Source organism: Dromiciops gliroides, chromosome 3 (genome assembly GCF_019393635.1).
Source record: "Dromiciops gliroides isolate mDroGli1 chromosome 3, mDroGli1.pri, whole genome shotgun sequence".
Taxonomy (NCBI): Eukaryota; Metazoa; Chordata; class Mammalia; order Microbiotheria; family Microbiotheriidae; genus Dromiciops; species Dromiciops gliroides.
The window spans coordinates 341,989,504-342,133,682 of record NC_057863.1 but is presented as its reverse complement, the minus strand read 5'-3'; the positions used below and the strand labels follow the sequence as shown (position 1 = coordinate 342,133,682).

The 144,179-nt window shown below is 38.4% G+C and overlaps 3 protein-coding genes across 4 annotated transcripts; 1 reads left to right on the top strand and 2 right to left on the bottom strand.

Moving 5' to 3' along the window:
- Nucleotides 1-27,748: 27,748 nt before the first annotated feature.
- On the bottom strand, nucleotides 27,749-28,994 carry LOC122747575 (zinc finger protein 414-like). The gene is made up of 2 exons (XM_043993518.1): nucleotides 28,302-28,994; nucleotides 27,749-28,207 (listed from the first exon to the last, which is right to left on the bottom strand). The coding sequence occupies exons 1-2, from the start codon at nucleotides 28,992-28,994 to the stop codon at nucleotides 27,749-27,751; spliced, it is 1,152 nt and encodes a 383-aa protein (XP_043849453.1).
- Nucleotides 28,995-31,777: 2,783 nt separating this feature from the next.
- CEP63 (centrosomal protein 63) lies at nucleotides 31,778-90,295 on the bottom strand. Its single transcript, XM_043995728.1, has 15 exons — nucleotides 90,023-90,295; nucleotides 82,507-82,575; nucleotides 77,489-77,666; nucleotides 64,648-64,743; nucleotides 64,044-64,166; nucleotides 60,649-60,762; nucleotides 50,704-50,937; nucleotides 49,131-49,273; nucleotides 45,687-45,824; nucleotides 42,926-43,040; nucleotides 42,338-42,535; nucleotides 41,256-41,342; nucleotides 35,526-35,734; nucleotides 34,617-34,905; nucleotides 31,778-32,253 (listed from the first exon to the last, which is right to left on the bottom strand). Exons 1-15 carry the CDS (start codon nucleotides 90,058-90,060, stop codon nucleotides 32,095-32,097), a joined length of 2,190 nt encoding a protein of 729 aa, XP_043851663.1. The 5' UTR covers nucleotides 90,061-90,295; the 3' UTR covers nucleotides 31,778-32,094.
- Nucleotides 90,296-90,665: 370 nt separating this feature from the next.
- Nucleotides 90,666-100,995, top strand: ANAPC13 (anaphase promoting complex subunit 13). Of its 2 annotated transcripts, none has more exons than XM_043998988.1 (3): nucleotides 90,666-90,850; nucleotides 92,054-92,215; nucleotides 94,727-100,995. In XM_043998988.1, the coding sequence occupies exons 2-3, from the start codon at nucleotides 92,117-92,119 to the stop codon at nucleotides 94,850-94,852; spliced, it is 225 nt and encodes a 74-aa protein (XP_043854923.1). In that variant the 5' UTR covers nucleotides 90,666-90,850; nucleotides 92,054-92,116; the 3' UTR covers nucleotides 94,853-100,995. The 2 variants fall into 2 exon arrangements, with proteins under 2 accessions (XP_043854923.1, XP_043854922.1); XM_043998987.1 differs by having other exon boundaries at nucleotides 90,667-90,940.
- The last annotated feature ends 43,184 nt before the right edge of the window (nucleotides 100,996-144,179 follow it).

Genomic DNA, 144,179 nt, shown 5'->3' with positions numbered 1-144,179 from the left:
TTTAGAATTAATGTTGCTTCTATGGAATATTTCCACTTGGGGTCTACATGCTAGGAGCAAGATCTCCTTTGGTGTTCCAACGACCAGTATTTATTTCATGGAAATGGAATGGAATGGAATCCTAAAAAAAAAAAGTAGAATTTCCGTGAAGCATGTGTAAATTCCAAGGAAAACCAAAACTCCAAACTGGAGGTGCTTAACTTAGTAGCATCATCATTGATTAGCTGTTGGTAAGTTTAGGTGATCAGTCAGGTTTTGCAAAGAACACCAGGGGAGTGGGTGACTGGAATCACTGGATAGGGATGGCATCCATATGCCTTCTTAACTGCTCTCTTGGTCTCCTGCCATTAAACCTTACCATTAAGCTGCACCACTGGGATAGCATTACTAGGCACACATAACTGAGTCAAGACCACCTTGTAGGATTAGATAGTCTAGCTCTTTTTCAGTTCATTTAGGTTTTTTCCCCCAACAGAACACAAGGAGCATCAATTTCTTTTTCTTTTTTTAAAATGTCATAAACATTTTTTTATAGTTTGGGGTTTCAATTTTTATCCCTCCTTCCCTCCCTTCCCTTCCCCCTCCCTGAGGCAGCAAGCAATCAGATATGGGTTATACATGTAGGATTATGTAAAACATTACCATATTTGTCATTTTATACAAGAAAACTTGAATAAAAGAAAAAATGAAAGAAAGTGAAAAATAGCATGCTTCAGCCTGTGTTCCATCAATATCAGTTCTTTCTTTGGAGGTGGATAGTATGTTTCATCAATAGTCCTTTGGGATTGTCTTGGATCATTGTATTGTTGAGAGTAGTCGTCATTCACAGTTCTTCATCAAATAATATTGCCATCTCTGTGCACAATGTTCTCTTGGTTCTGCTCACCTCACTATTTATCATTTCATACATGTCTTTCCAGGCCTTTCTGAAGTCATCCTGCTTGTCATTTCTTATAGCACAATAAGGAACATCAATTTCTAGTGAATCACTTCAAAGACCAGATCCAGGTGCAAAGACACTAGCTCAACTTTTTCAGCTTCTTGTTCCATGAGGAATACCCTGGAAATTAATTCCCCATTGGTTGGACCATATTTTGGTGGGCATAAAGTGGGCATAGATTCCTAATTGTGAGAATGAGATCCTTAGAATAATGGTCTGAAAAGGCCTTAGTCAAACTCCCTCATTCTAGACAAACAGGCCCAGAGAGCTAAAAATGACAAGGTCAGGCAAGTTGTAATTGGCATAACCATGATATGAACCCAGTTCTGAAACCAAATCCAGCCCTCGTTCCCCCCACAATCTGGCCCCTTCCTAGCTTTCTGGCTCGATATCCATTATTTTCCTCTGTGCACACTACACTCAGCTAAGCTGGCATGTTTGCTACTCCCCTTACAGAACATTCAGTTTCCAATCTCCATGCCTTTGCATAGGATGTGTCCCATGCCTGGAATGTTCTTGCACTTCATCTCACTTCTTGCAACCCCGGGTTCCCCTCAAGATTCATCTCAGGTGCTAGCTCCTTCATAGACACCTTTTCCTGATTCCCCTCATTGTAGGTGTCTCTTCCCACTCCATTGTAATGTATTTTTATATATTCTATATGTATTCATCTGTAAACAAGTTGTAACCTCTAAGTAGTATGGAAACCCCTCGAAGGCAGAACTGGCTCACAGCTATGTATCTGTTATCCCCAGTACCTAGCACAGTTACTAGAATATAGTAGATGTTTGATTAAAGCTTCTTATTGAATATACAGTGTTACCTTCCCTTCTTAAGAAGCTTTCTCTATTGCTTTTTTGCACTGAGTGGAAGTTTCCAGGTGAAGAAGCCACCCTACATAGTCACAACAAAGCTCCCAGTGGTATCGCTGTGTGATCATTATCATAATAGCGTATGCTTGTCAGCCTCACCAACTTTGGCATAGGGACTTTTGAGAAAAAAAATCGGAAAGGTTTCTTTAGTGATGATTAATACACCATGACTAAAATCCACTTCTATTTTGGAAACATGGCCACTGATGAATACTGCTGCATATCCTGGACTATCAATATAACCATTAGGACTATAGATATAATCTTCTGAATACAAAATATTGTGTTTATATGAGTAATCAAGACTACCAAATGCAAGGTGATTTGAACTCTGTGCCAGTTCTGGACTTGAGTCCAGTGGATTTTAAAGGGCACACGCTCTCAAAGTCACCTTTCAGATTCCCACATTGTATCCTTGAATCTGTGAACAGAATATTGGTGGAAGCTTCCATAGCCTGAGGAAGGGTTGGAGTGTCTGAACTGTCAAGCAGATGTGATGAAGCATGCCTTTCTTGTGCTCTGCTGACCTTATTGATGAGTGCTCTTGGCTTGTCTGTTATAGACAGCGATGTTATCAGAAGCTGCTCCTTTAATTTGCATGATACATAATGATGCATAAGAAGCAACTTTGGCAGGGAGGCAGGAAGACCTGGATTTAACTCCTAACAATGATACATACTAACTTTGTAGATAGCTAGGTGGTGCAGTGAATAGAGCACTGGGCTTAAAAATGAAGGTGGGGGGACAGCTAGGTGGCGCAGTGGATAGAGCACCAGCCCTGGATTCAGGAGTACCTGAGTTCAAGTCCGGCCTCAGACACTTAAAACTTACTAGCTGTGTGACCCTGGGCAAGTCACTTAACCCCAATTGCCTCAATAAAAAAAAATGAAGGTAGGGGGCAGCTAGGGAGTGCAGTGGATAAAGCAACAGCCCTGGATTCAGAAGGACCTGAGTTCAAATCCAGCCTCAGACACTTGACACTTACTAGCTGTGTGACCCTGGGCAAGTCACTTAACCCTCATTGCCCTGCAAAAAACAAAAAACAAAACAAAACAAAAATGAAGGTACTGAATGGTTGTTGTTACACAGTTACAGGGGGAAGGTGAAGTTGTGAGCTGAGATGGAGACTGAACTGCATCTTTACCTTAATATGGGGGCAGAGAAGGGACCCTGTAATAACGTCTTTGGGTATATGTATGAAGGGTATATGTACAGATGAGGAAAGTGAGGTAAGCAGGGTGATGTGAATTGCCCAGAATTACACAACTAGGAAGTGTCGGAGGCCAGATTTGAATGAGTTTTCCTGACTGCAGGTGCAGTGCTCTATCCACTGCTCCACCTAGCTGACTATTTAGGTAGAGGGAATAGAGATTTCAGTATCTGCTTTGAAGTGGTGTTGCTACTTTGAAATGTTAAAATTATAATTTGTTCGTTTATATTATGCTTTAGTAAATGAGGCCACTTCTAACTCTGATTCTGTGACACTTTATATGTGAATGAATAATCTTTTGGAGTTGATGCCCTCTAAGGTCCCTTCCAATTTTAAATCTATGATCCTAATAGGATCATGCGAATTGGAAAGGGAATGAAGTCCTGTTAGAATGGGGGCTAGCATCATTTGATAAGCTATGAATTATTGTTGACATCTTTCATACCCTAGAAAGAAATATGGAAAAGGTGACTAGGGGGCGAGGGTGGGGCTGAGGTATGAGCATGCTCAGTTGTTAGTGAGCAAATTACTCAAGTTTGGAACGTAGAACCTGTTCTCATATGCACAACAGAAGTGAGCTGGAGCAGCTCAAGCTTGGAGCACATCCTTGTGGATTACACAGATATACTCCAAATAGGTATTCTGGCCTTGCTTTCTAGGAGGCACATAAAATACCAGTTGGCTCTATCTGAGGGTATATAGTAATTATTGTTAGCATTTATATATCACTTTAGGCTTGCAAAGTACTTTACAGATGTTATGATATTGTAATCTCAAACTGAGAGGTAAATGCTTTCATTATCCCCATTTGACAGATAAGGGAATTGAGACAGACAGAAGTTAAGTGAGTTGCCCAGGGTGATACAGTCAGTAAATGTCTGAAGCTGGATTTGAACTCAGGTCTAGTGCTCTATCTATTGTGCCCCTTAGTTGTCCATGTACACGTTATATGCCCTTGACATAATTTTTGGATTTGGGTTTGTTTGACTTTTTTTCTTGGGACTACACTATTTACTTGAACTAGCATAGAGTGACTTAAAACTTTGTCCAAGATTGCTTGAGTTTCCTTCTTTATTTTCTGCATATATCTCTCCTCCTTCCCTATTCAGTGAGCCATCTTTTTTTATAATAAATTTCTAAAATATTAAAAAACCCACAAAATAAAAATTGGTTAAATTTTTTTTAAATAATTAAAAATCAAATTTCAGGGGAAATTTTTTTTACAGCAAGAGTTTCTGATAAAGGTCTCATTTCTCAAATATATAGAGAACTGAGTTAAATTTATAGTAATATAAGCCATTCTCCAATTGATAGTCAAAGGATATGAACAGGCAGTTTTCAGTGAGGAAAAATCATTCTTCCTCTAGCCATTTTCTTCCATTTTTTTCCTGGTGCCATTTTTCCCCAGTGTTGTTAATTGGACCTGGAGGTGTAAGTAATCCCAGTTTAACCAAAAGAGCAACCACTCCCCAAGTGCCACAAAAAGGTGATCATCCCTCCTCTCTCTCTCTCTCCCCTCTTCTTCTCTTGCTTACCTAGCATTATTGTTAAGCATGACACAATTACAAAAATAATAGTAGACCAATTGAAAAGAAATATGACAGACATGACTCCCAGAGTTATATTCTCATTCTACTTAACACCAAATATAAGACCTTATGTCTTGTGCTATAAGAATGACAAGCAGGCTGATTTCAGAAAAATGTGGAAGGGCTTTAATAAACTGATACAAAGTGAAGTGAGCAGAACCAGGAGAACATTGTACAGAGTAACAACAATGTTGTACAATGAAGAATTGTGAATGACTTGGATAGTCTCAGCAATACAATGATCCAAGACAATCCCAAAGGACTCATGAAAAAAAAAATGCAATCCACCTCCAGAGAAAGAATTGATGTTGTCTGAATACAAACTGAATCATACTATTTTCTTTCTTTCTTTCTTTCTTTCTTCCTTCCTTCCTTTCTTTCTTTCTTTCTTTCTTTCTCTCTTTCTTTCTTCCTTCCTTTCCTTCTTTCTTTTTTCTTCCTTCTTTCCTTGCTTGCTTCCTTCTTTCCCTCCATACTCTTTTCCTTCCTTCCTCTTTCTTTCTTTCTCTTTTTCTTTCTTTCTGAGTTTTCTTGCACAAAATGACTAATATGGAAATGTTTTACATGATTGTGCATGCATAACCTATATCAGATCATTTATTATCTCAGGAAGGGGGTAGAGAAGGGAAGGAGGAATAGAATTTGGAACTCAGAACTTAAAAAAAAAGAATGTTAATTGCTTTTACATGTAATTGAAGATGGGGATAGAATATTTTTTTAAACTTATGCCTGACTTGTGTAGAAGGCAAAAAAGGGGTTAACAGGAAAACCTAAGGTCCAAGCTCTAATTCAGAGATTAGCTCCAAGAGGGAGTCAGACCCCAGTTAATGGATAACTTACAAGTCAGGATGCTGGGTTCTCGTACCCACATAAATCAGTACCCATAACGGGAACAGAGGGAGCTGGGCCATGGAGACCTGAAGATTATAATAATAAAGGAATTGACAGACTATAGAAACTTAGACCAGAAATAAAAGAAAAATTAATGTGTTTTGAAACTAGCCATGGGAAGCAGAAAGAGACATGCGCAGAAAAGACCAAATTTGTCCCCAGATTTACCTTATGATGTATAAACCCCCAAAATACACCTCCACTAAAAAAGGTACCCGCCTAGGTTGGCTTAGGACCTCAGGAATTCCAAATTAGGATAAGCCCTCCCCTGTACCTCCCAAAGGTAGAGATTATTATAATGAGACTGATAAATCAATTTATCTATACTATAAATATAACTGTCTTTTCTTTCACTATTCGAGAGATACCTTTCCACTATTCTGGTTCTCTCCCTGTGGTCACCCACAGTATTGCAATGAAACTTAGGAAACTGAGTCACTGAGTCTTGTCATTCTTTTGGGACGACTCACGATCAATTTGACCCCAAATTCCACCCACATCAACTCTAGATTCTGCAACCCAATGGTGGCTCAGAGAACTTGAGGATGGTTCAGGGTAGGTTCAGAATGATGGAAAAAATTAGGAAATTCAACCTGTGGAGAAAGGAACTGAGATGATTCCTCCTGGAGAAGGAAAGGCTGAAGGATGTTGAGAGAGACAGAGTAACTCAGAGTAAAATGAAGCTTGGTGTTTTGAAGCTTAAAAGCCAAAGCCTCAGAGTTCACTTCCTGGCTCTGTAATTTCCTAGCTGTGTGACCTAGGTCAAGTCCTTTGTCTTCTTTAAATCTCAGTTTCCTCACCCACTAAGTGAAGGGGGTTGACTGGATGATTATCTCCAACCTACCTTTCAGTTCCAAATTCCATGAGTCTAAAATGAAATATAATGATCACTATTATTATTTATCCAACATCCATTATTAAGGGCCTTCAATTTGCAGAGTACTAACTAGCTGTGCCGTTAGAGAAATGCAAAGATAAATAAGATACAATCTCTGACTGGGAAGTGTTTAAGTTCACTAGGGAGGAAAGGGAATAAGCATTTATTAAGTGCCTACTATGTGCCAGTCACTGAGCTAAGTGCTTTATAAATATCTCATTGGAACCCTGGGAGGCAGATTCATTAGAAGAGAACTTGCTATCTATGATAGACATACCCAGCCAAAACTTCTTAACTGTGTTATGTGAAAAAACATTGTAGAGGATAGAATTTTCAAAACAAACGTGTTAATAATAGGAGACATGTTTTTTTATGATCAAAATTTGGGCTACTAAATTTTAAAATGTAATAACCTGAAACAATTATCCAGAAAAAAGGGAAGTGTGTTAGGTGGGGCAGACGTGATAACAGACCTGAGTTAAGGAGACTTGATATCCTAAGTTATCAAAAGCCCCCTGAGGTTTGCAGCTAACAGTGGGCAACTAATAAAGAAGAGCCAGGGATTCCATGTGGATGGCAGAGTATTAGGGAATAGAGCAGGGTGTCTAAAGATTGGTGAGGGCATAGGAAATTGAACAAATCTCTCTGGGGTTGAGGGAGGCTTTTGCAGTGGAGAAACAGGAGTGACTTCCTAGATGTGGCTGTGTGCAGATCTTGTGACAGGGTCTTGGAAGAGATACCAGATTCAGATATACCATTTTCTCTGCCTTTCTGTTACAGCCAACTAGAAGAAAATGTCACATTAACTAGTAACCATAATACAAGGATATAAAAATCATCCATAATGCCCGGGTATCTGAGGTCCATTCCTCTGATATAAAAGCAAATAAAGTTTATGTGAAATCTGAAATAGGGGAGGGAAGATGCACTTAATTATTTACTGAGAACAGGAAAGTCTGCTAAGCCTTACCTTTTTGAGATAGGCTTTAAAAGAGGGATAGGATTTTAATATAAAAAAAACAAAAAAGGAAATATTTAAGGCTTTTAAGGAATGGAAAGTACAAAAGCTTGCCTTGTGTTCACTGGGGACAGTGTGTTATCCAGTTGAACTGTAGCATTAAAGATGCAGAGGGAAGTAACATGAAAGAAGGCTGGAAGGTTATGATTAAGTATTGGAATGGATGACAGAGGAAAGTTGTGGAGTTTCTTCCTTTGGTTGGGCCTTACAAAAAGAATCGAGCCTCATTTTGGAATAATCTATACATGGCTCTACTCCTAGAATCTGCTTCAAGTAACTTCCAGTTGACGTATCCAAGTATTCTGCTATTTACTGGACATTCATTATAGAGCTCCCTAAATGAAGTTCATAACCAATTAAAAGAATTCAGCCTGATCATCCACAAAGGAAAAAAGAAAAACATGAGAATAAAGAATAGAAAACCAATAGATTTCATCCATTAGATTAGATATATAAAAATGACACCTCCACTCACTCTGGCTTGCTGGTGTCAGCCATGTACATGTAAATGACACATGACTCCCAATTGGCTCAGAGTCAGCTATGATATTGCATTAAAGAAGGAAAAGAGACATTGTGAGAAACCCCATTTAAAAATTTCTGGGACTCAGTGTTGAAGAAGTATCAAAGGTCTTTATTTACATTCTCCCCAGAATGGGCCAGCTTCCTAATGGAAATGGCTAAGAAACATCAGCCCCTGAGCCCTTTTATCCTTGAACATGGCTGGCCCCTCCCTTCTTCCCCAGTTACAATCTTCGTGCCAAGATACTGGTGCCAAAAACTAGCCAAGTGTAGCCAGTGGGGGAAGGTGACACAGAGATGGCCCTCTAAACTCCTCCCCCACGTGACCAGCCTTGAGTCTCCCTCATCATGTAATCTGGTTCTCTGGGGAGGGGGAGGGGAGGCAGTCCTTTCTTAGACTGGGAGGACCACCCCCCCCAGTTTGTATACATTAGCATTTTCAACTTTGGGGGGGCACATTTTCCCACAGAAGTCTGCAGAGATGGAGGAATTTGAGAGACATGGTTACAAGAAGCCAGCACAAACTTCTGACCACACAGCTGTTAGAACCACAGACATATAGGAGAAACTGGCCTGCCCAATATGTCCCTTGACTTGCAGCATTTGCAATCCTAGAAACTGCTAAGCATAAACTCCCCTTGGTTCACTCTCCTTAGATTAGTAAGATTTTATCTTGCTCCCATGTGAAGAGGTCCCTTACTCTTATATATTAATTGGTCTTTTCTAACCTCTATAACTTCCCTGATTTCATTTACCACTTATTTTGTGGCACAGTGGTTAGAGCATCAGGCCTGGAGTCAGCAAGACTCATTTTCCTGAGTTCAAATTCAGCTTCAGACACTTAGTAGCTGTGTGACCCTGAGTTACCTGTTTGCCTCAGTTCCTCACCTGCAAAATGAGCTAGAGAAGGGAATGGCAAATCACTCCAATGTCTTTGCCAAGAAAACCCCAAATGAGGTCAGGAAGCATCTGACATGACTGAACAACAACAAATTGATAAAGAAGGTTACTAGCTATTATGTTTTGGTGAGAGGGAGCTAATCTGGTGATCATAAATTATTACCCTCCTTTTAAAAGGATCAAGATAGGCAGTGTTGATTCTGCCCCCCACTCCTTCCAATTGTTGTATCATTAGACTACATATTTGAGGTCTGGTGGATAGATATAATTCCAGTCCAATTCTCATCCAAGTTCCTTTATAGAGAGGTGAGGGAAGTAACAAATCCAGTCCCAGTCTTCCTCCTGCTCCCCACAAAAATGTAAATCACAGTCTCTCTTGAAGAAAGGAAACCAGATATTAAATCATACATCTATCCTTGCCACATATGAGCCTAGCCATCTTAGATAGATAGATAGACAGGTAGAAAGAAAGAATTAAAGAAAGAAACAAAGATTATGGCTGGCTGGCTGGATAGATAGATACATAGATAGATAGGTAAGTAGGTAGGTAGGTAGGTAGGTAGGTAGACACTGCAAATGGACAAGTTGAACACAGGATCCAATAGGAGGAGAGTGGAGTGGATTGCCTTTGAAAAACTGCAAAGTATCTTCAATGATGCCAAACTTCTCTCTGAAACAAAAGGCTCATTTTTTTTTAACATCCATATGTTACCAGTTGTTTTGTATGGCTACCAGACATGGGACACTACAGTCTGAGAAGAACTGAAAGTGAATGTGACCCAGAGGTCAGTGGAGAAGCACATGGTGGGTGTGAGCAGGCTGCATCACATTATAAGGAGAATTGGAAGGAAAAAATGTCTGCAAAGAAATATATAAGTGGAAAAAATGAGCTGTTCACATAGGGAGAGCAAGAATTAACTGATGACTAGTTTGCTGGCCTCATTGATAGCTTCGCAACATCAAAGAAGACTCCCAGTATGTTGGATGGACTCTATAGGAGGATGTGGATGAGAATTGTGCAGAATGGGCACCCATGGACATTTGGTGATCTGTGTTGTGGGAGTGAATGACCACCTTGATGAGGTCACAGATCCTCTGAGTGTTCACCAGGGGCTGGATATTCTGTTCTGTTAATGTTTTCCTCTTTATGGGAGACAGAAAAAAATTTCCAGTGAAGTCTCTATAGAGCAACAGAGATGTACACTGGAAAAAAATAAATAGAACTCAAATCTCATAAGACTCTTCAATGTGTAAGCTCCTAACAACTTAGGGAAACTCATGATAAGAATAAAAAGTTATAAAACTATAGTTGGAAAGATGAAAGTGTGAACATTTTATACCCAGGAGAAAATGAATGTCAGAACATCCTCAAGGGATTGCCATATTTTTCAAATAGTATTCAAACTAGCCCCAAGAGATCAAAGCTCAAATTATCAGCATAGCCAACTTTTGTCAGGCATCCATAGCTGTAGAGAAGAGTCCTAGAGAATATGAGACATTAAACTGACATTCCCAGAGGCCAAATTCCAGAAAGTCTCATGAACCACTAAAAGTTGGATGAATCCTGTTACAAAGCTGTGATTTTGAGAGGGGAAAACTAGAACCAGCTGAACCAGATGAGTTAAAATGAATGAACTAGATTAGAATTCAAGACTGAGATTCTAGTTCCACATCTACTAACTCTCTGTGAATCAATTCATTTCCTTGAGCCTCAGTTTCTCTATCTTGAAAATATGTGGATATAGAATGATCCCCCTTTTCACTTTTGCCTCAGCAAAATTCCTAGCTTCCTTCAAAGTACAGCTCAGGTACTATTTCTTACAAGAGACCTTTTCTGACCCCCTTCCCACCCCCCCATCAGATTTTGAGCTCTCTTTCTCTCTTGAAATAACTATATATTGCTGTGTGTGTGTGGCAATTGGGGTTAAGTGACTTGCCCAGGGTCACACAGCTATTAAGTGTCAAATGTCTGAGGACGGATTTGAACTCAGGTACTCCTGACTCCAGGGCCGGTGCTCTATCCACTGCGCCATCTAGCTGCCCCTACATATTGCTTTTTAAAAATACTTTGTATTTATGTGTCCGTGTTAGACCACTATATGGCTTTGGCAGTCATTGGAAAGTGTCAAACTCACTTTTGGAATTTGTGCACACCTCACTGGGGTGGAAATGCTAAGGAAGGGCTCTATTCTCTATGGTTACCAGAGTCCAGACCACCCCTCAGTTCCATTTCCTATTATTGAGGCAGGACTACTTGTTGTCTAGGAATATGTGGATTTTTAAGTATTTGTGGATTATTGCCTCCTGGCTTCCCTGACTTCCTTTAAATCCCAACTGAAATTCCATCTTCTACAGGAAGGCTTTTCCCCCCATTCTTAATTGCCCCTATTAATGATTTCCTTTTTATCCTGCATATAGCTTCTTTGTACATATTTGTTTGCTTTTTGTCTCCCTAATTAGACTGTGAGTTCCTTGAGGGCAGGACTGTCTGATGCTTCTTTTTTTGTTCTCAGCATTTGGCACAGAGCCCAGCACATAGTAGGCACTTAATAAATGCTTATTAACTGACTGCCAATTAGAACTTAGCTTTGGGACTCCATTTACTGATTGACCCCATCTCCTTTTGAAAAAGCTATATTTCAATGAATTCTAATCAAATCCTTTTGACATAATGGTGTTGTTTCCCCATAAAAGCATATATATGTGCTGAAATACCTCACTTTTACTCTTTTTACTCCTCATATAAAATTCATAAGTAAATAAATAGTAGTTAATAATGCATAATAATAAACCTTAAATGTATACAGTGGTCACAAGTCCACCATGCTTCTAGACCCTGGAAGTCCCCCTAGCCATAGGATCAATCTGAACTTAAGAGTTCTAAGCAATTGAGTCAGTCAGCCAATAAGTATTTATTAAGCATCTATTATGTGGCAGGCACTGTGCTAAGTATTGTAGATGCAAAAAGAGGCAAAAGAGAGGCAGCTAGGTGGTGCAGTGGATAGAGCACCAGCCCTGGATTCAGGAGTACCTGAGTTCAAATCCGGCCTCAGCCACTTAACACTTACTAGCTGTGTGACCCTGGGCAAGTCACTTAACCCCAATTGCCTCACTAAAAAAAATTTAAAAAATTTTTTAAAGTACCTGCCTTCAAAGAGCTCACAAAAGGAGGAGGAGGAAGAAGAAGAAGAGGAGGAGGAGGAGAAAACAAATATGTACAAATTATAGACTGAAAAAAGAAATAATTAAATGAAAGAAAGGCACTAAAATTAAGAGGAACTAGAAAAAGCCTTCTAAGAATATGGGATTTCAGGGGCAGCTAGGTGGTGAAGTAGATAAAGTACCAGCCCTGGATTCAGGAGGACCTGAGTTCAAATCTGGCTTCAGACACTTGACACTTACTAGCTGTGTGACCCTGGGCAAGTCACTTAACCCACATTGCCCTACCAAAAAAAAAAAAAAAGAATATGGGATTTCAGTTAGGACTTAAAGGAAGCCAGGGAAGTCAGGAGGTAGATATGAGGAAGAAGAACATCCAGGCATGAGAAAAAGTCAGAGAAAATGAATGGAGTGAGATGAAGTGCCTTGTTCCAGAACAGCAAGGAGGCCAGTGTCCCTGGATGCAGGGAGAAGGGGGTAAGAAGACTGGAAAGGGAGGAGGAAGTTAAGTCATGAAGGGCTTTGAATGGTAAACAGGATTTTGTATTTGTTTCTGGGAGCCACTGCAGCTTATTGAGTAAGGGGTGACATTGTTGCCCCTATGCTTTAGGAAAATCACAATTCACAAATGGAGTCCTACCTTGAGGAGACAAAGGAGTGTTTACAAGAAAGCTCCCACTGAATGTTCATTAGATGTAGATACAGAATCAAGGTCTCAGTTTAGCCCAGTGGGTGGAACTGAATATCCAGTGTAAAGTACAACTCAGGAGTGTTAGTGCTTCCCAGTTCTAGCTGTCTAATCACTGACAGAGGCATCTGACTTTGACCAACAGCTGTTAACCCTTCACTGAGAAGGATAAGTAGAAGTAGGCACCAGTTCCAGTAAGAAGTCATACCCCCATCATATATGCCCCATCATCCCTTTCATTGTGACTACCACCTTCTGCTGTCACTGTGTCGATTTCTCTTTCTACCACCCAGCCTAAGACCCGCAGTGTTCCTCAAAACTGCTCATGCTCAATCATCCTCGGGAAAATGGAATTTCATTGAAAGCAGGGACTTTTTTCTTTCATTTTTGTCTTTGCATCTCCAGCATCTCGTGCAGCATCTCCTTATAAGAGTGCATAAATAAATTTTTGTTTATTTATTTGAATTGAATTGATCTAACAAATGTCTAAGGTCTTTCCTAGATCTACGGTGCTGATTTCTGTAAAAATCATGAGTACCTAGAATGGATTATTGTGGGGGCACTGACTTCACAGTGGTCATAACTGTCAACTATAAAACATGCTAAAAGCAGATTAGCAGTGAATCTAAAGACTAGAAGGAACCTCCAGAGGTCATCTAGTCCATCTCTTTGCCTCCAGGCAGAATTTCACTGAGCACATACTCTGACAGATGGATGAGCATCACCTTTTCAAACACTGAATAATAGGGAGATGAGCCACTTATTTAACTGTTAAACTAAAGGCTGCTGGGTAACAACATCCAGAATGGTAATTTGCTTGCATTTAAGTGATATACGCTTTTTTTTTTCCAAATCAACTAAAAATATATGTGTAAAAGTGAACTCCTTTGCCCAAGCCCCAATTCCCCCGAGTACAATCTAAAAGAGCTGCAGCCTGCCTAAAACTGTTGATGGTTTTTGCCTCTAGGAAGCAATCAGTGCTTCTTCAACAGATCAATCTGAAAAGTAGTGTTCTGGGCATTTCACCTCTAGGGGAAACCTACCTGCTGTGCAAAGATTGCTCAGATTGCTTTTGTTTGCATCGGGAAGAATGGTTCACTGCCTCAAATGACACAAAGAATAAGAAATCACTTTATCCTGGTTGGGCTGAGGCTACAAGCAGGGCAGTCTAGATGGACGAACACACCCACTGTCCCTCTTCCCCAGCTCATTCTCACCCCCATTCTGTAAACTTCCAACCAATAATACGGAGGCATGCTTCAGGTGAACCGATGGACAGTTGAATCTTTGCATCCTTGGCTGGGATTAATGGAGATGGCAAATTCACAAAGATAAAGAGAACAAGAATAACATAGTAACTAAAATTTATATGGGGTTTTATAGTTTGCAAAGTTCTTTATCTACGTTTCCATCTCACTGGAGCCTCACAGAAATCCTGTGAAGTAAGAACTTCAATCCCCATTTTGCTGATGGGGAAACTGAGGTTCAGAGAGGTTAAAGTATCTGTCCATTGTCAAACAGCTATTAAGAGTTGGAGGTAGGGGGGGCAGCTAGGTGGCACAATGGATAGAGCACCAGCCCTGGATTCAGGAGTACCTGAGTTCAAATCTGGGCTCAGATACTTGACACTTACTAGCTGTGTGACCCTGGGCAAGTCACTTAACCCCCATTGCCCCCCCCCCCAAAAAAAAGAGTTGGAGGTAGGATTTTAAACCAAGTTTTCCTGATTTCAGGCCCAGTGCTCAATTTATTATATTACCCCAGGCTACTTATCTGAAGCATAGAGATATTACAACAGGAAACCCTTTCTTTTATGGTACTTAGATCCAGAAAGGCAGAAAAATTTGGGAAAACATGAACTGAGAGGAGGCAGAACCAGGAGAACAGTATGCTCAGAGACTACAACAATGAACACAGAAGGGACAATAAAACAAAACTAGGCACTGTGTAAATATGACAGCCAAGCTTGGCAGTGGGAATGAGAAAGTCTGTGTTTGTGTGTAGATAAGACTATAGAGAGAGATCTATCTAGAAATGTGGATCTATGTATCAATACATACATAAAGGTATGTACATATATATGTGTGTGCATGTATTACACATGTGAGTGCAATACATATGTGGTATGGGACATTGCATTGTTGTCAAACAAGGTTGTTGTTACTGAATTGTTTGATTGATTTGTTTGTTTCTTCCAAAATTTTTTGTTACCAAGAGAGGCTTGCTGGGTAGGGGAAGAGGAAGGATATGTTTTGAGAAATGAATGTAATACAAAAACAAAAGTCATCAATAAAACTTTTTCAAATGAAAAAAGGAGTACATAATGGGGAAATAATTAGATTGAAGACTATTTGAAGGCAAGGACTATATCATAGTTCTTTATATTTTGCCCTACCTCCCTGCTCCTTCCCCCAACCCCCAGCATCTATGTGTATTGCACATAATAGGTACTCAATAAATGTTTATTGAATGAATGAAAATATACCATGTTCCAAGTTATAATCTGCACAAATATATGTGTTGCATTCACACATATTAGTGTAGTACACATATACATCTGTGAAGATGTAGATAGATAGATATTTAGATATATGCATAGTTGGTGTATGGGGTGTGGAGGAGGACTAGTACCTCTTGATAAATAGGAAACAATAGAGGGAAGGCACTGGAATGAAGAAGGGCTGGGGATGCTTCCTGTAGAAGGTAAAATTTTGGAAGGGGTATAAAGGAAGTAAGGGAGGTCAGTATTTGGAGCCAAGGAGGACAAGTGTTTCAGACAAGAGGGACAACCATGAGAGCGAATGCCAGAAGCTAAGAGATGGAGTGTTTTGTTCATGGAACAGCCAGGAGGCCAGTGGGTTGTAGTAAAGTGTCAGAAGACTGGAAAGGTAGGAATGAGTTAAGTTATCAATGACTTTGAATACAAAACAGAGCATTTTGTATTTGATCCTAGAGACAATAGGAAGTCACCAGAATATATTAAGTGGGTAGTGGGAGTGGGGTGGGGGTGGGGGGTTTAACATGATTAGACTCGCTTTTTTTTTTATTCTTGTTTTGTTTCATTTTTTGGTTGTTTTTGGGGTTTTTTTTAGTGGGGCAATAAGTGACTTGCCCAGGGTCACACAGCTAGTAAGTGTCAAGTGTCTGAGACTAGATTTGAACTCAGGTCCTCCTTAATCCAGGGCCAGTGCTTTATCCACTGTGCCACCTAGCTGCCCCAGATCACACTCTGCTTTAGGAAAATTACTTTAGCAGCTGAATGAAGTATGAATTGGATTTGGGAGAGACTTGAGGTAGGCAGACCTCCCACCTACCCCCACACTCTATCAGGCTATTGCAGTGGTCCAAGTGTGAAGTGATGAGGGCCAACACAAGAATGGTGACAATATCAAAGGAAAGAAGGAAGTGTATTCAAGAAATGTTGCAATGGTGAAGTTGACAAACCTTGGCAACAGATTGGATATAGGAGGTGAGATAGTGAGGAGTCCTGCATGACTTCTAGGTTGTGACCTTGAGGGACTGGGAAGCTGGTATTGCCCTCTATAGTAATAGGAAATGTAGGAGGGGGGATAGGTTTTAGGGGAAAAACAAATGAGTTCATTCTGGGCATTGTGAGTTTAAGATGCTTACCGGATAGATGCCTGAAAGGGAGCTGGAAATTTGAGATTGGAAGTCAGGAGAAAGATTGAGGCAGGATAAGTAGATGTGAGAATCATCAGCATAGAGACAATCATTCAGTCCATCACAGCTGATGAGATCACTAAGTATAGAGGGAGAAGAGGGCCAAAACAAAACCCTAAGGAACACCTAAGGTTAGAGGTCACAATGTGGAGGAGGATCAAGCAAAGAAGACAGAGGAGTAGTAAATTAAGTAGGAGGAAAACCAAAAAAGAGCGATGTCCTGGGAACCTAGAGAGAAGAGAGGGTGGGGATGAGAGAGTGATCAGAAGAGTTAAAGGCTGGGGCAGCTAGGTGGCACAGTGGATAGAGCACCAGCCCTGGAGTCAGGCCCTGAACCAGTGAAGTGCAGAGTTCAAAGCAGGTGGTTTGTTTTATCGAGTTACAGTCTTTGTATGGGTTTAAAATCTCAAGCTCTTTCTTATAATCCTTGGCTCAAAGGGCCAATTGCATGGGACTCTTTTTATTGGTGGAAGTTGATTACTCAATGCCCCTTTCTGGGTAAGGAGCAGACAGAGTTGGTGAGAGGGGAGAGAAGAGCAAGCCAGGCCCTTGGGGCTTCCAGCATCAAGAGAGAAGATATTCCATTTCAGCCTCTCTTCAGGGCTCTGTCCCTGACTTGCTTTACTAGAAATTTCAGGAAAATTTCTCCTTGGATGAGATCTGGAACTATCACTTTTGAGTTATCTCACACCCAATGGGAGATCTCCTTCACTCTATATCTCCTGGCACAAATTTTAAAAAAAAGATATGTCAAGCATGGCTCCAGGGTTGACTTTCATGTCTGATATCCAAGAACTAGTCATCTCTTACGGTTCATAGAGGCCCATCATCAGGGCGGCTGCAGCCTGAGACTTCTCTTGATTACAACAACTCTCAAAAACTGTCTCCAAGTTCATGGAAATGTTACAGTAGAGGGATGACACACTGCTGAAATTACAGATGCTTAAAGAATTAAACAATATATTCACAGTAGACATCATTCAATGGTACAACTTATGGGCTGAAGGCAAGCTAGTGAAATAACTTATCCAAGACTTAAGTTCCCTTTCATGCTATCTACATGTGAATGTGCCTAGTATCAATCCTTTTACCCCTCTGAGAGGTTTCAACTTCTTCCTGAATGAATGAATGAAGAAATGAATGAATAATGAAAAATGTGGGGCGGGGGAAGAATCATCAGCCTCTGTGAAAAACAGAAGTTGGGTTTGGTATCCTCTAAGGTTCTCTCCAGCTATTAAAGTCTATGACTATGATATAAAGAGTTCACATATCTTTAATTCAAACAGACCTGAATTGTTGAAGTTTTGGCTCAAGTCAAAAGAGAAAACGTTCAGGATAAGAGTTATAAGATGCTGTAATCATTCACAGTCAGCTAGAAATGATTTAGACACAGGCCCTTCTGGAGGGAGAGGGATCAAATCAATGATTTCTGAAGGTCTTTTGCATCCCTATTCTACAAAGAGAATAATCCCTATTCAACATTGGCACCACCCTAGAGGAGCCCCCTCATCAGCTCTCACCTGGCCTATTATTGTATTACCTCCTGTCACTTCAAATGTGCAGATGTCACCATGGTGCTCATTTGTTCAAAGATCTTCATAACTCTGTATTGTCTGGTAGATTGAATAAAAATTCCTTGGTCTGGCATTTAAAGCCCTCTACAGTCTGGTTCCAACTTACTTTTCCAGATTTATTTCACTCCATTGCCTTACCTTTTAGCCAGATTTTATTATTACCAGATGTTTTTTGAACATAGGATTATAAAGGACAGTGGTTCTATTAATAATGGAAAGAAGGGGTCTGTGATCCCCAGTGCTGCTCCTCTCGATGTAGTTACAGAATATAGTCCTAAATGATCAGGTTTAATGTGTATACAAGATGTCTATCCCTTTAGGAGATGTAAATTCTTCTCTAAAATTGATCCAGGTCCCAACCATTTAAAGTCCTCAGAGGTGTGATAATCTGCTTTCTTAGCTAATCATGTTTCTTTCACAGCCCAATCAAAGAAGGGTTCATACCTCATAAAGGGAACAGAGTATAGATGCATCTTGTTTACAAATGAAAACTTCATGTAAGTACATTCTGTGACCTGTCAACTAGGGGATGGGGAGAGGGAATAACAACCTCTTCACTCCTTCCATGACATATTATTGACTTGTAAAAAAAACTTGGTTGTTATTCAGTAGTTTCAGTTATGTCCAACTCTTCTGACCCCATTTGGGGTTTTCTTGGCAAAGATACTAGAGTGGTTTGCATTTCCTTCACCAGCTCTTTTAAAGATGAGGAAACTGAGGCAAACAGGGTCAACTGACTTGCCTAGGGTCACATAGTTACTAAGTGTCTGAAGCCAGGTTTGAACTCAGGAAGATCAGTCTTCTTTACTTCAGACCTGAGCTTTATCTACTACACACCTATGTATAAATAAGCTAGAAAGAACCAAATTCTGTTGTGACTGCATGCCCACTATGTGACACACAGATGTTTGTTTTTCATTTCCTACTAGAGATAGTGGGGAAAGTTTCTCCTACTGTTTCTCCATTTTTCAAGGTCCTATGGTAAGGCCTGTCAGGTAGAATTTCATCTTAAAATAGTAATAAAGCCCAAAATCCAGGGTCCCAGATTTGATCAAATTCCTGTGAAAACTACCCTCAGTGGGGAATAAATAAATAGCTGCTAGTACCTTACAACCTAGGCACTGAACTATATAAAATTGTCCCCTAGCAGAAGCAGGTATCAAAACTATACAATAAAAGAGCAATCAGGGGAGGGGTGGAGCCAAGATGGCGGAGGAGAGGCTGTGACTCCCACAAGCTCCAGATAAACTCGTCCATTCACGCCAAATAATGCGGTAAAAATCAAAACCCAGAACAGCCTAATGCATATAAGAACTGAGTGAGACTATTTCTCCGCAAAAGAGAGCAATTCTGATCACCTACTGATCAGGCTGAACAGCTCAGCGCGCAGTCTGGACCCAACCAGGGACACTGCTTCCAGCGCATGTCAGAGTCTTCAGCACCAGCAACTTCTGAGGCTCCGTTCACGGACTGGTGAGGGGGTTCGGCAGTAGGCCGGAGTGAAGTGGAGGCAGTATCTACTGGAGTTGGGGCAAAGCACCCTGGGTCTGGACCAGTGGGCTGAATCGAGTAGTGGTGGCCCAGTGGGGGAGGGGTAAAAGCATGCCAAGCTTCCAACCAGAATCAGAGTTCAATCAGACTTCTGTTTCCGGGTCAAAGAGAAAGCAGCTGTGATTACTCACAAGCCAGGCAGGCTGAGAAGAAGCCCAATTACCCTCTGGGCCACGCTGTGGCACGAACAGTGTGTCCTGGAAGCAGTGCTACACTTTAAGAAGGAGTAAAAAGCCAAGAAATAGTAAGCCAGGATGAGTAGGCAGAGAAAGCAGAAGACCATCGAAAACTTCTTTGGGGGAAAGGTAGACCACAATACATCCTCAGAAAAAGAAGATAATAACAGGGTCAAAGCTCCAATATCCAAAGCTTCCAAGAAAAATATGAACTGGTCTCAGGCCATGGAAGCTCTCGAAAGGGACTTTGAAGAGAAAGTAGGAGAGATAGAACGAAGATGTAGAGAAAGAGAGAAAGGAATGGAAAGAGATACGAAAGCAATGCAGGAGAGTCATGAGAAAAAAGTCAACAGTTTGAAAAGCCAAATGGAAAAGATTAAAAAAATGTCTGCTGAAAATAATTGAACAAATGGAAGCTAGTGGCCTTATGAGAAATCAAGACACAGTAAAGCAAATCCAATTGAATGAAAAAATAGAGGGCAATGTGAAATATCTCCTTGGAAAAACAGCTGACCTAGAAAATAAATCTAGGAGAGATCATTTGAAAATCATTGGACTACCTGAAAACCATGACCAAAACAAGAGCTTAGACACCATCCTCCAAGAGATTGTGAGGGAAAATTGCCTGGATATTCTAGAAGCAGAAGCTAAAATAGAAATTGAAGGAATACACCGATCACCTCCTGAAAGAGATTCCCAAAAGGAAAACCTCCAGGAATATTATAGCCAAGTTCCAGAACTCCCAGGTCAAGGAGTAAATATTGCAAGCAGCTAGAAAAAAGGAATTTACATATTGTGGAGCTCCAATAAGGATAAAGCAAGATCTAGCAGCTTCTGCATTAAAGGACCGGAGGGCATGGAATATGATATTCCAGAGGGCAAAGGAACTGGGACTACAGCCAAAAATCACGTGCCCAGCAAAACTAATTATCATCTTTCAGAGGAAAACATGGAATTTCAATGATAAAGAAGACTCTCAGGCATTTGTTATGAAAAGACCTGAACTGAATAGAAAATTTGACTTTCAAATACAAGACCCTGGAGAAGCATAAAAAGATAAACAGGAAAAAGACTTCATGAGGGATATTAAAAGATCAAACTGTTTATATTCCTACATGGGAAGATAATACTTCGAACTCATAAGAACTATCTCAGTAAGGAATTAACAGAGGACACAGGTCTGAAGTGAATATGAAGGGATGATATCTGTAAAGCATTTGTGTTTTGTTCTTTGTGGGGTATCTTATGTCTGGGGCCGGATTTGGGCTTGGGGCCTCCTGGGTCCAGGGCTGGTGCATTGTCCACTATGCCACCTAACTAACCCATAATGACATCTTTAAAATAGGGTTGAGGTGTAGGAGAAATAGACTGGGGGAGGGGGAAGGGGAGAGATGGTCTGGGGAGAGGTTGTTCATATGAAGGAAACAAGAAAAAAGCTTATGGAGGAGAGCAGAAGGGGGGAAGGAGTTGGGGAGTGAGTAAACCTTAATATCAGAATTGACTCAAAGAAGGACTAACATACATATTCAAGTGGGTATAGTAATATATTTTTGCCCTGAGGGAGGGGAGGGAGATAAGGGGGGTGGAGAGGGGAAGGAGGGAAGGGCAGATTGGGAGAGAGAGCAGTAAAAAGCAAAATACTTTCGAGGAAGGTTCTGCATAACTGCACAAGTATGACATATTGAATTACTTGATTTCATAGGGAGGGTTAAGGAGAGAGGGAGGAAGAAAATTTGGAACATAGAATTAGCTCAAAGACCTTAAACTCATCAGAGTTGGCTCATGGAGGGAATAACATTCACACCCAGTTGGGGGGAGTAATCTATTTAACCCTACAGGAAAGTATGAGGGGAAGAGGATAAGGAAGGAGGGGTGAAAAAAAAAGGGAGTGCAGAGGAGGGGAGGGGACAGTCAGAAGTAAAACACTTTTGAGGAGGAATAGTTTAAAAGAAGATAGAAAATAGAGTAAATATCATGGTAAAGGAATAGGATGGAGGGAAATAGTTATGATGATTGAATATAATGGCAAAACGTATGGTACCTACTTTGCTGGGCTAATATGAAGAAAATTATTTGTCAAGTTTAAGGTACTTTATTTAGGTTACAATGAACAGGATACTATCAGAAAAACCTGGAAAGACCTACATGAACTGAAGCAGAGTGAAATGCACTGTATACAAAATAACAGCAATAGTGTAAGATGGTCTGCTGGGAAGCATGCGGTTATTTTCAGCAAGGCAATGGTCCAATATAACCCTGAAGGACTTATGAAAATGGCAACCCATCTACAGAGAAAGAAGTGATAGTATCTGAAAATAGATGGAAGCACATTTTTTTCTTTCTTTCTTTTTTTTTTTGGTGAGGCAATTGGGGTTGGGTGACTTGCCCAGGGTCACATGGCTGGTGGGTGTTGGGTGTCTGGGGCCGGATTTGAGCTCGGGTGCTCCTGAATCCAGGGCCGGTGCTCTGTCCACTGTGCCACCTCGCTGCCCCTAGAAACACATTTAAAAAAAATTTTTTTTTTCTCTTTGACAATTCCTCAGTCTGAAGTTTTGGGAGTTTTTTGACAGTTTTCTCTCACAACCTAGCTAATGTGGGAATGTTTTCCATGACTACTCATATATAACTTATTTTGAAATGCTTGAGTTCTAGTGGGTGGGGGGTGGGAATAGAGGAGGAAGAGAAGTTGGAACACATTTTTTTTAAATTGATGTTAAAATTTGTTTTTACATATATTTTGGAAAATAAAATTCTATTCAATAAAAAAAGAGCAATCAGTTGTTTTTTTAAATGCTAGTGATTAAGAAATAGGTCAATCAGTGGAACAAATTAGGCATACAATATGCAGAAGCAAAGTAACTCAGCAAACTAGTGTTGGATAAATCCAAAGATCTCAGCTTTGGGGGTAAGAATTCACTATTTGACAAAAACTTCTGGGGAAACTAGAGGCAGCTAGGTGGTGCAGTGCATAGAATGCCAGCCCTGGAGGCAGGAAAACCTTAGTTCAAATACAGCCTCAGACACTAACTGCACGACCTGCACAAAATAGAAAGTAATCTGCTAAACATGGGGTATAAGCCAACATCTCATGCCATATACCAAAGTGAGAGCCAAATAAGTGGATGTCTTAGACATGAAGAGTGACATTATAATGAACAAGGCAGAGGAAAGGATCAGGGAAGACAACATTAATAATTTTTATTATATAAAATATAAAAGTCTTTGAATAAACAAAACCATTGCAGCTCAGATTAGAAGGGAAGCAGATAAATGGGGGAGGAGGGGGAGAATCTTTGTGGTAAGTTGTTTTGTTTTTTAAATAAAAATCTCCTTCACAAGATACATAGAGAATGGATTAAAATTTATAAGAATAAGATCCATACCCCAATTAATAAATGGTTAAAAGACATGAACAGGCATTTTCAGGGGAAGAAATCTAATCTGTTGCTTTAAGCACTTCCCAACTTCATGATTTTGCCCTGGCTGTTCCCCATGCTCTCCCTCATCAGCTCCACACCTCAAAGTTCCTAGTTTTCTTTGAGACTCTTTTCAAGCACCACCTTTTGCAGGAGCCCTTTTCTGGTCTTAACCTCAAGAGGGTAGATTTCAAAGAATCTATAAACTTTAATGGGAAAAAATTACATCTTTATTTTCATTGATCTCTAACTTCAGTTTGGAGAAGGGGTCCATAGGCTTCAGCAGACTGCCAAAGGAGACCATGAAACAAGGAAGATTAAGAACCCCTGGTATAAGGGAAAAATCACTGGATGCCTGTCAAATGGTCTGAATCCGGGTCTTTGTTTTACAATTTACCCTCTGTGTGATTTTAGGCCCTATCATATTTAAGATTCACTTCTCTGGCCCTCGATATTTTGCCTGTATAGATAATACTATAAGCATTAAATACCTTATGGCTTTTCAAGATAATTTATAGAAAGCACTTCACAACCAGTAAGGACTATATAAATGTGAATTATTATAATAATTATCAGTAAACTTTTAAGAAATGAGTTTATTGCCTAATGAGCACCAGTTTCCCAGAAAAGGTTGGACTACTTCATGATAGACTGGCTAGTCAGACTAGAGATGAAGGTATTTTATCTGCCTCTTTCCTATTACCAACGGAATGAACCAGGATTATATAATAGTCCTGGTTTTATTCAATCAATTTTACTCAGTTATGCTGTGGATATGAAGAACTTGGTTGCTAGTATTAGGATACATTTTCAATGCTCAATTTCCACATTTCCACTTCAATGGACTGAAAGTTTCTCTTTAAAAAAAGTTCTTTAGTTAATCCTATAAGAATTCCAGTTTCATATTTATGGTCTATGGTATAAAGCCAATACAAAACCACTCTGCCACCTCCTCCATGGACTATATACTTCCCTAATATCAATTTCAAAACATATGATTTCACTGATGTGGGTACTTCCTCCCCTAATTCAGATAGGTAACTCTTCCAATGTCTTAAGATAACAGGATCATAGATTTTTTTCTTTTCTTTCTTTCCTTCTTTTTTTTTTTTTTTTTTGGTGTGGCAATGAGGGTTAAGTGACTTGCCCAGGGTCACACAGCTAGTAAGTGTCAAGTGTCTGAAGCTGGATTTGAACTCAGGTCCTCCTGACTCCAGGGCCGGTACTTTATCTACTGTGCCACCTAGCTGCCCCCAGGATCATAGATTTGGAGCTCAAAGTGACAGCATTGTGTGGTTATCAAACCCAAACAGTCTATTTTATAGATGAGGAAACTGAGACCCAGAAAGGTGAAATTATTTACCCAAGGTCCTACAGCTACTAAGTGTCTGAGGTGGGATTTGAACCCAGGACATCCTGCCTCCAAGTCCAGCGACCTTTTTCCTATCTTCATGAATTGCTATGGTCAAAACATCCATATCTTAGTGGACAACAGTTGGATGACTCAGCTGGTCTTCAAACAAGCCTAGAATCTATCACCAGGTCCATTCTTGAACCCTTTCCAGCTTAGTAGGACCTGTCAGAGTTTATGTTCCTCTAGCATAGACTTCAAAAGCTCAGGGTCTCCTACACAGTAGCAAACACCCAAGAAAATATGCAGCAGCTTGTGGATTCATTTTGTTGTCAGTCATCACAATATTACTGGAAGCCCACTCATCTGTCACATGGCAAAGAACGAATTCTGCACACAGCCCAAAACATTCCTGCCATAGTGATAATGCATTTAGGTATATTGGCAGTACATCTAAAAAGTATTTGCCCTTGGACAGGTGTTCACACAGATTATACCCTCTGTGAATATTTGTGGATGTGAGTTTATTTTAGACAGGGAACTTCTAAAATGGTATCAGTTTTACAGAAAAGGATACAATCAGGGAACAAGCAAAAATAAGAATTCTCTCTATTCGGTTATGTAATAATGAGAATCAGATCAGCCATTTACCTCCCCTTCTCCCCCCATGACATTGAAAAAGGAGAACTCTTAAACAATTCCAACAGTTGGCAGGGGCTTCTGACATCTAGGGAGAATGTCTTATTCCATGGGAGATATTGGAGTAAGAAGAAATTCACTTGATGGTGCTGACAGAATTATGGTGACAGACTGTTCTATTAATATTCGGCATAAATAAACAGAGTCCTAATAGCTGTGTGTTATCAGCACCCAGTGTGGGAGAAGCTTGGGGTTTATTTGGTTGGTCTGTTCTTGTTTTTATGGGGGGTTTTGGCAGTCAAAGATAGTTTTGTTTTTTAAAAAATGCAATATTTTCAACCTAGGTTGAAATATTTTGAAGACCATGAAGCAGGGAGGCAGAACCTCTAATGAAGTAGGTATGATTGTAATGGTTAAGAGGATTGGACTTAGAGTCTGAAAGACTTTGATTTGAAAGACTCCAAATCCCACCTTTAATCCTTACTAGCTGTTTGACCCTAGTCGAGTCATAATCTCTCCAAGCCTCAGTTCCTGACCTCTATCATTAGATGGTTGGCAGAGGGGTCAAACTTACTGGGGCCTCTAGCCCCAGGACCACAAAAGGAAAAGTGTAGCTTGAACCTGATTAAAATGTAATTGGGAACTATTTAACAAAATAAATAAAAACCTAATGCTATATAGACAATGTTAATTTGGGGTTTTCTAAATCCATATGTGACCCACAAGGATCCATTTCTTTTTTAATTTTACACTACTGAACTATGACCATTGAGGTCACTTTTAACTCTAAATCTAATATTCTATGATCAATAACAATAATAAAACCAGACAGATACACAGTCATTCACAGAGTGCCTTTAAAAATAATAATTTTTTTTTAAATCCAGAGAGGTAGATAGTTGAAATATTCTAATCCTCATGTTCCTGAGGAGGAAATTGAGGTTCAGAAAAATAAAGGAACTCACCTCAAGTAAGAGAATTAGTAAACTTGAAAGGCAGGATTAGAATTCGGGTCTCATGGCTTCCATGCTAGTATTCTTTACTACCTCAAACAGAAGAGATGGCAAGTCATCAATTTTTCTCATGTAGTCCTCGGAGAATACCAAGGGGCCAGAAGTTCAGAAAAAGACCAAGTTGGGGGTAGCTAGGTGGTACAGTGGATGGGGGTACCTGCCCTGGAGTCAGGAGGACCTGAGTTCAAATTTGGCCTCAGACACTTGCTAGCTGTGTGACCCTGAGCAAGTCACTTAGCCTTGATTGCCTCTCAAAAAAGAAGAAAGAAAGAAAAAGACCTATCTGGTGAAGACAACAAAGTCAGCTTAAAAAAACAAAACAAAACAATAACAACTGTGTCCAGAAGATCCAAAAAATTCAATAACTGTTGCTTAGGATGAATACATCAATGATAATGAGATGAAAAGAAGAGAGAGATGGAAGGGAGACCATGTGTTGCAGTGGGAAAAAATACTGTACTTTAAATGAGAATCCTTAGTTTGTTCCCATCCCCTGACATTTACAAGCTGTGTGACCATAAGCAGGTGCTATTAGTCTGACAGACCAGCAGATCAGTGGTTCTGGTTCATATTACGAGGTGCTAGAAGTGACCTTCATGAGAGAGGGGAAAGGCTAGAAATGCAATGCATATTCTGGGATCAAGTGGAAATTAGAGACCCTACAGTTCAGTCCCACCACCCCAGATGTTGGCAGCACCTTTTTGGCACACATATTCTGTGGGGTTCAACTAGTCCAAGATTCATGGTGAGAAACGAATTTCTCACATCAAGGAAGAGATTTTTCTACCCCAAAGGAGATTTAGATGGAACAATACTAGCAAGTGCACTTGTAACTTATTTCTATGGACAATCTTGTACAAGGTCCCTCTAAAGGAGTCAGGGAAATGGAAGAATCGTGACATGAGGGATGAGTGATCTCTGGGAGGGATCTGAAGAAACAGAGAAATGAATGCTTACCAAACTAGAGTTTATAGGCTCTGATGTGGTGAACCAGTCCATTGACTTCTAATTTAGCCTTCCATAACAAGTCACTCAATTTCTGAGTTACGGTTTCTCCACTGGCAAAATGGGGATAACTATGTCTCAACAGCTATCTTGTAGGATTGTTGTGAGAACCAACTGAGGTAATTAATGTATATAAAGTGCTTTGTAAGCCTTAAAGTAGTAAACAAATTTCAGTTATTATTAAATGTAACATATAGGCTGGGGCTGACTCTCCCAAACTCACACATTATCAGATTGAGTCCCTAGGAAGTGGCTCCTGCTTACCCCTTTGTCCCACTCACCCCTATCACCACTCCCCATAGAGTTGTGAGTTCTCAAATGTTTTCTTTTGCAAGCCTGTATCTGCTGTTTTCCCTAATATCACTTGACCAATTAGCATCTCCCCACTATCAATTAACCAATTAACATTAATTAGATCTTACAAAGGCCAAGCCAGGACAACTGGACCCAATGACCCAGAGTTCCAAAGCAACATTATTAAGTTAATTATAAAAATAGTCTTCTACCTCCCCACCCCCTGCAGTCACCAGGGCCCAGAGTGGAGAGTAGAGGGAGTGATCCATCTTGGAAAGGGAATGACTCAAGCCACCAGCAAATTCTGCCCAGGAGTGAATGACTCCATGGCAGGGTGGCCTAGTAACTACTTGGGGGCCACAGGAGAATTGTCCTCCCAGCCTTATAGATCCCAGTCCTCCCCTGAGGCTGGGGGGCCCTGGGTCCTGGGTGACTGAGAGGTGAGTGAAGGAGGACCACTTGATGATCCAGGAGTGGGTTCCAGTGACCAGACTGGGCCCCCCTGAGCCTCCAGTTGAGGGGGAGTTGAGGGTGATGGGGGCTGGGGCGGTGGGGCTGGCGGTGGAGTCTTTCGATGGTCCTCCAAATGAAGCGTCATGGCGGGTCTGGAGGCCGTGGAGAAGGGGCACTGCATGCAAGTGTAGCGGCCCCTGGTGTGCTCCCATACAATTCGGCTGGTAGAAGAATGACCTGTAGGCCCCTCAGAGCTCCCAGGGGGCCTCCGTGGGCTGCCGCTGGCACCCTGATTCTTTTTCCAGACAGCTGCATTAGTGTTGGAGCTTGAACCAGGGCCAGAGCTAGGGAGACCCTGGGCCTGGGAGGGCAGGAAGGGACGGAGGCGCTGGGGACCAGAACCCAGGGTCAGCCCATAGGAGTAGGGACCAAGGTAGGGTAGGAAGGATGCAGGTACAGGGCCTGAGGCCTGGCTGGGATACGAGGAGGGCAGTGCAGCAGAGCCATAGAGTGAGGCATCCAGTAGAGGGAATGGGCCCCTGGGACAAGGATCCAGGGTCAGGGTCAGGGGCCTTGTCAGGGCTGGGGCCAGTTGGTCTCTGAGCATCAGGCAGCTCCTTCTCCAGGGCTGGGGGCAGGGGGGCTGGGGGTGGGGCCGGGCTGGGGGTCTGGTCTGAACAGACGTGTAGGTGCTTGACTAGGGAGCGGTGAGTCCGGAAGCGGAGAAGGCAATTTTCACACTTGAAGTATCTGTTGGGTTTGTAGTGCAGCTTGGTGTGGGCCATCAGCTCCTGCATGCTGGGGAAGGTCTCTGGACAGCATGGGGCTGAGCAGTGAAACACTTTCCCTTCCATGGACTGGGTGGGTTGCAAGTGACTGTGCAGGTGCTGAGCAAGCTCCCGAGGGTTGGGGAAGGCCAGCCGGCAGCCATAGCTGGAACAAGGGAACTGCCTCCCAGAAGAGGGGGGCCGGCGCTTCGGAAGGCGTGGCTCCTCGCTGGGGCTGCTGTTCACACCCCCTCCTGTGTTGGTTCTGCTTGAGGGCTTGCAGTCCTCTGCTGAGAAGGCTGGAGACAGCTGCTCTTTCTCTGCTTTGGCTGCCGGGCTCTGACTGGGGCTGCCATAGATGTCTGAGTAGGGCAATGGTGCAGGACATGCTTGGACCCCAGGTCCCATCCCAGAACTCTCCTCCTGGGCTGCCCCAAGTGAGATAAGACTATTCCATGGCTGTCATGGGTGGGGTTGTTGGAAGCAGAGCCTGCATGCCTGTATGACCTTGGCTATGTCACCAAACCTCTCTGGGCATCAGTTTCATCATCCCATCCTAGAGGTAGAGGATTCTTGCACAACAGATCTACCAAGCCTCCCTGCAGATATAGCAGCAGACAGAGCATCTTGTGAGTTCTCTCCAGATGGGGGCTCTTTGGTCAAAACCCCCCATACATATGGAGGAATTATTCCATTTTCATCTTGCTTATGTTTTCTCTACTAAGGAGAACATTCTCCAGACCAGGAAGGAAAGAACAAAAATGACTAATAGGAAGTTGAAATTGGTGAAAAGCAATGAGATGATAGGAAAAAAATGTGGCTGTCAGTGAGTTCAATTTAGAATGAATTACATTCCAGGGTGCTAAGATAACTAGTCCATATGACTGCCACATACCATCAGTGATCTTAGAAAAATCAGAGATTTACTAATGGGCTGAAGTCAACAACAAGATCTTTTGGTTTGTGGTTAATGATTGGTTCATAAAAATTTATGGACACAGGCATAATTTTTATGACCTCTTGTTTTATTTTATTTGTTTATTTTTATGTTCTTATATATTAAATACTGGTATTTGTTGATGAAAATTCAAGTAAAATTGAAAATGAAATTAAGAGAACAAAGAAAAATAATGCTGTCAAACCAGAGATAGGCATATGTCCCAATTTCCCACCCAAATGGAAGAAAATTAATTCTTTAAGCTCTAGATCAGCGAGTCTGAGTTTGATCTCTGGTCAAATTCTAGAATATATTATTAAAGAATGGTTTACAAGCATTTAAAAAAGTTAATACTACTCTATAAATCAGCATGTGTCATGCCAAATTAAATTTAAACCAGGATTGTACATAATAATAATTTCCTCTATATAAATGATACACACAAAAGGCTCTCGAACACATTTTGAGAAAGTGTCTCTTTTTGAAAGCTCAAAATGGACGTTTCTTATTCATTGAAACTTCTTGAATCTTACCCATCACAAAGTATGTAATAAAGCAAATCTCATCTACACTTGTTTACTTCTCCCATTTAACACCATCTTATGTTAAATAGCATCCCCTAATGGTGGGTCTTTCCTAAGATTCTGTCCCAGGTCCTCATCTGTCTCAAGAGTTCTTGACCTGGGAGGGGGTCAACGAACTTAAAAAAAACCCTCAAAACTTTGTGTTGTTTTCCTTTGTGATGCTCTGTATTTTACTTTATGCATTTGAAAACATTATTTTGAGAATGAGTTGGCTTCGCCAATTAAAAGGGTCCATCTATCCCACACACACAAGGGTAAGAGAACCCTTGGCTCTATACAGTGTCTCAGTAACCTCATCAGACCTCAGGGGTCTATTATCTCTGCAGATGAATCCTAGATCTCTCTCTATATATACCCAGCCCCAAAGTCTACCCTGCAATTTAGTCCCTCATCGCCAATTGCCTATTAGATATTTCAAATCAGACATCCCTTAAACTTAACATGTCTAAAACTGAAATCTTTATTATTCATTAAACCCAGCTCTCTTCCAAACTCCCATATTTCTGCCAAAAGAACCACCACCCTTCTAGGCTCCCAGTTTTGTAATTTTAGTGTTATTTTTGACTCCTCTTCTTCACTCCACATATCCAATCAGTTTCCAAATCTTGCTACTCTTTATTTTCACATCTCACCTCTGCCCACTGTTACCACCTTCATTCAGACCCTCATCACCTCTCACCTAAATTATTGGTCTCCTGGCCTCAAGTCTCTCCCTCTTCTCCAATCCTTCCTACAATTACCAAAGTAATTTTCCTTAAGCAGAGAACTGACCATATGATTCCCCTACTCAACCAATTCCAGAGGGCTTCCTACTGCCTCCAGGATTATAAATTCCTTAGCTTTTAAAGTCTTACACAACCTGGTCCCAATCTATTTTTCCAGCCCCATTGGACATTCCCCTTCCCATGCTTATCTGAGCCAGCCAAATTGGCCTTATCTCTGTTCCTCATTCAGGACACTCTATCTCCTGCCTCTATGAGTTTGCAGGGGCTGGGCCCAGTGCCTGAAATGCACTCCCTTGTTACCTCTGCCTCACAGAAAGCCCTTCTTTTAAGATACATCTCAAGCACCATCTTCTCCTTGAAGTCTTTTCTGATCCCTCCAACTGCTAATGTGCTCCCTCTCAGATTACTTTGTATTTAATTATTTTACATATATTTGTATTTATTAACTTTATATTTGTGCTGAATAAGTGTTCATAAGTACTTTTTGTCTCCCCCATTAGAACAAAAGCTCATATGGTAGAGCAGACATTTCATTCTTTGCACTTATATTCCCAGAACCTGGCATATAGCAGGTCCACATAATGATTGTTTATTAATTGATGATGTTCTGTATTACACACTAATCATACTTGGTTAGATACTTGATTTGCTTTTGTGCTCTACAGCCTCAGTATTTTATAATTTGGGAAGCACATCAAAATAGAACTCCAGTCCAGTGAAAGCCTAAATATCTAGTGTTATATAGACAATATTTTGGCAATGGCACAGACAAATAAGCTTTTTTCAAATATTTTCTTCAAATACACTATATAAAATATCAGCAAAGTTAAACTGGATCATTTCCTTGAACTCCTGTAATACCTAATTTCCATTTTTTCCCCTTAAAAAAAACATTTCCCTAAATAGAATACACATTATAAAATCTTTATTTTAAATTAGCACACAGATATATTCACACTGTATCAACACCTAGACAGCATCACAATCTCTCTGACAATAAATATGCATGTGACAGAAAAGAAAAGTCTAGTCTGGTGAGCAGACACTATCAAAAGTCCTCCAGACAGAGAGCACACATTTGATCACGTGCCCCATGGGAGGGATCATCCTGTTTAGGAAAGGGGTCATTTCTTCACCACTTCTATCACTGGGGCAGTCAGGTGCTATTGTCTTCAGGTGTTGTTCACATTTTGAGAAACTCCACTATCGGAGAGGACACACTCTTCAGGGTCATTGTATTTGGAGGATCCTGACATAGCAAGTTACTTTAGATTTGAGAACTGTCTCACTGTCCTTTCACTTTCTCTTTTCAGCTCAGCAATGTGGGCATCAAGACGTTCCAGGATATGATGAGAACGTAGTTCCTCTTCTTCCAAAAATCTTGTAGCTATTGAACTAATGGGAGATGTTGGCAAGGGACGCTAAAAAGAAAATAAAAATATTAATTAACTTTTGAATATAGAAATGAATTCCCAGTATAACCCATTCATCAGATTGTGTTTTAAAAGAATTACCTTGGTATACAGTTTATCTGCTGAAGGAATACTTATTCCTCAATTTTTATCCAAAGAGCAAGAGAAATTAGTAAAAAGTCTCTTCATCAAAAAAGCAGCACAGGGTTCTCCTTACCCTGACACTTACTACAGAAGCATAAAATTATTGGTCTGAAATGTAACTCAAAAGATTTTAGCTGCACAACCTGCTTACACAATTCATATTGTCTCCCATTAGGAGTGTACTTTATAGCTACTGCCCTTTCAAAACCTTCAAAAGAAGAATAAAAGTTATATTCATGTAAAAGTACAAAACCCCTACAAATTGTAAGGCACAGATGAGATAAAATGAAGAACAGGCAAGAAGTAGGGGCTAGAGGGTTGGCCTGAGGGTCAGAAAAAATCTGGGTTCAAGGCCCTCCTCTCCCACGTACTAGCTTTGTGATCACTGAGTCTCTCTGAGAGCAAGGGAACTCTCAATAGTAAATTACAGATGAGTTAGGTTGCCAATCTGCCTCCATGGAGGGAGTTACTTACACTGGAAATTGCCCACAATGATTAAATCACAGCTCCATACCAAAAAGAGAAAAACAAACCTTAGGTCAAAAACATTATTCAAAATACAACTCCACAAAACATCTCATGCCCTCTTTTGAAAACCAAGAGGGGATAAGCAAACCAAAAATATATCCAGGGATGCCTTGACACATTAAAAAAATTACAATGATTATATTTTGAATTTTACATTTCTAAGACATACCCTGACCACATTTGGGATACTATATTCAGTTTGGTACCCACGTTTTATTTAGGAAGGCCATTGGCAAAATGAAATACATCAGGAGAAGGAAAGACTGATGACAGGATTTAAAACCACTTCATACACAGATTAATTGGAAGAACGATGTTTATCCTGGAAGACTTGAGGCTGAAAGAGGTACATGACTAACTTCAAGTAGCTAAAGAAAGGGCTTTCAGGCAGAAAGATCAGACTAGTGTTACTTGGTCCCAGAGAATTGAACTAGGAGCATCTAGGAACAAGTTTGGGAGGAGTAGCAGGTTTTTAGCACAACATGCATTTTGGGGGCAGCTAGGTGGCGTAGTGGATAAAGCACTAGCCCTGGATTCAGGAGGACCTGAGTTCAAATCTGAACTCAGACACTTGACACTTACTAGCACTGTGACCATGGGCAAGTAACTTAACTCTCATTACCCCGCAAAAAAACAAATTTTAAAAAAAAATCTCATTTTGGATACTCATTAGCTGTGTGACCCTAGGCAAGTCATTTAGTATCTCTGAGTCTCAGTTTCCCCATCTGTAAAATGGGGGTAATAATAGCACTTACCTCATAGGGCTGTTGTGAGAATAAAATGAGATAATGTATATAAAATGCTTTTGGAAAACCTTAAAGCCTTAATATAAGTCATTATATTATTAATAATTATTATCAATAATAATAATAAAGAAATTTCCATTACATCTGATACAGCCCCAAAGCAGAATGGGTCACCTTGGCAGGGAATGAATTTCCTCTCATGAGTCTTCAGGTGAGGGCTACATGATCACTCATTAGGGATATTGTAAAAAGGGATTCCTGTTCAGATAGGGTTTGGTCTCTCAACTTAGATTCTGTGAAATAGATGGGCCCTGCTCAGTAATGACTGATTCTACATTAGGGGCAGTTAGACCTTGGCACTGGTGCCAGAGATGGCATGGTGCTTCTACTATTGCCTGTGTGTGTCTTCTATTCTCTCTCCTTCCTTTCTACCTTCTGCTTAAGCCTCAGTTTCCTCATCTATTAAAGAGGGAAAATAATACCTGCAGTGCCTCCTCACCTGGTGATTGTAAAATGCAAACAAAATAATAGACATAAAGTATTTAGCAAACTTGAAAATACTATACAAATACTAGCTGTTGTAACTATTATCCTCAGTGGCGCTCAGTGACTTTACTTAAACCCATTCCTCAACGGCAAGGCCAGCAACTTCTACCTGCCGCCCAAAATCTGACAGAGAAAAATGGTTTGAATCATTTTGAGGGACTAGTACTTTGTTTGTGAAAGTTTGTTTTTTATTTGATCCCTCTATTGATCAATACTTCCACACAATGAAACATAACAGAAATCTATGCTCTTTGTTTCCAAGAGCCTAATAAAAGGCCATTTGTCCCAAATAAGAAATTCAAATGAATCTAAAACTACAGCAATTTAACACTTCAGAGATTACTCTATAATCCACTTCGACTATCAGTTTTGATCTTTCAGTAGAAAGTTTGTGGAAAGCTTCCATACCAATGATAAAAATTCTTCTTGATGATTTATGGCAGCATCTGACTCTGACATAGAATCGGAAAAGTTGGCCTCATTTACATCTATTGCCATAGGCATAAAGAAGTCAGAGGTCAATGAGAAGGTAGAGCTGTAAGTGCTGATTTGGGGACTCAATCCAATAAGTGCAGTGGACACAGGGTTCATTCCAACAGAAAGATGTGGGATGTTAAGAGCTCCCAGCTCGCCCTTGTAGTGGTTCTGCAGTTTTTCAGTTTCTTCATGCTGACTATGCTGCAAGTCATGTGTTCTCCTGGATGGTGGATTAAAAAACACAATTGGGCATTACAGCAATTTTGCTCTTTTCTAATAAAACTTAAATGGGCCCATTTTTAAAAACCTAACAAATCACCCAATTAGTTTGTAATTTATAAGAAGTGTAACAATTCACACTGGACATTATCATTATTTCTGTAAAGCAGAAATAAAATGAGAGTTTTTTCCATCAGATATGTGTTTTCTTATAGTGGTAGCCTACAATGAATTAGCCAGAGGCACAGGTTTTCTATAAAAAGCCTGCTTCTCATGGGGAAAGCAATGGATTTGGGAAGAGAGTCCAGGGGAAGAGAAAATGGAAATGGCTGGCTGACAGTTCAATTAATCTGCTGTGAACCTTGCACTGTGGAATACTGTAGATGTCACCATCAATCAGCATAAGCTTTATTAAAAAGCACAGCACTGATACAAAATTTCCAAATAGTTAATGGGCTATATAACTTAATTTTAACATAAAAATAAGTTTTCTATATATTGCAGAATAAAATGCAAAGCTGCATTTTAGTGCAAATTAAACTTCTGATACTAAAAAAATTGCTGCTAAAATCTATTTTGGGGGACTGCTTTTAAAGAAAACTTTTTTAAAAATCACTTTACCTGTACTCTGAATTCTTGAGCTCAGGCAATATGCTGTGTGTCTCACTAAAAACACGCTCATAGTTATCTTGGCTCACATGAGCAGAAGAACCTTCCAACCTAGACTTGATCTCTATCAAGTCCCTCTTTAGCTGTTGGTTTTCAGTTGCTAAATTATTAATCGCCTTGATGTAACTATCTCGGATTTCTGTTAGAGGAACTTCCATCTCCTAATAAAAGGACACAGGCAACAGTCATTTTTAATTTTACTATTTGTTGTTCGAATAGAGTGCTAAAAATTTATGTCTAGGCACATATTTTTGGACTTGACCAATGTAGGAATCTGTTTTGCTTGACTATGCATTTTCTTATAAGGATTTCATTTTCCCCCTAGAGGCAGAGAGGAAATGGGAAAGAAAATAAATTCTTACTTTAAAAACAATTAAGAAATAAAGCCAAAGAAATTGTGGGTAAAGGGGGAAAATTTTGCATGAGAAAATCCATCTTATAATTTGTATCCATAATTCTAATGCCTCATTTTTAAAAATTCAAGGTTCTATTATAGCCCTTTGAAAGACTAAAAGACAGCTGGGGGTGGGGGGAGCCTTGCTTTGAACTGCAGAAATTATTCCTTATGTTCTGGAATTTAAATGTGATAACATATATAAAAACACTTTCTATAAACTCTAACACACTGTTTACACCTAATGTATTACTAGATGAAGAACACCTCAAGTACAAGAAGCTTTATTTCTACAGCCACCATAATGCTATTCCCATGAGGTCCCCTGCTAAGAGACAATCCCTCTGGGAAGTCAATGTGGTCCTATATATGCCTCTTGATATGCCTAAAGGAAACCTTTAAGCCTGAACTTGACAGGAACTGAGATGAAAGGAAGTTAAATGATGAGAAGCAGAAATTGTACAGGGGGGTTAACAGGAGCTAAAGAATTATTTTATTTTTCAAGAAAAAGACTGAGGCACTATATCTATGGACACTCGGTGGAAGAGAAGGGCTGAGATAAGATCCTTATTCTAGAAAGAATGTACCCAAAGTTCTTCTCTTTTGACAAAATGAGATATTCCTGAAAGAATTCTCTGTTTCACAGGGAAGAACTTTGGGTACACTATGACGTTTAAAATTCCTACATTAGGTTGATGCCTACCCTTTCTACATGTAATCAAGTGACATTTTATTTCTGTGACTATAAATCCATTGTATTTGAACTTTGGATACCCTGGTTAGGAAATTTTCCTAACAATTTGTGAGGATGAGCCAGGTTTATCTTCTCTCCTCTCTCCCATTCCCCTGCAAAAAGACTGAATATTTTCAGTTTGTAAATACCATGTTAAATTAGGATAGTCCCTATTTGGTAATTTCATTTTATTGTGGGTTTTATTTTTATATTTTCTAGTTTTTGAACTAGAATAATATTCCAAAGGTGCATAGTAATCTTCTTGAGTCTAACTATGGGTGGGTGGAAAATTAATCACAACAAAAATGCTTTTCGTTTTCTTTGATGCTTGTGAACTTTTAAAATCTACCTGTGAATCACCTGCATATTCCAATGAAGACAAGCCTCCATGATAAATCATTCATTCAATATCTTTCATCAAGTTGGCCATTTGAAACAAATTCTCAAAGAAAAACATCTACTAGATATGTGGGTGACATCTAGCTGTAGTAGAAAAGTTAACTGCAATTAATATGGGGAATTTCAGGACTACTCTGACTGTCCTATCAAAGTTCTGAGTTTTATTACATACACAACAATCTCAAATAACTTCAGTCTGTCATGCAAAATGACCTTTCTTGATCTTTCTGCAATTTTTGACGCTGAACGGCCATTCAGGTTCCACCTACTAACCACAGGTGTATTACAGGGTTCTGTCCTGAGCCCTCTTCTCTTTTCCCTCTATATGATTTCACTTGATCTCATCAGCTCCCCGGGTTCAATTACCAACTATAGGCAGATAATTCCAGAAAGATAAGATCTACTTATCTAGCCCTAACCTCTCTCTTGACCTCTAGTCTTACATCTCCATTTGTCTAGTGGAAATCTTGAAATAGATATCCTCTAGACATCTTAAACACAACATGTCCAAAGCTGAACTCATTTACTAATCTCTCTTCCTAATTTTCCTTTTCCTATGGAGCAATTATCCATTATCCTCCTAGTCACCCAGGCTTACATTCTAGGTATTATCCTCTACTCTTCATTCTCAACCCTTCTTCACTCCATCCAATCAGTTGCCAAGTACTATCAATCCTGCTTTTGTAACATCACTAATATACGCTCTTTTCCCATGAATTCTCTGACACTGTCATCAATCAGACAGAAGCTTATATCATCCTCACACCTGGACTACTAAAATAGACTTGTAGTTAGTGTCTTTGCCTCAAGTCTTTCATCACTCCAGTCCATCTTCCACTAAGTTGTTGAACTGATCTTCCTAAAGTGCAGGAATGACCATGTCTCTATTAAAAAAAAAAAAATCCAGTGACCTCCTATCACTTCCAGGACAAAATATAAAAATCCTTTACTTTTTGTTCAAAGCCCTTCACAACCTGGCACCTTCAATTCCCCCACGACTTTTCTAGCCTTTTACACCTCACATTCTCCCTTGCACTGTGATCCAGTGGCACTGGCCTAGTGGCTGTACCTTGTACAAGACTCTTCATTTTCCAAGTCTTCATTTTCTCCAGCTGTCTCCAACACTTGGAACTCTCTCCCTCCTTATCACCTCTTGACTTCCCTGGCTTCCTTAAATCCCAGCTAAAACTCTACTTTCTACAAGAAGCTCTTTCCCGACTCCCTCATACTCTAATTTTAATGCTAATGCTTAATGCTGATGACCTCTGAAATCATCTCCAATTTCTCTTGTTTGTACAAAGGGGCCTGTATGGTGTTTCTCCCACTAGACTGTAAGCTCCTGGACAGCAAGGGCAGTTTTTTGCCTTTCTTTGTATCCCCAGCTCTTGGCACAGTGCCTGACACACAGTATGTGCTTAATAAATGACTGACTTGACCTCAACAATTTAATTTTGTGTGGCTGTGAGAGTGTGTGTGTATGTGTGCATGGATGTGTCTGGAGGTTGGGAGTGATGACAAAAAGATAGCACTTTCTAACACTTCTATCCTTTCACATTACGTTGTATTCCTAACCAAAGAAAACCTACACTATTTGAATGATTTAGATTAGTTATACCCACTTCATTCCATCCGAGCACCCCATACACTAGATTTATAGAATGTGGAAATTAGGAGATGTGCATGACCAACATTTTATAAATAAAGGAATTAAGCTCTGCAGAAGTAAAATGGTTTATCTGATGTGATACAGTGAAAGAACGTCAGAGACAGGATCAGAACCCAGGTTTTCCAAGTTCTGATGCTGTGCTGTGTCCTCTGTGATGTACTGCCTCAGTATGGTACCCCATTACTACAACCTCCTACTAGAGGCAAGACTTCTGCTACCTCAGTTACTTTAGAGAACAAAGATTAAAAGCAAAATTACAATGACTTAATCCCCCTCCACAATTATGCAGATAAAAATATGGGATAATCAATGTGTATCTAAACATATATCACTTATATGTTAACTTCTGCACACACAGTTTAAACAGGGTTTAAGAACTTAATTTACAACCTAAACAAGTACCAAATCTTATCAACTCTACTTCATCCTCTCTTGGATTCATCCCCTTTTCTCCAGTTACACACCCATTATCTTAGTTCAAGCCTTGTAACTTCTAAACAGCTGCCCATCATGATATTCCTAAAGCACAGCAACCATGTCACTCAACCACTCAAATTCCAGTGACTCCTTATTATCTTTAGGATCAGATACAAATTCCTCTGTTTGGCACTAAAGCCCTTCAACAATGTGACCCCAACCTGAGAAAGACAAGATGCTGGACTTGGGTGCTGGACTTGGCACCAGGAAGGCCTGGATTCAAGTGTCACCTTGGATACTCACTGGCTGTGTGATCCTGGCCAAGTAACCACCTAAGTCTCACTTTCTTCGTCCATAAAAATGAATCAATGATACTGTGCCTTTCTAGGCTTATTATATATCAATCTCTGCAGGGACCAGGCCACCCTAACTAGCCTCCTTGCTGTTCCTGCCATATAACATTCCATCTCCCATCCCCAGGCCTTGCCACAGGCCGTACTCCAAGTCTGGAATGGCATCTCTCTGTCTACCATGTCTTAGAATTCCTACTTTCCCTAGAAACTCAGTCTAAGCACCATCCCCTATAAAAATCCTTTTCTGATGGTCCTAACTGCTGCTAAGTGCCCCTCTCCCATCATCTTGTATTTGTTTGTATACATTTGGTAGACCTATGTAAGTGTTGTTTCCTCCCATATAATGTCAGCTCATCAGGAGAAGGAAGCACCGTTATCTTTCGATTCCCCAGATCCCAGCACAGAGCCTGATACATGGTAGAAACTTAAATGCCTGTGGACTGACTGACACAAGAAAAAGTCAAGGTCAGAATAAATAAGCAATTTTATAAGCGTTGACAGAAATTTCCATAGCCAATCATACCTTATAGAAAGAAATGATTTAAAGCAATTCTGATTTCTAAAGCATATTGTGGATCAGGGCTGAAAGCCTCTGTGAGGGCTAGGACCATCAGAAAAGGACTTTGATGGGGCGGCTAAGTGGGCACAGTGGATAGAGCACCAGCCCTGGAGTCAGGAGTACCTGAGTTCAAATCCAGTCTCAGACACTTAACACTTACTAGCTGTGTGACCCTGGGCAAGTCACTTAACCCCAATTGCCTCACTAAAAAAAAAATAAATTTAAAAAAAAAAAAAGAAAAGGACTTTGATAGGGGCTGGTGCTTAGACTGAGTTTTTAGGGAAAGTGGGAATTCTGGCTTCCTCAGGTCCAGAGTGCAACCCTGAGAGGCTTCTACTTCAAGTACTTGGAAAGACTTCAAGCCAGGACCAATGGCAGGCAGGGCATCTGCTCCTGGAAGAATAGCATGACCTGGTGTGAAGAGGTATATTATCTAAAGGTTGGCAGTATACCAGGGGAAGAATTGTTTTGGTTGCAGCAACCATTTATGATATTTTTAGTAAACCTGCATCCAATCAAAAGCATGTCCACACCAATGAAATTGCCAGTGAAGTACTGTGGAAAGATTTCATATTTAATAATGTGAAGTGGTTTACACTAGGGAATCGTGTGCTTTTTGCATCACAGCATACTATAATTTCTATGCAAGGATGAAGAGAAGTCTTCATTTTAATAACAGATAATATTTCTTCTTATTGAAAAAATTAGGGGGCAGCTAAATGGTACAGTGGATAAAGCACTGGCCCTGGATTCAGGAGGACCTGAATTCAAATCCAGACTCAGACACTTGATACTTACTAGCTGTGTTACCCTGGGCAAGTCACTTAACCCTTATTGCCCCTCAAAAAAACAAACCAAAAAAAAAAAGAAAAAGAAAAAAGGACAAAAAATTAGGTACAAAATGCTAATTACATTGCTTTTCTCCCTATTTCCTATCAGATGATTCCATATAGCTATTTTAAAACTTTAGAAAGTAAATATGGGGGAAGATAGGTGGCACAGTGGATAAAGCACCAGCCCTGGATTCAGGAGGACCTGAGTTCAAATCTAGCTTCAGACACTTGACACTTACTAGCTGTGTGACCTTGGGCAAGTCACTTAACCCCCATTGCCCCAGGAGAAAGGAAAAAAGAAAGTAAATATGATTCTCTATTTACGTACCCCTATTGGACCAGATTCCATATTTGCCAAGGTCTCAGAAAGTTGTTTATTTTCTAACCTGAGTGCTTCCAGTTGTGTCAAAATATCCTAGGCAGAAACAAAACCAATAAATTAACTAGAATAAAAAGAGAAAGTTCAAATACGTCATACCCTAGCATGGATTTTGTGACACCATTCCTGTGTGATGACTCTGGTCTACAAGAAATCCCAGGGTGCAATTTCTGCAGTCAGTGCTTTTCTTGGAAGCAAGTATGAATCCTTCCAAATTTTCCCCCTCCCATTGAATTATACAAAATTGGTTCCCTTACTAACTGCTGCAGCGTGTTTCTAGCAGGCTTTTAAAAAATAGGGACACAAGCCCTTTTTCATAGAACTTGGGTTTTAGAAAGTAATTTTTAAAAAATGAAATGTTAAATGTAGCTATAAGGTGATTTATTCCTTAGTAACTGTAACCAGGACATACATACGGAATTTACCTATAATATAGAACCTCTCTAAGTAATGTGGCAGGTAGGAAGTTTGGTAGGGGTTATAAGGTGGCAAATTTCAGTTCGAGGTAACAAAGAAGTTAATAGGTAGAGCTGTCTGATAAGAGGATAGGCTGTACCCTGTAGCAGTGATCTCTCTGTCACTGGGAGTATTCAAACAGTTGATGACTAGATGCCCATAGGGCAAAGAAGCCTACATTGGGAAGGAGCTCCATTTAGATAGAATGCTAGATAGCCTCTAAACTTGCTTTCAAGTCTGATTCTATTAACTGGATTTAAAGATGAGGAAATCAATACGTGAGACCAAAAAGTTACACAATCAATCTACTGTAACATTGGTCAAAGTAGAAATGATTCAGCTTTTCTGCCTCCTACACTGTCAGAATGAAACAACAATACTAGATAAAGATTTTATTTCCTTTTAGTAATGGGACCATTCAAGTACTTCTTCATATGACATAACTGGACTCCTATTACATGCAAAGGGTAAAAATACACTACAGGAAACCTATTTAATGTAGAAAGTGATGGTTTTTCGAGTTACAACTTCAGGTAAAGGGTTGTACATCTAGAGACAGATAACTGTAGGTTTACCCTGTGGTCCATTGCTTTGGTTTCTGCTTTTTCCAGCTCTGATCTGAGCTGTCGTTCCATTTCAGAGCTAGATCCACTGACTGAAGCAATGGCTATATCACGCTGATGCAACTCCCGTGTCAGTTTGGAGATTTCCATTTTCATTCCTTCTAGAGCACAATTATAAGTCTGTTCATTCTGCAGTATCTGCTCTTTTAGCTACAAAGAAAAAAATGGTATAATTCTAAAAAAGTAGAAGCAGGCTAATCCAAATATTTACTTTTATCCTGACTAAAAGTTAACACTGATATTTCCTATATACCTATATTTTCTAGATTTCTCCTGCAGAAATGATCAGTTTTACTTAATTGCCTACATAAGCTGATTCCCTGAATGTAGCTAATATATATATATATATATATATATATATATATATATATATATATATATATATGTATATATATATATATATATATATGTATGTATATGAATATAGCTAAATAGAACTATACTCAAATCTCAGTTCTGCCATTTACTAAGTGACCTTAACATCTCTGAGCCCATTAAATATAGCTTGATTTTGCCACAGATACATAAATAGAGCCTTACTTTTTTAATCTCCATCTTGTACTGGTTGTTAGAGTCTTCCATCACCTTTAGATCTCCATATTTTTCCACTAGTTCTTGGCTCAGTTGTTTGCATGTTGCACTCACAGATCCCAAGCTAGATGACAGAAAAAAGGAGTTCAAGTTTAGAAGCACCTGAATCTTGTTAGAAACAAAATGGTTTTAACATTTTTGGTAAGGAGGATTTTGAAATACCCTTATCTGCTCATCTTCTTTCAAATTCATTAACCTTTAACTGATTCAAAAATGACTCTCTACTTGGATATCCTACTGATAAAATTATTAAAAATTAAAAGCCCTCAGTTCAGAAGCCTCCCAGTAAAAAAAAAAAAATAGCACCTATTCCCAGTTTCTTTATTACCATCAAAGGTACCATCATTCTATCTGTCCTGAAGGCTTAAAAACTCAGTTATATATATTTTTGGTGAGGCAATTGGGGTTAAGTGACTTGCCCAGGGTCACACAGCTAGTAAGTGTCAAGTGTCTGAGACTAGATTTGAACTCAGGTCCTCCTGAATCCAGGGCCAGTGCTCTAACCACTGTGCCACCTAGCTGCTCCAACTCAGTTATTTTTTATTCCTGTCTCTCATTCATAAGAACTGCAACCCCCAACCCCCATTCCCAAATCCAAACAATTTTTTATAAGTCCCAATAGTCCTTCCTCTCTTTAGTCTCTTGAGAGTCATCCATTCTCTCTAGTTGTCCACCTACCACTCTGGTCTCAGTTCCTGTCACTTTACTACACACTAGCTTTTCAAGTAATTAGGTAGCACAGTGGATAGAGCATGGTACCTGGAGTCAGGAAGGCATGAGTTCAGGTCAGCTATCAAACATTTTTTAAAAGGCCAAGTTCTCGGACCCCAGGGTAAGAACCCCTTAGGGAAAATATCAAATTTAACTTACTTAGCACTCAAAATCTGACATAATTCTGCAAGCTTCATTCATTATCCCTTTACACTATGACTCTCTGACCCACCCGACCCAAAGTGTGTGCTGACTCTCACAGACTTTCTAACTTTGACTTCTGTTCTTTTTCTATATCATTTCCTCTTTACCTAAGAGATGCCTATCCACCATGACCACAACCACCATCATCCCTAATTCTCTCTTCGAGACACTCAAATCTTATTTTCCATCAGTAAACTTACCCATAGAAATCATTTTCTTATAAACATTCCCAAATTTGTGTGTGTATATACAACTATAAAAATAAAGTGTTGTGTGTCATATATATAAATATATATATATATGACACACACACACACACATACACATATATAAACACTTATCAACAAATTGATTATAACTACTCTCAAATATTTCATGTCTAAGTTTTGACTCACTCTACTAGACTGTAAGCTTGTGATGAAAAATGGACATCAAGTTCATATCCTCTTCTCATCTATTTCATTTATGACCATACTCTAGGCTCTTCAAGATATGCTTGTTAATCAACAAGATCCTTGGTGTCTATAGTGACCCATCCAATTTCCCAGATAAACAACCATTCAAAAATGCCTTCTGTGTTGAATAAAACCAAGAGACTATTTCTAGAAAAACAGCAAATCTTTCAATTTCCTGACTTTTCTGAAAGTTTATTTATAATCTTAAGTAATTAATTAGCTAAATAAAATACCTCTTAAATACTATTTCAACAATGACAGCAAAAACATATTAGTTAATTCTTCATTTGCCTTTTGAATTAAAAAAAAAGCCAAATTATTATAATTTTTATACTAAACTTGAGCCACAATTGACAAACTGCCCATTTGTAACTATCCCTATTATAAAATCAAGGCTGAGGAACATAATACAAGTTTAATAAAGTGAGAATTATAAACTAAAAGCAAAATCAATAAAGAAAGTATGACAGAATCTTAAATTTCAGCTTGAAGAGATTTTCCGTTTTATCAAAGGTAAATTGACAGGTGCTTCAAAATTACTTATGACCAAAGTGTTCCAAGATTAAAAAAGGAAAAGAAAAAATAAAGAGGAATTATGTAGGAAGTTAGAAATTTTATAAGATAGATGTATTAAAAATATTGACTACAATGAAATCTTATTATTGAATTTCTTACTTATATTATATACTCATGCTATCACTTATCACTCTCAATGATGATAATAATCCTCTAAGAGTGAATCATGTAAGATTTTCAAGAAATTAAAAATTACCATGGACTACCATCTCCATTAAGAGACATTTGGCTCTTTAAATATATAAAGTAAATTTTAATTGCCTAAAGGTTAAATTACAACTATTATAGGGCAAACCCTGATCTGGAATAGCCTCCCTTCTATTCATTCCTTTTTTTCCATTTAATTAAATCTTTATTCAATGAAATTATGTATAAAAACTTATAAATCTGAGTACTCTACTATACATGAAAGATGGTGGGATGATCAATTTTAAACATATACACAGAGCAGAGCTATTAGATGTTATTCCTCTCTCCCTCCTCACTTGTCATTTTTGGTTCCTACTTTGTCCCTTAAGCCATTTATTCTATGCATTCCTAACCAACAAACACTGCTCACTTGGCTCTCCCACTTCTTTACTATATACTGACAATCAATTATCTCTTGTTTCTGGCTTCTCTCTGCAATAATATTAACTCTGTAAAGGATCCTGTGATAATCCTGTGATTATCACAGTAGAGTTTATAAAAATCTAGTGACTTAAAATATTTAATGTCAGTACGGACAAACTTGGTCCAATATTTTTCCATATAAGTCCATCTACCTGCCTTCAAGACGAGATACCTCTGCATGCAGAAGTTCTTCACTGGTCTGTGGAAAATCCAACTGTGAAAAAACATTTTCTAGGTCCATCTGGCCTTTAGAGGGAGAAACTTTTTCTTGAAGGCTGACCTCCAGTGACCTATACAAAAACACAGGATCATTCCAGAAGGCTCTTGCATATAAGCAAGGCACAACTTGGATAATTATAATATCCACTTCGCTATAGTTAAAATTTTGTACAGAACTTTGCACTTTTCATTCTACAATTCCAATAGTCCTAAGATGTACATTTGGTAAATTCCTTCTTATAATGCATTACTTAGAACCCTGATAGGTTAAGAGAATGAAATTTCAAAAAGTTAGTAGTTACTCACCTCTCCTTAGTCACTAGGATGAATGTTTTTTAAACAAATAAATAAAGTGATGACATCCTTTTTAATCAACACCTGTTTGCTTTTTTCCAAGAATCCTTCTATCTCCGAAAGAGTTGCAAAAGAATAGAGTTCTCTACTGAGAAAATTACTTTTTAAAAAATGCATTTAAGCAAAGAAAAATGGTAATCTCATTATAAGTATCTAAAAACTTTCTAGCAATACGTATTTGGACTAGTTTTCAGAATAAAAATGCGTATGATAAAATTATACCTACACACTGAAGTACTTATATAGCAGGAATTATCTTGGTTTGCTTCAGATCACGTATGGTCTTTTGGCCATTCTAAAACAAACTAAAGGTGACCACAAAGACCTTCTGGGCAAACACTGAGCCACAGAATGCCCTTATAGTTGGGAACCAGGTTTGACTCTCAATTCACCATCTTTTATTGGTCTGCTTCTCAAAATACTGGAGGTACACATTTCTAAAATATATAGGGAAGTAAATCAAATTTATAAGAATGCAAGTCATTCTCCAATTGATAAATGGTCAAAGGATATGAACAGGCAGTTTTCAGATAAAAAAATCAAACCATATGAAAAAATGCTCTAAATCATTATTGATTAGAGAAATGTAAATTAAAATTACTCTGCTAACATAACAAAAAAGGAAAATAATAGGGGCACCTAGGTGGTGCAGTGAATAGAGCACCGGCCCTGTAGTCAGGAAGACCTGAGTTCAAATCTGGATACAGACACTTAACACTTACTAGCTGTGGGACCCTGGGCAAGTCACTTAACCCCAACTGCCTCACAAAAATAATAATAATAACAATAATTATAATAACAATAAATGGTGAAGAAGCTGTGGAAAAATTGGAACACTAATGCATTGCTGCTGGAGTTATGAACTGATACAATCATTCTGGAGAGCAATTTAGAACCATGCCCAAAGGGCTATGGGGCTGTGCTACCCTTTGAACCAGTAATACCATAGAGGTCTGTATCCCATAGAGATCATAAACAAGGGAAAAGGACCTATACATACAAAAATATTTCTAGCAGCTCACTTTGTGGTGGCAAAGAATTGGAAGTCAAGGGGATACCCATCGATTAGGGAATGGTTGAACAAGTTGTGGTATATGAATGTAATGGAATACTATTGTGCTATAAGAAATGATGAACAGGCAGATTTCAGAAAAACCTGCAAAGACTTAAGTGGAGTGATAATGAATTAAATGAGCAGAACCAGGAGAACACTGTACACAGTAATAGCAACATTGTGATGATCAACTGTGACAGACTTAGCTCTTTTTTTTTTTTTTTGTGGGGCAATGGGGGTTAAGTGACTTACCCAGGGTCACACAGCTAGTAAGTGTCAAGTGTCTGAGGCCGGATTTGAACTCAGGTACTCCTGAATCCAGGGCCTGTGCTTTATCCACTGTGCTAATTAGCCGCCCCCCAGACTTAGCTCTTATCAACAATATTATGATCCAAGACAATTCCAAAGGACTCATGATGGAAAATGCTTTCCATATCCAGAAAAAAGAACTGTGGAGTCTGAATGATGAACCATACTGTTTCTACTTTTTTGTTTTTGTTTTTTTTTGTCTTTTGAGGTTTTTCTCTTTTGTTCTGATTCTTCTTTCACAACACAACTAATGCAGAAATATGCTTGTGATTGTACATATATAACCTATATCAGATTGCTTTCAGTCTAGGGGAGGGAGGAGGGAAAGGAGGGAGTGAGAAAAAAAATTTGGAACTCACAATCTTATGAAAACAAATGTTGAAAACTATTTTTACATGTAACTGGAAGATAATAAAATACTTTTAAGATTAAAACAAAACAAAACACACACAACCCCCCCCCCCAAAAAAACCCTAGAGGTGCAGTTCATTGTTTCAAACACCATTACTCATATTATTAACCCAATAGCCTACTGTCTTTAATTACTTGCCACAGTCCTTCTTCCATCATTTTCTGCTCTGCATAATTAGATTCTTTTTTTTTTTTGGGGGTGAGGCAATTGGGGTTAAGTGACTTGCCCAGGGTCACACAGCTAGTAAGTGTCAAGTGTCTGAGGCTGGATTTGAACTCAGGTCTTCCTGAATCCAGGGCCAGTGCTTTATCCACTGCATCACCTAGTTGCCCCTGCATAATTAGATTCTAATTTCTATTCCTCATTCCTAAGGCTATCTTCTATATTGAACAAAGAGAAGGAAAAATTCATAGTTCAGACTACCTCAAACTCTTTTATATTTCCAATCAATTAGCTGCATTATAGTTCATGTACTAGGTAGGGTACAGTACCCAAAGTTCAAACAGAGGAACCAATCTCCCATTAGGCATTGTATCTCAGAGTCCATTGTTGATTTTCACTAACAGCCAATCAAGGTTAGGTTGCATTCGAGCTATTGAGAAGGTCTTAAGGTGGGAGATTTAATTCCTCAAATGAAGGGCTCTCCCAACCAGAGTTAGCCATTTTCAGTTACTTTATGCTTCTGCTTCAAGGACAAAGTCCACTCATACCTTGTAGAAGCAAAATTCTATAACTACCTACCCTACTCCATTCCTTGTGATTAGTTCTTATTAATAATTCACATTTAAATGAGACTTTAGAATTAACAAAGCACTTTCTTCACAATAATCCTGAGAGTGAGATAGCCCCATATGCAGACAACCAAAACTGAGGCCCAGGAAAGTTAAGTGACTTGTGCAAAGTTCTTTGGCTAGCCAGTGTCAAAGCCAAGACTTCAATCCAGATCTCTTGCCTTCCAGTCCAGTGCTCTTTCCACTACACCACTCTCTGCAATATTGATTGTGCAGCTATACTATTATTTAGCCAAAATATCCTTGTTCCTTGGCTCGGGAGAGCTATAACAGTTTTCCTGGTGCCCTTAATTGTAATGCTCTTACCTACACTGAGTTTCATCTGTCCCTAGCTCCCAGGTGCCCTCTCATGATCACCTGCAACACACTAACCCACCTATTAAGGATGACTCTTCAGGTGCTATAAATGAAAGTTTACCACTGACAAACATTAAATCACTGAGATGATAAAATGTACCTGATGAGTTCTGTAGAATGTAAATTTTTAGCTACATTTGTAAATTTATTCTGTAATTTCTCCTTCTGAATTATTGAACCATTGATGAAATCCTCTTGAGATCGAACAGTAGCTTCCAATTCCTTTTTTTCTCCTTGTAGAACCTACAGAAAGAATATTGCCATTAATTATACCAGAAAAGTCACTTAACTGTACATACTCTTTGACCAAGTGCTATCACTGGGTATATAATCCAAGGGAGTCAAAGACAAAGGGAAAGGTCCCATATGTATATGAAAATATTTGTAACAGCACTTTTGTAGGAGTAAAAAGAAATGGAAGGAAAGTAGGTATCCATCGCCTGAAGAATGTCTGAACAAAATGTCATACTAATGCAATGTGGTACCGTATGACATAAAAAATAAAGAATACTAATAAACTTGGGAAGACTTAATTACACGAATAATTTACATAATGACCACAACATAAAGGAAAATCACACTGAAAGACTTTAGAACTCTGGTCAATGCAGCAATCAACTTCAGAGGAGTAACAATGAAGCATGCCTCAACACATCAGAGATGGTAGATTATAGGTGTAGAACAAGGCATGCATTGCTAGACATAGCTTGTATGATAATTTCTTTTACCTAATATTTCTTTATTGCAAAGAAGGGTCCTGTTGTGGAAAAGGGTAGAAGGACAACTAGGTGGCACAGTGGATAAAGCACCGGCCCTGGATTCAGGAAGACCTGAGTTCAAATCTGCCCTCAGATATATGACATTTACTAGCTGTGTGACCCTGGGCAAGTCACTTAACCCTCACTGTCCTGCCAAACAAACAAACAAACAAATAAATAAATGATAATTTTTTTAAAAAGGGTAGAGTCATTGAGAAGTGACAGTAATGTTGAAAAAAGCCTTAATAAAGCATTTTAAAATTGATATTATTGGGGGCAGCTAGGTGGCACAGTGGATAGAGCACTGGCCCTGGAGTCAGGAGTACCTAAGTTCAAATACGGCCTCAAACACTTAACTTACTAGCTGTGTGACCCTGGGCAAGTCACTTAACCCTCATTGCCCTGCAAAAAAAAAAAAAAAAGTCTGGACTCACAAAATTGATATTATTTATACTGTCCTAAGTGATCATAGGTCTAAATAATTTTATATCTCATCAAAAAAATGGAAAATGAAAAGCTACATGCAGAGATGTGTAGTTAAATATTATCTTTCCAGGGGGAAAAATGCACATATCACACACTTTAATATGCATTAACATTTTCACTATCACTCTCTTAAGTCTGGATAATCAACAAAACAATAAATAACATCCTGATTTGTAGTGATTGCCAATTTCAGAGGTGTGAATGACCAGAACTTAACAATCGGCTCTCATGAGCCAATTCAAACAGGATTCAGCACACCCCTGGGCTACATGCCTATGCAGCAGGCACAGATTTAGTCACTCCATCAACAACAGGATAGGGGAAGAGAAAGAAGAGTTTTAAGAACTAAAGTATGATTTCTTTTTCCCTATTTATAGAAAACAAAGTTATTGTTCAACTGCAACTGAAAACAGTAATTGTTAAACGTACCTTTAATAGTTTTTCAGTGTGCCTCAGTTCTTCTTCAAGTCGTTGCTGTTCCTTCAGCAGAGTCATGTTGGTTCCAACCAAATCATTTACCCTGATGTTGAGACGCTCTATTTCCAATTCATTAGCACATATGGTATCATTGGCCCTCTCGAGCTTACTGGTTAAGTGCTGAATTTCAGACTGGCTAGAAATCTCCACAGATTCCAGCTTCTGTTTCCGATTGGTGAGCTGGGCCTAGAAACATGACACTATTGATGAGTAAAAGTGAAATAGTCCAAAACAAAAATTCACAAGTAAGACTAATAGGAATCTAGCCCACTCTCTGATGAAGAGGTGGCCCTTCTCCTTCCTAAGGCCAACTCCTCTGATTCCATTCCCTCTCCTCTTCTCTAGCAGATTGTCCCAACTATTATCACCTCTTGTTCTTGCCTCTTTAATCTCTATGTACTGGTTCTTTTCCTGTTGCATGCAAACATGCCCAAATTTCCTACCATCTTCCCTGCTACTGTTCTCTTGTTCTACACACTTCCTCAGCCCAACTCCTTGAAAACGCTATCTATACTCTTCTATCTTCTAGATCTCTGCTGACTTACAAGCCGCTTAATATTGCTCTCCAATTTACCAAAGATCTCTTAATTGTCAATTCAATTCAATAAACCTTTTTAAAGCACCTTCTATTTGACAGGCACTATGCTAAATCTAATGGCCTTTTCTTAAGCCTTACTCTTCTCAATATCTCTTTAGATTTTGACAGTTGACAACCCTTTTCCCTTGAATACTCTCCCTTCTTTGGGTTTCTGTGACACAGTTTTCTTGGCTCTCCTAACTACGTACTCTTTTCTTCTAAAGTTTCTTTGTTGGTTCGTTATTCATATCATGCCTATTAATTATGGGTATACCCCAAGTCTTTGTCCTGAGCCCTCTTCTCCTCTCTACACTCTCACACTTGGTGACTCATCAGCTCCCATGGGTTCAATTAGCATCACAATGCAGATGACCCCTAAATCTGTACTTCTAGCCCTTGCCTCTCTCCCAAGATCCAGTCTGGCATTGTCAATTGCCTTCTAGATACTTCAGACTGGATATCACATAGCTATCTCAAATTCAACATGTCCACAACAGAACTTATTCTCTTTCTCCCCAAACACATCCCTCTCCTGAACTTCTCTATCACTATCAAGGGCATCATCGTCATCTTAACCACAAAGGTATACAACCTCTATGTCATCCTTGACTTTTCACTCTCTTTTTACCCCAAGTGAAAAGTTGTCAAATCTTGTCACTTCTTTCATCCCATCATTTCTCATATATTACCCCTTCTCTAATTCAGGCTGTCATCACCTCTTCTTTGGATTACTGTGATGGTCTCCTAATTGGTATCACTACCTCGAATCTCTCCCCATTCCAATCCATTCTTCACACAGCCACCAAAGTTATTTTCCTAACAAAACTCCCAGCAAACTTGCCCACATTACCCTACCCTGACTCAGTAAGCCTCAGTGTCTTGCTATTCCCTTTAGAATCCAATACAGACCCCATTTAGCCTTTAAAGATCTTCAAAATGAAACCCAATCCTACCCTTTCAGTCTTCTTACATCTTATTCCCATTCGCACATTTTCCAGAACAGTCATAATGGATATTCCATTTCCTATGTCCATGACTTTGCATTACCCAACCCCCAGAAATGCTTTCCCTCTTCTCTCCCCCACCTCTGGGAATCCCAGGGGTCTTTCAGACTCAGCCTGGGCACCACCTTCTCCATAAGGCCTTTCCTCTCCTGCTCCCAGGAATTAAGGTCTTCCCATTCAAGCTTACACTGCATCTGCTATGCACAGGTTTCATATATACTGACATACACTAATACATGTTGTATATACACACATATATGCACACACATGCATGTACACAATCATGTCTCCCCCACTAGAATATAGACTCCATGAGGGAAAAGACTTACACTTTTGTGTTTTTATTTTTAAAATCCCTAGCACATAGCACAAAGTTCTAGTGCATAGTGCAGGGGTTCTGAACCTGGAGTCCATGATAACTGTATTTCAATATAATTGGTTTCTTTTGTATTTTATATTACTTATTTAAAAACTTTCTGAGAAGTAATATATGAGCATGTATGAATATGTTTAAATCTGCCATGAGATACTGTTTCAATTCCTATATAGTTTATAGACTGTTTTTCTAGATATAATTTAGAAGGGGAAAGTATAGGGGGTTCGAGTCATTCTAATCAAGTACATAATAGCTTTTTACTAAATGCATTTGCACAGTACTAAGTAAGGGCTTTTTGCGGTGACATGTATGAGAGGTTGAACTAATAAATACAGCCTTATCAAGGTGGTGTCTTCCATGCACAATTCACCTGAATTGAGTACCTACATAACAAGAAGTCATATCATGTAAATACAGCAAAGCAGAGTAGGGTGTTGCACTTAGTGTGAAAGACCTGGCTTCAAATCTCACTGTTGGCTCTTACTATGGGACCCTGAGCAAATCATCTGACCTCTGTGTGCTTCAGGCCACTTCCTAGGACTTACATATTAAGTAACAGATGGGTTTCAAAATGGAAGGAGCTTGAACAATAGGATTTCAGCACAGCAAAGAAATAACAAATCCTTTATAAATTCATATAAAAGAGGTCACATACTACCATAGTAGCATTTAAACCAAGTCTGTGCAATCTCACACTATTTCTTTGGATTACATTAACTAAATTACTCAGCAATACAGACTTTTAGTTCTTGAAGATTTTATTGAATTATAAGCTCCTTGTGGGTTAGGACTGTTTCTAAAGGCCCTAATATTTGATAACATTTTTCCTTTACAGAACAAAGACCCACAAACTTGACATGAAAGGATAAATTGAACATTCACAATAATATATAAAAACTCATTCATTCATCAGTAGGGTCTCTACTTATTTGCTTTGTATTCTTGCCACTCTGATTCTTGGTTTATGTTGAGGATTCCTCAACATAAATTCTGATCTTGGATATTGCATGTTGACCAAATAGATTTTCTTGATGTTCTAGCTCCCATTCTAATAGAAATGACACTTTACTTGAACCTAGATCTGCCCACTGCAGCCAGAAAAAAAAAAAATCTAAATGTGCTTCCACATGATAGACCTTCAAGTGTTTAAAGATGGCTATCATGCCCTACCAAGATTTTTCTGTTCCTAGCTAACTACCTACCTTCCCCTTCAAACAATCTTTGTGTGACATGCTTTGAAGATGCCTCATCTGTTGGGCTACCCACCAGTTGTTTAGCAATGTCCCACTAAATATGGTGCCCAGAACTAAGCACACAAGTCTAGATGTGGTGTGAATAGAAAAGTCCAATGAAATGATTTCTTTCTTCATTCTAGTTACCATACATCTACTGGCATCCTTTATAACTTTTTGTGCAGCTACTCTACACTGTAGACTTACATTGAACTTGCAGTCAATTATTATCTCAATGTGACTTTTTATCTAGTCATGGCTCTCTTATTATGTATCTGAAGAGTTTTCTTTTCTATCTAAATGCAGGATTTTATGTTTATCCTTATTAAGTTTTATATCTTATTGAATTTTGACAGTCATTCCAGATGGCACATACTCTTAAGATTAAGTTACTAACACATTGATTTAACAGAAATACTTAGTTCCACTTTCTTTTATTAGCACATTTTGAAATGAGAATGACATGCAAATTTTTCAGTTCACTTTAAAATTTACACATCTACCACCGATAAACTTTTTTTAAAACCAGAAATCTGTCTGTCTGGCCAGCTTGTATGATATTGGCTTCAGAAGGGATTCTTAAAAGAACACCATCCTAGCAGTATAATGATTAGAAGAGACACTGACATAAAGGAAGAGGAAAACAGAAAAGTAAACCACAAGATAGGAGAAAAAGAGACAAAAGCTGAAGGCTGAGGAGCCAAAAGCAGCAGAGGAGATAAAAAGGAAAATACTAGAGCAAAGTATTTTTTTACATTTTGTGTTTTGTAGTCCCAAATGTGGCAAAGATGCGAAAGCTAGGTCATCAAGGGTAGCATGACACAAGCAAAAAGGACTTGTCTTAAGAGATTCTCAGTATAAATCAATGGCACTTGCCAGCATCAACTCTTCATAAAGTCTCCATCAGTGTCAGCTCCAATTCCATCAGTATAAACTACCTCTTTGCAGGAGTTTCGACTCAGCAATAGCTTCAGGAACCCATTAACAGTAAAATTCTCAGCAAGAATCTGTCAGTGTCTGTTCTGATAAGAGTCAATATGAGCTTCTACCAATATTGTAGTCACTTCAATTAATGCTATTACATTAATACTAACAATCTAACTAAAAAATATTTTAAAGTCACAATTACTGATCAATCCATTTCCAAATCTTAAAAAAAAAAATGTGATTTGAGTAAGATGCTTTTAAAATGCACATAATTAGGAATGAATTTAGAATCTGTTCTTGAATGGTTAGAAATTATTTGTCAGCTAAGTATTTCCAAAAAATATGTGTTCTAAACTCTAATATTTCCAATTTTAGGAGCTAAACATTTTGTGTTTTGTGGCAATGGTCTTGATTTTGTAAATACTTCTTAAATTTTCCCTAAATATTTCACTGTGTATTATTTGCATCTTTCTTATTCCCTTCCTACTACCACTTAGTTCACTGATCCAAAGTGAACCTGTATTTTGGAATTGTCACCAGTTTGAATGGTGATTATTTTAGACACAAGCAAAATGTCTGACATAGTAAAGGGCTTAATAAATACTTGTGAATCAATTTTCATTAATTCAGGAAAAGATTCACTTATAAATATGTATGTGTACACACACCCCCTTTTCAATTTACCATACTAATCAGAAAAATAGTGTGTTAAAGTTATTTATACATTTATATTTGGCTCAGAAAGTGTTTGGGGAACTGCATTTGAATATAAATAGAAACAAGGCTCCTTTTCTCATATCCCCTGAAAATATTTAATTTTCTGAGAGTTAGAGAACATAAAAGGCTACTAGTAATTATCCGATATTAACAGACCCAACCTAATGCAAATGCCCCTACTACATAAGAATCTGCCTCTCTTTCCTCTACCCTGTAAGCTTATGTCTGGTCATATCCCTACTTGCTTTTCAAACAGCTTATTATGAGTACATAATACTCTTCCTAATGTCTACCGAAAGAAGGATACAAAGGACACAAAGAAGATACATCAACCTCAGTTACAATTGATTAGTTGAGCAGGGAACACAAATCACACATAATCATTCCGTTATTCAATTTCCTATTTTTTTTTTCAGTGAGGCAATTGGGGTTAAGTGACTTGCCTAGGGTCATACAGCTAGTAAGTGTTAAGTGTCTGAGGCCAGATTTGAACTCAGGTACTCCTGACTTCAGGGCCGGCACTCTATCCACTGTGCCACCTAGCTGCCCCCAATTTCCTATTTTTAAAAAGACAGTTTTAAATCTTAGGTCCTTTGAGTCTCTGTTTGCCTTATTGTAATGAATGAAACAATCAGATCCTTCAGTAAAGTTGGGGCTCTTAAAATATACCTTTTTGGTCAAGAATCTCAAAGGGAATAATGAAAAAACTGGGGAGGAGAGAAGCCTAGCAGTACCAGATCTCAAATCATACTACAAAGCAGTAATTATCAAAACTATTTTGTACTGCTTTAAAAAACAGGTTGGTCAGTGAAACAGATTAGATACAAAATATCTAAAAACAAGTGAACCTAGTAACATGCTAAGTCCAAAGACCCCAACTACTGGACTAACACTCATCACTGAACAAAAACTTCTGGGAAAAATGGTAACAGTCTGGCAGAAATTAGATATAGAGCAAGATCTCACACTATATACTATATAAGTTCCAAATGTATACATGATTTAAAGGTCCCATCACAAAAAAAAAAAAAGAGCAAGAAGAAAACACTTTTCACAACTATGAATAAGGGAAGAGTTCATGACCATCAAGTGAGAAAGAGTAAAGACTAGAGAACACAAAATGTTCAATTTTGATCACACGAGGTTTTAAAAACTTTTTACACAAACAAAACCAATGCAGTTAAAATTAGAAGGGATATAGTTCACTGGAGGAAAAAGAAAATCTTTGCAGAAAATTTCTGATAAAAATTTCATTTCCAAGATTTAGCAGAAACTAATTCAAATTTAAATGAACAAGAGCCATTCCTCAATTGCTAAATGAACAGGCAGTTTCCCAAAAATCCAAGCTATCAACCAAAAAAATGAAAAAAATATATACTTTCCAAGTCACTAATAGCTAGTTAAATGGACATTTAAAAAACTCTGAGGTTATACCTCATATTCAAATTGGCAAAACTGACAAAAAAAGAAAATGACAAATGTTGGAAAAGCTGTGTGGGGAAACAGGCATATTAATGTGCTGTTGGTGTAGCTGGGAATTATTCCAGACATTCTGGAAAGCAATCTGGAGTTATGCCCCCAAATTACTGAGTTGTACATGCTCTTTGACCCAGCATGTGAAAAAAATTATTTGGAAAAACAAAAGAAGCTATTTTTGAAGTGGCAAAGAACTGGAATCTAAGGGTGTACCCATTAGTTGGGGAACAAATTATGACATATCAGTATAATGGAATGTTACTGTACAAATGACAAAAGGATATTTTTGGAGAAACTTGAGAAGACTTATATGAAGTAATGCAGAGCTAATTGAGCAATGAAACAGAAGAACAATTTATGCAACAACAATACCATAAAGACATACAACTTTGAAAGACTTAAGACTTCTCATCAATTTAATGACTAACCACATTTCCAAAGGACTAATGATGAACCATGCTGCCTGCCTCCTAAAGGAGAAGTAATGGACCCAAAATGTAAAATAAGACATACATTTTTGCACATGGCCAATGAAGGAATTTTATTTGCTTTACTATGTATATTTGTTACAAGAGTTTTCTTTTATTTTTCCTTTTTTGAATGGGGAGGGTATAGGAGGAGAAAGGTAATTAGGGATAGGATTCCAGGAGGGAGTAAGGGAGGTAAGGAGAGAAGAAAGAAAAAAGGAAGGAAGGAAGGAAAGAAGGAAGGAAGGAAGGAAGGAAGGAAGGAAGGAAGGAAGGAAGGAAGGAAGGAAGGAAGGAAGGAAGGAAGGAAGGAAGGAAGGAAGGAAGGAAGGAAGGAAAAGCGTTTTTAAATGCAGAGAAGAGAACTGAAGGAAGGCAAGAAGGAATCACAAACAAATAGGGCAGTTTTAAAAGTTCTGTGTTGATTTTATTACATACTTAAAATGAGAAGCAAGCTGTACATAAGAGACTCAGTTTTACAATCTTCTCTTTCTATTCTATGTATATGGAAATGCTTATTTTACTTGGTGTTTGTTAAGTTCAGAATAAAAAAATTAAAATAAAAAACCCCATACCTTTCTGAGGAAGTAGAGATAATAGAATATATAGTAAAGGATAAAGATAAGTACCTTTGGTATTTTGGAAATTAATAATATATTAGAACCCTGTATAATGGAAACGCAATTGTAGCCCTCAATCAGAATTTTTTTTTCTACATTATCCTTTTAGGAGAAGCAGAGATATAACCCCTCCAACAACAACTTTTGAAAAAATTTTAACAACTTTTTTAAAGGATGTGCTATCCATTCAGTCCAATTTTGCATTGCTGCAACACCCACAATATTGTCCAGTGTGAACTGACTTTAGAATGATGACTCAGAAGCACCACTAAAATACTAAAAGATTCAATTAGGTTCAGATATTTATTAATTTTCTTTCTTTTTTTTTTTTGTGGGGGCAATGGGGGTTAAGTGACTTGCCCAGGGTCACACAGCTAGTAAGTGTCAAGTGTCTGAGGCCGGATTTGAACTCAGGTCCTCCTGAATCCAGGGCCAGTGCTTATCCACTGCACCACCTAGCCGCCCCAGATATTTATTCATTTTTGACAGATTTTCAAAAAGGTCTGAAAAAAAGATTCTTCTAGTTCTGTAAGAAGAAATCACTTTGGGGCAGCTAGGTGGTGCAGTGGATAGAGCACTGGCCCTGGATCCAGGAGGACTTGAGCTCAAATCTGGCCTCAGACACTTAACACTTACTAGCTGTGTGACCCTGGGCAAGTTACTTAACCCCAACTGCCTCACCAAAAAAAAAAAAAAAAGAAATCACTTTTTGTAGGAAAATAATTAATTAGACTGGGCCTAAGTAGTACAAACTAAACCTATTCATGTTGGGACTTTGCTTATAAGTCTTTCTCTTCTCACTACAGTAAACAAAGGTTTCATTTATATCAACAAAGTATTTAACTGAGCAGAGTTTATATGAATTTGAAAGTGAGATTTCTAATCAATAATATAACCTACCAATGAATAAATTAAGAAATAAATTAAGAAACTGACCACCACTAGAGTTCTGCTACCCCATGATAGGAAGAAAACTGTCTACTAAGCTATGGAGTTCCAGACAAAAGAAGGTGGCAACTTTCACCCACCTGTTTTAGGGAAATGTCGCTACTCCTGGAAACTGGAGTTACCCTCAATACAGCTTGGCTCAGTTAGACCTGTCTCTGCTATCCCTAGAAAATGCATAAGTCTTCAAAGACGTTTATATTTCAAGCACGATACAGAATGAAAAAAGCTGGGAAACACTATCTTTTAAGCACTGCTTCTCCACTTATTTTGTGACTCCTTTATACACTTTAGCAGCTCTCCATAGAAAAAGTTCAAGACTCATCATTTAGATACAATCACTGATGTAGATTACAATAATTTAAAACTGTTTTGCCTAGTTTCTATCTCAGTATTATAATGTACTTTAAAAGGCTAAAAAGGAAAGAAGAGGGAAATTACATTGGAGAAAGGTTGAAGAAGAGAAAGAGGCTGCATCACTTGAGATAGTCCTTTAGAGAGTCCACTTCTATTGTTCAATAGTTTGAATCCCCATGATGCTGTAGATCTCTCATTCCCGGAGGTTCACTCTCCCTTCAACCACAATGCCTTATTGTCTGATTCCATTGTCTTCCCCATAAGAAAAGGGATGGAAAAATCGGTGGGGTTTTTGCACTATTAAATTTTGCATTTTGCTTTAAAAATGAAGATTTTTACTAAATTTTCTCTCTCAAAACCTAGCTTTTGCCTCAATATCCTCTTCTCCCTTTTAAAATTCAATTCCCAAGAATCTTTCTTTATTATAACTTCTGAATTTGTATAATATGTTGGGTGAAATTTAGTCTAACTTTAATGAACAATGCAACCATATTTTTTATACATTCCAAAATGTTATTATGGCTCACTAATCATTATATGAGGCCTTCTTGTCCAAATGGTATTCACAGCTTCACTTCCAGTTTTAGACCCACTGTCAGACAAAGAAAACTGTGTTTTTACCACTTGGGTCAGAGCTGCGGCTATACAAACACCAGCTTATGGAATGAAACTCTCTCAAATTTGCTGTATTTAGGGTGCAGTGGATAAAGCACCAGCCCTGGATTCAGGAGGACATGAGTTCAAATCCGGCCTCAGACATTTGACACTTACTAGCTGTGTGTGAGCCTGGGCAGGTCACTTAACCCTAATTGCCCCGCAAAAATACCCCCAAACAAACCAAACAAAAACCAAACCAAACAAAAAAGAATTGCTGTATTTAAATTTCCAAAAGGAACCTATACTACTAGGCTTTCTCCACCTCCAAATTTGACACTATACAAAACCTAATTACTTGTTTATAATAAAGAACGAACAGTCATAGAGTTGATTCATCCTATTCTCTATTTTCCCCATTCTACTAACTCAAATAACCTAGTAATAAGCAAAGTCTATGGGACAAGAAATTAAAAAATGGACAAGGCTGACATTCCCATAGCAACTATGTGGAAAAGTAGACTCTATTATGGCACATAGTTATGTACCAGTTAAATTAAAATGACCCATATGTTTACATTTCTTTTTAAATGTTTTATCTCTACCTGAATAATCTCTGACTGTTCAGCCAAAGCTTTCCTCTGTGCCTCCAGAGATGCCACCTGTTGCTGATAAATCAATCGCTGCTTCTCCCACTCTAGTGATTTCTGACGGAACTCCTGCAAAGGGAAGCAAGACAGTTGACTTGTAAATGCATCCCCTCGTCACTACTTCCAAGTTTCACTCTTACTCTAATTATCGCCCCCCCACCCCCATCCCTTGACAGAGGTGGACCTTTTTCCACAGCAGGGATGCCATTATTCAGTCATCCGATGTAGTTATACAGTAATTCTCATCTCCTCATATCCTGTGCCTCTGGATTTCTGTCTTTCCAAATTTAACACTCTATTTATTGCTGAAGTGTATGATGTAGGGATGCTAAAAACTATTTGACTTGTGTCTACTTTTATAAATTTGCTGCCACCTAAGGGTTAATCATCATAATGTTCTAGTTTTCAAGGAAAAAAATTGTCAAGATAAAATTCAGTAATCCTCTTTTGAAATTACAGTTATCAGTTATTTATGACTCAAATATTAAATAATACATGGAAAATAAGAATTCAACAGTAACTAAAATACCATGAAGCCAGCCAGCATCTGATGGTAATAGTTATGGGAGCAATTTGAAGCACAAAACAAACTCACCTAATAGCCTTATATTCTCCCTGAACTTTCTCCAAGATTCCCCAAATCTGGAAGTCTCACTTACCCTACTAATAGTATCTCTACATTTCAAGTTTATAGATGTTAGAAAGGTAAAGAGCAAAGATTCCAGGTAGTAGTGATGAGTTCTTTAGCATCAGTGGGGGAAAGATTCCAGAAGCTGCTACAGCTAAAAGAATTTTTAAGTACCCATAATAAAGATGAAGAAGGAAGAATGGAGTCACCAAGGAGCAGATAGTTCCAAGAAAGCACAAATCTCAACAATGCTATCAGACATCTTCCTCTGCCTTTCATGTTCTTGCCAGCTAGTAGAACCATAGAGAGCTGGGTGACCCAAAGTAATCTTCCATTGACTTCAAAATTTTAGACTCATAGAATTTTACACTGAAAGAGCCTTTAGAAGATTACTGAGTCTGACTTCCTCATTTTACAAAGAAAGGTTCAAATCACTTAAAAGTTATAATAATATAGCAGCTTACAATTATATAACATTTCCTCATTTATAAAGTGCTTTCCAAAAATTGTCATTTGATCCTCACAGAAACACAAGGCAGATTGTACAACTGCTGTTATTTCCACTTTAGAGATGAGGAAAGAAACTCAGGAGAAAAATGACATGGCCAGGCTCAAGCTCAGAGCCAGGACTCAAACTCAGGTCCTCTAAGCCTAAATCTTTCTGTTCTTCTTCCTGCTTACACCAAAATGCTACCAAGCTAAACCAGCAGTCAAATGGGGGCTAGATCCCAGGTTTCCTCATTCTCAGAGCAGTGATAAACTGCATAAGACAGAGAATTCCAGTCTGATGCCTTTTATAAGAAGGTCCCCCTCCCATTTGTCTGAGTTATTTATCATCTCATGTAGGAAAATACTTGGAAACCAGAGATCAACCTGATGTTTAGTTGACTAAATGAAATGAAGAGGGAAATCCCGAGACTCTGTGATCTTTACTTATGTGTTTAATGTAACCAGCCCAATCTCTGTCTACATCAGTTTCATCTTTTGTAAAATCAGGATAATAATGGCACCTACCTCTCAGGGTTGTTTTAAAGGTAAAATGAGAGAGTATTTCTAAAGCATTATATAAATGCTATTATTATTATCTTTCCTTCACCCTATCTTCATATTAAATCTCTACTTCTTTTCTCCTCATTTTAAATTTTCATAACTATTTTCTATGGGCAAAAGCACTAAGTGGTGGGGATATAAAAATATTAAATAAAAGATATGGTCTCCACCTTCTTAGAGTTTAAAAATCTAGTGGGTATGGGATACATGCCACATACACAACTAATTATAATACAAAAGAGTACATAGGTATATAAAACAGTTAGGATTTATGGTGCTGAGGACAACTGGCAGGGAGGAACAATTAATGACTAAAGAGGGAGTGTGAATCCAGGATTACTGAGAGATAAACTTTGGAAGACAAAGATAGTGCAAGATGGCCAAAGGCTTTGAATTCCAACCCAAGGAGCTTGAATTATTGAAGTTTTGAGCAGTAGACTGATATGTTCAAATGTATATATAAGGAAGATTAATCTGTTAGCAGTGTGATAATAGATCAGAGGAAGGAGTGAGTAGAGTTTAGCAGTCTGGTGAGGAGATTGTTGCAATAGTCTAGGTGGATAGTAAATGACTAAATCTAATCTCATCACCACCTTGTCCTCTACCCCACGGACAATTACATCCCTAAAAAGGTCTCAGGGTTTCAGGAATACTTTTAAAAATTGTTTGGAAGCAACTATTTGGCCATCTTGATGGTTATGAGATCAATGTTCAAAAAATATTTTTCCTAAAATTAAACTTTGAAAAACAAAAAAATCCTACATGTTCTAAAATATGTATAGCCACTCACTTTGTGGTGGCAAAGAATTGAAAATCGCAGGGATGCCCTCAATTGGGGAATGGCTAAACAAATTGTGGTACATGTTCATGATGTAATATTACTCTATTATAAGAAATGATGAGCTCAGTGATTTTAGAAAAGCAAGGAGAGACCTCCACAGAATAATGAAGAACAAAATGAGCAAAAACCAAAAGAATATTTTATACAGTAACATCAATATTGTTTTAAGAACAACTTTGAGCACCCAAGTTATTCTGACTACTACAAATACCCAAACCTACTGCAAAGATTCTATGAAGGAAGATACTAGAAAAAAGAACCAACATATGTATACTTATATATGTATACTGTGTATATACACACACATATTTATGTCTAATGGTAGCCATCTTGAATGGGGGGGGGGAGAGAAAGATGCATGATAACTGGCAAGAAATAGCATAAACATAGTGGATTGGTAATCTCAGGGCAATGCTCTGTTTTTCTATCCCACTTTGTTATGGAAATGCTTGTTTTATTTTTTAAGTTCAGAATGAAATTAAAAAATGTAATAAAAATATTTTGAAATAAAAAGCAATATTTTCACTTCAAAAAAAGACCCCAAAATAAAGGAAATGTGAAAATAGCTCCTCTTCCACAAAAGAAGCCTTAGTAGACAAAAATAATACTTTATAGATACTAATTACAGACTGCATTCTAATAAATTGGTATAGTTACCTCCTGACCCAAAAGGAATCATATAGTGATAGAAGGTGCAAAGTACCCTTCTCACTCTAAATTTTCTCATCTGTAAATAGTAAAATGGTGAAAACTCAGTTTCAGGAAATACCACCTTTCCCAAATTATTATACTGTTTGAAGATTGACAATTACTATGAAAAAACCATCATACCTCTATTTTTCCATTTAACCTCTCCATTTCAGATGGGTCCTCCCTGTGATTTTTGGTGCCACCTCTGCATTCTTTTATCTGTTTTTTCTGAAGCTTTTCATAGCCTTTCTTTAGTCTGGTTAGCTGTGAAGACAGTCAATTTCATATCTTATTAAAAGTCTAATCATTTGAACTAGATCTAAGAATTTAAAAGTGATACCAAAGGAACATATTAAATATACCAACATACACAGGCAATTATATCAAAAGCAGATCAAATAGTTAATACCACTATTAAAAGAAGTGTTGACAATATGTTATAAATGCAAAGTTTTTTTTTTAATTAAAGGAATACAAGGCATTTTTAAAAAAAAAAACCTTTACATTTCTGTTAAGAATCAAGAAACCTACTAAGAAAATCAAAATGTATTTTCTGCCCTCTGGAAAGTACCAAATGATCGTGTGGGAGGGGGGTGAAAGATAAAGGTTTTTAGTCCTAGATTCCATAAAATACAGACCTTTGGCAAGAATAGAGAACTAGATTACTTTTAAAAGTTCCCATAAATAAATAAAAATAAATAAATCCATTAAATACATAAAGCAAATTAAATGAAAATTTACTCACCTCTTCCTGTAGTTTCTTCAATTCTTGTTTGTATTCTATGGCCATTTCTTGCTTGGTTTTATCAAGCTCTTCCATCTGCTGATGCAACATCCCAACCTAAAGAAAGAGATGGGTGGGGGTTTTAATATTTTTTTTTAAATTACTGAGCTACATAAATGAAAGGAAAGAGCCTATCTATACAATATTTGTATATAATACCCTACTTATCCCCCCAAATAAACTTCCAATAATATTAATAATTGAGATCAGAGCAAAGAACCTAGAAGTAGATAGAACCTTTGTCTACAGCAAAATAATCATAAAATCCAAGAATTGTACTTTTAGGGCAGCCCACATTCATATCTGATTTACTACAATAAAGTTTGGTTACCAAATTTACAAACACAATAAATTAGGAAAAGGAGCTAACAAGAGGCAATAGACATACATCCTAACAATAAGAGACTGAGGAAGGAGGGAGGGAGGGAGGGCGAGAGGGAGGGAGGGCGGGCGGGCGGGCGGGAGGGAGGGAGGGAGGGAGGGAGGGAGGGAGGGAGGGAGGAAGGAAGGAAGGAAGGAAGGAAGGAAGGAAGGAAGGAAGGAAGGAAGGAAGGAAGGAAGGAAGGAAGGAACTTAAACCACGCAAAAAAATCCAGCACATTTGAACCAACCCACTCTATCTTCCCTTTTTAGGTTATATATTACAAAAGTTAGGACAATAGATTGAAGCGCTTGATTCCATCTGAATGAGAAATTTTATCAGTGTTTAATTTGAATTCCAAAACACTGTCCTTTACTGATGTCTTTTTTTACATCATTCTGACCAAAGGCTTAATCACTTTCTGAGAGGAAATTGAACCAAAGTTTAAAAAGGAACTCTATAAATTACCAGAAAATGGATTAAGGTGGTAACTGTACTTAAAACAGGAATAGTTTATTCCAACTTAGCTTATTCATTATCTCCATCCTTGACTGGACTGAATTGCTTAGGAAAAGATTTTTCAGTTTGTACCAATAATTTAATGACTATTGTTCTGAATCAAATCTGTGAATTAAAATTTGACTTGAGTTCTGTAACAAAGTTTTATTTTATTGCAGAATTTTGTCTTTGGGAATATCATATATTATAACTTGACAATAGTTTATGTATAAAGATGGAAGAGATTTGCTTTCTTTCTACTCAGAGATTGAATTAGAGATTTAAAGGCAGGATGGATTTCCTCTCTTTCTAATCAGAGATTAGAATTACAATGATTTCATTAACAGATTTATTTTTTGGCAAGCTGTACTGGAAAACCAAGTACTGCATGTTTTTTATCTTCTACAGAAGCAAACCACCTCATATGTCTCAACAGGCTTTGAGGGCATTGATGCATGCAACAGAATATAATAACTTATGTTCATAATGATGAGAAAAAGTTTAATTGTGTTTGGCAAATTCTGCTTAAGATAATGTGTGATGCTGCAAAACATTTTAGAAATATTTCTATCATGTGGTTATTATAAGAATTGGTTTAAAACACATAAGCTTCCATCTAGACAATTCAGTTATATGTAGTGTTATAAAAATAATGTCTTTGTATATGAATATGTGCTCCTCCTCAATCTCCCATCTTATTACTAGATGTCAGGAATAGTAAAAATTATTACATGTTATATTTACATCCCTAAAGTCAGTGACACTTGGAAGGAGGGTGATGCGTGGGAATAAAGAAACAGAGAAAAGGAAGATCTAAATAACTAGAGAAATATTTACTGCTTGTGGATAGGCTGAGACAATATAATAAAAATGCAATACTACCTAAATTAATTTACTTATCCTATGTCATATCAATCCAACTATCAAAGGATTACTTTTTAGAGCTATATAAAATAAGAAAATAGTTAATTTAGAGGAACAAAAGGTCAATATTCTCAAGGGAAATAATGAAAAAAAAGTGAAAAGGGAACCTAGATCTCAAACTCTACTACAAATTAGTAATCATCAAAAAAATTTTGTACTGGTTAAAAAAAGAGAAGTCAGTGAGTAGAACACAGTAAGACAAAAGCAAGTAAGCATAGTAACCCAGCATCTGAGAAAAACCAAAGATCTCAGATACTGGAGTAAGAAATCACTTTTGACAAAAACTTATGGGAAAACTGGAAGGCAGTATGGCAGCAACTAGAAACTGTAAAAAAAATTAATTATTAACAATCTAGTCTAATCTGAAAAATATATAACTGGATTTATGAAAAATTATGATTATATGAAAAATGATAAATTTAGAGAAATTATAATTGGGCCATAAGTCCTGCCACGGTCGCCATTCAAATGTGAAATATTTTTGACTGACTAGCCTAATTTGGGGGGACTAATTTGACTGGGGTACTAATTCTGGGACTTTTGACTAAACTGGCTGACTGCGTTTAATTTAATATGGGCCGTTTATAAAGTTCTACCACATTGCTCCACTCCCAAATTGATAAACACAGGATTAAGAAGCCTCTTAACTAAATAATCAAAGCAGAGTTTATTTATGAGATACTATTGAAAATTAAGAATACAGGGAAATAAAATGTACAACCTGACTGCCTTTTCCTGAGGTCTCTTTCCATTACATCTCTTTCCCACCTGCGGCCCTTCGAACTTTTTTAATACAATAGGGGCATTAGTTGCCTCTCGCCTCAGGGCACTCAGGTACTTTATTCTAACTCCTCTTAATCTTCACTTTCTCCAACCTATACACTGTGCTGACCACTTCTGTGCTCTCTGCTGCCTCCTGTTCAGTCTGTCTTCTGCCGCCTTTGCTCCTAGTCCTGCGTTGCTGTTCATCAAGTCCCCCGTCTCTCCTTTCTAATCTCGTCAGCCGCCGCTTGACCTCTTCTCAGCCTCCCCCCCCCCATCCTTGTCTGAACCTCTGAGTCTTGTCCACAGGCCTCCAGTCCTCCTGTCAGCCCCCGTACCTTGTCAGCCTCTCTAATCTCCTCAGCCTCTCTCGTCTGCCCCTGTCTGACCAACCCCCTCTGTCTAACTCCCAAGTCTATATATACCTTTTCTTCTCTCCACTCAAATCTCGGGGCTTCCTGCACCTCCACAGATCACGCTAATCCGCTAGCCAGGGCTGCGGCTGGGGGTGGGGGTGGGGGTGTGCTCGAGCAGCTCATGCCTCAGCACAGGCTATCAGGATCTTTTGGATAGCTCTGCTCAGGTTGGAGGGAGCTGGGAGCTTTTTTTTCCCCCAGCTGTCTGACCTGGCATCTTGTACAGCCCACAGGACTTTTGGGTTCAGCTGAAGCAGAGGGGGAGGGGCACCAGCCCCTCCCACACAGAAGAGACCCTGAGGGCCTAAGGCTTTCCAATCTCAGCCCAAAGGTAGGGTCCCCAAATCAAAATAAATTTCCACAAAACAAACCAACATCTTACATCATATACAAACATAAGCTCCAAACAGGTAATGACTTAGACTTAAAAGGTGATTTCATAAACATATTAGAGGAACAAAGAAGAAATTACCTTTCTAACCTATGGTCAGGGGAGAATTCCTGACCAAACAAGGGATAGAGAGGATCAGAGAAGATAAACAATTTTGATTACATAAGATTAAAAAGGTTTTCATAAACAAAATCAATGCAGCTAAAGTTAGAAGAAAAACATTACTGGAAGGAGGAAGAGGAAGAGGAAGAAGAAACCAATAATAAAGAAATATAGATTCAGGGAGGTCCATAACATAAACCCAAAAGAAAAAATAACTGCACAGCATCTATAAGCAAAACTTCAAACAAAACTCAGTCTCATCACGAAGTTAACTAGAATTTCAGGAAGACAGGAAGCAAGAGTTTAAAAACGATATTGTAATGAGAGCTCCAGCGTAAAGAATTGGAATAGAAATGAAACCCTAGAGAACAGACCTGGAAGAGAAAAAGTTTTGTACAGGAGGTATAAAATCTTATCTGAATAAGAGCCCCCCTTAAAAAGAGAATGGGAAATGAATGACTCCATAAGAAAATAAGAAATAACAGAACAATATCAAAAGACTGAAAAGGAAACACACATACACACACACACACACACACACACACACACACACACACACACACACACACACACACACACACACACACCATGAAAGATAATGTAAGGCAGAGGTGCCAAACTCATGACTACTGGGCTGGGTGCCACCCCTAACACTCCCAAAAGCAGTCAAAACCAAATTAAAATGTAATTTTAAAATGTTTAACAAAATAAATAAAAACATAATAACACAAAGATAATGTTAGTTTGAGGTTCAATATATACCCTATAAGCACCAACTTCTATTTCAGTTTGACACCACAGTGGTATCTCCTGTCAAGAACAACTGAAAACAGGTCCTAAAGAGAAAACTTAAGAATCATGACCAAAAAAATCCTAGAAATCGTATTTGAAGAAATCATGAATAAAAACTGCCCAGATCTATTAGAACCAGAGGGCCAAATGCAAAACACAAAGAATCCATCAGTCATCTCACTTGAAAGAAAACCATAACATTTAAAATTTTAGGAACTTAATATATGTGCATTTTCAAAGGAAAGAGTAAACAATTTACAGAGAAAAATAGACAGCAATGCTGTAACAGTTGGGGATCTCAATGTATACCTTCTAGACCTAAACAAATTTAACCAAAAGATAAGTAAGTAGGTACGGAAATGAATAAAATTTTAAGAGTAATATATCTGATAGATCTCTGAAGATTGCTTAATGAGAATAGAAATGAAAACACATTTCAAGCAGTACATGGTATCTTTACAAAAATTAACCATAGGGGGCAGCTAGGTGGTGCAATGGTTAAAGCACCAACCCTAGATTCAGAAAGACCTGAGTTCAAATGTGTCCTCAGACACTTGACACTTACTAGCTGTGTGACCCTGGGCAAGTCACTTAACCCTCATTGCCCCACAAAAAAAATGAAAAAGAAAAAACATACATACAAATTAACCATATATAAGGGCTTAAAAATAAATATACCAAAGCAGCAACTCTAAACACACCCTTTAATGACCATAATACAATAAAATTACATTAAAGAAAAGGCCTCTAAAGAAAGGATTGAAAATTAGAGACTAAATTATTTAATCATAAAGAACTGGTGAGACAGAGAACAAATTATAGAAACAATAAAAAATTTAGTCAAAGAAAATAACAACAATGAGACAATGTACCAAAATGTTTCAACATAAAGACAAAGTAGTTTTGGGGAGGAGAAAATTTTGAGCACTTTAATTAACAAATGAGATAACAAATCAGTGGATTAAACATCTAACTTAAAAAAAATAAACTGGAAAATTAGAAAATTAAAATCTTTCAACTAAGCACCAAAATAAAAAATTATGAAAATTTAAAAATAGATTTACAAAAATGAAAGCCAAAAAAGCACTGATTTTATAAATAAAACTAAGAGCTATATAAAAAAATTTAAAAGTCATTAGCTAGTCTGATTTTTAAAATGAAGAGGAAAACCAAATTGCTAATATCAAAAAAGAAAAAAAACAGAATTCACCACAAATGAGGAAGAAATAAAAGAAATTATGTTGCAATTATATACCCATAAAACTGACAGCTTATTTGAAATAGATGGATATTTTTTTTAAATATAAAATGCCAAAATTAACAGAATGAGAAAGAGAGAATTTAAATAACCTGATATCAAAAAAAGAAATTGAAAGTGCCATAAATAAGCTGCCAAAGGAAAAATCTCTGGAACCAGATGGACTTAGAAGAAAATTTTATCAAACATTCAAAGAACATTAATTCTAATATTAAATAAACTGACTGCAAAAATAGAAAAAGAAGGAAGTCTACCAAATTTCTTCTATGATATAAATATGTTCTTGGCAACTAAATCAGAAAAAAGAGACAAAACAGACAAAAGCTAAAAGAAACTCCAGAACAATTTCCCTAATAAGCATTGCTAAAAAACGTTTAAATAAAAGAATAGCAAAGAGTCTATGTTGTTACATATCAAAAAGATTATATACCATGACCAAGTTGGGTATAGAATGCAGGGGTGGTTCAATATTAGGCTAACTATATAAATATAATGGAATATAATAAAAGAAACCTCACATGATTCACAAATGCAAAAAAAAGCTTTTAATAAATACAATACCTATTTCTATTGAAACATTTTTAAAAGGTAAAAATGAACCTTTCTTAATATAGTAAATAGCATCTATCTAAATCTCAGAGATAGCATTATATGGAATAGGGATAAACTAGAGACTTTTCCAATAAGATGAGGGGGTAGTCAGGATGTCCATTATCACCACTTTTATATAGCAAGAGCATAAGAAAAAGAAATTGATGGAGTATGAATAAGCAAAGAAGGGAAAAAAACCCAAACCATTGCTTTCTCCAGATGATCTGACAGTCTACTTAGAGAACCTGAGAGTCAAATAAAATTTAACTAAAACAATAATCTCAGCAAATTAGCTAGATTTCTCCAAATTATCTTGTGTGTATCTTGTTTGCATATAATCCTTTGCATGTTGTTTTCTCCCATTAGATAATGAGCTCCTTGAAAGAGGGAACTGTTATGCTATAATTTGTATCCCTATCCTTCAGTACAGCACCTGGCACATAGTAGGCACTTAATAAATGCTTGTTCAAGACACTAAGACCAGAGCAGAAAGATTGCTGAGATAAGAGTAATGTTCAGCTAAGATTACATCCTCATAAACTGATTGCAGATGAAGCTCTGGTGTTGACTCTGCACCCTTTAGTAGCTGATCCCCATTCTTAATTCATCAACAAAGTGAAGAATATATACTTGCCCCAAGGGTGATAAATTGTAGACACTTATCCTTGGTTCAACTATTGGCTTCAACCACATCACTGTTACTTATAATTCATTGCTTTACCTCCTGAAGTACAGGTCTGACCCCATCTCTCTCTCTTTCTCTCTCTCTCTCTCTCTCTCTCTCTCTCTCTCTCTCTCTCTCTCTCTCTCTCTCTCTCACACACACACACACACACACACACACACACACACTCCCCCTCCCCAATACACACTCAATAAATTCCAGTGGCTCACTATCACCTCCAAATCCTCTGTTGAGAGTTCAAAGCCAAGTCTTCTTACACATTAGACATCTTCTCACCCAACCCCACCACCCTGAGACTCAGTGACACTGGCTTACTGGTTGTTCCTCCAACAATATCCAATCCCTTGACTGCAGGCATTTCCCATATCTTAAATGCTCTCCATCCCACCTTCTAGCTTCTTTCAAGTCCCAGCTAAAATCCCTCCTACCTTTCTACATGAAGCCTTTCCTAATCCCACTTAATTTTAGTACCTTCTTTCTATTGACTATTTCCAATTAATCCTGTATATAGCCTGTTCATAGTTACTTTCATGTTGTCTCCTCCTCCTCCTCCTCCTCTTTTACTTTTCTTTGTAAACAGAGTGCCTGGCATATGGTAGACATTTACCATGACCTCCTATTCAAAATTTCTGAATCTCTTCATATCATAATATACTTTGCATTGTACTTATCTGAATACATGTAATTTCCCCAAGTGAGATAAAATTTCATAAGGGGAGGGTTTATCATGGTGCCTTACACATACCCTAAAAAATGAAGACTCTGTGATGTCCTGTGGGGAAGTCTCACTGAGCTTAACTTCCTCCAACAACACAGAGTGACACCAAACACTGCATTGCCTCCATGCTCTGAAAATAAGAGGTGTTTAATAAATCCCTGGTGCACTGACTTCAAGCCCCTGCTTCAAATGCCCTTCTCCTTACCCCTATCTTTACTTCCCATCAAAGCCAAGTAAAAGAACCAAATTTTCTCTGGAGGCCAGAGTAGCTGTGGAAGGTTGCAATGAGGTCATGAGCCTCAAATGACAACACATAGAAAGTGCTTTGCAAACCTTCAAGCATTAAATGTCAGCTATTATTAGAGTAATGGCTCTATCTTCTAAAGCCCTCCAGAACCTGTTAGCATATTAGAAAAGAACAGACCTGAAAAATAACTGATTCACACAAGTTGAAAGTCACTGCTCTAATCCAACCTTCATTTCCTATCTGTGACCATCTTTCCCAGTCACTCTTCAGAATTTATCATCTATGTCCTGCCCACTATGGATAGGTATACTCCAGGGTTCTGTCCTAAGCCCTTTTCTCTTTACTATCTGTACTCTTTCTTGGCGATCTTATCAGTTCTCATGGTTTCATTTTTTCATTTCTAGGCAGATGGGGCAGTTGCTGGCGCAGTGGATAGAGCACCGGCCCTGGATTCAGGAGGACCTGAGTTCAAATCTGAGCTCAGACACTTGACACTTACTAGCTGTGTGACCCTGGGCAAGTCACTTAATCCCAATTGCCTCACAAAAAAAACAAACCCCAAAACAAACAAAACAAAACATTTCTAGGCAGATAATTTTGTAAATTGCCAAATTTATATATTCATCTCTAATTTCTTTCTTGATCTTGAGTCCCAATCATCCCCTGTGCTTGCTGGTCCACTTACGAATTTCATTGGCATCCCAAACTGAACACAACCAAAGCTGAATTCATTGAACAGTTAAGCAAAAGGAGGTTTACTTTGCCTTAACACAGCAAGGACATGCAACAAAGTTACAGTGGCAGTTATCTTCAGTTTATGAACAGTGGTGTCAAACTTAAATAGAACACGATCCCTGCCAGCCACATATTTACTTAGAACATCACAAATGAACATTATTTTTATTGTATTTTTATTTATTTTGTTAAACACTTCCCAATTACATTTTAATCTAGGTCTAACTAGTCTTAGGAGCTGCTTGATGCCTGCAGGCTGTGAGTTTGATACCTCTGCTTAAGAGTACATCATTTTGTCCCAAAATGAAACCAGAAATAAAAGTGCTGATGTTAGGCTTGACTCTAACACCCTGATGACGGCTTTTATACAATTACTTTAGTGTTATTGTTCAGTCGTTTCAGTCATGTCTGACTGTTCCTGACCTCATTTGGGATTTTCTTGGCAAAGATCTTACAATGGTTTGCCAATTCCTTTTCCAGATCATTTTACAGATGAGGAACTGAGGCCAACAGGGTAAGTGACTTATCTAGGATCACATAGCTGATAAGTGTCAGAGGCTGAATTTGAACTCATAAATTTAAGTATTCCTGATTCCAAGCCCAGTACTCTATCCACTGTGCCCCCTAGCTGCCCTTAATTACTTAAGCATTTAGTTGCAATACAGAAACACAAATATATTATCTTGACCTGAATCAAGTCTATACTCAATTTTGCTGTAGTTACCCTTTAAATCAGTTGTCTCCAAACATTTGTGATGCCACATCTGCATTGGCAAAACAAACTTTTGAGCATACACTTCTAATATATGTATATGTTATATGTAACATATAATTCTTTGTTCAATTTATTTTGTTTGTTTGTTTGTTTTTGGTCAGGGCAATGAGGGTTAAGTGACTTGCCCAGGGTCACACAGCTAGTAAGTGTCAAGTGTCTGAGGCCAGATTTGAACTCAGGTACTCCTGAATCCAGGGCTGGTGCTTTATCCATTACTCCACCTAGCTGTCCCCCAATTTATTTTAATATTTGATTTAATGGCTGTCATATCTGAAATAGATGTGTCTAGTTGGGAGAACACTGGCTTGGATCAATTAAGTCATACTAACATTTAGATTAGAGGCTTGGTTATAGTGAAATTTAGACTCTGCATTCATTAGGCAATCATTTTTACTATTAATTTCCTAACTGTAAAACTTTTTGCTACTGAGAAAAATACTACAGCAGCAACCAAAAGAACTGGCCAGAATGGCATAAATGTTCTTTAAAAGATATCAAATTTTATTAATTGTATTTCTAACATCTTTCTAAGCATTTTTGTTCAATACTTCATAAATCCTTACACCTAGAAGAATTCTTACACTCAATCTGCCTATGCACAAAGTGACTACTGTCTTCCAAAGACAGTCTTAAAAGTTTTAGTCCAAATAACACCAATTCTAACCTGATAAATTCACTCCCAGGAGATAATGAACATTATCTTTATTTCCATGTTAAGTGGCAGTTGTCACAGCAGAAAAATCTTTGTAATGAGTCCATAGTTCTAACACCCTTACCCTCTAAAAGAGAAAGTTTATTTTGCTGTGATGCTAAATGCTCCTACCTAAGTAACTGTCACACTATTACTGTCCATGGAGTATGGAATCCCATAGTATGAGACCAGGGCTAAGGTCCCTTCCACCTCACCCCTACACTCAGTCCTATAAATTTATAACAGTTGTTAGCAAGGTAAGAAGCAGTACATGTCAAATGAGTGATATACATACACAACCCTCTAAGAACACAGAGGTTAGAGATATCATTGCATAGTGGGAGGCAGCCATCAGAAGAGACAAGCTCGGGCACCCAGTGGCTGTGTGACCAGAGGCAAGTCACTTAACCTCTAGGGGCCTTAACTTTCTCAATGGCAAAATGGTATCATTAATATTTGTACCAACGATCTCATGGGGTTTTTTTCAGAGAAATGCTTTGTAAAACTTTGGGTACCATTTAAATGTGAGCTATTATTCATATATCAAGTATTAAGGCACTAATTTGTCAGTGCTTTCTTCTTTTCCTCCTATTCAGTTCACTTTATACAACCCAGATTCCTAGATTATGAGAAATCAAACATTGTCTTGAGCTTGTCTTCAAAATTTGGCCCCAAAAGTACTAGGAAATTTTTAACCAAGAAGAAAAAAAGAATTTTTTTTCTTTCCTTTTTTAATGCTAACAGAACTTTTCACTAAAACGTTTTTTCTTTTCTTTTTTTTTTGGGGGGAGGGGTCGGGGCAATGAGGGTTAAGTGACTTGCCCAAGGTCACACAGCTAGTGTCAAGTGCCTGAGGCCAGATTTGAACTCAGGTACTCCTGAATCCAGGGCTGGTGCTTCATCCACTGCACCACCTAGCTACCCCTCACAGAAACATTTTCATGGATAACTGACAAATATTAACTGAATACCTACTACAGGAAGAGTAGAATGACAAATGCCACAAGGGACACAAAATGTCTAATACTAATCTGAATCTCCAGGAACTTATATCTGGAACTAACTGTGATATAAAAAGAAAAAAGCATCAATAAAACTTTTTTTGGAAAAAAATAAAGTTAAAATAAAAAAAAATATAAAGTTGGAATGGTAAATTGAGACCAGACAGTAGAAGGTCTTAAATATGAAGCTAAGAAGTTTACTTTATCCTGTACACAACTGGAGATTTATTAAGGGTTTTTACCAGCAGTATTACAAGGTCAAAGTGATGTTTTGGGAAGATTAATCTTGTAGTAAAATGTTAGGTTAGAGGAAAGGAAGGCTGAAGGAACAGAGAAGTTATGAAGCTTTTCACATTATATTGTCCAAATGAGTCCAATCAAATTACAGGTGGTAGTAATAAAAATGGAAAGGAAAAGACATTCAAGAAACAACATAAAAGAAGAATCAAAAGTACTAGCTTAGTTGGCATGGGAAGGCAATAAAGAAGGAAGAGTCAAATATTGAGCTTAGGTATCTAGAAAAATTATACTACCACTGACAATATCAGGGATATGAGGAAGGGGAACTATTTGCAGGTAGTTTAATTTTACACATCCAAATGAAAAATGTCTAACAGCAATTGTAAACAAAGGATTGAACCTCAGGATATACTAATTTGAAAGTCATCCACAGAGTTATCCACAGATGAGTCTATGGAAATAAATGAGAGCCTAGAGAGTCAAGGATTGAATCTTGAGGACATCCATATTTCTGGGGCAGAAGGAAGGAGAGGAACCAAAAAAAAAAAAGTCAGAGGTAGGAAAAACAAGGCAATATAGTATCACAGAAGCCAGTGAAGGGGATATTTTAAAATCATGGGGGTAGAAAATGGTAAATGTTAAGAGACTAATGAGTATAAAGACTAGGAAAAGGCCAATGATATGGCATGTAGTTTATTATTAGTACCCTTCTATGTTTCAGATTCTGTTGGGTGGAAACAGCAGAAACCAGATTATAAGTTGGTTTTGGTTTTGTTGTTGTTTTTACAGTGAAAAGACAGAGAAAACTATAAACAATCAGGATCTTTGTGTTTGTATTTAAGATACAAAAGACCCACACATCTTTGAAAACAAAATAACTACATGAGAAATTTACAGATTATATGTACACCAAAAAAAATAGGTACTTTTAGAATTTTAAAATTCAAATTAAACACTGTTAACAGGGCTCGTTGATATCAGAAGGGAAGAAAAAGGGATAAACATTTATATAGTGCCTATAAGCACTCACAAACAATCCTGAGAGGTGAGTCCTGTTACTATCTCTATTTTACACTTGAGGAAACTGAGGCAGACAGAAGTTAAGTAACTTGTGCAAAGATACACAGCAACTAAGTGTCTGAGGCTAGATTCAAACTTGGGGTTTTCCTGACTCCAGGCCCAGTGTTCTACCCATTGTGCCACCCTGTTGCCCCCATAAAATATATAGCTTAAGTTCTCTGCAGCATATTATTTTATTTTTTATACACTATCACTTAGAACAGTGATTCAATGAATGTTTCTTATGCATGCATTTTGCTCTATCTATATGGTATAACTACAGACATCCTTTTAAAATGGAGTGAGCTTCAAAAACTTCATCAATATACTATTACCATCTATATCCATCAGGTACTCATATAGATGAAAATAAAGAATTAAGGAAATAGGGTCAAATCTTCTCCAGTATAACTTCATCTCTATGTTAGAACTGAACTTAATAAGAAAAAATGTGGTGCGACAAATTTGATTGACAAGACTTATTTTGAAACATATGTAACACATAAGTAAAGTTAAACTGTACTACTAAATAAAGGGAGTGAATCATGTGTTGTACCTCTTTATGCTTTTGATCCAATAAATTCCTAAGAGAGTTGAGCTCCTGTTGTCGGATATCCAAGCAGGTTTTTAGAGCCTGGGTCTGGCCTTCCCACTCAGACCTCTCATGAGCCACCATTATGTCAATTTGTTTCATTAGCTCCTGTAGTTCTGGCTCACAAGATGTCAAAAACCCCCTGCAAAATAAGAAGAAATCACTCAAATTATACAGCAGATGCTTGCACTGCTGTTTTTTCTTCACCTGTAAAAGAATGTGGAAGTACGTGCTCATCCCAAAAGGTAATTGAATGAACAGAACCATCATTATCAAAATTTCACAAGAATGGCTCTTTTCAAAAAATTGCCAGAAGCAATCATATTCTCATACATATGTGTATGTGTGTGCATACATATATATACACACATACACACATACAGTGTGTATATCATAGATGGATAGAGACACAATATACATATATATGGGATAGATACATACATATATATGTCTGTGTGCATGATTTGCATAGAGCTAACATTTAAGCTCATAGAAGCTAATGAGATTACCAAGAGTATGGAGGGAGAAAGAATAAAGGATCCTGGACAAAACCTTGGGCACACCAACATTTAGAGATTCAGATATGGATGAGTCATTGTGAGTTAGGAACAGAGAGAAAGCTAATCTAATTGCTTAGCGAGAAGAATAATGTCCAGTGAGGCAAAGGATTCTGAAAAGAAGTGATTAGCTGGTTAGAGGGCAAGCAACAGGAAAGGAATGTTACAAAAAAAACCTAGCCAAGTTTCTGAACTCTTCTACTTTTGAGATTCAGTCAACTCTAGATGAAAATATAGAACTATGTCTTTAATGAACCTGCATTTTTATATTTCTTCAATAGCTAACACCAAGAAGAATCTATGGAAATACAAGTAGGTCCTACAGCATCACTCAAATCTTACTACTAGAATAAAGCCTCAAAGAAAGAAATAACTGAAACATTGACAGACATCTGGTTAATACCATTTTGGAAAACTTGAAGAATGAGTATGGTCTAGCTTAAATAGCATATTCCTTATTAAACAAAAGACAAAAAGCTTATGGGAGACAGGTGTCTAGCCAATACAGAAGTGAGAGAAATCACTTAAGTACTGCATTCATCCTTGAGTCTCATTTAAAGCAACTGTGAAGATACTAAAATTTTACATTATTGGACATTCACTTGAAATATGACTTACTTCCAAGTTCAAGAAGCATTAGACATTCATTATTGCTCCTATAGAGGAGATATGTATATAACTTGAAAAATACATCTATACATCCTTATACATATACATACATCCTATAGAGGGTTTGTAGAATTGTGGTACAGGGTAGAACAATGGACCAGAAAGTTTTTCTGGTTCTAGGCCTCACTCTGCCCTTGACTACCTAGGCAATCCTGGGCAAAACATTCTATCTCTGCAAGGCAGAATTTCTTTGTCTATAAAATGAGGTAATTAGACTAGAGGTAAAAAAGACCTCTAAGGACCCTTTCAGGGCTAATGCTTTATGGTTTTTTAATAAGCACCAGTGTCAGCTATATCTCCCCCATCCTCAAAAAACTCTCATTTGACCCATCTATTCTTACTATTGTCCTATACCTCTCTTCCTTTTCATAGCTAAATTCCTTTAAAAGGCCATCTACAATAGGTGCCTCTACTTCTTTTCTTCTTATTTTCAACTCTCTGCATTATCCAACCTAAACTACTCTTCCACAGCCACAATAATCTCTTAAATTGCCAAATCAAATTAGTCTTTTCTCATTCCTTATCCCTCCTGACCTCTCTATAGTCTCTGACATTGCTGATCACCCTCTCTGTCTTGATAATTTCTTAAGTTTTTGTGACACTTTTCTTATTTGGTTCTTCTCTTTACCATATCACCATTCCTCTGCGTCCTTTGCTGGATCTTCATTCAAGTTACACTCATTAACCACAGTATTTCCCCAAGATTCTGTCCTGGGCTCTCTGCCCTTCTCCCTTTATATTACTGTTCATGAGCTTTCATGGATTAAGTTATCATCTCTATGCAGATGGTTCCCAGATCTATTTATCCAGGCCCAATCTCTCTCCTGATTTACAGTCTCACATCTCCAACTGCCTATTAGACATCTTGAACTGGATGTCTCACATACATCTTAAACTCAATATGTCCACAACTAATCTCATCATATTTCTTCCTAAACCCTCCCCTCCTTTCTCATTTTCCTATGACTGTGAAGGATACCACCATTCTTCCAGTCACCCAGATTCACACTCTAGTTGTCAACACCAACAGCTCACTCTCTCTATTCCCCCACATGTAATCCATTTTCAAGTATGGTTGGCTCTTCCTTTGCCACATCTTCCCTATATACTCCCTTCTCTCCTGAGACACTGCTACTACCCTGATGAAGACTCTCTCCACTCCACACCTAGACTATTATGATAAGCTTTCTGCTTAGTCCCCTTGCCTCAAATCTCTCCCCACTCCAGTCCATCCGCTACTCAACTGTCAAACTGTTCTTCCTAAAATGCAGAAACGGCCACATCACCCCCTTCCTATTCAATAAGCTCCAGTGCCTCCCTATTACCTCCAAGATCAAATAGGAAATCTTGTTTGGCTTGAAAGCCAGTCATAAGCTGATCTCTTCCTACCTGTCCAGTCTTCTTACACCTTACTTACTCCTTTGCATCCATGTTACAATCCAGTGACATTCACCTCTTTGTTGTTCTTTTCACAAGTCACTCCATTTCCCAATTGTTTTTTGTCTGGCTGTCCCCCATCCCTGAAATACTCTCCCTCCCCATCTCCACCCCCTGAATTCTTTCAAGTTTTAGCTAAATTTCTACCTTCCGCAAAACCCCATCCAGATCCCTGTTAATGCTAGAGCTTCCTCTCTGAGGTCATGTCTAATTTATCTTGTCAATATCTTGTTTGCATACAGTTGTCTGCATGTTATCTCTCCTATTAAGATCGTGAGCTCCTTGAGGGGGAAGAACTGTTTCTGCTTCCCATCTTTTTTTTTTTTTTAAATCCGGCACAAGAAAGAAATTTAACAAATGTCTTGATTCTAGAGGGTTCCTAGGTAGACTGTATCCAGTTTTTGTTACATAATTTCTCCCACATTATGGGAATCCTAAAGGTTACCATGCTTACTTAGTGATTATCTAAACTCTCAATTTAGTTGCATTGACTTTATATTCTTGGTGGGGTAGTCGTTTTGGCAGGGTCTAATTAAGATCCATAACACAAATATACAACATATTAACCCTGCTCTAGACATGTTTCCTACTTGGCACTTTTGTAATGTCCTGCCCCTTTTCTGGAATCCTATATTGAGAGTAGAAAGGCCCTATTCCCTGGCTATTGCAAAGGAAGTTTCCTTTCTGTGACATGTGATGTAGTATGCCAATCAAGCATGTCTGAGTGCAAAGCCACCTCTCATACAGTGACTCTCAATTGTTAAGCTGCCAAGTGTGAAGGATGGAACCCAGGTATCCTCATATAGATCTGGAGGTGATAAAACTTAGCATACTCTAAATATACCAAGTCCTAAGAGCAATCTCTTGAAGTATCTTTACTAAACCATTACTTCCTCCCTCACCACTCAACTTTACATTCTGTCTTCTGACCTCATCATTCAACTAACACTACTCTCCCCAAAGTTACAAATGATCTTTTATTGCCAAACCTGATAGTCTTTTCTCAGTCCTAATCTTTCTGAACCTGCTTTATTTGACAACTATTGCCTACCTTTTCTTCCTGTACACTCTCTTCTACAGTTCTGACCATTCCTCAGTCTCATTTGCTGGACCATCCATATTGCTACTCTATGCACATTATGCATATATTAAGGATAAGATAATAAGAAAAAGACCTGGCTTTTCCAAATTCCAGAAATTAAATTTTCAAATACATAAAATATTTCAGAAATTACATCTTAAGTCTTTTTAGGGAAACATCAATTTCACCTTTTTATTTTAAAAAATAATAAAGTAGACAAGTAGGTATTTTGGATAACTGTCCTCAAATAACTAATGATGTACCTGGAAAAATTATTTTATAACTATTGTTGGAATTAATAGAAATGTAGCCTCATGAATAAAAACAATGTAATTAACATAAAGTTAAAATCCCACCAAGACACAGAAGACGACAATACAAATGGCATCTTCTAATAGAGGTAAGGCTAAAGACTACTCTCTGACTCCTTACTAAGGATGTTGGGAGGGAGAGGGAAAGTTTCTGCTCAGGTGCAAGTTGGACTGCATTACCTCTGCGGTCTCTTCCAACTGAAAATCTATGTAAAAAAATTACTGAGCACTAAAATAGCCAAAAGAAGACAAAACAAAGAAGAAAAAGGGTGAGGCCTAGATAACTACCAATAGAATAAGAGAATTCTGAATTACTGAGGGCTGAGTGTAAAAAACTTATACTTTATAGTGTAATAATAACTAATTATCTTATAATAAATGGTTTATATTCTATATGTTTTTACATTTTTATATTTTATAATATAAAATATTTTCTAATAAGCCAAAAAAATTGAACTTTTGAGACCTGAAAGCCAGACAGTAAGACTGCTTTGGTAAACTCACAAAGAAATCAATGGAGGCTTTACTCATAATGGTAAAAAAACAAAACAAAACAAAAAAACCCCACAAACCCATAAGATGGCTTTCTGATTCTTCAAAAAATAAAAATAAATACTTTTTATTTTGCTAGAAAATCCCTCTAATTTTTCATTTGAATAGCATGGAGCACAAATTTTCATAAAGGAAAACGTTTACCCTCTAGTTAAGAAGAAAAACCATGAAGCTATAACATAGTCTACAAACATCACATTCTGCATTGCCAGAATTACATTATCTTGACACAGAGTGCTGTCATTTTTTAAAATGATAACATAAATTGTTTCAAGTTCAAAATGAGCAAAGGAGCACTCAAGTACTAGTGCTAAGACAAATATGGGCATTGGAAAGCCCACTTCTTATTTGAAAGTAAAATCAAAACAACCTTACCCTCCTTGTCCCCGACTCTGTATTCCTTCCAACAAAGCCTCCATAACCCAATCACCTCTGCTCTGGTCACTGGGAAGAGAAATAAACACGGGTCATAAAATGGCATTCTTTTCCACACACAAAATTGTTACTGGTCAGGTTAAGACTGTGAGTAGAAGTGTAGGATTTCTTGGGGAGAATTTAGAGACAGGTAACAACTTTGATTTTGAGCACTCTTATAATCTGCTAGGTGCTAAATACTGGCAATACAAAGACAAAAAAAGAAAAGCCTCTGACTTCAATTTCTGGTTGGTCCTATATAAGTCCATATCAGCTTATGGTTGTTAAATTAATGAAAGAAAGGTTGCCAGAGAAGATAAGCTGCCTGGACAGAAACAGGTGACCCCACTCCCTCATACCTAGTCCAACAAAAACCTAAAAATCATTATCAAACCAAATAATGATCAAGAAATCCAATGGAAAATTATAACAAATGACTTCACCAATCCCAGAACTACACAAAATATCATCCATGAACCTCTGGGCAACAAGAAAGAGGGTCGCTAGCTAAGCTGGAAGCAGAACATGCAATTCAGAGTCACACGCTTTCTAGTGTGACCAGATATTTATAGTCTGAAAGACGGCGAGAAAAGAGGGCTCCCCCAAGAAATCTCCAAGGTGGTTTAAAAAACAAACAAACCTAAAATGGCGACTTTGGAAACAACCAGGAGTAGCAATGAACAGTTTTAAGCATGGTAGCACTCACATCACCTCACCTAAGGCCCAAGTCCTTAACACTGTCCTGATATGCAATAAAGAACTATGAACTTTAAAGATTCAGGAGGCCTAATCCCTGAGTAAAGGAACTCATATAAGCCATGTTGAGACCAAGCAAGGCCTATCACTCAAAAGCAGACTGGAGGCAGAAGCTGACACAAAGCACCAATTCAGTACTGGAGAACTGAACAGAAGAATACTCTAGTACAAGAGAGATGAGCAAGCAGAAGATACAGATAATTGTAAAGAATTAAACAGATCCAGAAATATCAAAAAGCCAAGCCTAGGAGACAGTAACTCCATGATGACTGCAAGCAGAGACTCAAACCAAAAAACTATGATTTTCCCCAAGGACTACATGAATAACCAGAAAAAGTGAAGCAAGAGCTGTTGGTTTTCATTTAAAAAAAAAAAAGAAACAAAAACTTTGGAGGAAAGAATGATTCCAATTATAAAAATTATTAAAACTTCTTGTCACAAATTCATTTGACCTTAAAACCACTAAAATTATTCTGGAGGGAAATACTAATTATCTTTGTATTTCTAGCTATTCTTGCTTTGACATTAAAAAAAAATTGTGTCTTTTAGGGATTGAGTGGTATTGCAAATAATATGGTAGAGGGAAAAGGGAAGGGAACACAAATTTATTAAGTGCCTACTATGTGCCAGTCACTGTGCTAAGCACATTACAAATATTATTTCATTTGACCCTTACAACAATCCTGTGAGGTAAGTAATGTTATAATCCCCATTTTACAATTGAGGAAACTGAGGCAAACAAAGATTAAACAATTTGTTCAGGGTCATACAGCTAATATCAAATGATAAATTTGAACTCAGGTCTTCCTGAATCCAGGCCCAATGCTTTATCCACTCACTGTTTAAACTAACTGACCCTACTATTGCAGTTAGAGAGCCGAGGTACAAATTCTGGCTTTAACATAACTATTAGGGGCACCTAGGTGGCACAGTGGATTTAGCACCAGCCCTGGAGTCAGGAGGGCCTGAGTTCAAATTTGGCCTCAGATACTTGACACTTACTAGCTGTGTGACCCTGGGCAAGTCACTTAACCCCAATTGCCTCACTGGAAAAAAAAAAGGATAAAAAACATAACTATTTTGTGATCCTGGCAAGTTACTTCTCTTCCTTCTGCCTTAGTCTGCACATCTGTAAAATGAGAGGGTTTGACTAAATTATCCTTAAGGTCTCTTCCAACTAAAATTAATCTATAATCCTGCAATGAACAAAGTCAGTCAATAATTCAGAACAAAATCTGTCTTTGGAAAGTTATTCAGCCTTTCTGCACCTCAGTTTCCTCAGCTGAAAAGGAGGGGTATGAACTAGAAGACCTCCAAGGCTCCTTCCCTGAAAATGCAGCGCACAGGCCAACAGCAAGTGACACAACCACTAGATGGCAGTGGTGCCTTCCCTTAAAAGAAATTAAATTTTCAGAGTTCAATAATTTTCCTGGATATTTACAAGTGGCCTCTACTTCAAAGGAATGGCTTGTGTGTTTGGCCTCAAACCACTTCTTAAACCTAGGAAATGAAAACATAATAACTAATGTTCCTCTTCAACCATCCCTAGTATACATATAGTATAAAGCACACAGAAGTCTAGACAAACAGTAAGATACATAGATATTTCTCTAGAAAAGATTCATTTCTTGCCCACTTAAAATTTACCTTAACAATACCGATACACATTATAAAGTGAAGAAATTCTAGAACTAATGAAGATAAGAAAGCTATAGCCAAAGACAGGAGCTAAAAGGCATAATACTATTACCCAGAGAGGGCTTCAGCAATCTAGCCTAACTACCCTGCCCACACACAACCCCTCTCCCTAACAAATTCACAAGGCACAGGAGATACAAAGAAAAAAAAGTAACAGTTCCAGTCCTCGAGTTTACATTCTACTTGGGGGAATACAATATACAAAGCTACGGAAACAAAGTATAAAATAACATCAAAAGGGAAAGAATAGAGAAGTTAGAGCCAAGATATAGAAGAGCAAGGAAGGTCAGTGTGCTTCCTCTCAAAACTCTTTCAAACAGACCTAAAAAACACACTAGAGTGAATCATGATAGGGGAAATTCAAGCAAACGTTAATGAGTCATTTTGCCATCCCAGGTCAGCCTAGGTAAACAAAGGTGCCTATGGACACTGGGGCCAGGGTCTGACCAGTCTGTCCATGTGAAACACTGGGGAGAGGGGAGGAGAGTGGGGAGGAAGGAGAAGTTGTGGCAAGAAGGGGCCCTACCACCAAGTGTAAAGTCAGGAAATAGGCTGGAAATATGAGTGATTTTTTTTAAATCACACCATAAAAACTATTTGGGTAACAAGAATGCTTAAGACACAAAACCTAGAAGAAGAGAATGACTCCAAAACATCTACAAGCAAAATCTCCAAGAAAAACATAGCTCGGACACAAACTCAACAAAAACTCCTGGAAGGGATGAAATGATAGCCCCCAAAGGGGGGAAATGGAGAATAAATGAGAACTATTGAAGAAAGACTTGGAAAGGGAATTAAAATTAACAGCTTGACATAAGAGGTGCAAACCTTGCTCTACCAACAAAAATTTAAGAAATCAATGAACCAGGGGCAGCTAGGTGGCACAATGGATAAAGCACCGGCTCTGGAGTCAGGAGGACATGATTTCAAATCCAGCCTCAGATACTTGACACCTACTAGCTGTGTGACCCTGGGCAAGTCACTTAACCCTCATTGCCCCTCAAAAAAGAAAGAAGAAAGAAAGAAAGAGAGAGAGAGAGAGAGAGAGAGAGAGAGAGAGAGAGAGGAAAGAAAAGAAGAGAAGAGAAAAGAAAAGAAAAGAAAAGAAAAGAAAAGAAAAGAAAAGAAAAGAAAAGAAAAGAAAAGAAAAGAAAAGAAAAGAAAAGAAAAGAAAAGAAATTAATGAACCACTTTGTGAGGAAATGGGTAATGGTCTCCTCTCAATAAGGATATAACTGTCACCATTCAAACTACACTCCTCCTGACCATTTGAGGACAAAGGTCTCAGTCCCTCTTCCTTCCCCTCCAGCAAACAGATCACATGGCTCAAGTAGTCCTGAGCTTATCTCAACGAGGTCCTCTCCAGAGAGGATTGGAGGAATGTCCCTGTGTCCCCTCCCCATTACCTAAGAACTCAAAGAATAATTATGGAAATTAGGGCTAGCCTTAGCTAGCTTTCCCAAGTAGATTGTAACCCTAGAGTAATCCAGCCAGTGATGAAAAAGGGGAGGGTCCATTCATGTTTGGGACTAGGGGTTAAAATGGGGCCTTCCAACCCCCATTCTTTGCACCCACCAGCTGTACACTGAGGTGCCCTTTCTCGAGAGAATGATAATAAATGAGCCTTTGACACATCCCCATCACTGAGTTCCAGAGAATTGTTGAGCAGGGGTTGTTTTCCTCTCATACCTGAAAGCCAAGACCAAAAAAAAAAAAGAGCTAAGAAACCATATTTCAAGAAATCTTAAGAGAATTCTTGCTCCAATCTCTTAGAACCAGTGGGCAAAAGTAGAAATAAAGAGAATCCACCTGTCACTTCCCAAAACACCAAAATGAAAATTCCCAAGAAAAGCAAAGCCAAAACCTAGAGCTTCCAGGTCAGAGAAAAAAATACTGAAAGCAGTCAGAGAGAAAGAATTCAAGTATCAAGGGGCCACAGTCAATTTAATAGCCACCATTATAAAGGATAGGAGAACTTAGAATATGCTTATCCCAGAAATCAAAGGTTTGTGGCCAAGAATAACTTCCCCTGCAAAACTGAATAGTATTAGAGGGAAAATGGACCTTTAATTAAAGGAATTCCAAACATTCCTGATGAAAAGACCTGAGCTGAGTAGAAACTATTAAGTTCAAACACAGGACTTAAGAAAAACATTAAGAGGTAAACCCAAATGAACAATCATAATGGACTAAATAAGAATAAACTGTTTAATTCAAATATGAGATTGTTGTGGTGTTGAGAATTTGGGACTATTAAAGTTTAAGCTGGCCAGCTAAACTGTCTGTCCAAGAGGACAGAGATAGCTCCCGAAATCAGAACAACCGCCTCTCACCTGATTTCTCCCAAACCATCCCCAATATGGGACATCCTACTCTCAGGTGATCACCCCCATCTACCATTTATAAAAGCTTTTGCCCTTCTCCTGTTTGAACCATCTCCCCTTGAGAGAAGTATGACTTCTCTCTCCGTCATTTTTTCTAGCTCCTAAATAAAAGATCATTTTATTCCAATTGGATTTGTTTGCAAGAGAGTGTAATTCTTTAAAGAGGAATACCTAAGGACCCCACCACCACCACCAATTTCCTCCATGACAAGATGATATATAGAGTCCCCTATAAACCCTATCATCATCAAGTAACAGTCTAAATAGACAAGGCCTGGGAGTGTTCTGTTATATCTTAATGATCTTTATAATGGAAAGCAAGACAGAGAAATACACTGGGAGGGGAGAGGGAAGAGAAAGGAAAGGAAGATTGAGGAAAATTATCTCATATAATCAGAGTATGCAAGCAGACATCTATTGAAGGAAGGAGAAGGCAGTAGAATGAATAGCTTACACCTGAACCTTACTCTCTGAACTAGTCATAGGAAAGAAGAATACAGACATACACTCATACAATGAATAAAGAAATACATTTTAATCAGTAGGAATATATGAGGTAAAAAGGGAGAAGGGAGGCAGCTAGGTGGCGTAGTGGATGGAGCACCAGCCCTGGAGTCAGGAGTACCTGAGTTCAAATCCGGCCTCAGACACTTAACACTTACTGTGTGACCCTGGGCAAGTCACTTAACCCCAATTGCCTCACTAAAAAAAAAAAAAAAGGGAGGACAGAATTAGGAAGGAAAATAAACTCTAAGGATGTACAAAAATATTTCCAGTTCTTTTTGAGGTGGCAAAGAATGGGAATCTGAGGGGAAGTCCATAAATTGGGGAATGGCTGAACAACTTACGTATAGAAATGCAATGGAATACTATTGTGCTAGAAACCCAGGAAGACTTGTTTGAACTAATGTCCAATGAGATGAACAGAACCAGGAAAACAAATGACAACAATATAGTAAATACAAGAGTAAAAACAACTTTGAAAGAATTAGGGTCTCTGCTCAGTCTAATGACCACCATAATCCAAGAGGATTAATAATGAAACTCTGTGTGTGTGTGTGTGTGTGTGTGTGTGTGTGTGTGTGTGTGTGTGATATGTGGACATTTGTTTTGCTTGACTATACACGTTTGTAATGGGTTAATCTAGATAAATACCCAGGGGTATTTATGGTTTTAGGATTTAAGGTTGGAAAAGATCTCAGAAAGGGTCTAATCAACAATCTCACAATAAAGTGTTTATAGAGAGATCAAGTAGCTTTATGTACTTACCATACCTTTGGCAAGAAATCTGTACTTTAACTGAGGTCTTGAAGGACCTTAACAGAAAGGGTTAAGTAACAGCCCTTCAGGCCCCACAACTTTAAGATGCTATTATTCCTCCTTCCTTTTCAAAGAGGACCAGTCAGCCTCACTCTCACCTCCAGAATGATTCAAGTCCAGTGACAAGATAAAAGTCAGAGTGACTGGTGATGGCCCAAGATGCAGTGGATGGCCTTGGATTCTTTGATATCTGACCAAGCTCTAGGCACTCCACAGAGCCTGCATGGCCTTTGGAACAAAATGCTGTGATTTGTTGGAGGAAGCCTTCACATGTTTGGGGTTAACATCCTACCCCCAATTTACTGAAAGGCTAGAGGCTAGCGAGTTACCGTCAACCTGGTTTAGTGGGGTGTGCTCACTGCACATGCTACGGCTTCTTGAAGCCACAGGTGAGAGTTGGATGACAGGACACCAAAGGTGAATGAGCACTCCTGAAAAGGGCTCAGCAAGCCCTCACACGTGGGGTGTTAGTCCTCCCTAAACACCTCATACACTCCTATCAGAGGGGACAACTTCCCTAAACCTCTCAAACCTGGAAAGGACCTTGGAAGTCGAAGAATCACGAGGTCATTTCATAGGGCTGGAAACAACTTCAGAAGCTAGCCGGTCCAATCCATACCCATCCCTCAACCCCTCATTTTACAGATGAGGAAACCAAAGGCCCAATGAAGTTTGATGACTTGCTCAATTCAACAAACATTTATTAAGCATCTACTATGTGCCAAGGTACTGGGCTAAGCGCTGAGGCTGAAGACATTGTCAGCCCTCGAGGATCTTATAATCTAATGGGGGGGGGGGGGAAGCATGTAAACAAATAGATACAAAGCATCCAGGGATCATCAGAAGTGAAAGCCTCCACTTTGGATAGGAAAGTGGCTTGCCCACAGTGACAATAGGAGCAAAATACAAGACCCTGTAGAATGGAAGGCTACCAGAAGTCTGAGGCTTGCTCCGTTTTTCATTCTCACTTAGTAGGTGCTTTAATGTTTGAAGGGACTTGAACTCTGGACCATGGTCTCCTGAGCATTTGGTCCACAAAGCAGTTCGGACCCTCCCTGGGGGTGAGTGCTGAGAGAGGAGGGCGGGAAGGGGAGGAGAAAGAGGGAGGAGGATAATGGCCTAAATCCCTCCAGCCCGAGAGCGCACACTCGGACTCCTTTTGAATCGCCCGCCGGGGCTCGGGGCACGTGGTTTCCACGCCCTCCATCCCCGATCACGGCCGCCCAGTCCCGGGTCTGAGGTCGAGGAGCGCACTTCGAGTAGGGCCCGAGCCCAGGCGGCCAGCCCCGCCCACCGTCCCGAGGATGGGAGGCGGGCACCTGACGATGGGGTTGGCCGACGAGCCCGGCGGAGCCATCGTCCAGCCAGTCCCCACATCGGCCAGCGGACGCGGCACAGAGCGGAGCGGAGCGAGGCGAAGAGGACGCCGGGAAGAAGGTCGCAGCCGCCACCCGCGCCTGCGGACTAAGGAGCAGCGGGGTCGGTGCCCCGGCCCCGCGACCACGCAATCCGTGCAGCCCAGCCCAGCCAGGAGTCCACAGCCGCCGCCGCCAAGGGGCGCTGCCGCCGCAGCGTCCACCCCCGCCCTTTCCTCGTTCTCCCACCGTTACCTCTCCCGGCCCCGCGCGCCGCCGACGTTTCTGCGCCGCCTCCTCGCTCTAACTCCCCCCCTCCCCTCTTAACTTTTGCCTCCGCCCCTTTCACACATTTTTTTTAATCTCCCCCTCCCCCGCTTAATAAATAGAACCAACCTCATCCTCCCCCCTTCCTTAATGTGGTCGAGTGGACTCGCCCGACTACTATCATTCGCTGGGCCTAAACGGAGGGAGGGAAGGGTTTTGCGGGTCACGTGACCCCGGCGAAATTGCTTAGTGGAGCAGCAAAAGGCGCTGCGGTTGAAGACGGAAGAGCTCCTTGTTGGAGGTTCGCGTAGCACGCCTGCGCAATGATCGCGAGAGAACCGTATGCGAGCCGAGACGCATGCGCTACCGCTCCTCCTTTCTATCGCCTCAAAGTCCGTTTGGTTACCTTCCTCTTGTCGCTGTGCGTTTGCGCCTTCTCTCTCCCTCTGTATTCACCGCCCACCCCACCCCCTCAGTTCCCCGAGAGTCTCGGCTCTTTTCTTCCACCATCCTGCCCTCCAAGGGGTAAGAGACTTGGGGAGCGTGTCGTTCCCTTCCTCTCCTTTCTCTTCTGCTGGCCCCAAACTCAGAAGCGAGAGCTACCTGCCGCACCAGGTAGGGCTGGGCCTCAGACGTATACGTGCAATAGGTTCACACCTACACGATGATTTGAGAGGTTATGGGAAGGTGTCCCCTCTGATTCATAGCATCCGTAGAGCTGCCGAGATGCCTGAAACTGACATTAGAGCCTGGGAGACCTCAGTTAAAATGCAGATTTCTCGCTGAAGCAACCGCACAGCAAACTACTCGACATCTCTAAACACTGTTTTGTGAAATTGTTGTTCGGATCCTTTCTGAGGTCGTCTAGTGACCCAAGGCGCCCCACATTTTGTTAAGGTGAAAGGGTTAGAACTGCGATGGGGTAGGCCTCAAAATTGGTTCCTCAAGCTTCAGGAAAGGAATTGGGCAGTTAGGTATTTACAACTATTCATAAATCATGGCTTTATTCGGCATTATCAGCCATGCACCCTGCTAATGCCAAAATCGGCAGCGTTTGTAAATTTTGAAAGAGTTTGTAAAAATCTGCCAAAGTCTACAAATGATTGGCCATCCATTGTGTGCTGGATCTTCAGAGATGACAAAATTGTATAAGTCACAGCCTCTGCTCTAGTGAGCTTCTAGTCTAATTGAGGCTTCAGGATATGAGTTCAATAGCCACATAAGATTATAATTCAAACATTTTTTTCACTGCTTTCTGCTGGAGGCACTCTGCCAGACAGAGATAGAAAGATGAAAATCAGTCAAGGAGTTTACAATCTATGTGGCAATTAAAAAAAACAAAACATTAATCAGAGGTGACTTAGGACTTAAGTATTCTGATGAGAGGGATAGGTAGATAACAAAAAGAGGGCGATGAGCACCTTGAAGAAAATGAAAAAAAGTTTTAAAATGTTGGATACAAGAATTTAAATGAATATTAAAAAAAAGTTAATTTTGAAGGATCCATGCTTTCATTGGTCTGGGTATAAACATTGAAAGGGGATCATTTTACTTCATTCTAGTAAAACCTTTCAAATAAGAACCAAAAAATTATTAGCCTGCTGTCATCCATTTTATGCTTATTTTGAGATCAGGTCATGTCCACTGGCACAAAGCAATTAAAAGTATGTTTGTACTAATTAAAAAAATTAATTGGTTGTGTGTGGTTTTTTTTTTTTAATCCACTAGCCACCACATTTTTGAGCTATAATTTGTGGGCCCTAGGACTGAGAAATTCAAAATCACAAAAGAATGGACAGTGAGGTACAGAGGGATGGAAGAATTCTGGATTTGATTGATGATGCTTGGAGAGAAGATAAGTTGCCCTATGAAGATGTTGCAATACCACTGGTAGGTAAAATGTTCTGTGAATGAGGGAATGGGTATATCATTGTGAGCAACATATTGGCTGTTAGGGGAAACCAGTAAAGTGTTAAGGAGCAGATAAGGGATAAAGACAAAGAATGGTAACAAACTGAACAAAAGCAGAGAGGAAGAATAGCATGTGACACACAATGGGAGCATTTTGCCTAGGCCAGAGTTGTCAGTCGTATTTCCTTAGTGGGCCAGAACCAGATTAGAATGTAAATGGGAAATATTTTAAAAATAAAAATACAGTAGAACAAAGATAATGTTAATGTGTGGTCTTCTAAGTCAAAATGCAGCCACAGGGATCCTTAGAGTTTAGTGGACCTGTGTCTGAGTTTGACACCACTGATCTAAGCACTTAGTAAGGAGGCCCTCTACCAGAGTCAATGAAGATAGAGAGGCCTTGTGATGGATGTAAAAAACAATTTAAATTCTTTCAATACAAATTAGCCAAGGCATAGAGAGGTTAAGTAATTTGCTCAAGGTCATAAAACTAGTTGGTAACAGGTCTCCTGACTCTCATTCTAGTGCTTATTTCAATGTACTATAGCTAGAGATAAGAATAAAGAGTCGGAACCACTAAAATAAATGAAAAAAAATTTTTTTTAAATTAAGAACGTACCTTAGAACAACTAAATAATGTTCTCTTCCTACTTTATCTGCCATTCATTTCCTCTCTTTGTAAACCTCCATACATTGCTGTTAGACCTTTACAAGATTTTCTGAGAGATATCTGTTCTACTCTCCACACCCACCAAGTTTTTGGCCATGCCTGTAGACGTTCCTAGATTTTTATTCTTAGTCCTATGTTTGTTTTTACTGAATTAAAAACAAGTGCTCACACAAATGAACACACTTTACAGGATGAGCCTGGATAACCACTTGGTAAAGATGTAAGGAAAATGTATACTTCAGGTCCAAACTAAGTAATTTCTAAGATTGCTTCCAACTTTTTAAGAATATAATTCTATTATTTTGCATTTTAATAAAGGCTTATGATATATGTATCTAAGGCTTATGAGCTATGTATGTCATGAGGGCCTACTGAAACAAGAAAAAATTAGAAAAGAGGTGGAAAAATAGTTTTCTCTTAACAGATGGAAGAATGGTAGGGGAAATAATCAAGGATAATATGCAAGTAAAAACAATCTTAACTGTTTTTGAAAGAACTATAAAAGTTCTGGTTACCTACTTTTAAAAATCAAGAACAAAAAATATAAAACTATTCACTAAGTACAATAAATAACAAAGAGATATACCTTAATTAAGTTGAACTAGGGGTCATAGAAGAGAGAAAAGAAAAGGTGAAAGGGATTAAGGACCTAAAAGAAAAAGTTAAAGATCCCACTTCGAAATATCATTTCTGCTTAATCCTTCAAGCAAAGCAGAGACATCAGTTGTGTAGGATAAGGAGCTGTATCTACCTCAGAAACTTTCACATATGTATCTAGAATTTTAGAGAACTTACCTTAGGCCAATTGAAATCAACCCAAGAGCAGAATGGGACCAATGAATCACATATATTCTACCCATGATTTATAGACTTATTTGCATTACATTTCTGTTGTTAATGTTAATCTTTTGTTTGAGAAAAGCTTGTCTGTCTTTATTAGAAATGGTAGTATATCCAAAACCCATTATTTCATAGGTATGAATTCTTTCACCCTCTCCACCAAAGTAAGTCACAATTCTTTCATACCATAACTATCTTCATGAGTCACTAGATCTAAAAAAATGTTCCTCTTTTGATGGCCAACTTTCTGGTAATGAACATCTCTGAACTTAACTCTAATAGAGGCCTCATTTGACAAAATACACTGCCTGTTAGTTACCATCTCTGAACTCAGAGTCTTCCCATCTTGGTAGAACCTGTCCCAATGTGTACTCATGAACAACCTCCTAGAAGCCACGATCACCTGAACCCAAGATCAGGAGAGGGTTTTAGTAGGGGAAAGTCAAAAGTGTTTAAATTTCTTCAAGTACATTTGAATTTCACATAAAATTAGTATTTTTACTGACATTAACTGGACAAAAAAGTCTTAAACACATAATTATCCTTTAAAACTATAAAGATAACACCGGCTTAGGAAATTGTTAATTGTTCTTTCCTACTGCAGCATTTTACCCTTGACATATATGTGCCAAACCAAGAAAAAGAAAAGAACTCTTAAAGCAGCTAAAAAAAAAAAGTAAAATGACTCTTTTAAGTATTTCTTTGGTTACTTTCTACATGAGGCCTTAACTGACACCCCAGCTACTAGTGCTTCACCCCAGAAATTTCTTACTTTTTGTTGTACACTCTCTATTCACCTATCAGTATTGTAAGCTTGAGGGCAGGAACTTTTTCACTTTCTCTTTGTGTCCTTAGTGCCTTGCATTTAGTAGACACTTAATAAATGCTTGTTGCTTATTGGGTTAATCGCTAGCTTTCATTTAATAAAATATTTGCTCCTTTGGAACATGTCATTCTGAGTTCTTCTTTCACATTTTCAGAATGAACTTCCTGAACCAGAACAAGACAATGGTGGCACAACAGAATCTGTCAAAGAACAAGAGATGAAGTGGACAGACTTAGCTTTACAGTATCTACATGAGAACATTCCCCCAGCAGGAAACTAATTAACTTCTTATCTTTCATGGGCAGATTATTGTGTGTCCAGAATGGTTTGTCGTAGGTTTCGAACTTATATCGTTAAGCTATGAGCATCTTTGAACAATAGATAATTGTTAACAAAGTAGAATCCAAAAACATTTGTTCGTGAAGATAACTAATTTAAATTGCTTAATATTAGAGAATTTTAACAAATATTTAGCTCCATGGGCCTAAATATCTTCATTAGTTTGTGTTGAACTTAAATATTCATCTATAACTTTGGTTTTGATCTTTTTGTGACAATTTAATTGACCTTTATATTTTCTTTAATAGTAGAAAGAGTAAAATGAGAAAGTTGAGGAAACTAGTAACTGGAAGAATGATGTTGAATTGCTGTACTTTGCCTTGCTTCTCTGCTCAATGCCATACCAAGGGTAAGACAAAGAATTCTTTTGGCCTGAGATGTGAAAAGCTGATGTGTCTGTTATGCAAACCTACCAAGACATTAGGAAAAGAGAGCTCAATTTTATAGTTTTACCTCAAGTGTGAAATTAGCTAGGTTGGGTGCTGCCTCTACTTTAGTCATGTATTTTGAGTTAGTGTATTTAGAATATTGATGCCATTAATATGGCGATAACTTATTCACAGATGGATGGAATTTTTTTTTGCTTTCTTCCATTAAATTTAAGATTTGTATATAAAATTGTTCTTTTGTGTAGCTTTCAAATGAAAATACATTGTGTAATTTTACAAGCTAAAAATATTAATAGGTTAAACTCATTGATTATTCACAGGAATGAAGGGAACTCAGAGGTCATTTAGTCTAATCTCATTTTACAGTCAGACAAGTAATAAGTGGCAGAGCTAGGATTCTAACTCAGGTCCCATGATTGGCAGAGTTCAGTTATCTCTCCACTGCAACATGCAGCCTCCCTAATCCATAACAAATAATAAAAGAAAATTAAGGACTTTCAGAGGACATCCTAACCTTTTGAGGTCATAGAAAGCAATTTTCATATTCTCCCACAAAACACTTGAGAATACTGAGCTAGAGAGACCCTCTCATCAGGTACCAGAGGTTCACTGATGCAACCAAAAGAGTACAGCTCCACATTAGAGGAGACTTAACTGTAGGGAGCCCTTAGGAAGCAGATTACATCAGATGAGTAATTACTAATGCTTCTGACAGTGGGCCTCCTGGTTCCTATAGGGACCTCTTCATAATGAAATCCTCACTCTGGCTCCTGGCTTCTTTTCTTACCTCAGGCCCTGTGATTTGGTGTGCCTGAGTAGCTCTGATTCCTAGCTTGGTGTTCATTTTACATTTTGCCTTTGGTCTCCACTCATTCTTCCCCAGAAAGGCTCTTCTTCTCAGCCCTCTTAATTATCCTGTCCCTGGTTCATGATGATAGTCTTTACCTGGCAGAGCTATGCATGCACACAGCCCATTATATTATCTAGTAATGCTATTTTTAATGTTGCTATTAGTGTACTTTGAAATATAACAGGAAAAAGGGGGGAGGCCGGTCAAAGTTCTGTCACCATTCCATTTCTATAAATCCTTCCCTAGGTATTTCAGCCCTCATTGATTTAACTTCTAACTACCTCAATCATAGCCTATAATAAACAATATAGCAGTTAATTATGAATCAGCTTATGTTGCTTGCTATCATTTAAGGCATGATAGGTTCTTCCTAAATTGACTGTTAGTTCCTTGAGCATAGTATAGTATAAGACCCTATATTAGTTAGTATAAGACCATATATTAGTATTTCTGTATCCTCTGCATATATATTAGTGAATAAATACATGGACTAATTATTACTGTACAACCTCGATTAGCTAAAATATTCCCCCACAAATTTTTTAACCACGTTTGACTCTTAGAAAAAAATATGCCAAGGATTTGTTTTTTAAAATGTCTTCTGGGGTGCAGCTAGATGACACAGTGGATAAAGCACTGGCCCTGGATTCAGGAGGACCTGAGTTCAAATCCAGCCTCAAACACTTGACACTTACTAGCTGTGTGACCCTGGGCAAGTCACTTAACTCTCATTGTGCCACCACCCCCACCCCCCCAAAAAAAGGTCTTCCAGGGTATGTTCTAGCATCAGAATACAACTCAACCTTTATACAATATAGCCCTGTACAATGACCGTTGATCTTCAGAAATTTGAACCTAAGGCAGTATAGCATCATAAATCATCAAAGATGCTGTTCTTACTAAGGCTCAGAAGTGGACAAGTATATTTTATAAAGCTTTAAAATATATTTTTTTAAAGCATCCTTTTTTGTACATTGTAGACAATGTTGGATTCCACTTCAGGTTAACCAAAATTAAATTAATGGTGTACACCAAACTCTAAGTATTCTGGTTTAGACTTTTAATGCATCTTATATGTTTGCTAATTTCTAAGGACAAAAGCACAAACATCAAATGTAGAGATGGAAGTCTTAGGATTTTATTCAGATTGATTAATGTTTTGTCTAATATTGTGCTAGACTGATTATATTATGATCAGACTACATCTGAAGTATTGAGTTTGTAGCACTGTATTTTGGAAAGGATAAGAGGGCAGAATGAGGGCCGGTAGGTTAAAGTTATAAAAAGATAAATTTCAGCTCAATATGAAGAAAACCTTCCTGGCAATTGGAATTGTCCAAAGTGGTTTGGGCCACCCCTGGAAATAATGAGTTACCGATCCTTTTGGTTCATTAGTACTCATCCACAGCAAATGGGTGCAGGATAATCACTTGCTAGGGATATTGTAGAAAGAATTTGTGAGCTGGACTAGACAGTCTGAGGTAATTTTCATTTCTAGGATTCTGTGTTTACGACCTGATGTGGTAGATAAATCATAGGATTTGGTCCTGAGTTTGAATCCCAGATCTTTTCCTACTTTTGTATACTTCAGCAAGTCACTTTCCTCCTTTAGGCCTCTGTTTCCCTGTCTTTGAAATAAAGAGGATGAGCTAGATGATCCTAAGGTCCTTTGTACCTCTAAATCCCATCATCCTAATGTTTGATCACAGTATTAACTCAAGTTGGCTCTAGTTCCCGTTTGTAGTATATTAATTTGAGACTCTTATTCAGTTGTTATCATGAACATCATTTTCTGTGGGCCATGGAACACAATAGGAAGAGGACTTTTAAACCTACTTCTAAAACTTGGAATAAGAGACTGGAAGAAAAATGATATAAGGTTGCAAGGAATCTTTGGGATCTCTACTCAAAATCAGAAGAAACAGAAATGAAGCAGAACTACCAGAGTGATCACATTTTAGATTGCAATAGAAGTTGTAGAAAAGGTAAGAAATGAAGAAATTTTGAATGCATTTATGGATCACAAGGTAATAAAATTAGTAATCAGCGAAAATATGGGTTAGGTTTTTAAAAAAAAAATGTTGGCTTTTGTGGAGATTAAAAGAATAACTTATTTAGTAATGCCCAAGTTAAAAAACAAGTTCTAAAAAAACCAATAAATTTAAAGGTGACTACAGATGCAGCATATCAAAATATATGGGACTTGGCAAAAGCAGGGGCACATTTAAAACAATGAGAGCTTGGGAGGGAAAAGAAAATGTAAAGTTTAAAGTTAAAGAAGTTGGCACATGAACAAATTAATACACCAAAATCAATTTTTGAAATGAATTTTTAAAATAATTCAATAAGAGAATATAAAAACAATTGAACTGCCAGACTTAGAGTCGGGAAGACCTAGATTCATAGTCTTCAGATTATTAGTTGAATGACCCTGGGCCAGGTATTTAGTCTCTATGTGCTTCAGTTTTCTCATCTGTGAAATAAGGTAGTTGGACTTTATGGTCTCTTAAGGGATGTTCTAAATGTATGACCCTAATTATTATAAAGTTATTTTTGAAAAGGCTGTTAGAATTGACAATTAAATCTACTCCACAGAAGGAGAAAAATAAAATCAGAAATTGGAGGAAATCACAGTGAATGCAAAAGAAATAAACCTATCAGAAACTGTTACATAGTTAACATGTCAACAAAACTGTTAGCATAAATGGATAAATACTTATAAAATAGAAAACAGCCAAGCAGCATATAATAGTGAATAGAAGGCCGGCCATGGGAGTCAGGAGTACCTGGGTTGAAGTTCTCCCAGATGCTGACTATATAACACTGAACAAGTCACTCAACCTCCCTACCTCAGGCTACTCTAAGACTAAATTAAAGAGCAATTGCTATGCATTAGCAGAGGAAGTTTCCTCTCTGGAAATTTCCCAAACCACTGTTAAGTCAGAGGTCTGGACCTTAAGCCCTACCCCACTAAAAACCCCAATTGACAAAACAGGAAATAGGTAATAAAAATAAAGCAATTTCATAAGAAAGCCCATTGAGGAGGCACCGAAAAAAGGCACCAAATGAACGCTTAAAGATCGAGGAATCCATATCCACATCTGTCTAACAAAATAGACTGTATTAAAACAAAAAAAATAATAGATCATTTATAAATATGGACACAAAGTATTAATCTTTTAATTTAAACATGAATAAACATTACCTCTTTCCCCCCAAAATCTTCCATTTTGATCAAGTAGGGTTAGTGGAAGGAATGCAGAAGTGACTTAAAATTAGGAGAATGAGTATTTCCAACTTTACTGCATATTATTTTCCCTTGCACACTGATCCATCCAAACTGGCCTGTTTCACACATGATCTTCTTACTTCTTCTTTTTTTTTTTTTTTAAAGGGCAATGGGGTTTAAGTGACTTGCCCAGGGTCACACAGTAAGTGTCTGAAGCTGGGTTTGAACTCAGGTCGTCCTGAATCCAAGGCTAGTGCCTTAACCACTGCGCCACCTAGCTGCCCCGGATCCTCTTACTTCTATACCTTGTCTTTGCCCCTCTTACCTGGAGTGCACTGTCTCCTCGCTTCTGTCACATAGAATCCCTCTCTCTGAAGACAGCACAGGCACCACCTTCTAAGTGAAGCCTTTCCTCATCCCTACCAGCACCACCAATAGCTAATGTCCTTCCCAAACTACCTTGCATTTAATTACTGTGCTTTTTATATTCTGTGTATGCTTATAAATGAATGTTTCCTCCAATGAGAATGTAAGTAAGCTCTTTGAGAGTGCGCATTGTTTCAGTATTTGTATTTGTTTCCCAGTAAATAACACAGTGCTAAACACTGGTGCTTAGTAGGCATTTAATAAATGGTTGCTTGAATAAGTATAATCCGGTCAGTAACAAAACTATACAGATCATTATATCAGTAGATGTATAAAAAACCTTTGATTAAAAGCAACATCTATTGAAATTAAAAATACTAAAAAGTATAATAATAGAAGTGTTTATTAAGGAGAGCTTAATGGGGAAACATTAGAGATGTTCCCAAGAAGAATACTAAGAATTGTTCACTCTCACCTTTAACGTTTTACATAATTTTAGAAAATCCACCTATAGCCGATAACAAAAGGAATTGAAAGAAATTGGCACAGGAAAAAAAACCTCAAAACTATCTTTTAAAATGCTATAATTCTCTTATTTAGAAAAACCAAGAGACCCAACTGAATATTAATTGTGATAACATGGCTCTAGCATGATAGTTGGCTATCATTCACAAATCTCAGCATTTCTAAATTTCACCAACAGAAACATAGAGAAAGCACACTTAGAGTAATGACAAAATGTAGCAAATGCCTAGGCATTAAACCAATGAAGACACACCAAAACTATAAAAGTGGTTTTGAAATCTCATCAAAGTGGGTATTCCCTACATTATAAATTGTAACACATCTGTTGTTTTTCATATATTTCTTGTCTGTGTGCTCCCTTAAATCTACTGAACATTGTTCTTCAGTGGAGGAGACCTAGGTTCTGTGGAAGAAAAGCCTTAGAATTCTTCATTTCAGATTTCAAGGCTATCACAAACATTGTTTATTTGTATTTACAAGCATTGCTGTTTGGAAGGAACTAATTGAAATTCTCAGGCAAGGGCTTCATACATTTCATAGTATTCAGAAACAAGGACAAAATTCCACAGTCAATATTAAACAAAGAAAAGGGCAAAAGTGATTGAAACACGGTTTAAAAATTCACAGAACAGAGGGGAAGCTAGGTGGTGCAGTAGATAAAGCACCAGCCCTGGATTCAGGATGACCTGAGTTCAAATCTGGCCTCAGACCCTTGACACTTACTACCTGTGTGACCCTGGGCAAGTCACTTAATCCTCATTGCCCTGCCCAAAAAAAAAAAAAAAAGTCACATGTTGAATTATTTTACTGAGCTAGAAAAAAGACAACAAAATTAATTTGGAAGAACAAAAGATCAAGAATATCAAAGGAATTAATGAGAAAAAATGTAAAGGTTTAGCAGTACCAGGTCTTAAACTATAAGGCAATAATCATCAAAACTATTGTACTGTGGGACAGCTAGGCGGCACAGTGGATAAAGCACCCGCCCTGGATTCAGAAGTACCTGAGTTCAAATCCGGCCTCAGACACTTGACACATACTAGCTGTGTGACACTGGGCAAGTCACTTAACCCCCACTGCCCCACAAAAAACAAACAAATAAAAAAACCCTATTGCACTGGCTAAGAAATAAAAAGGTAGATCATTGGAACAGAGTAAGCATATAATATACAGCAACAAATGAATATAGTAACCTCTTTGGCAAGTGTAAAGACTTAAGTTTCGGGGATAGAATTCATTATTTGGTAAAAAAAAAAATTGGGAAGTTGGAAAGCAGTCTGGCAGAAATTGGGCAAAGAACAGTGTTTTACACCATTTATCAAGATAAGGTCAAAATGGATACATGACTTAGATATAATGGGAGATATTACAAGAAAATTTGAAGAACATGGAACACCTTACCTATCAGACTTATGAATAGGTGAACAATTTATGAAAAAATGATATAAAGAGCATTGTGAGATGTAAAATGGATAATTTAAAGTACATTAAATTAAAAAAAGGTTTTGTACAAATAAAACAGATGTAGCCAAGATCAGAAAGAAACAAGAAACTGGGGGCTGGGGGATATATAAACAGTTCCTCAGATAAAGGTCTCATCTCAAATATATAAAGAACTTTGTCAAATGTATAAGAATACAAATCATTCCCCAATTGATAAATGGTCAAAGGATATGAACAGGCAGTTTTCCAATAAAGAAATCAAAACTATTTATAGTCATATGAAAAAATGCTCAAAATCATTATTGATTAGAGAAATGCAAATTAAAACAACCTTGAGATTTTACACCAATCAGATTGGCTAAAATGATAGAAGGGGAAAGTAAAAAATTTTGGAGGAGATGTGGAAAAATTTGGACCTTAATTCATTGTTGGTGGATCTGTGAGATGATCCAATCATTTTGGTGAGAGATCTGGAATTATACCCAAAGAGTTAGCTATAAGAAATGATGAGCTCTATGATTTTAGAAAAGCTTGGAGAGACGAGACCTCCATGAAATAATGAAAAGTGAAACGAACAGAACCAAGAGAACATTGTTTGCAGTAACAAAAACATTGTTTTAAGAACAACTTTGAGGGGCAGCTAGGTGGTGCAGTGGATAGAGCACCGGCCCTGGATTCAGGAGGACCTGAGTTCAAATCCGGCCTCAGACCCTTGACACTTACTAGCTGTGTGACCCTGGGCAAGTCACTTAACCCCAATTGCCTCATCAAAAAAACAAAAAACAAAAAAACAAACTTTGAGCAACCAAGTCAATCTATTACAAATACCCAAATTTACCACAAAGATCCTATGAAGGAAAATGCTATTCAAATCCAGAAAAATAACTAATATCTATGTGTGTATAGATATAGATCTATCTATACACACACACACACACACACACACACACACACACACACACACAGAGATTTGTGTCTAATGGTAGCCATCTAGAAGTTTGACAGGGAGGGAAGGGGAGGAAAACAAAAGTTACATGATAACTTTGTTGCATATTTGAAAGGAATATCAAGTTGCACATAATGGATCTGCAACTTCAGGTGCCATTCTCTGTTTTTTTCTCCCACTTTGTTATGAAAATGCTTGTTTTATTTCTTAAGTTCAAAATAAAATTAATAAAATTTTAAAGAAAGTTACATGTTGAATTTTAAAATAAAATTTAAAAACAAGCTGGATGTAAGTCACAGTTTTGTATAAAGTCTGTTTTACTGTATATATGGAAATTATTTGATGTTAAATTTTGAATTTAAAACATTTCAAAGATTAAGCAAACTGTTAGCACTTCGATAAAAAATATTTATCATTTAGAATAATAGTAAGTTTAAATGACTGCATATCCTAAGGAATTATTTCCCTAACTGGGTCAAGGCATTGGAAAAGGAGGACTGCTCTTAACTTGATTATTGAAAGGGCTTGAGGAGCCCTTGTCCCATTACTACCAAGTACTGACAAGGTTTATTTTATTCATGTGAGTTCAAAAGCTTCAGAGTAGGATACTGAGGGGGAAAAATGATTTCTTAATATATCCACTGGAAGGAGCAGAGGGGCTTTGGAGTGTTTCATAATCCTTTTAACATGCTCTGGGTGCCAGTGCAGTACTATCCATCTGTTATCCTTTGCTTTTACTGTATAACTTTCATTTCTAGTCAAACTTTTTTTTTTTGGTGAGGCAATTGGGGTTAAGTGACTTGCCCAGGGTCACACAGCTAGTAAGTGTCAAGTGTCTGAGTCTGGATTTGAACTCAGGTCCTCCTGAATACAAGGCCAATGTTTTATCCACTGTGCCACCTAGCTGCCCCATGTCATACATTTTCTAGATAGCTATTGTAATACTTCTTACATGCAAATTATCCTTAGTAACATGCTACATACAGCAGAGGTGTCAAACCCGATCCCAAGTATGTCCTAAATCAAATTAAAATGTAATTGGGAAAGATTTAACAAAATTAGTTAAAATATCATATAACATAGATGTTAGTTTGTGGGTTTTCTAAGTCAAGATGTTTCCTGCGGGGATCTGTTTCTGTTTGAGTTTGTTACTACTGTGCTACAGCATACTTAGATCCACTGTGTGTCTCTCTATTACCCTATGTGTTTACCCATGGTTTTCATTCTTCAAAAGTTGTGAGGTTTCATGATTCATAGACATCTAGCATCACTAAAAGAATATTGTTGTTAAAAATGGATTTTTGTGTCAGCCGTTTGGGGTTGTTAAAAATGCTGTGTAGTTCTCCAAATGTAATCCAACCCACTCTATATAGTTCTGGGCCCAGCTCATTTTCCATCTTAAGTCCTTGTCCAAGGTAACTCTACTAATGGACTGCCTTCCCAACTAGAAATTATTTTGGGTGCATCCCAAGCAGAAACCATTGGATCCCATTGTGCAGGCCTACCAGACTGGCAATAAAAGAAAGGCATACTGAATGAGTATCATAGAGATTAGGGATTGACCTTCTTTGGTGTTAAATTATAAGGTTGTTACCTCCTCAGGATTCTTGTGTCCTCCACATCTCTCACATCTAACCCCTTCTATTCACACAGCTGCCATAATAGTTCAGGCACTGGTCCCCTCTTGCATATATTATTGCAGTGGCCTAGTTGGGCTCTCTGCCTCATATTTCTTCCCCATTTCCTAGTCAATCCTTTCTTTAGGATGGATCTGCCCATGTGGTTCCCCATACTGAACAAACTGCAATGAATTCTTATGTCTCCATCGGTTCATAGTTCTCAGATTAAGCACAACAGAAGACCCATTGTAAACAATAAAAGCAATAATAACAAAGAAGCAAAAAACCAAAAACCTAAAGCAAAGAAAAAATAAGGTGAAGGGAGGCCTGGATTATTTCTATAAATACTGTAACACGAATTGGTTAGAGGAAGAAGCACAACTTTTGTTCTGCAAAAACCCTACTTTTCATTAGGTACATGGACAAAATAAACAAGGAACATGTAAATGCATAGCCTATGAGTGACAGTAGAATCCAGAATAGTCTAGATAGAGACAAAAATAAGACACAGTAAATGAATCCTCCTTGGGAAAGGGCCCATTAGCCCTTAATCCCAGCTACAGAGGAGACTAACACTGATAGATAGATCTCTTAAATTTAGGCGTTCTGATATAGAGTGTGCTCATGCAGATTAGGCATCAATATGTTGATCCCCCAGAAGCTAAAGGTCAGACAATTTCTTATGGAGGGGCAAACTAACCAAGATTGGAAACGGCATGCCAATACCAGTGGTGGGATTGGACCACAGGTAGCCCCTGCATTTTCAGACTATGCGAGATAAACCCAATCTTAAAAATAAGAGGCCCCAAAGAACAATGTTATTTAAGAGAGCTCGATAGAGGGAGAGAGATTCTGAGCTACAAACTTAACTGGACAGAGAAAGAGAAAGGTCAGAATAGGAGGGAAGTAACAGAGAAATCAAAGTGTTGCATCGCATTGATCAGGTGATTCTTGATCCATTGAGTCCCCAGTTTATATTTCGAGTTGTCCACTTGTGGTGTATAATTTAAGGATTGGAAGAAACAACCAAGTTAACCTTTTCCCGTGAGCCTCTTGGAGAGTGCATCACAAAGTGAAGAAAAGGAATTCCTCTCTTCTTCCCCCACCCCATAAGCAATGATGTCTTTGCAGCACATATTGACTCACCGACTACAGCATACATATGTGGCAATGACCAGTGGAAGGGAACTACCCAAAGAGCAAAGTCAAGAGACATGTATGAGGCAAGAAAGAATCTGGGGTCTGGAGCTGGGATCTTGTTTGGGAAATGGCAAAATCCAGAGCAAAGACTCCTGCTAGTTCTAGGATATGCATTCTAGTTTCTTCCAAAAGGGTATAGCTCTATCCTAAACCAGATTGCCAACTGAGCCCAGAGCTAAAGATCACAACCAAGCATCAAAGCCACATCTTCCACACAGGAGTTTCAGCAGAGTGACTCAAGTCAGTAGAGTTTCCATGCCCTTGAGTAGTAGTATAAGGTCATGGGGGTGAAGGGAGGTATCCAGAGAGAAAATATATTATATATAGTATGTGTGTGTATACACACACACACACACACACACACACACACACACACACACATTAGAATATGTTATACACCTATAAGGACATGAGGTATATATTTAAGGACATAGGGTATAGACCTATAAGGTATACACCTCTAAGGACAACTTAATTTTTTGATGAAGCAAAGCCACTGAAATCTAGTGATGCTATCATGCTGCTCCCACTCACCTATTCTCCACTAGCCCCACAGTTTCAACTGGACAGGTCTCTTCATTTCTGTTGGCCATTACTCAGCTAGATACATAATCTCTACCAGAGTCTGTTCTACTGTACACCCTGCCAGACATTGCTACACTGGACTCTACTTTGATAAATATGGCTCCACCTTCTGTCCCAATTAAAACCCTTGGATATTTCTTCAAGGGTGCTGTTTCCTTGTATTTTTCAACCTTAAACTATAGGATTTTTTTATTCTTTTAAGAAAAAAAACTTGCAAAAGAAAAAAAAAATCCTTGAAGAAGCCTTGGCCTGGTGATTGAAAGATAACGATGATGATGATGGTAACTGGAATTTATAGAGCTTTATAGTTTGCAAAGTGCTGACAAACATTATCTCTTTGAACTTTAAAACACTCCTGATTATACCCCAAAGTCATTGAATTGTGCATACCTTTTGACCCAGTGATAGCACTATTAGTTTTATGGTGCCAAAAGATCAGAGACCAATATGGATACACAGGGAACCCAGCCAACTTAAAATTTTAAAAAGAAATGTAGAGAATATCAAAGCAAGACCACATATAACAAGATCAGTATAAGAGCATTGCATTGTCTTGCAAAAATACTGCCAGGAATGCTAAAATTCAGAATGAACTATGAACAACAAAAAGGGTGGAGTGTTTTTGTTTTTAACCAATTTGGGGAGAAAGGGGAGGCTCAAAGAAGGTATTGGAACTTTGCTTAGGTTAAATGGAATAATAACTGACAACAGAAAGAAAGCAATACTGCTCAATTTTAATTTTGTTTCTCTTTTCTCTTTCAGTAATGACCTTTACATTTCCCCTATCTTTCTCCTAAAACTGGGAGAGTAATAGTAGAGCAGGAACTGTACTATAAGGAAAGCTGCAGAATTGACGTGTTCTGATTTCACAAAGGCTTGTATTGAACTGATGTATAGTGAAGTGAGCAGAATCAGAACATTGTTCACAGTGACAGCAATATTGTTTAATGAAGAATTGTGAATGACTTAACCGTTCTTAGCAATGCAATGATCCAAGACAATCCCAAAGGACTAATGATAAAATATACTATCCACTTCCAAAGAAAGAACTGATATTGATTGAACACAGACTGAAACATGCTATTTTTCACTTTCTTTTTTTCCCTTTATTCAAGTTTTCTTGTACACAATGACTACTATGGTAGTATGTACTATGGTACATAATTGCATATGTTAAAAAAGAATTGATGTCTTCAAATTGTGGTGCTGGAAAAGACTTTTAAGAGTCCTTTGGGGGGGCAGCTAGGTGGCACAGTGGATAGAGCACCAGCCCTGGATTCAGGAGGACCTGAGTTTAAATCAGGCCGCAGGCACTTGACACTTACTAGCTGTGTAACCTTGGGCAAGTCACTTAACCCTCATTGCCCTGCCCCCCCCCCCCCGAAAGAGTCCTTTGAACACCAAGGAGATCAAATCAATACTTCAATAAATTGATTTACGCTATTCACTGGAAGGTCAAATACTAAACTGAAGCATAAATATTTTGGCCACATATTGAGAAGATGGGACTCATTGGAATACGGTCTCATGTTGGGGAAGATTTAAGGAAAAAGGATGGCAGAGCTTGAGATGGATAGATAGTATCATGGAAACAACAGACATGAACTTGCACAGACTTTGGGAGACAATAGAGGATAGAAGGGCCTGTTGTGCTGTGCTCCATGGGGTCATGAAAAGTCAGACACGACTGATCAACTGAACAGCAACAATAACAGCAGTGGAGCACTCTGACTCTACCTGTAACCCTCACTCTCACCACACAACCAGCCCATCTTCTCTTTATCTCATAGAGTTTCTTGATAACATCCTTTACCCCTCTTCCTCAGAGTTCCTTGTTGGTTGTATATTGCAATCTATTCCTACCCACCATGCACCTTTCCATTTACTCTCTGTATGATTGTGTGTGTGTGCATGTGTGAACAGACACTTCCCCCTTACTGTATGACATTCCTCCTAAGACTTGTGGAAATGATTAAGAGCTGAATAGACAATCCCCAAAACGTGTCACTAAACTCAACCTCACTGATGTCTAAAGGAGAAACAAGGTAGGAGCAGGGACTCTATAGCCATTTATGGATTGCAATCTAAGATGTGGATACAACATATTATACTTAATAAATCTTTTCTAAATGAGACTAACCTATTTCCTAAATATTACAGGCTAAATAAAAAAACAGGAGGGAATTTTTTAAAGTAAAAGAAAAAAATTTAACTTTACAGGCTGGCTTAGGGATTACAATTTTGTATTCAAAACCTACCTATCCTTCAAGGCCCAGCTCAAATTATGCCCCTGACTGTGCTATTTCAGGCAGTTAGGTGGTACTAATGGATGGAACATTGACCTTGGAGTAGGAAGTCTAGAGTTCAATTAGAACCTGGATATTTACTATTCTGCCTCAGTTTTCTCATGTAAAATGTGAAAGGAAGGTGTAACCCTCACCAGGGTTATTGTAAGGATAAAATGAAATAATATTTGTAAACCATTTTGCAAACTAAATATATATATATATATATATATATATATAAACATAAACATCATCTCATAAGGAGTCCTCTAGGTTCTGAGAACTACTATAACTTCAAAGTTAAACCTTATTTCAAAAATCTGATATTACAGAGATTAGGAACCCATTTCAATGTAGAAAAAGCATAATTTGTCAACATCACATAAAGTTGTCAGAAACTTTTGCATGTTATACTCCATTTCTCTTGACTTTCCTAAGAGTTAGAGGTCTTGTTAATTCAAATTTTTTTGATTGATTCTTTCAGATTTTAGTGCATGGGAACGATTTTATCTATTACTTTTAGATAGATTACCCTAAGGAATAAGACGGTAGAGTTGGAGCATCTTAGTTTCAATGCTACCTAATGTCCAGAAGGGGGTGCTCAATCCTCTTTAAAGTTTTTAGCAAGTGCCCCAAACCAGGAAAATTTTGCACACCATTCATGGGACAATCTGATTTATTCAAGATACCCAAAGATGTTATTTGTTTACTTTAACTACTGACCACTAGTTCTTATTTACAGCTTCCCAAGTTTTTTGTCGTGTACTGAGTGTGGAGTACTCAGACCTTCCTGAAGTTATCTTGGGCCATGATCCCTATATAATTTGCACTCATTATACACCTCACAGTATTACTATTATCATTTTTTTGTTTTTGTTTTGTTTTTTTAAATTTTTTTTTTTAGTGAGGCAATTGGGGTTAAGTGACTTGCCCAGGGTCACACAGCTAGTAAGTGTTAAGTGTCTGAGGCCGGATTTGAACTCAGGTCCTCCTGACTCCAGGGCCAGTGCTCTATCCACTGCGCCACCTAGCTGCCCCTATTATCATTTTTTTAAAAAACAAAAACCAACCTTTAATGATAGTAAGTAGAAATAAAAAAATCTGGACCACCTTTGTTGTGCTGAGGATTCTTGCCTATAAGAATCAAACATGAATGTGATTTGTCTCAGAAAATAACCCTGATCCTGCCCCTTAATGCTATGAACTCTTCCGGGCAACATTATTTTCTTCATGTGTTAGGCTATTTAGATAAATTACTCGTCGTTCTAATTTCATTGGACATGCTGTTTTTTTTCTTTTTTTTTTTTCTTTTTTTTTGCGGGGCAATGGGGGTTAAGTGACTTGCCCAGGGTCACACAGCTAGTAAGTGTCAAGTGTCTGAGGCTGGATTTGAACTCAGGTACTCCTGAATCCAGGGCCGGTGCTTTATCCACTGCGCCACCTAGCCGCCCCCTGTTTTTTTTTCTTAAAGCAAAAACAAACAACCCTTTAGAAGTTTTCCTTCTTTGCCTTTTTTTCCCATAACTTCATTTTTCATTCCTAATTACATTTCTACTGTTTCCATTCCTAGCTGTACAGCAAATGTGTTTATGTATAATACATTTACATACATTTTTGTATTATGCATAACATAATAAAGTTATATAATTGCACATCATATATTATGTGTAAGAATATATAATTCTATATCGTTATAATATCCGTGTTTGTATATGTAATTCACTATATGTGGTATTCTCTTGGCATAGGGGCCTCCCGATGAGGAACCCCTGTAACCAGTGCAGATCTTCAACTGTGCTGCTACTTAGTAGTCTTAGGGAATTATTTGAGATACTGAGAAGTGAGTGAGAACCAGCACCTGCAAGAGATGGGACTCGAACCCAAGTCTTCCTGACCCTGAGGCCAACTCTCCACTCTTGTTTATAGAAAAGGAAAATTAGGTAACTTAAGTGAGAGCAAAGGATCTAAAGCTGTTGTGTAGCCCCAGTCTCAAACCCCATTGGTACGAGACTTTCATTTATTTGCTCAGTGGATAGAGCTCTGGGCCTGGAGTCGTGAAGACCTGAGTTCAAATTCAACCTAGCTATGTGACCTTGAACAAGTCATTTAACTTCTATTGGTCTTGGAGGAAGATAGGTGGCTCAGTGGATAATAGAGCACCGGGCCTGAAGTCAGGCAGGCCTGAGTTCAAATGCAACCTCAGACATTTACTAGCCCTGTGACCATGGACAAGTCATTTGACTTCTGTTTGTCTTAACCCACTGGAGAAGAAAATGGCAAACCACGGACAGTATCGATGTGTTATGGTCCACAGGGTCATGAAAAGTTGGGCATGACTGAACAACAACAAAACAATGGGACTCTTTCCTCACTGGTGGAGAGCCTGTGGCTCTTTTGCCCCACTCCTTTTCTTGCTGTCATCCAGGAGGATCTTGTAGCTTTTACAAGGTCATCTTCTAGTCCAACGCTGCCCTCCTGGAAGAAATGTAGTTTCATGATGATGTGCAGGTTAACTCCCTTCAAGTCTGAAGGCCCAAGGGCTGCCTCTTAGCTCTCTTTACATGGGCAGTGCTTCCATTGCAACACAATTCAACTCTGGCATTCTCATAAGAACCCCCACAGGCTTTCATGGAACTACAATACTTAGAACTCACATTCACACAAAAATACAGAAAAGTCTGCTCCCTCTCCCTTGCTTGGAAGACTTCCCCAAACCTCCAACATCACTCCCCTTGGGAAGGCAACTACCTCTCAAGAAGGAGGCTCCCTGTGTAACCTTCAGGCAAAGTGGATCACTTAGGATCATCCTACTCTTTTAAACAGCAAAGATAAGGCAACATGGCAGCTTTTGAATGTTGAAAGAACTTGTCAGGCCTGATAAATGGTAAATGAATACCTCTAAGGTTACAAAGTTCACCTCTGAAGCTATAGGCCTTACTTTGTAGTTTTGCAAACCTTTCAGCATTCTATAAGGAAGACAAAAAAACCTACTTAATAAAGATTTTCTAACTTTGAAAACATTGGAAGTACAATTTCCCAGTTAAGATACAAATGTTTTAGCTCTTAGGAGAATTAATGAGAACTTGAAAGAGCGATTACAGCTTGTGGTGTCCACTACTCAAGTGAATAGCAAGCAGGCTATGCCAAGATCAGTTTCCTAACGATTCATACAGTCTATTCTTTTAACAAGTCCAGTTAGTGTTAATTAAGCATTTGTGTGCAATGTGTTTTGGTAGCAACAAGTCATTTGAAAGACTCTTTGAAGGCAGGAGCTCTTTGGGTGGTTTTTATCTTAGTAAAGTTTCCCCACCACCCAGCACAGTGTCAAACCCATAGTAGGTGCTTAATAAGTGATTTTTAATTGACTGAAGATACAATAAAAGTACACAAATTGCTTAAATAAAAATAGAATGTGGTGTCATCAGGGGTATACTGATAAATGTTTAACAACTGGCTTTCTGGAGGGGGGAAATGTACCCACTTTTTAAGTTTAATCTGCATTATTACCATTTTTTCTTCAACATTTTCTTAAATATGAGGCAGGTAATTGGCACAGTAGATAGAACACCAGGACTAGAGTCAGGAAGACTCATCTTCCTGAGTTCAAATCTGGCTTCAGACACTTACTAGTTGTGTGACCCTGGGCAAATCACTTACCCTCATTTGCCTCAGTTTCCTCGCCTGTAAAATGAGCTGGAGAAGAAAATGGCAAAACACTTCAGTATCTTTGCCAAGAAAACACCAAATGGGGTCACAAAATGTCAGATAGGACTTAAAAACTACTGAACAGCTTCTTAAATATAGTGAATGAACAAAATAACAAATTAAGCCCTGATTTGTAGCTTTTGCTGATTTCTGATGGGAGCTGGTCAGAGCTGGTTCCAGCATACTATATATATATATATATATATATATATATATATATATATATATATATATATATATATATATATACTAAGTATATTGGAGGAGGGGAACAATAACAACACTGGAGCTGGAGTCAGAAGACCTGGGTTCAAATTCCAGCTATTAATAGTCATGTGACCTTGGGCAAATTATTTTCTTTTTCTGGAAGTTTCCTTATCTACATAAATTAGGCCCAAATCATCTCTAAGGATCCTTCTACATCTAAATCCTATGCTCGAGGGAGTATATGATTAGTTATCAAAATGAATTAAAATAGATACTAAATGCTTTGGGAAAGTTATTTGTTTTAAAAGGATATCAGTATTGAAATGCCATTGTGGCCTGGAATGGTCAGCAAAGGGGAAGAAGTGAGAATTGAGCTAAAAATAAATAATAATAATATATAACAAGTGCCTTAGGAGGAATGTTGGTACTTTTGTTTTAAAGGTTATTATTATTGAAAACATCAGTGTGGACTGAAATGGTCAGGAAAGGTCCAGAGCTAAACTCCTACCTCATGTGTCATCATTTGTTTTCCTCCCCTTGTTTATCCTTTCTCTTCATCTATTCTCATTTTTCCGATCCCTTCTCTCTTTTTTCCCTTCCTTCTCTTTTTTTCTCTCTCTTTTCCTCATTTCCCTTTCAATTATTGCTCCTTTATTTGTCCACAAAATAAAACTGAAAACTATTATTGGTTTCATTTATTTAACTTTCATGTTCCTTATTCTTAATTTTAAAAGAGAATGGGTTTAACATGTTTTTCTTTATAAAACAAAATATAAAGCAATAAAATAATTGATCGTTGCTTTTTCTTATATTCGACCCTTGATTGATTTTTTCTCTATGAAAAACCCTCAATAAAATAAAAATTCTTCACCTGTGTCCCAAATAAAGGATTTGGAAAACAGGCAGGAGAGAAGTGTCTTGTGAGAAGGGGAGAGAATGGTAAGAAGAAAGCAAATTGGTCAAGTTTTCAAGCACTTCACAAAACAACTTATTCTACCTACTCTGTGTCTGTTTTTTCCTTTTCTATTTTTTCATATTGCAAATACATAGAAGACATTTAAAATTATTCAAGGACTTTGCTTTATACAACAGGTACTTTCTTTAAAAGTTGTGCATAAGTCAACTTTTTTGCAAGTGAAGTCATTTTAAAAACACTAGGGAAGCTATTTTTAAAGAAACCATGAATCTTTTTGTGAAGCAAAGAATCCTTTCATAATTAAAATAATCATCCCCTAATATATCTGCTTTATAAGTTCAGGTTTTGATATATGTTCTTTTCTCCAAAGAATGTACTTTTAAAAATCTAGTACAAGTGGTACTTTAAAAAATAGTACTAGGTAGTTATTCTAGACATGAGAAATATGTTTTAAACTGCTTAGGCTGACTGGTTTTGACAAAGAATTTAGAATCAGGACTAAAATATCACTATCAGATATAAATGTTTACTTTCTATAACTTTAAACCCATATTTAAACCAAAAATTTAGACCCAAAATATGCAGTTATAACAGGTTTGGGCTTTTTGTTTTTATTTTAATTTTAAAAATTTTAGCTCTGGTTAGGCTCTGCAAGGCCCTGGCACAACTTCAAATAAAGCTAAAAGCCCATTCTTTTGAGAAGTATCTCAAAGGTTGTTTTCCATGTTAAAATTAATACTTTCCCTTTAAACAATTTTATTGATAGCTTTTGTTTTTATATAATTTATTTCTATATAGCATAGTGCCTGGAACATAGTAGGCACTTAGTAAATGTTTACTGATTAATTGATTAATTATGTACCTCTATCCTCCCCTACCCAAATAGCCATACCTTGTAATAAAAATAGAAGAAAAAAGTAGTTCATCCAAACAAATCAATATATCAACTGAGTCTAGCAGTAGATACAATGTTCCACATCTATAGGTACCCTACCTCTTCAAAAAGAGAGAGAAGTACATTTTCTCTTCTTAGGGGTCAAGCTTGAACATTATAATTATAATGGCATTTAACTTACATTATTTTCTTGCTTCCATTTACCTAGTTTTAGTCATTGTGTATACTGATTTGGTGGTTCTTACTTTACACTATATCAGCATAAATTAGTCTTCCTATGGTTCTCTGAATTCTTTACTTTCATATATTCTGCTTCATTTGGGAACCACAATAAAATGTAATTTTCCAATACACATTATAGACATCTCTACACATAAGAGCAATGGGGGGCACAGTGAGAGACATCTACCTTATTTCTTAGCTTTTCAGATCTAATGCTTTCTTCTTAGTATGTCCTAAGAAGTACCATGAAATGGTGGAAAGGGATTTTGTGTTGGAAGGAGTGGGTTTTCCCCTCCTAATTCTGCCACTGACTTTCACCTGTGTGACCATGGGCAAGTAATTTATCTTTTCTGAGCCTTAAGCTTCCTCATCTATAAAATGAGGGGATCAGACTCTCTCACCTCCAAGATCCTGTGGCTCTAAATCAATGATGTTGTGATTTTGTCTAAGAAAAATGCCATGTTTAGTAGTTACCAATGTTACCATAGCAGTAAGTCCCAAGTATGCCCCCTCTAAGCATTACCCAGTTACTTTTTGCACATTCAACTCAATGGCTCAAGTGGGGAGCAACATGGATGATTTCTTCCAACTACCTGAACCCTAGCTTTCCCTATAGGAAGAACTGAAGGTCAGTGGTCACTTGTCCTGTACTTTAGAGGAAGGGAAACTTCCAAATGTAGATATTTTCCAAATTCACATCTGAATCACCCAGGGAGACACAGTATCATCATTGAAGAAACCACCCGGGGCTGCTGCCCACATTGCCACCCCACAGAAGAAGAATCCCTTGCATTGCCAAAATACAGCCTTTGGAAAATTCCATAGTGGGAAAGGGGTAGCCTATGAAGAGAATAAAGAGTTTCAGAGAGATGTGTTTAGTTATCTGTTTATCCTCTCATGCTGAGATATACCCAACACCCCCAACTCCAATCAGCAAGGCCTTATGTTGCCTTTTAGTTTCAAGATAGCAGTTTGGGAATGGAAAAAAATGACTTGGAATTTTAATGAGAACCATCTGGAGTGTTTGCTAATGTTGTAATGTTAGCACAACGTGGTAATTCCTCAGTTCAGGCAAGAAAGCCAGTATCCAAGGAGCCTTCATGATGCTTGTATATTTCATTCACCCTAAAAAGCAACATAAACAAAACCCAATTACACTACACAAATTATGTCGATAATAAAGGAGAGTGTGAGTGTGTGTGTGTGTGTAGGAGAAAGAAAACTTGAAGGAGCAAGGAAAGAGCATGTATTTTTCCTCTCCTCCTTCTGGCTTTTTTCAGCGAAGAGGAATTTTTTTTTCCCTTTTCCAAGGAGACTTTGAGGTATGGGGTTGTGTTAGGCACTAGGCCAGCCTGCCTGGAATCTGGGTCACCATGGAAACTGGCCACGAAGATAACAACAAACAGAGGCAGAAGAATTTTAGGATTCTCAGCCAGGCCTCACTGGACAAGGAAAAGCTCCCTAAAAAAGCAGGAATTAGAGGGGGGCAGTGAGGGGGAACACAAGAGAGGGAAAACACATGTAGGGGGCAGCAATGTTCCTAATGAAATACTCCCCAGGAATGCCTAAGGAATAAAAAGAAAGAATATTCTTTCTGATCATCTATAATCTCTTCCCCCCTATTCCCCCAAACCCCCCCACCCCATAATGAGGAATCAACTCAAATATTCTTTATAAAAGGTTTAATCTGCTTAAAAAGGAAAAAGGAGGCAGGGGGAGGGAGGGGAGGAGGGGGATGAACATCTTCAAGTTGGATTTTCACCTCTTGCCAAACCCTAAGATCTTAAAATTACCCTTTCAAAATGTATTTCCTATATCAATAAATTGGAATTTTTTATTTTGGAAATCAAGATGATTAACATTGATGATTTCCTCTTTGTCATTAATAACAGTCATTTTTAATCTTTTAGAGACTGTCTCACTGCCATACAGCAACACTGATGGAATCTTGGTATTAAAAATATGTGCCTCTGTTTCCATGGAAACCGTGAAAAAAAAAAAAGAGGTTTGTAGTTTCTGGAAGGCTCCTCTTCCTGTTTAAATCTGGATCCAGCTCCTTCATCTTGTATTGTCTGTCTCAGGTAGGCATACTGATAGACAAACTCTTTAGGTACCTCCATATAGTTTGAATATTGAAGAAAATGGAATGGCTTATGGGGGGGGGGTATGAACAAACTGCAACATGAAACCCATAAGTAACTTTGAGAAAATATAGGCATAAAAGATGTTATTAGGAAATAGATGACAGGAACAGAAGATAGGATGGTCATAAAGATAAGAGATGACAAGTAAACAGCTAGAATGTGCCACTGGCACCCTCTTATTATGAGGACAAAACAAGGCAGGCTTCCAGCATATCAACTGAACCCCCATAGCAAATTTACGAAAGGATGCGCACAGGCAACGGCTGTACAAGACAGGAGGCACGGATTCCAAAGGGAAGAGAGCAGAAGATCCACAGGAAAAGGAGCAGTAGTTTACAATTCCCATAGTGCTTTATGTCTACAAGGTCTTTTCATATCCATTTTTTAAATTTAATCCTCACAATCTGGGAGGTGGTGAAGTATTATTTTCCCCATTTAAAAATGATTCTTAGAGACGTTAAATACTTCTCTCCCCTACCCTTTCCCATCCCCCATCACAGAACTCGTAGGTGGTAAGTCCAGAACTCAAAACCATGTCATAGCATCATAGATTTAGAGCTGGATGAGACCTCAGAGGTCATCTAGACCAGCCCCCTTGTTTTTCAAATAAGGAACTGAGACACATAGAGGTGATGTCTTGTGCAAGATTACATGAGCAGTAAGCAGCAGAGCCGGGATTTGTAGCAATGCCTCTGACTCCAAATCTAGCACAGGATGTAGAGTGGTGGATCTGAAGTCAGGAGGACCAGAGTTCAAATCCTGCTTTACATACTTACGAGCTATGTGACCCTGGGCAAATTATTTCACTTCCGTCTCAATTGTAAAACGGAGATCACAATAGTACCTACTAATATCATAACATAATCATACTAGCACTACTTTACAAGGTTGTTGTGAGAATCAGATGAGGTAACACATAATTGTTGTCCATATTTGTCCATTTGGGGTTTTCTTGGTAAAGATGCTGGAGTAGTTTGTCATTTTCTTCTCCAGCTTGGTTTACAAATAAGAAAACTGAGGCAACAGGATTAAATGACTTGGCCATGGTCACATAGTTTATAAGTGTCAAAAGCCAGATTTGAATTCACAGAGATGAGTCGTCCCGACTCCGGGCCAGGCACTCTATCCACTGTGCCAGCTAGCTGCCCTGAGATAACATATAAAGCAGTATATAAATGCTAGTTTTTATTATTATTCCTACTGTACCAGGCTTCCTTTGTCTGACTCCAAGTATAGTGTTCTTTCCACTAGACTAGAGATCGTTATAATACTCTGAAGGTAACAAATATTAAAAGCACAAACTATTAAGAATACTACTAAGAAAAAGATGAATGCATTCATCTTTACCTGTGCCCTTTTATAAATGAATCATAACGAGAGGGAGTTGACATCTGTTAACATGATTAATCTCACTTCTTAATTTAACTTGGATTTCACGTTATCAACTTTTTTCACAAACACGGCAGCTAGTGAGTCATGTCCCATTTTCGTCAAAGATAGAATAATAGAAAGTAAGCTTTAATTCCAGCAAAAGGGATTTAAGTGAAATACGAAAAAGAACTCGACAATAAAGGTTATTAGATAAGGGGATAAGCCAACAAGAGAATTACCAACAAGATGTCTGCTATCCTTTTATTAATAGGACATACGATTTCATGATTAATACAACTTCAGAGATAAATCTGTTTAATGATCCTTTGATTAGCCATATCAAATGGTCATAAGAGAGGGAGCCATATGCTTGCCAAAGCTGTTTGTCATTTTTACAGAGGGTGTCCTTCAAATGGATACAAGATCCACTATAGATGATAGGATTCTCTGGAGGTCCATATTTGCTGATGGCATCAAGCCTTGGAACACTACAGTGAAACCCATGGTCTTTCTAAAGAGATCAGCTTGTCAGTCAACAAAGGAAAACCCAAATGGACGAAAACGACACATTGCTCAGATTATGAACTGCAGTTAGAACAACAGTCTGAATTACACCCTCGGTATATATATATATATGCATGCATGTATGGGTGTGCACTTATGTACACATACACATATATGTGTGTATGTATTATAGGCATTGTAAAAGAACACTGAACTTGACCTAAAATTGAATAGGAAGAGAAAATATTCCAGAGCACTGGGAAGATTTATGGGAAAACATAGACAAGAATTGCACAAAATAAGAAGGCATGGATGGATTGCCAAAGCATGCATCAATAAGATCACAGAGCTATTTAGGTATTAAATTATGAGGAATAATTTTTAGCAACAAAGGTTATAAGGCACTAGAAGTTATCATCTCTAGAACCCTCTCCTTTGGAACTCTGTGACATAATATAGCCCTCTGCCCCCATCTGCCTAAATGGTTGAGAATTAATCTTGCCTTGAAGGGAAGAACATTGTACTATGCCTGAAAAGCCCTTTAAATTTGAGAAATCAAATAAAATTAGTCCTGGAAAAGAATGTTATCCAGACACTAGTCCAACCCTCTAATTTTATGGATGAGAGAAAAGATCTAGAAAATTACATCATCATATAAGAATCTTTAGTACCCACATGACTTTGAGCAAGTCATACTTAACTTCTCTGGTCTTCAGTTCCCTCATCTATAACATGAAGAGAGTTATACTAGATGACCTTTGACAACCTTTCCAGCTCTAAATCTACCTTATCATTGGCAGGGCTAGGGCTAGAATTCATGTCTATGATCACATTTTTGACACCACCACACTATCTCTTCTCTGATTCTATGATCTCCACTGTTCTAACCTGTCTAAAGGAATTTTGTGAGTAGGCATAAACTGAAACCTGACAAATATTTTATTAATGAAACATGGAAATATATATATTATAACTGTGAAAAAATAAAAGGCCCATTAAATTTAGAGGGTTTTCCTTTTCCTCTTAACTTTGGAATAAGAGGGGGGGAAAGATCTATTGAATTTCATCCACCTAAGCTTAAGTTCATCTTATTTTGTCCTGTTTTATTGATATGACTAGTTGAGAAAAAGATTCTATGCTGAGAAGAGTAGAGGCCTTAATAAGTTAAGAAATTTCTGGAGAAGAGTTTTTCAAAATCAATGAAATTACATAAGTGTCCAGCAGCTCCAAGAAATCATCTCAAAACTTCATTGACAAAAATTGCTCCAACTTGGATAGCTGCATAACAGGAAATAGGAATTGCAGGGAGTTTCTGGAAATGAGAGAGTTTTTAAAAAGGAAAAAGGAAATCCTGACCCACATAAAGATAGGGTTTCAGTAAAGCTTAACTGGACCAAGGAAGACCACATAGGACAATTAGAAATCAAATAAGTGTTTGAAAACTGAGACTCTTGGCTTGATTCAGGCAAACAAATAGCAAATGTTGCTAAAAATGAAGTATTGACCCTTATCCAATGTTGCATCGAAAACCAAAGTTAAATCACAAACTTTTCATATTCAATGTGATGCTACTGAGAAAATTCAAGATTGAAGTCTGTAGTTAACACCCTGAGAGAGATTACTATTTACCCTGAATTCCTTGAAACTTTATTCCATGTACCCCTGGGATTCTCCTGACGCTATCTTAAGCATATGCTTGTTAACTAAACTCAATACCCTATTGTTGTATCCAGAATATACTGAAATGTGATATTTGCTGTGAAGGTATGAATTTATTGATAGAAACTATTTTTCCCCCTCTAAAGTTCCAAGGGTTTCATGCAAGCAAGGAGGGTCACAGTTCATTCCTCATCAATCTCCTTGGTTCATGATTCTTAACTTAAATTCCTACATGTGGCCTTACATTGAGGTTAAAAAAATGTGTGGACTCACAAGAGATTTGCAAGCATAGATATGAGTGTATGTCTGCTCATGGGAAAGTATGTGTGGGAGGGAAGGAGTTTAAAGGATAGCCATAAGGAAAAAAGCTACAGCTGCAAACCAGAAACTATTCTAGGCACATCATTAGAAGCATGTGTGTGTGTGTGTGTGTGTGTGTGTGTGTGTGTGTGTGTGTGTATGTGTGTGTGTGAGTGCATGTGTGTGTGCCTGTGTGTGCCTGGGGTAGGAATGGAGAGGGGGAAGAGAAGGAGGGAACCAGGATGGAGAAGAGGATAGGGTGGATGAGAGGGAAGGGAAGAAGCCAAGCCAATATGTTTCAAAGAATCTTACTTACCCCCAGCATACTACCTTGAAAAGAAAAAGGGTTGGGGGAACTCTTAGGGCATATTTTTACTGCTCTTCTTCCCTCTGAAATGAAGAACTCATTCTAAGGTGAAATGGGAATTGGTATCCAAAACCATTTGGGTGGTTGTAGCCAAACCATTATATGGCTTTGTTTCTGAAATGGATATGAAGCTTACCACAGCTGCTCCAAAAATCAAAGATGCAAATTTCCCCAAAGACAACACTTGCCATGGAAACATTCTATAAACAGATTCTAATTCACTAGCTGGGCTTTCAGCTGAAAAGGCTCATGATTTTTCCAGTTCCATTTCAAAAACCTATTTTCCAACTGGATAAATGCCCTGGCTAGCACAGTAATCAAGGTATACCATCATGAGAAAGTGATTTGTGCTAGAAATATAAAATACCATATTCATCCATCCATCCATTCATCAATCCATTAATTCAACAAATGCTTGTTGAGACCTTGTCGCAAGTAAATAATGCATGGAGGAGATGGGCCTTCCTGACAGTTTTGGTGAAAAGGACTTGGAACTGTTTAGTTGACTACAATCTCAATTTAATTTAATAAGTATTAAAAATGTATTGGGGCAGCTAGGTGGTGCAGTGGATAAAGCACCAGCCCTGGATTCAGGAGTTCCTGAGTTCAAATCCAGCCTCAGACACTTGACACTTACTAGCTGTGTGACCCTGGGCAAATCACAACCCCCATTGCCCCACAAAAAAAAAATTAATTAAAAAAAATTTTTTTTAAATGTATCATGTGTGGGGCAGTTAGGTGGTACAGTGGATAAAGCACCAGCCCTGGATTCAGGAGGACCTGTGTTCAAATCCGGCCTTAGACACTTGACACTTACTAGCTGTGTGACCCTGGGCAAGTCACTTAACCCTCATTGCCCTGCAAAAAAGAAAAAAAAAAGAATGGCATAAACAAGATGCTCTGAGAATTTTAAGGTCTGAAAGATTACAGGAAAGCAAGGAGTCTTCAGAGGATTCTAAGATTTTATAGATGGAACCTAACATAGGACCGTTGAAATAATTTAGTTCAACTTAATTTTGTAAATAAAGAAACAGAGGCAAAAAGAGGTAAAAAAAGACTTGCTCCAGATCACATAAGACAGTATGTGGTAGTGGCATTTGAACTTAGCCTTATGGGTAAGATTTCAATATATAGGATTGAGAGAAAAGATAGCATTCCAGTTGTTGAGAGCAAAAAGCAGAGGATATATTTGCAGAATACAAACATACCTTGTTTTATTGTACTTTGCTTTATTGCACTTCAAAGATAGTGTAGGTTTGGGGGCTTGGGGGGTCTTTTTTACAAATTGAAGGTTTGTGACTGTCACATTTTGGTAATTCTGACAATATTTCAAATGTTTCATTATTAGTATATCTGTTATGGTGGCCTGTGATCAGCGATCTTTGATGTTACTATTTTAATTGTTTTGGAGTGCTATGAACTGTGCCCGTGGCAAACTTAATCAATAAATGTTCTGCGTTCTGACTGCTCCACCAAACTCTCCCTCTCCTCTGGCCTCTCTATTTCCCTAGACACAAAAATATTGAAATTAGACCAATTAATAACCCTACAATGGTCTCTGAGTGTTCAAGTGAAAGTAAGCCTCAATTTATGTGACAAACATCAATGTTGCCTTATTTTTAGAAAGTGACACTGCCACCTTAACCTTCAGCAACCACCACCCTGATCAGTCAGAAGCCATCAAAATTGAGGCAAGATCTTCCACGAGCAAAAATATAATAATTGACTGAAGGCTAAGGTGATGGTTAAAATTAAGGTGTGTACATTTTTTAGACTTGATACTTTTGCATGTTTAATAGACTACAGTATTGTGTAAACATAACTTTTATATGCACTGGGAATCCAAAAAATTCATGTGACTTGCTTTATTGCAATATATGTTTTATTGCAGTGGTCTGGAACCAAACCTGAAATATCTCTGAGGTATGCCTGTGGTAAGGTGTCCAGTTTGGCCAAAGTATAGTCAATAGTATGACATAAATGCCAAAAAAAAAAAAAAAAAACAACTAATGAGTTTTTATAGTATATTTATAGAAACATAGTATAGAGGTATGCTGGAGTCATTTAATCCTGGCTCATGAGACTTAGTTCTTAAATTTTCACTGTGAGCATTTATACCTTGGAAATTGGCAAATGCTAGAAATTAGGGCTGATTTTTTGTTTGTTTGTTTGTTTTGTTGATTATCCAGACTTAAGAAAGTAATAGAGAGCTCTCCAACTCCTGGTCTCTAGGAAAGATGGTAGCTTGACTTCAAAATGTACATTGCGAAATGTTATTTCTGTTTCAGCCAGTGTACCTGGGGCACAGCATGATGTTTGTCCTCAATGACTGTCAGGTTTTTAGATTTTGCAAGTCTAAATAAATAAATAAATAAATTTAAAAAGAAGCTCAATCCTCATAAGGTCAGATAGACTAAAGCCTTCCAAAAGGCGGTTGGAGAAGAACTTATTATGGATAGTTCTTTCAAATTTGAAAAATGTAGAAATTAACCTGTCATGGAGCTGTGAACTGATTCAAGCATTCTGGAGAGCAATTTGGAGTTATGCTCAAAGGGCTATAAAGCTGTGCATACCCTTCGACCCAGCAATACCACTTTTGGGTCTTTTTCCCAAAGAGATCATAAAAAAGGGAAAAGGACCCACATGTACAAAAATATTTATAGCTGCTCTTCTTGTGGTGGCAAGGAATTGGACATTGAGGGGCTGTCCATCAATTGGGGAATGGCTGAACATGTTGTGGTATATGAATATAATGGAATCCTATTGTGCTGTGAGAAACAACGAGCAGGAGGAGTTCAGAGAAACCTGGAAGGACTTGCATGAACTGATGATGAGTGAGATGGGCAGAACCAGAAGAACACTGTACACAGTATCATCAACATTATGTGTTGATCAACTGTGCTAGACTAGATTCTTCTCACCAATACAGCAGTACAGAAAAGTTCCAAAGGACTCATGATGAAAAAGGCTCTCCAAATCCAGAAAAAAAAAAAAGAACTGTGGAATATGGATGCTGAATGAACCATACTATTTCTTTTGGTTTTGGTGCTGTTGTTTTTCTTTTTTGTGGTTTTTCCTTCTTGCTCTGACTCTTCTCTTATAACATGACTAATGCAGAAATATGTTTAATGTTATTATACATATATAACCTATATCAGATTACCTGCTGTCTTGGGGAGGGGGGAGGGAGGGAGAAAAATTTGAAATTGGAAATCTTATAAAAACAAATGTTGAAAACTATCTCTACATGTAACTGGAAAATAATAAAGTACTTTTATTTTTTTTTAAAGAAATTAACCTGTCAAATACCAGAGAAAGAACTATGGAATAAAACAGTTGGTGCCATGAAGAGCAGAAGAGATTAAACAAAAACATCAAGCTAAATTTATTGTTATTGTTTATCTTTCATTTTTGTAGAGGATTGATGACAACACAGGATGATGTTTTGTGGGTGAATTGGAGTTAAATAAGGAAGAGTTGCCCAATGCCATCAGCATCATTCTCTCTTCCAGAGTCATGAATATCCAGTGGAAAGACAAAAGTCAGGATGACTGGCAATGGCCTGAGATGCTATAGATGACCTTGGTGTCCTTACTATCTGAACAATCTCTAATTGCTCCACAGCACCTGCTTCAGCTGCCTTCACAGCCACTGGAAGGAAGGAAGTTCTCATCTGCACATTCACTGGGGGAAGTCTTCACATGGTTGGGGTAGATACCCCATAACTCACCCACAGGTCTGAAGCTAACAATTACCTCCAACCTGGGTTAGCCCATTTACTGAGATGGCTTTACGACCGTGTGGCCGCTGTACGTGCTGCAGCTTCTTAAGCCACAGGTGAGAGTTGGGTGACAGGTGGATAACAAAGGGTGGATGAACAGCCCTGAAAAAGGCTCAGCAAGCCCTCACACCAGAGGTGCCATGCTCCCTGAGCACTCCACACAGCCCAGGTAAATTTGTAATGAACAGGTTAAAGAAAAGCAAAGGACCACAGAAAGTTCGGGCTATCAACAAAGTTAAACAAAACAGTCAATTAAAAGACTTTAAATAATCACACAGGTCAAGCAATTTAGTCACATATGGCTGGAAACAGACTTCCAAAGGCCCACAAGATGGATTGGAAGTTGTTGTCAATCCTTCATTTTCTTTCTTTCTTTCTTTCTTTCTTTCTTTCTTTCTTTCTTTCTTTCTTTCTTTCTTTCTCTCTTTCTCTCTTTCTCTCTTTCTCTCTTTCTTTTTTTTTGGCAGGGCAATGAGAGTTAAGTGACTTGCCCAGGGTCACACAGCTAGTAAGTGTCAAGTGTCTGAGGTCATATTTGAACTCAGGTCCTCCTGAATCCAGGGCCAGTGCTTTATCCACTGTGCCACCTAGCTATCCCCGATCCTTCATTTTCAAAGAGAACCAATGATATTACAGGATGATGTCTTGACTCTGCAGAATTGCACAAAGTTGTCAGCCTCACTTTTCCAGTCATCAAAATCCACAGGTTTGAGGCCTGTTTTAGCCTATGTTGTGGCCCCTGAGCATGTTACAGCTTCTTGGAGCCACCAATAAGAGTTACATGAAAGGTGGATACCAAAGATGGACAAGCAGCCCTAAAAAGGTCTCAGTAAGCCCTCACATCAGAGGTGTTAGTCATCTCTGAAAACCCCACATACCCAGATTGGAACTAGGCAGAGGACAGTTGTATATGCTTTCTATAACCTACCAAGGTGGGGGGGGGGGGGCGCGGCAAATCTGATCCTGCACCCTCTTTTACATTCTCTTTCTTCCTCCCCCTCATTAAATATTTACTATCCTCAACAAATCAGCTCAAGTACATTTTCAACTCGTTGTCCACATCCCCAATCCAAAAAAGTTCTCTAAGATCTTGGAGAGGATCAAATGTTGCCTTTCCCAGTACTTTGCACTAAAGAGTCTCAGAAAAGTCTATGTGACACATATCTTATACAGGGAGAAACTTCATAATTGAGTGGAAAGGACAGGGAATTTAGTGTTGCAAGACATAGATTCAAATCTGAGGTCTTTCACTTACTTCCTGTGTTACTTTGGGCAAGTCAGTTAACCTTCAGGACTCATTTGAAAGACTTGGACTTGATAATCGATAAGATGCCTTCCAGCTCTAATTCTTTAAGCCACTGCTGATAGAAATCACAATCATCCCAAATACAAACGTGTGCAGATTTGACAAATATTTAACAAAGCTTATAAGAGGTTACTGCTCGCCTAATGCTTACAAAAGTCTTCTGGGGATATTCGAAAAACTAACCAAAAAAAGACCTTCAACCCAAGCACATAGAAAAGAAAAAAAATGAAAATTGGGATAAAGCAACAGGGGGGAGGGGAGGAATTTAGCTTCTCTCCTCAGATAAAGAAACTAGAGTTCCCAGATTATAGAGGAGGGCTCTCCCCAAAGGGAATGGGGATACTAAGTTAACAGTCCTTCCCTCCCTTGCCTTCAGTTAAGAAACCAAACCCTTTATCTTGATTCTTGTGTAAAAATGCCAACCTACTTGCACCAGGAAAGGCTGGATTACCTACTTGCCCTCTCACTCTCTGACTGAATGTCACCACTCCACTGGGTTCAGTTAAATACCAAATGCTACAATAAGTTGTTTCTGGAGCTAGAGGAAGGAAACTTGGGGCATTTATTTTCTTCCTCTTCCATTAAGTGGTACCTCCATGGAGAGGTGTGACTCCATGACTTCCAGGATCCCTTCTAAATCAAAGATTGTATGATTGTTTTTTATTCCAGATGGCAATCTTAAAAAATTTAGATGACAAAAAGTAGTGGCATTAAATAGATAGTAATACACTAAAAGACAAAACTAAGATGATAACCGATTTTAATAGTATTTTTTCCAATTACATGTAAAGATAGTTTTCAACATTCATATTTGTAAGATTTGGGGTTCCAAATTTTTCTCTCTTCCTCCTTTCCCTCCCCCTCCCAAAGCCAACAAGAAATCTGACATAGGTTATACATTACAGTCATGTTAAACATATTTTCACATTAGTCATGTTGCAAGAGAAGAGTCAAAAGAAAGGGAAAAAACGCAAGAAATAAGAAACAAAAAAGTGAAAATGGTATGCTGCAATTTGCATTCAGACTCCATAGTTCTTTTTTTATACGATCTGAAGAGAAACCAGAGTATATTCATAGTTCTTTTTCTGGATGTGGAGAGCATTTTCCATAATGAGTCTTTCAGCATTGTTTTAGATTATTGTATTGCTGAGAAGAGCTAAGTATATCACAGTTGATCATCACACAATGTTGTTGTTACTGGGTATGGTGTTCTCATGGTTCTGGTTGTTTCATTCAACATCAGTTCATGTAAGTCTTTCCAGGTTTTTCTGAACTCTGCCCACTCAGATGATAACAGATTTTGACATTGGATTAATGGAACAAAACAAAATGAACTTTTATACACACACACACACACACACACACACACACACACTTACTAGTTATATAAAGTCCTCCTTGTATAATCAGATATTTGTACCCGGAAAACACTTTAGAAGTCACCTAACCCAATCTCTTCAGTTTACAAACGAGGAAAGCAAGGAAGAAAGAGATTAAAAGACTTGTATGCTTACATGTATTGAACAAGTCAGACTTGGCATCACAGCAATTTCTATAAAATAAATTGGATGGGTAGGTGGTGGTGATGGAGAAAGAGGCTAGTGGTCTACAAGCTCAAATTAAAGTTATGATGTGAAATGTTTACTTTAAAAAGCAACTGTAGTTTGAATTTATAGAAATATGATGTGTTTCAATATACTCCATTGATCAGATCACATTTACAATAGTGGATTTGCCATGTATTAAGTGGTAAATTGGCTAACTGGAACTTGACCAAAGAACAACCACCAGAACAGCAAAGGGTATGGAAATTGTTTTGTGTCAAGTATTTATATTCTAAATTAGTTCAATAGTGCTTAGTAAAGGACTACTGGTGAGTGAAGTGAACACTGTACACAGTAACAGCAACACTGTGCAATGATCAACTGTGATAGACTTAGCTCTTCTCAGCAATACAAGGATCCAAGACCATTCCAAAAGACTCATGATGGCAAAAGCTCTCCACCTCCAGAAAAAGAACTATGGAGTCTGAATGCAGACCAAAACATACTATTTTCACTTTTTTGTGTGTTTTTTCTTTTGTTTTGTGTCTTCTTTCACAACATGACTAATATGGAAATATGTCTTACATGATTGCATATATATATACATATATATGTATATATACATATATATGTATATATATATAAAACCTATATCAAATTGCTTACTGTCTTAGGGAGAAGGGAGAAGAAAAGAGAAAATTTTGGAATTCAAAATCTTATTTTAAAATGAATGTTAAAAAAATAAAATAGAAAAAAAATAAAATTTGTACCCCTCCAAACACTAAAAGATCTGCTGAGTGAATGAATGAATGAATGAGTGTCCAAACAGTTGAAGGAACTGAGTATATTTAGCCCAAAGAAGAGAAGACTTGTAGGAAATGTAATTATCTTCCAATAACTGAAGGGCTAGCTGTGGATGAGGCCCATTCTCTGTAGTTCACGGAAATCAGTAGGACAAATGGATAGACAGAAGTTAGTGGAAGGAAGATTTCAATTCAGTATAAGGAATGATTTCCTAATGTAGTTCCTTTGGTTCCCATGAGAACCCCTGATCAACTAAAAATCAGAGTTGTCCAAATTGGAACAGGCTTCTTTTGGGGGAAGTGATTTTCCTGTCAGTGGAAATATTCAAGAAGATGACTACCTGTCTGGAGTGTTGAAGCAGTGGCTTGTGATCAGGGTAGACCCCTAAAGTATGTCTTTACTCTTTGGGTTCCCTTATGTAAAATGAGGGGTTTGGAATAAATGATCTGTAAGGGCTCTGTCTGCTCTGAAGTACCATGATTTACAGTCTGTGACCACCAAGGTCCCTTCCAACTCCAAGATTCCATGATTCCATGAAATTGCTGTGGGGAATGAAATGAGTAATCAACATGGAGAGCAGGTCTGCAAAATTGTTCCCAAGGGAAGCCTTGACAACTAGCCTTTTTTTTTTTCTTTCTGAATTTTCCTACTCTGACTCAATCTGCAGCCAGAGTATTCTCCTCTGGATCTAGAGAAAGGGGATAACAGGATTAAAAACACACACACACACACACACACACACACACACATATATATATATATATACATTGTATATGTGCATATATATGTTAACATATAGCTATAAATAGGAAAAAATCCCCATCCCATGTGCATGAAATGGCTTTAGATCTTGTTTACATGCTGATTCTTGTTTTCCATGTTTTGTGTTGAATCAAGAAATGATTATCAGGTGGATTCTGGAGTATGTTTGGAATGCTCACCCCTAGAGGCCTGTGATATATGATGGGTGTCTTTGCGTGAAAAGAACTGTCTGTTTATCTTATAAAATTCTCCTTTAATTGAACAAGTCTCTTTAAGTGACTAATGATAAGGGGGAATGCTGAACCTGACCCTGGAGTCAAATCTGCTCAGTGAATATGTCTGAAATACTCCATGAGAGGGATCTGATTTTAAAACATCATGAAGGCATTTGCTTAACTTTTGTTTGGGTTCTGTCAGGAAGTTCTTCCCTGGATCTAATCAGGATGATCCCAGCTGCATTTTGAATCTATTTCCTCTCCTTTGGTTCTCAATTAAGATAAAGACCTGCCAGCCAGAATCCTTTTTTCTCCACTTTACCCATGGAACTCAAGAATAAATTAACCTTTTCAACTCAATTTTGGTTATCCATTTTTATTTCTTTCAAAGGGTTCCCAAATTACCTACTACCAAAGAGCAATTAATTGGAGGTTGTAGTAATAGATGTTTTGTTTCATTAACTGATTATTGGTAGAAGCCTAGGCAGAGAGAAAAATGAATGATTTAAGTTTATCTAAAAGACTACATCTCTTTCTTCCTTGAAACTATTCAAGACAACTTTATGCAAAGGATCTTCCCACTGACATTTTCCAAAAGGAAATTTCTCTGGGTGGCATAGGAGGAACAAGGTAGTAACTATGCAAATTGGGGGGAAAGGTGAAGATGGCAGGAAGGAGAAAAGAGAAGTTGTGGCATGCTTACTTTGGAATGTCCTCACACCGGCCTATCTAGAATTAGGAGTAACCTCAGGATAACCTAAACATTCTGAATACCAAGGAAGACACAACTGACTTCTGAATCTGCTTGGGGAGAAGGTGTGAAGGAGATGTGAGAGTTCAGAATGTCTTAACTTCCTAAAGGAATGGAATAAACAATCTTGAATTTGAGAAGGATGGCTAAGTGATTAAAATAAATATATGTGTTAAATATTAGGGCTAAAGGGACCATTGCTAGATAATACAAAGTGTTGTGCTTGTATAAGCATAAGAAACATTGTGCTTTTTCTATTAAAGCTCTAAAATATGAGATGGGGTCAGTGACTGGACCTTGTGATTTCATTAGTATAAGGAATGTCTGGATAAAGAAATTCCCTCTGCCATGCAGACTTGCCCATCTTCTGCAACTCAGAGTTTGAGAGAGTTGCCAAGAACAGAAGGGTCAGGAGCCACGTGTGACCCACAATACTCTAGAGTGGACCTGAACCAGATTAAGATTAATGGGAAAATTGGGAAATATTTAGCAAACTGAATAAAGATGTAATAAAACATATATAATATTAAAATGTGATTTTCTAATTCAATATACTGCACCAGTAGAGTTTGGGAGAGAAATGATTTGACAGTAAGAGATTTTGTTGGAGGGGTGGGGGAGAGAAGAGAACAAGGTCCTTTAGCTATAAATTCTACTCGGCAGTGGGATGAGAGAACAAAGAAGAGGAATTGACTAAATCATAGCCCTTGAGTTGAAAGGGACTTCTGAGACCATCTATCCCAACTCCTTCATTTTATAGATAAGGAACAGGAGGACTTGACCATGGTCACAAATGTAATAAATAGCAAAAGTAGGATTTTTAACACAGGCTCTCTGGCTTCAGAGCCTGTGTGTGTTATACTGTACCATAATGCCATGGTTATAGAAGAGACTTCAGTTTAGCCCCCCACCTCGAGAAAAAATCCTGGATAAAATCTGTCCAAGTGTTATAAGGCTAGCATATCCCAGAAGTTTTCTGGGGTACATCAAAGAACCTTCTTGAGAAACTAAACCAAAGGAAGACACACCTAACCATTTTCCCCCACCCCTCAGGGAGATGGGATTGGGTGTGGCTGCTGCCTTTGTGGCATGAGGAGCAGAAAGATGGTTTGAGAGATCCAGAGCCCTCCCTCACCCAACTTCCTCCAACCACCACCAGTGGGGAATGGTCCTCCCCCAATAGGGGAACTTTCCAGAGTCAGACAATAACCTCATAGGACCACCATGGGACCTCTATAAAAGTATCTACCTGTCTCCTGCTTGAGGAGATAGGTATCTCAGAACCATGCCTCTGTGCCATGCCTTCTCCCCATGAGAAGAAGTCCAAGGATTTCTCTCTTGGTTTCCTTTCCCCAGCCCCTAAACAAACTATTATCTTATTCTATTGGATTTGTGTACAAGAGGGTGTAATTCTTTAAAGAGGAATTCCTAAGGACCCCAACCCAAACCGCAAACTCCTACCCCAAACCCCCATCCCTATTTCCCCATAACATAACTGGTACCCAACGTGGGGTCTGAGAAATTTCATCCTTTATTCTTGGCACACAAAACCTGAAGTCAGGAACCTCCCTTTTGGGTTTCTTTTCTCCCTCTCCCACCTGGCTTGACCTCCTGTTTGAGTCACAGAGAGGTGCTGTAAGAATACTGACAAAGGGGAATCTACTAGCCACATCACTTCAGGAAATAGGGAACTGTTTATGGATTCACCACACTTCCCACTGAAACAGAGAAGGAGACAGACCATGATAAAGAAGAAGAAAAAAAGGGGGAACACCTACTTGTGGTAGAGAGAACATCAGACTAGAGGTGAAGGGATGAAGAGTTTCATTCTATTTGCCATTAATTGACTATGTGACTTCAGATTAAGTCACTTTGTCTCTTTAGCCCCTACATATACTAGGTACTTAGCGAGTGTTTATTGATTGATCATTGATCCATCTCTCCAGGCCTCAGCCTCTTCATGTGTCAAACAAGGAGGTTGGACTCAGTGATCTATAAAGTGGCTGCCGGGAGTAGCACAAAGAAAATAAATTCATTGTTGGCTCACCTGTCTTTCTACTTAACTGTCCTGGCAAGACTCTGTCCCCTTCCCCTCCTCCCCAGGTCTTGGGTCCGCCAATACCTAGGGCCACCATGGGCAATGTTTTCCTTTCTCCTTTGTGAGTCCATCTGAATGCACATTCACATTTCTTCAGCAATGGATTCCTCTCACAATGCACACTATTGTTGCTGTTGGCATGTTTGGTTCCTTTCTCCTCCTCCCCCCACCTTGACACGTAGCCAGGGTAATGGTTTAAGTTCACCCTGAAATGAGACACAGACAGCCGGATTCAGAATGCCGTCCGTCCGCAGGAGACAGCTGGGGTTTGGGGCATAACACAGGACAGGCAGGGCTATTGTGCTCCTTGTTTTCAACAGCGCTGAGCGCATTGTCTCTGCTCAAGAAGTGTTCAATAAAATTGCTATGTGGACAGCTGGGGCCTTGGGTAAAGAAGGGCCAGAAGGCATAACACAAATAACCACTGAAAGGAGTAGCATGAGTGAAGGGAAGGCGTGTGACGCGGAGAGTGCAGGCGCCCAATGCAAACATTGAACACACTGCTTGTCAAAAGCAGAAAGTGGAGAGAGAGATCTTCCACCTTCCCCAAACATAGCCTGACCCACAGAATTAGGAGCTCCATCATGAATCCCCCTTTATTTACTAGAATGAAAACCTAGCCATCTGTCTTAATAAAGTTTATCTGTGCCTTGTTTGATTGAGTTTGCAGACAGATTGAAGCAGTATCTAAAAACGCATTTGCTCCTCTCTTCTTATCTTAAAAGGGAGTTCTAAAAGAAAATTTCTTCTTGATATCTTCTGTTTTTCCATCCCTTACACTTCCCCTTGTATCCTTCTCCATCCCCCTTCTCAGAGAACCATCCTTTATACAAAGACTTTTTTAAAAAGGACAATTTTTAAAAGCGCAGAACCAATCAATTCATAACAAAATAAAAACACCAAAACTCAAACCTGACCATAAATCCAATAATCCACACCCTGAACCATCCCCTCTCCACCTTTCTCATATCTTTTCTTTGGGGCCAAACTTGTTCTTCGTAGTTTTGAAACATTCATTTTCATTGTTTTGTCATTGCAGTTCTTTCCATTTACCCAGTTGCCTTTAAATAAGGATATTGGACTCCCTGATCTACACATGTAGTCATTGACTATTTTATTTTCTTGCTTCTGTTTATTTCACTTTTCTTCAGTTCATCGAAGTCTTTCCTTGAACAGGTATTTTTTTTAACCTGAAATAATATGGTTTGGGATCCAATAAAAAAAAGAATAATAAAGATGAAACTATTTCAAAAATGCTTTAAAGACAGTCAAATCTGCGTGTGTTAAAATGGAATTAGAAGCAGGCACTTTAGTGGTAAATCTAGCCTTCCTGCTTGATAGCTCTTTCTGTCTGAGAATCTTGAAGCATTTAACTCCATCATCTTCCCCCAGAAGTCCCATCTGCTATAATAACACAGGATTTTACACAGGTTTTTTCAAACCAAGGGCACACAGCAATGCCCTATTTGAAAAAGTTAGCTGGAGAGAGAGAGAGAGAGAGAGAGAGAGAGAGAGAGAGAGAGAGAGAGAGAGAGAGAGAGAGAATGAGAATTGTGCCAAGCTTCTTGGAAAATTATGAAAATATTACTTGTAACCTATTAGCAAAGACAGTGGTAATACAAATTGCTCAAGTCCCACCAAGCCACATTTTGTCTCACATTGTTTTTTGCTATTCTCAATTGCATGTCACCACCTACTCTTTGGTTTTATTCTGTATGCCTTAGGATAATTTCTTTGGAGTGCCAAATTTCTCTTTCAAAGTTACATTTCAATAGTTGGCATATAACAACTCCCCCATTCCCACCTACTAAAAGAGCCACCATTTTCAAAACATGCCTGTAAGACATGTTTGGCTCTTATCATTATGGGGATAGGGTAGTCCATCTACACTAGGATTTTCTGACCTTTGACATAAAAAATAAGGGACTGATGATGACATCACCCCTAAGAGATATAAACCTGCATTTCATATAATCACAGAATGGCAGAACAAGGAAATATAGATCATCTGGTCTAGTATTTTCCAAATTATTTTTGCCACAGAACAATTAGGGGCTTGAAATGTGTGAACAGAAACTAGCTTATCTAGGAAGTCTGAAGTGTATGAAGTAGACCTGGGATGGAGGAAGGGGAAGTCAAAGAAATTTTAGCACAAAATCAAGGAAAGTCCTATGCCAATGCTTCATTCTAGCATAGATATGACCTTGGGTTCTCAAAAGCGGTATCAGCCGACCTCCACATCTGGCAAGGTCTTACTATGCTGGAATGGCTTGGAGTAAGGACTATACAACCAACCTAGATAGATATGGAGAGGCTCATCATCAGTAGGTTATCATCCTTGACTCCTTGCTTTCATTTCCCTATCTGTTGCCAAGTTCTGCTGATTCTTCCTTTGCAATATCTTTTGTATACGGCTCCTCTTCTGTGACACAGTCTCCATCCTAGGATGGGTCTTCCATTTCCTCACACCTAGACTATTGCTATAGCCTAAATGGTGGGCTCTCTGCTTCCAGTCTTGCCCAACTCTAGTCCATGCTCCACTCAACTATCAAAATGACCTTCCTAAACTGCAGATGTTACCATGTCACATACACCCTTCACACATCCCTTCCTCATTAAATTCCAGTGGCTCCCAATTACTTCAGGAATTAAATAGAAAATCTTTTGTTTGGCTTTCAGATCTCTTCACAATCTGGCCCCTTCTTATTTTTCTGGGGTGTGTGTGTGTGTGTGTGTGTGTGTGTGTGTGTGTGTGTGTGTGTGTGTGTGTGTGTGTGAGGCAGTTAGGGTTAAGTGACTTGCCCAGGGTCATACAGCCAGTAAGTGTTAAGTGTCTGAGGCCAGATTTGGACTCAGGTCCTCCTGATTCCAGGGCTGGTACTCTACCCACTGTGTGACCTAGCTGCCCCCTATTTTTCTGTTTTGACTCTCCTCCACATACTCCATGATCCAGTGATATTGTTGCTGTGGTTTGTTCTCAAAGAGGAAGATATTGACTTCCTTGCTATTACTCCCACAAAGCACTCCATCTCCTAACTCAATCTACATTTTCATTGCCTGTACCCCATACCTGGAATGCTCTCCCTCTGCCCTCTAGCTTCCCTGGCTTCTTTCAAGACTTGGCTTAAAATCTAACTACTATAAACTTTTTTTCCTAGTCCTGGTAGGGACTTCCCTCTCAGACCACAGCTATGCTCTCATCTTGTTGTTGTTCAGTCATGTATAACTCCTCATGACCCCATTTGGGGTTTTCTTGGCAAAGATACTGGAGTGGCCTGTCATTTCCTTATCCAGCTCACTTGATACATGGGGAAACTAAGGCAAACAGAGTGAAGTGACTTGCCCAGGGTCACACAGATTTGAACTCAGGAAGATGAGTCTTCCTGGCTCAAGTTCTGCTATTGTATCCTCTGTGCCACCTAGCTGCCTTTCCAGAAGATCTTCCCAGTGAGATTCTCTACTAGATCAAAAGTATTTGGGAGTGTCAAAGCCGTGAAGTTCATTCTTTAAAATTGCTTCTCTTTCTTAGGCAGACATTCCCCGGGACATGAGACCAAACAAGACTAAAGATAGACTGCCACATAAATTCCAGTGATTCACTTTATATGTCCCCTAAAAGAACATTACTCCATCTCTTAGCCTTCAATACTGTTTTATCCACATTGTCCTTGCTTCCCAAATATCTCTTGGAGTTAAGGATTTGATGTAACCATGTTTTTATCTTGTACCATGGTATAGCATCCTTGGACTATGAGGACCCATTGAATGCCATCTAGCCTATCTTAGAAAGATTTAATACTGCATTTGGTGGATTCCTCTAGGATCAGATAAACCATCCCAGCTAGATGAGTTTCAGTCCTTTTGATAAAGATCATCAAGGGAGGACATTTGGACTGAAATATAGCATGATGCAAAATAGAAAGAATATTCTTTTGGAGGAGAAAAAGACCTAGAACAACAAGGGAAATAATGATAAAAGGCAGGAATAGAAGAGAAATAGTACTTTAAGAATCTCAAACTGTACTATAAAACAGCAGTCATCAAAACCATTTGGCACTGGCTAAAAAAAATAGAAAAAAAGATTGATGGAACTGACTAGATGAAGAATAATAATAAGGAACCAAACTCAATAACCCAAGGTTCAATAAACCTGAAAGCATATTATCTAGGAAAGAACTTCTTATTTGATAAGAACTACTGGGAAAATGGGAGAGCAGTCAAGCAGAAATTAGATTTAAACCAACATCTTATCCCACATTCTACAATAAATTAAAAATGAGTGTGATCTGAAAATTAAAGATCATAACATAAAACATAATAAGGGACATAGATCATATATTTTTTCACAGCTGTGGGTATGGTGAGAATATCTAGTCAAACAAGAGAAAGACAATTATAAATGATAAAATATATCATTTTCATCACATGAATTGAAAAGCTTTTTCATGAACAAAATTATTATAACTTAAACAAGAAGGGAAGCTGTCAAATGGGAAAAATGTTTGTATCAAATATCTTTGATGAGTCGAATATCCAAGATACATATGTATCTATCTATCTATATATATAAGCTCATATAAGATTTTATATATATGTATATAAGCTCAAAAACCCAATCTGTCCCAATGGACAAGAGATCAAAGGATGTGGGAAAACAATTCTCAAAAAGATTGCAAATTATTAGTAATCAGATGAAACAATTCTCCAAATAACTAATTATAAAAGAATGGCAAATCCAAACAACCTTGAGGTTTCAACTCAAACCCAGAAAATTGGCAAAGAAGACAAAAGATGGGAAGAATTAATGTTGGGGGGGGGTGTTGTGGAAAGATGAGCAGGTCAGTGTGTTGTTGGGAAAGCTGTGACCAAGGACAACCATTCTAGAAAACAATCCAGAATTACATGTAAAACCCCTACCTCCTCAGGTTGGGTAGTTTGCCCTGAAGGACAGGCCTGGTATCATTCTGTTTTGTACCAGTGGTAGGGGGGAAGGGGGAGAAGAAGAATAGAAGAGGTTATTTCTGATTAGTTGACAATGCTGAGCTATGATGCTACACATACATAGGTGGGAGATGGGACTTCTTCATAAATGGCTGGAGAATTTGGAGAGATGCCATCAGGAGAGGCAAGTGCAGATTTCTGAATGGTTACCAGGAACCCTCAGAGCTGTAGACATATAAGGAAAGGCAGGCCCTCATCTTGTTCCTTTACTTCCAGTGCTTACAACCCCACAGACTGCCTCTCTCAAAGTCTTCCACCCATGTTTAGAGAAGTCCTTCTCTCCAGGAGTGTGCTGATAAATGTTTAACAACTGACTCTATTAATAAAATGTATGCACAATACACTTTTACTTTTAGCATGAGAATGCTGTATTTTTTTTGGGGGGGGTGGTGGGACAATGAGGGTTAAGTGACTTGCCCAGGGTCACACAGCTAGTAAGTGTCAAGTGTCTGAGGCTGGATTTGAACTCAGGTCTTCCTGAATCCAGGGCCAGTGCTTTATCCACTGTGCCACCTAGCTGCCCTACACTTTTACTTTTAATCCCCATTATTAACATTTTCCCCAACACTTTCTTAAGTGTAGATAATCAATAAATCAAGCTCTGATTTGAAGTAATTGCTGATTTTAAAGGTATAAACACTTATACTGAAAATTAGCTCTCAAAAACTGCTCTAAACAACCTCTAATACTCTTTGCTTCTTCCTCACACAGATACGAAGTGTCAGCAATATGACTCAGGGTTCTTCTCATCCAATCAGGAATCATTTCCCCTTACATATACTTAAGCACTGAAAGGTAACAGGGCTGTACCTTAGGGCAAACCACCCCACCTGAATGAATGGAGCTAGAAAGTAACTAAAATATCCATACCCTGTGACTCAGAGGTTTCATTGCTCAACATATACCCCAAGGAGATTAATGACAAAGGTCCTATATACACCAAATATTCATAGCAGCATTTTTTTTGGTTTGTTTCTTTTGTGGCAGCAGAGAATGAGAAACAAAGTAAATTGCCTATCTATTAGGGAATGGCTAAACAAATTGTGGTACAAGAATGTAATGGAATATTACTGTAATGTATGATGAATAGAGAAACATGCAAAAAATTTTACGAACAAATACAGAGTAGCAGGACCCAGAAAACAATAGACACAATGACAACAACAATGTATTTTTGTAAAAAAAATATGAAAAGAATCAAAATTGAATCCAGCAAAAGTATAAATGGCCCAGCTCAACCCCAAAAAATCCTGAAAGCAATTCGAAACTATTGAAATCTTGGAGACAAGAAGATGGAAGTGAGTCATGTAAAGGTCCAAAAGATACTCAGGTAGATTGTAAGCCATAGACTGAGAAGGGGTTACAGGAACCTGGTGGATAAGCAGTGGACGAACACCTGCTGTGGTGGGAAAGAGACTATCATGCCCTCCCAGAATTAAAAAAGCTAAGGGGGGGCGGCTAGGTGGCGCAGTGGATAAAGCACCGGCCCTGGATTCAGGAATTCCTGAGTTCAAATCCGGCCTCAGACACTTGACACTTACTAGCTGTGTGACCTTGGGCAAGTCACTTAACCCCCACTGCCCCGCAAAAAAAAAAAAAAAAAACACCAAAAAAAAAGCTAAGGAAGATTTCGTGCACTGAGGCAACAAGTGAAAAGAGAAAGCAATAAGAAGGGCCATTGGGTCCCTCTTCCCTATACCTCACAGCACAAAACTCAAGCTGAAACTGCCAGTTGTACCCACCTTTTCAAGGACAGAAAGAATCTTTCCCCAATTTTCTCTCCCCATGCCTGTCCAGTAACAAACTCTACAAGCTTCTTCTACCTAAACATTTCCTTGTTCTGGTTTTTGTCTCAGATATAGAGACCAAGGGTTAAATGTAAATTTAAGAGATAAATATAAAGAGATAAAGATGAGATAGATAGATAGATATGAGACAAATATAAATTTAAATTAGGGCAGACAGCAAGTGTCTAAATGTTAGGAATTCTCCTAACTTAGAGTTCTGAGTCATAGTAGTTAAGCTACTAACTTTTCATCTTATATAAACTCAAAAGAGCAGTGTAAGAGAGAACCCAAGGGGCCAGGCAAAGCTTTAAAAAAAAAAGCCAATTGTTGTAACAGGGCATGGCTGGTGAAATCTCTGGAAACAAGATGGTAGAAGTGGGCAATGATGATTATTGGCCACTCAGAACCCGCGGTGCAACAATAGTTTATGGTAAAGGATGGCTTTCTGGCTGGAGGAAGGGAGAAATAGTGTGAAAAATATAATAAGCAATGTAAAAACTTACAGCAGCCAGGTGGCACAATGAATAGAGTGCTGGCCCTAGAGTCAGTAGGACCTGAGTTCAAATTCAACTTCAGGCACTAGCTGTGTGGCAAGTCACTTCACTCTCTTTGCCTCAGTTTCTTCATCTGTCAAATGAGCTGGAGAAGGAAATGGCAAACCAGTACAGTATCTTTACCAAGATAACCCCAAATGGGGTCATGGATTGTCAAACATGACTGAAACAACTCAACAATAAAAACAAAAACAAAAGATAATTTGGGGGGAAAATTTTAAAGCATAACATCACAGAAAGAGTGCTAGACTTGGAGTCAGGAAACTTTCGTTTGAGTTATAGCGCTGTCAGTTACTACCTATGTGACATAGAAGCAAATTATTTCATTTCTCTGAACCTCAGTTTCTTCATCTGTGAAACAGGGATGAGTAGACTTATACAAAGGCATAATGGATTAAAAAGTAGGCATCAGAAGCAGAAAGAACAGAGTTCAAGTCCTTCCAACAACACAAAATGGCAGACATTATATGACTCTGGGTAAAATACTTAACCTTTAACTACAAGAGGCAATTAAGTTACTGATTTGCATGGGAAAAAGGAGTTTCCTACCAATGCATAACCAGAAAAATTTTATACCCCTATTTCATAGGTAACTGCAAGGCAAGTGCTTTGGAAACATTAAAGTGTTTCCCCATATGTGATTTAAAAAAAAATTATTCACTGTTTAGCAAATCTTTTTATCCAGAAGTTCTTTCTTGAATCTAACCTAAGCTTCACTTTTTGGGGGTTGGGGTGTGTGTATGGAGGGGGCGGATATTACTTAAAAGAATTTATTCAGTGTTCCAATTAGCCAGTGCATAAAGTTATTTTTTGCTGTCTGGGAGATAGGGTAACATCAGTATTAACCAGCTAAACAGAGAAGGAAATTGATACTTAATTCTAAGGAAAGCAAATTTCATTGTCCCAGATAGCTTTCATTTTATCTTTTACTACTCCAAAAGGCAATTTCAGCAGTGTTTGTACTCTGTCCATCCATAAAGATCCCAAATTCTCCATGCCTTAGGACATGGGTTCTTAACCTCCTTTGTGTCATGACCTCTTCTGGCAGTCTGGTGAGATCCTATGGAATCCAGCTCAGAATCATGCTTTTAAATGCATACATTAAAATGTAGTTTTTACAAAGGAAACTACTTATATTCAAATAGTTATCAAAATAATTTTTAAAAAAACAAGTTCAAGGACCCCAGGTTAAGAATCCTTGCTTAGAGAGTAATATTCTTGCTCTAGCCAAAATAATAATGGTGATGATAGTAACAATGATGATGATTAATAATAACGATGATGGGTAATAATAATAATTCAGTGGTCAATCTTCTGATGTTGAGCCTCTCTGACCTCAGCCAGCCTGATCTTTAGAAGATGGCTCCAGAGACTATTATTAGTCTGGAACCAGAAATCTTTCCATCTTGGTAGGAACAGAGATTGTGTGACTACTGGCACCTAGAAAGTTTAAGGTCACCTCCATGCTATGATAAAGCATAAAAGCGGGGCTTTAGAGAGGGTGTCATTATGCCATAGAGAAACAACAAGATTACAGGGGGACCCTTCCTAAACACTCATGTCTTGTGGTGGTTCCTACAGCCCCTAACATCGTCCTCAGATGAAAGTAAATTGAAGTTGATTGAACAGTCAAGGTCCTTTTGTTATGAATGAAAAACCCAGAGAAACAGAGTTTCTGGGTAATTCATAATCAATTTATTAATTAGGTTAGCTAATAATCAATAAACTTATGATTGGTGGTTTTTCTCAGCAACCAAAGACACCCAACAGAGACCTTGAAAACTTTAAATAACCCTTTCAAAGGTAGTTCCCTTGACAAGTGACATTGGGGGTGGGGGGGAATGAGGTTTGAGTGACTTGCCCAGGGTCACAGAGCTAGTAAGTGTTGAGTGTTTGAGGCCAGATTTGAACTCAGGTCCTCCTGAATCCAGGGTCAGTGCTTTATCCACTGTGCCACCTAGCTGCCCCGACATGTGAAAATTAACCCTGATTGGTGAACATTTAATGAGGAGGTAGGCTAAAAAAAGTCTTCAGCTCCTCCTGCTAAGATGGTGACTTGATCATGAGATTCAGCTGCCTCCAGCAATGTGAACAGGGGAATCTATCTCCATCCAGACCACTCTAGTTGATTTTCTCCTTCATGAGCTGGGGCACTCTAAATTCTAATGGAGGGGTACAAGAACAGGGACACCTTTCCCCATGGTAAGAACTCACCCAAGTGGTATTCTGTTTATACTCTCCTAGTTGGGTGGGGTCCTGCCCAAGGTTGAAGAGCATGTTCCTTGAAGGCTAAGAGTAATCTGGTTAATCAGCTATATCCTTCTGAGTCTGGCTTTGACAAGAGCTGGACCTTCATGAGGAAATAGTAATGAGAAAGGTCTGGATCCCAATTTAATAATTGGTTATTAATATACCACAATAATAATTTATCTCACTTTGTTGTAGAGAGGAATCATTTTTCAGTTATGTGTTGGAGAGAGTCTAATGAAATCTCTACCAGAAAGCTCTTGTGGTCATTTCATCAATAATTTTCTCTGACTAAATCTTTTCCAAGTTTTGACTAAATTTCACAAGCTCTCTTTTCATTCATTATACCAATTCCCCTCTTTCCTTCTGCTTCCCATCTGCCAACACCTTTGTCCCAAGCATTCTTTTTTATTGGTGGCATTCCTATTCCTTCCCCTCTCCAAATACTCCTAACATCCCCCCGTCCCTTGAACCTGCTCTCCCCATTCTAGCTTAACTCTAGAATCTCTCCTCATGTCAAAGACCATACATCTCATCAGCCACAAAGGATCCTGCTTTAAGGAAAAGCAAAGAGACCGAATTTGTGCAAATAGAATGCCACATTTATAAAGCTGGACATTAGGGCAGTTATGAAATGGAGACTGAATTTATGCTTTTGATGCCATACTGCTCCCAGGCTTAAAATACATGCCACTAGGCTCAATTCCTCCAACATGGCACCTACATCACACCTCAAAGACTGAACAGTTGTTCCATCCACACTCGCTCTCCATCCACACTCACCATATGTAGGCTACTCTCATCATTAATGAGCCAGCTTCATCCTCCTTATCTGGCTTCCCTAAATAATCTAGTAGAAGCCCTTGTACAATCAGCCTCCTCTTCTTTGGCACCCAAAGAGGAACAGGCCCAAGGGGCTTCGGGAATCAGAAAACAGCCAGCACAAGGGGACTCAGCACCTGGCCAGAAAAGAACTAAAGAAATATTTCACCATCTTAATTATTTTGGGTTGTGGAACCTGTAGTCTAGTCTGATGGCCAGTAAAAAAGCTAGTGGCCTCTCAGGCTGCAAGAATAGAATGATATCTTGGGTGGATCACACTTGCAATATCAAATCACATTCTGTAATTTATCCAAAGGAAAGCAGCCATGTTGCTCTATGAAATCATGTCACAGAAGAATCAGTCGAAGGAAATAGAAATGCTGAATGGGAGGAAGAGGCATAGAGCTGTCTTCAAATATCTGAAGGTCTGTCATGGGAGGATTTATTTTGTATAGCACAAGAGGGCAGAACAAGAACAATTGGTGGAAATTTCAGGAAGGCAGATTTCAATTCAGTATAAGGAAGAACTTCCTAACAATCAAAGAGATTCATAAATGGAAGGCTTTCTCTGGGAAAAAAAAAAAGTACTGATCTCCTCACAATTCAAGTGTTAAAAACAGAATTTATATGAATCCCTGTGAAGGACATTGTAATCCATTACAAAAAATGAACTCTTACTTGTGGTGAGAAATTGAGGTAAATAATATCTATTATCTCTAAAGTATGGTATATATATGTATATGTATATATATACACATATATGTACAAATGCATATATATGCATATGGATATATGCTTATATACTTATATTTATATGTATTTATATATGTTTTAAATTTTAGGTATGAGGCTTTGTCCCTTAAAATGCGTTTAATTCCCATTTCTCCCCTTTCCTTGCCATCTTCTCTATCTTTCTACTCCTCATTGTTCTCCAGGCCTTATTCCCAATCTTCCCCTATCTCAAACCTCAGAAACCTCTTCATTGGGGAAGCTCACTCCAGCCCTGGAATTTACACATTGCAGTACAGTCTTTGGAAGTACTTCTGCTCCCCCCTCTGATTGGATGATTTCTCCCAGAATCCCCATTTAGGGAGGGTGTTCAGGCCTCCCAAGTTTCATTCCTCTCCTACCTACATTCCAGACTCTGTACTTTCATGCCCTAGGGCCCAGGACCACAGTTCCCCATCATTCTCTTCCCTATCCCATTTTAAGCTTCCTTTTCAGTGTTGGTTTACTTCATTAGAATATAAACTCCTTGAGTACAAGAACTAACTGTCTTTCTTTCAGTATTACTTGTATTCCCAGTACTTAGCACAGTACCTGGAATATATTAAGAGCTTCAAAATGCTTGTTCACTGACTGATTCCTTAAGAGCCTTCCCCACCCCCACCCATGTCACACTTATTTATTTATTTAATTTTTTTGGTCTTTTGTTGTTCATTCATTTCAGTTGTGTCCAACTGACCCCATTTGGGGTTTTCCTGGCAAAGATGATAGAGGTTTTTTTGCCATTTCCTTCTCCAGCTTGTTTTACACATGAGGAAACTGAAGCAAACAGGGTCAAATGACTTACCCTGAGTCACACAGCTAGTGTCTGAAATCATATTTGAACCCAGGTTTTCCTAGCTGCTCTTTAGGCTCAGAATCCTTACCTTCCTTCAAGGATTCAATTTGGTGTCTCATCTCATTAGATAACTTTTCCCAATCCCCTTAATTGTTAAATGCACTTCCACTTCTCACATTGTTACATTTACATATCAATTTAAATGTTGCATCTCCCCCCCACCACCACCACCACCACACCCCTTTAGAATATAAACTCTTTAAGGTTAGAGATTGAGTTTATCTTGATTTAAGTGTCTTCTGGGT

Bases quoted from the DNA above. Each gene is read 5' to 3' on its own strand.
- LOC122747575 (XM_043993518.1), bottom strand. From the start codon at position 28,994: ATGGGACCTGGGGTCCAAGCATGTCCTGCACCATTGCCCTACTCAGAC. The intron at 28,208-28,301 runs GTATCCCAGCCA...TCTGGTCCCCAG, and splicing joins TCTGCTGCACTGCCCTCCTC to CGCCTCCGTCCCTTCCTGCC.
- CEP63 (XM_043995728.1), bottom strand. From the start codon at position 90,060: ATGGCTCCGCCGGGCTCGTCGGCCAACCCCATCGTCAG. The intron at 77,667-82,506 runs GTAAGGTTGTTT...CTTATTTTGCAG, and splicing joins CAGAGTCGGGGACAAGGAGG to GGGGTTTTTGACATCTTGTG. The intron at 35,735-41,255 runs GTACGTAAATAG...TCCTTTTATTAG, and splicing joins TGGAATCTGGTCCAATAGGG to GAGATGGAAGTTCCTCTAAC.
- ANAPC13 (XM_043998988.1), top strand. From the start codon at position 92,117: ATGGACAGTGAGGTACAGAGGGATGGAAGAATTCTGGATTTGATTGAT. The intron at 92,216-94,726 runs GTAGGTAAAATG...TCACATTTTCAG, and splicing joins AAGATGTTGCAATACCACTG to AATGAACTTCCTGAACCAGA.